Genomic DNA, 138,139 nt, shown 5'->3' on the forward strand with positions numbered 1-138,139 from the left:
TTCACAGAACTCAGCCTCAGAAATTCAAATTTCCCTCCATACATCCTAAGCCACATCACAGCCTTTTGCTCTGAGAATCTTGCCGGGCTTCCTCTTTTCTACCACCTTGCACTAGACACAGAGTCACATGCTCGGGGACTTGGGTTATTTCAGAAACTGTTCTTCACTGTAAGGAGCACTGAAATGAATCAGGAAATGGTGGACGGACAGGCAGGCCTCAGCTGAAAATGAACGCTGGAACTTTCCACCAAGATTATTTCCCATAGTTCACTTTCTTTAGTTTTGATGACTACCTCTTCTTGGATCATTGTGGTCAGATGCCTCTGACAGACCAGGAAAGTAAATAAAGAAACTTTCCCTTTAGGAACCTGGTCCTTCCTTCCTTCCTTCCTTCCTTCCTTCCTTCCTTCCTTCCTTCCTTCCTTCCTTCCTTCCGTCATTCCTTCTCTCTCTCTGTCGCTTGCTTTCTTTCTTTCTTTCTTTCTTTCTTTCTTTCTTTCTTTCTTTCTTTCTTTCTTTCTTTCTCCTCTCTCCTCCTCTTCCTCCCCATCCTCTGTGGGGAGACATGAAACAGTTTCATTCTGACTCAAACTAAGGACATGGAGTTTGGAATGCATCATATAATTAAGGATATTCTGTGGTTGTCGTTTCATAAGAATAGGAGAGAAAAACCTGAGGGCAAAGGAAGGGAGTTAACATTTGAGGAGCTCCTAACACTGAGCAAAGGCCTCAAGCCTGGGAGTCCCACAGTGTCTCATGGATGGCCCTCTGCGTCCCTCTCCCTACCTGGCAGGCTGGGAGACAGTTTTATTTTATTGTGTGCACATGTGAGGGGTTAGAGGGACAACGTTTGAGGAGTTGGTTCTTTCACTTCACCTCATTGTCAAATCTAGGTTCTGTATAAAAGCAGTGTTGTTTTAAAAATTTTATTTATATGAGTACACTGTACACTGTCGCTGTCTTCAGACACATCAGAAGAGGGCATCAGATCCCATCACAGATGGTTGTGAGCCACCATGTGGTTGCTGGGAATTGAACTCAGAACCTCTATAAGAGTAGTCAATACTCTTAACCACTGAGCCATCTCTTCAGCCCTACTTCTGTGAAATCTTAAGAGCACCATTATGTTGAGGTGGCCTAATTGTTTAAATAAATAACAATATTCAAGAAGAAGATCTGCCAGATATCTATAGATCAGTCGTTTCTAGTTATATTTGTATTGTTTACTTTAATGAAGATAATAGGGTATGCAATAGTTTTAGGCAGCTCCTAGATATAAATGAAGTGACAATTTTGCCCAACTCAGGAGATCAGACCCTAGCACTCCCATGAGGCAGATACAGCATTTAAAATTGCTGTTTAGTGCCCTTTCAATATTATTTTCCCAACCAAGGCAGACTGCTCTGGAGGAGATAAAAGACAATGGATACTGTACTAAGGGCTCAACTCTTTGGACTACGTCAGAAGGGGGCCACTGAAGTTAAATGAGACTCTGGTAGTTATTTTGGGTTGGTTTCAATTCTGCATTCTACATGTTTTGTTTTTAGAGAAAGTGTGACAGATAGAGAGAGACCTTTGTGAATCCCAATGTTAAAACCTGTCACCATTTTTTAACAGGAAAACTGGACAAACCTAAGAAGTTCAAGGACTGGAAAAAATGTCTTTCTTCACAGTGAGCCCCACACAGTATTTACGTGTTTGCTAGATGGGCAGATGACCCTCTAACTTGACCTTCGAGACTGAAGCGCCAGTGACAGGTAAGTGGAAAAGGGGACAATGATATACTTTAAAGAGCTGGAAGTAAAGCCCAGTCTATCTCCACCATGGCAGCGAATAAAAGCTCTGGAGAATTCAGTTCGGCCCGAGGCCAGTATAGGAACCATCAATGCGTGAAAAACAACTAGGACCTCACGGTTCTTGCAGACCTGGTTGGCTAAGTGTGCACGTCAGGACCGTAAATCATTTGTAGCACACGCTATTTACGGATGCTCATGCTTCTGAGGTTTCGCCTTACATAAACCCCGCTTAGCTGCAGAAGCCAGTCGGTATGGGGACTTCAGTGTGGAGTTGAAGACATACCACACTGCCTCTTTAAATGTCCTTCTAGTTTTTCTACTGGATGTTCTCTAGTTCCTCTGAGCCACGTAACCCTTTACGATACTAAGACACGCTCCACATTTTTATTTCTTTCTGCGTGTGCAGTGTGGCTGGAAGATCCTAACTCACACTGATGCTTTCTGAGCCCCCAGCGAAGCTGCCAGTGGGCGCACTTCCTGCCGGGAGGTGGGCGGGGCGGGCCGCCTCCTCCTTCAAGCTCCGCCCCACCCTGCGTCCCGCCCTCCCTCCCGGCGGGCAGAGGCTCCGCGGGGGCGGGGCTGAGAGCCGTGGGCGGCGTGGCGCTGCTAGCAGGGCGCAGGGTCGGAGGTGCTGGGGTTTGGCGCGGCTTAGCCCACGGAGCTGTGGTGTAACGCTCGGGAAAGCTCAGCCTCGCGGGCAGGAGAAGCATCGGGCGGAGGCTGCCACCACCAGCTAGTGCAGGGCCTCGGGCCGAGTGGGGCGGAGAGCTGCGGGAGTAAGCGGCGGCCCGGGTCCCGAGCGCTGCGCGCCATGGCGGGCGGGCCCCCCAAGGCCCTGCCGTCCACGGGGCCCCAGTCCTTGCGCGACATGCCGCACCCGCTAGCCGGCTCCAGCAGCGAGGAGGCCGTGGGAGGCGACAGCACGCCCAGCCCGGACCTACTGATGGCCCGCAGCTTCGGTGACAAGGTGGGGCGCTTGGGGCTGGGGACTCCTGGGGCGGAGCGGGAGGAGGATGGATCCAGGACCACCCCTGACACTGGGCCGCGCTCATCCTGGCGCCCCTTTCCCGGAGGTTAGGCGTGCTTTGGCCCCAACAGCCCTTGGCCAAAGCCTGTCCTCTCACTGCCCCCGCGGGGTCGCAGCTGCAGGCTAAGCGGCCAGAGGGCATGTGTTTTCCCTGGCTGAGAGTGGCCCCGAGCGCGGGTGACAGCTGGTGGGGAGGGGTTCGGGTTGCAGCAAGCATGTGGGGACCCGGGGCGTGTGCTGCGGTACTTCGCCTCTGTGTCCCGAGAATGAGGTCCCTCACCCCTCTAGGTGCATTCCTTGAAGAGGAGCTGCAGAATAGGAATAACTTGTTGGCGCCTCCAGTTTCCCCGGACTGCAAAAAAAAAAAGCAAGAGTTAATGGCTAATGGTTTTCCGGGGTGGGTCTGAGCAGCCTTGCTCATCTTCTCCCCAGTCGGTCATGTGGGGAGTGATCTTTGTTTAGGTTTGCTGTTTGCCCCAGGAGTCACCTGACTCCGACCTCAGCGGCGGCTAGAGGAGAGTCTCTGGTTTTCTGTCTAGGGCTTCATTCACCTCTTATAGCGAACCACATTGATTAGGTTTGGCAGTGGCTGGTTTTGTGGTTGACGGAAAGCAAGCTCGCCCTTTGACCTTCTTTGTGCAGAGGGAGGCTCTTGGTCGTTTTGCTATACTCTCCTGCTGCTTTGAGAGACAGCAAAGTCCCGTGGGGAGGAGGAAGAGACTGCATCTCCCCCCTCCCCGCCCCCATCTCCATTTCAGCTGTGACCAGGATTTTGAGCAGCGATTGTATCTGCGCTCCTGCTGCCACTTAGTCACGAGTTGCAGACATTCCAATTGTTCTTAGCACTTGAGATCAGGGTCTCTTCCTCCTATTAAAATAGTAAATGAATTCTTCCTTTCCGTAGTATTAATGGAATGAGTGGAATTGGGAGACTTAACTTTACTTCTTCTCTTAGATGGGAAAGGCATGTGGGAGGTAACATTTCCTATGGGAGAGTGTGACTTGCTGGGCCTAAGCTCTCAGAATGACCGGGAAGTGATAGGGATTTATAAAGCCTAAACTAATGAAATGGATACATTGAACAGCTCAAAATATGTTCTTGCGTTCACACTGGTACCTCTGTGGTCATTGCTTTTTATAGATTTTAAGATTATGTGAAAACATAGGCAGCTTGCAAACCCTCCCTTATGTTTGACATTCAAAGAGTGATCATTGAATGCCTGAATGATAATTTTTTTCTTATTATTAGCAGAGACATTGATTTTGAATGGATGTAGAATGGGAACTAAGGTTAATTCTCAGTTCTCTGAAGGAAATTGAATTATTTCCTTACTGCTGTGTAAGAAATCACTTCAGAATTTAGCACCCGAAAATGCTGTCTGTGAGTCAGGAAGCTGGGAGGTTCTGAGTAAGACCTACAGGATGCTGCCATCATCTGAAGGCTGGGTTGGGAGTACTCTAACGTCACTTCTAGGCTCACTCCCATGGTTCTTCACAGGCCACAGTAGAAAAGATGATCCAAGACAGCCCCATGCTCCAGCCATCCCTATAAATATTGATCCTCAAAGTGACATACCTCTGCTGGATTCTGTTGCTTATAGAGGGACACTGACACAGTGTGGGAAGAGGGTATGAATCCTAGAGAATACCAGGAAATGGAGATCACTGAGGCCATCTTGGAGCCTGGCTTCTAGTCTACCGTGCGCGTGCGTGCGTGCGTGCGTGTGCGTGCATGTGTGTGCATATGTGTGTGTGTGTGTGTGTGTGTGTTATGAATTGAACCCGTGGCACGTGCTCTACCACTGGGCTATATCCCTTGCTTCACATAAAGCTGTTTTGAATATTTGAATATTTCCTTGTGGTCCAGTCTTGGATAGTTAATTCAGAAGTGTGGCCAGTTTACTAGTTAGTAGAAGGTAAATGCTCTGTCCCACTAAGATCTGGTTGGCTGGCAGTAAGGCCCTTGCCTGATTATGTATGGTCTCCTTCACAGGATCTATTCTTTGAGAGTCTTGAAGGCACTATTATTAATTATTTAACATTAATTTAATACATATCCTAACAACTGTGGAGAGCATCTAAATGACCCAAGCCTCCAGGGCCCAATTTACAGTCAGCCACTTTTCCTCAGAGGCTAAGACTTCTAGTTTCTCTCCGATTGCGAGTAGCATTCTCTTATTACATGTATCCTCATACAATTTTTAAAACAAGACTTATTTTGTACGTGTATGTGTCTGGGTGTGTGCTTCTGTGTGAATGGATACAGGGTGTGTGCAGGTCCTTCAGAGGCCAGAAGGGGGTGTTGGTTTGCCTGGAGTTGGAGTTACAAGCTCCGTGGGCCTCCTGAGAAGGAGGCTGAACTCAGTTCCTCTGGACGAGTAGGAAGTTCTTAAACTGCTGAGCCATCTCTCCAACCCCTCCCAAATATTAGGAAAGAGATGCCAGCCAGCTGCAGAAATGAGGACAGTTTGGGGGGAGCTCCCTTGCCCACCCTCACCTTGTTTAGGTATCATAAGTGCCCGTGGAGGGCAGGAGGTAGCATCAGGTGCTGTGTTCAGTCTTGTGAGAAGAGGCCTTTTTCCCTGCCTCTTTAGACATTGGGGTTTCATCCCAGACAAGGATTTAGGGTTGGCTCTGGGGGGGTGAGGGGCATGAAGGCGTTGGCAGGCTGGAGACAGTGTCAGGTTATTGCCCAGAAGGGAGTTGCTTTCTCTGGCTTCAGATGGCGTTGCTAGCTAGCAGTGTAGCTGACACTTCCGAATGGCCTTTTTTGTTCTGGGTGTAGGAAAGTGTGGTGGGTGCTCCATCCACCTCCTTCTCACACTGTCCAAATCGCAGTGCAGTGGGAAGAATTCTTGTCTACTGAGGGCTGGATGGGTGTGTCCTTCTGATGCTACCCAAACCCACCAGGCTATGTATCCCTTCATTTTCCCCCTCCAGTTAAAATGTAAATAAAACCACTTGACCTATTTCTGGGCTGTTTTACCTTTGTCCATGTCTTCTGAGCAGTGTCTCTGTGATTCAGCCTCCTGCCTGCGTGTTCATTCTGAAACTGAATACTTGACTCCTCTCAGCCTCCAGTCCTCAGTTAGGACTTCTCCACACACCTCCACCTTCTTCACCACCTACTTCCTGACCTTCCTGCCACCGAGGTGTTGCTTTCTTTTACATTTCAATCATTGAGTTTGGGAAATCCAGATCTTACCCTGTCATCTTTGATAGCTTTTCTTTAAACCTTTAACTTTCTAAAAAATTACATACTGTATGTGCATTGGCGTTTTTCCTGCATGTATGTCTGTGTGAAGATGTCAGATTCCCTGGAACTGGAGTTGCAAACAGTTGTGAGCTGCCCATGTGGGTGCTGGGGACTGAACCCAGGTCCTGTAGAAGAGCAGCCAGTGCTTTTAACTGCTGAGCCATCTCTTCTAGCCTCCTAAACCTTTAACTTTTAAACCCAGTGCTATACAGTGAATTCAAGACTGAATAGCCAGGAGACCCTGTCTTAAAACAAACCACCACCACCAAAACCCCAAGTAGTAATAATAATAATAATAATAATTCCATATTTAAATAAAACGTGCTAATATAGTGGATCACAGAGCCAGTTCTCAGCCGTCTGCGAGTGCAGTCTTGACTTCTTCCTGCTCAAGACCTTGTACTGTCCTCATGGCAGGCAGAGTGAAGGCCAGTGCTCCCCAGGGTCCTTCCAGGCCCACAGAATCAGGCGATTCCTGACTCAGCTTGCCTTCTTCAGGCCTCTCTCCATTGTGCCCTCCACCTGACATTCATCCACTTGCCACTTCCCTCATTTCCTTAAGCCTATTCAAGTCTCAAATTCTCATAAAGGCCTACCCAAGTCCGGTTCCCATCAGCCAGTGGTCCCGAAGTCCCCTTCCTGCCCTGCTACCTTCCTTCTACAATACCTGCTGCAGAACCTTGAAGATTCTGAGAATGGGGATTTTGAAGCTTTAGTAAATAATCTTGGTTCCTAGAACAACTCTTTTCTGGATGAACAGAAAGAATGAAGCGTGCCTCCAAGGGGCAGCGTGGGGCCACTTGGATGGCTGAGAGCTTGCCTAGCTTGTCCTAGGCTGGAGTTCAGACCCCACCAGAGATGAGCAGGGCATGATGGCAGTATACAACTGTGGCACCCACACTGTGCTACACTGGGAGGGGAGGCAGGAGCAGGAGTTTAAGATCATCCTTGGTGGAGAGTTCAAGGCCAGCAAGGGAATGAATGGGGTTTGGGGATGAGCAGATGGCTCTGCTCAGAAAGTGCCTGCAGTGCAAGCATGGGGACTTGAACTCGGGTCTCCTGCATCCATATAAAGGACAGTTGCACACATCAGTGACTCTGGGAACAGGACAGGATGATCTTTCTGACACACAGCCAGTCTAGCTGAACTGGTGAACTCCAGGTTCAGCAAGAGACTGTCTCAAAAAACAAGTTGGAGCTTGCTGGATGTACTGGTGCACACCTGTAATTCCAATACTCTGGAGGCCGAGACTGGTGGATCTCTGTGATCTGGAAGCTGGAAACCATAGTGGTGGGGACCGTGACTGAGGACATCCGCTGTTAACCTCTGGCCCCCACACTGCACACACAGACATGTATGTTCATCATTCTTTTATTTATTTATTTATTTATTTTTGGTTTTTTTCGAGACAGGGTTTCTCTGTATAGCCCTGGCTGTCCTGGAGCTCACTCTGTAGACCAGGCTGGCCTTGAACTCAGAAATCCGCCTGCCTCTGCCTCCGGAGTGCTGGGATTAAAGGTGTGCACCACCACGCCCGGCTTATTTTTTTATTTTGAGACAGGTTCTTGCTATGTAGATCTGCTGGGCTGGTCTTGAACTCCCTGCCTCTGCCTCCTAGTGTTAGGGATTAAAGGTGTGGATCCCCACGCCTAGCTATGATTGTTAATCTTTTTTCCACTGATGTATGTGGACGCACTTGTGTGCATGAGATCAAAGAACGACTTTTTGAGTCCCTTCTCCCTTGCCTCTTTGAGGCAGGGTTTCTTGTTTCTGTGGTGCTACTTAATCCAGGCTGGCTGGGCTGTGAGCTTCTGGGCCATTCTCCTGTCTCCACCCTCACCTCCACCCCCTATCTGGAGGTGCTGTGATGACACCAGGTGAGAGACACCAGGCTTTCTTAAGTGGGCTCCTGAGGATCGAATTCTGGCTATCGGCTGGCAGAATCAGTGCCAAGTGCTTTTTACCTGCTGAGCCATTTTGTTAGCCCCTAGTTAAGATTCTTTTAAAAGAGCATAAAACAAAACAAAAAAGCAAGCTGGCCTTAGGAAAGTGTACAAGCTTTGCTATTGAAGGGACCCAGATACTTTTGGCTTTAGGCATGGCTAGGATAGGTGCTGATGATGTTGGGAATCTGACACTTGCAACAAGGGTCCCTCTTTCTGATAGTTTCGGCAAAGCTCTGTCTTGGCTGGAATTGGGTCGGATACCCACACCCATGCTTGTGACTGATCAGGCAGAGCTAGCTAGAATCCAGCTACCTTTGGCTTGAGGGACTTTACAAAGTGAAATTTCTAGATACAAATTAAGTATATCTAGAAATGTGCCTGTGGAATGTGAAGAGTTAGACATTACTTTTGTCAGTGGAGGGATAGATCAACGTTCATGCTCCTAACCCTACATGTTAAGACATTGGATATTACTAATATTTTAGAAGCACCTCCATGATCAGGCAGGCAGAAGATGACTTCCAAAGTCAACTGGGATGGGAGAATAGCTCAGTGGAGACCTTACCGTTGTGCATGAGACCCTGTGCGTGACTTCCCAGTGACACACACACACACACACACACACACACAGAGAGAGAGAGAGAGAGAGAGAGAGAGAGAGAGAGAGAGAGAAGAGGAAACATTAAAGAAGAATGTTTCTGTTACCAGAGAGAAGAGTGTATTGGGCAAGAAGGAAGCAATGAATATTCACTGGAGATATTCCACTACTTTGTCATTTGATGTGTATATGTGTGTGTGTGTGTCTGTCTGTCTAATTGTGTCTCTGTGTGGTCATCCTTGGTCTTCTTCAGTAACACTCCACTTTTTTTTTTTATAAAGATTTAGTTATTTTATTTATATAAGTACACTGTAGCTGTCTTCAGACACACCAGAAGAGGACATCAGATCCCATTACAGATGGTTGTGAGCCACCATGTGGTTGCTGGGAATTGAACTCAGGACCTCTGGAAGAGCAGTCAGTGCTCTTAACCACTGAGTCATCTCCAGCCCATACTTCACCTTTTTAAATTTAGTTTTGTTTTTGTCAGATGGTGGTGACACACACCTTTAATCCCAGGATAGCCAGGGCTACACAGAGAAACCTTGACTTGAAAAACCAAAAGAAAGAGAAAAGAAGTAAAAAAACAAAAACAAAAACAGACAGGGTCATACTAGTCAGGTCTGGTTGTCTTATAACTTACTATGTAAACTAGCCTGGCCTCCAACTCACAGAGATCCACCTGCCTCTGCCCCTCAAGTGCAGGGACTAAAGGCCTGTGCCATTACCCCTGGCCTCTCCTTGTTTAATAATTAAATTTTATTTTATATGTATGCATATTTTGCCTGTTTGTATTTCTGTTTTACGTGTGTGCCTGGTACCCAAGGAAGTCAGCAGAGGGTGTTGTCACCCCTAGGCCTGGATTTACAGATGGTTGTGAGCTGCCATGTGGGCGCTGGAAACTGAACCCTGGGTTCTCTGGAAGAGCAGCCAGTACTTTTAACCACTGAGCTATCTCTCAGGTCTCTTAACATTTTTAAAATTATTATTTCATCTCTTATTTTCTTATTATTTACCTTATGGTCCTGGACTTAGCTAGAATGGCTGTCCAGTGAGGACCGTCTGTCCCCTGGGTTACAATTAGATCACTAGTTTTGAGATAATGCCAGTTCAGTAATGTACTAGGCAAACTCAGAACAATCAAGATGGGGTACATACACATAATAAAAAAGTCTGTCACAGCAAAGCAGACTTAGATTGATACAGTATTTTGGCTGTAGAGAATGGTGTTGCAGTGAACAGAGAGTTAGTGAGAACAGGAATTTTTTTTTAACGTTTCTTCTTCCCTCCCTCCCTCCCTCCCTCCCTCCCTCCCTCCCTTCCTTCTTTTTTATTTCTTTTTTGGGTGACAGGTTTTTGCTATGTAACCCTGGCTGTCGTGGGTAGACAGGCTATGTAGATGAGGCTGGCCTCAAACTTAGCGAGATCTACTTGCTTCTGTCTCCCAAGTACTGGTATGAAAGTCTTTTGATTCCACATCTGAGTCAGGTTTTTAGTGATACTGGGATCAGAGGTGTGTGCCACTGTGCCTTGCTTTGTTCTAAAATCTTACAAATCATAATGGCTAACTTTTCAGATTTGGGGTCATTTCCCATCACTTTTTAGACTTTCATAGTTTCAGGTTAGGGACGTTCAACCTACAGTGGGCTACTGCACCTTAGAGAATGCTGAGTGCCCCATTTAAAGTGAGACCACTGGGGTGAGATGTCTGTGTAATTAATCCCCGCATCCCTACAGCAAGCTAGGGGGCAGAGAAGACAGGAGACTCACCTGGAACCTGGAGGGTCAGCTAGTCAGGAGTACAGAGTGGCAGAAACAGTAGAGACCTTAACACAGTGGAAGGAGAGAAACTGCTCCTGAACGTTGTCCTCTGACCTCCACACATGTACCATGGAATATACACGTGAGCATCCTCACACACTGAAAATGATAAAGTTAAATGTAAGAACATCTTTATAACAGGACCAAAATTTAGTTGGAGAAATGGAGGCATCTTACCATTAACTTTGTCCAGGCCACAAAGTACCAGTCACATCCACTGTAACTATCTGTTGGTGTCTCCTCACTGGACAGGGAACACTCAACAAGCAAACCTCTGTTTACCTTCACTTGTACCCGAAGCATCCAGCCCAGAGCCTGGCACACTGCTTAAGAGATAAGAGTGTGATAAGGGCTGCAGTGACCTCTACAGATAGGTCACATGCTTTCTGGGCTCTGTCAGTCCTCAAACCGAACTGCTGAGGCGTTCTCCTGAATAGCCCTGGCTCCTGACTCTGCCCTCTGTACACACAGGAGAACACACGCACACACGCACGCACGCACAAATGACACTGGGTTTCATTGGCTGCTCTGGTGGTCAAATGAAGGACTCAGAGGCTGTGGTTAGCAAGCTTCAGTGCTCATAGATCGCCAGTGTTCCTTGGCCAAGCTGATGTCTCTGTACTCATTTTGCTTTGAGAAGCTCTTGTCTATCATGGAACATCTGACTTCCCTGCAGCTCTCAATTCCCAGGCCACTTTGGTGTCCTGTCTTCCCTTTACTGCCAACAAACACCCTCTGTGTCTAAGCTCTGATTTCTTTTTTTCTTGCTGTGCATCCCTAGCTGGTTTGCTACTTGCTGTGTAGCCCAAGCTAGCCTACAACTCCCTGAGACACGTTGCCTAAGTTCTAAGCTCAGCTTCTCCATCCTGCAGTGCCCTTCATTCATCCGGAACTCATCCTGTTCAGATCGGCTGTGATTGCTCATTTGAATGAAGTTTCCCAGGGCAGTGTTCATCTGAGCAGGTTTCCTTTCAGTGGCGAGCTTTGGACAAACTCTGCCCTGAGATAACTCATTACCGCCCCATTTTAGTCTTCTAAGCACATCACCAGCACCCTTGCTACTTAGCTGAGTCCTCCTCCTCCGGGATGGACAGATCATTCTCAGTCCCTTGGACGAGGATGCCAGTCCCTACTTCACCAACTAGAGTCAGCTGAATCCTTGCCAATCCTTCCTCCCCAGGAAACAAGAAGGAAAGAGAGAACAGCTAACACGCATATCAGTGCACTGAGAGGGCCTCAGGCCCTTCCCACCCATGTCCTCTCTGACCATCCTCCACCTTAAGATGCTCAAAATCCGTGTGCGTGCTTCAGACTCTTAGTCATTTACTGCTAGCACTGACAGTTCTCCCCACCTCCCACCTTTGGAGCTTTGCCCAAGCCACTTAGGAAGTGGAGCTGTCTTCACACCCCCACTTGACTCCCAAAAGCCTCCTTAAGCCTCAAGGACCAGATGAGCACATAGTGCCTGCTACCTAAGCCCACTTGTAGCCAAGCACAAATACCTGAATAATGGGACTCACACACTAGCTTTGGACACTCCCAAGATTTTTACTACACACACACACACACACACACACCTATTAGCCCTGGCTGCCTTGGAGCTCACTCTGTAGACTAGGCTGGCTTCAGAGATCTTTCTGTCTCTGCCTCTCTAGTGCTGGGATTAAAGGCGTGTGCCAACACAGCCCAGATTCACTTCCTATTTTAAGCTGATTTTTTTTTTCTTATGTAAAGCAGTATCAACAGAAGGAAACTGGCTCCCAGGACCAGGAAGTCATGCTAGGTGCTAAACAAGCTGGCTCCAGAATTCAAACGGTCTTGCCTTCTCTTTCTCTTCTAGTTTACTTACCTCTGACTTTTATTTTATTTTGAGTTGGGTCTCACTATGTAGCTTTATTTGTCCTGGGACTTGCTTTGTAGATTATACTGGTATTGAACTCACAGAGATCTCCCATGCCTCTGCCTCCCAAATGTTGGGGTTAAAGGCCTACGCCACCATGCCTGGCTCTGACTTCATTCTTAAGTAGGCAATAGAATCCAATCCAATAGAAAGATATTTCCATCAGTATCTAATAAATCTTGGGAAAGACTAGGGGTTCCCCCATGTCACCTGCCCACTAAGGACTGTATTTTGGTATTAGAAGACCTTGGTGAAAGGCCAGAATACAGGATTAAGCCAGAGGTCAGGTCGCTCCCCCGCCCCCCCCCCCCCCTTTCCGAGAAGCTGGTCAGGCTGCTTCCTATCCTGAGAGGAACAGCCCTGTTGCTCAGCTAGAGTCCACAGAAGTGACTGGATTCTACTAAGGTTAAGGTCAACTTCTTCACTGACCCTCCAGTCCTGAGGACGATGGGAGCTTCTGTTACTGCTGCTCTTGGTGACATCATCATGCCCCTCTTGGCTCCTCAGGTTTCTCATCACCTAGGCAACTAATTCCCTGTACTTCAAGTCCCTGAGATTGAAGTACCTTCTGTGTTTTTTTGTTTTCTAATTGGACCACGACAGATGAATATACAAAAATGGAGAAAGAAAACGTGGAGGAACATATCAAGGAATAAGAAAAGCTACCTTACCATCCTTGATCTCACATTAACCCTGGACTGGAAGTCTCTCTATGACCCCTTTTACAGGCGAGGATGCATCAAAGCCATATTAGTGGAGCTGAGATTCAAAGCAAGCACCTGGCCTCAGAGCACACTAACGCAGGGAGCTGAGCAAGGGCTTAGAGCTCAAGGGTTCTCAGGAGGGTGGGTGGGACCTGCTAGAGGCCAGACGAGATAAGGACTGGGAAGCGTTTGCCGGATTTAGCAATAAGGAGGTCAAGGAGGACCCTGAACAGCAAAGCCAGAAAACAGGTAACAGGAGGCTGGGGAGTAAGCCAGAGGTTACAAGTACTGAGGACGGCGGCATGACTTCCTTATAAGTTTCTTTTCGAAGCACAATAACAAAAAGTACATACATATATTCGTGTATGCACTAAGTATGAGATGGAGAGAAAGACCACCACGGAAATATTTTCTTCACTCTTAAGTTTGAGGATGTTCAGATGTAGATGGAAATGAGGCAGTTGGGAGTGTCTGCTGCCAGCTTTGTTTACTATGGCAAAGTTCCCCAGAGACAACGTGTTTTATCAGAAAAGATTTAAGCTAAGAGTATAGCCGAGTGGTAGATTGCATACATGGATATACAAAGCTCTGGGGGAATCAATGCCACACACACACACACACACACACACACACACACACACGCACGCACGCACGCACGCAAGGTTTAAGGGTACAACACCCACCTCTATCAGCTTACTGTGGAGGACCCAGGAAACACAGCCTGTCCTTTCTAAAGGGAGGAGACTTCGGCAGTCACTCAGCTCTTACATGTCACCATCCTGCAGTACTACCAGTCTGGATGTCAAGTTCTCAGCACTTGAACTTTGGAGGTTGTGGAGACACAGATCATATTCATACTGTAGGAGAGAAAGACTCAGGTGAGGAAGAGAGTGTCTCCAAAAGTGGACTATACCCAGGATTGGCCATATCAACTCCTACTAAAACAGGAAAGGAAGGAGGGCTACACATTCCGACTGTGTAACTTAGAGAGGTCTATCCTATGGCTCTTAGGTGTGGTTGAGGTCATCAGTAGAGGGGGAAGGTAGGGGAAGGGCAAGAACGTGAGGGGCAGGCAGAAGCCTTCGGTCAGCTGCAGGGGCGTGCGAGGGCTACTGTGGAAACAGACACCCAGCACCTGTGAGCTACGCCTGTGATGATGCTCCAGCTGCCTCTGTTCTCTAAGACTTTGGGGAAAGGTGTGAACAAAGAACCAAGGTAACAGTGAAACAGGGCAGCTGCTGAGCTGGGCCTCATTACATAAAGCAGATGGGGCTGAGGCTGTCGTTCAGTGTAGAACGCTTGTCTAACATGCAGGAAGCCATGGGTTCAAGCCCCCAGCACCCCATAAACCATGTGTGGTGACATACCCCTGTAATCCAAGCACTCTGGAGGTAGAGTCAGGCAGATTAGAAGTTAAAGGCAGCCTCAGATATATAGTTTGAGGCCAGCCTGGGTTACATGATACCTTGTCACAGATAAGCAATAATACATAAATAGAGGCGGGTAGAGATGTTGGAGCTGCAGCTCAGGGCCCAGCAGCTCATGGTAGGCCCTAGGTTTTCTCCCTGGTACCACAAAGGGGGACACAAATGAAAGGAGGGGAGGGACATGAGGTTGAGAAGCAGCATCCGTCACTGCTAACTCAGATGGAAGGCAGGAGAGTAGGGCAGACCACGTGGTGGGTGTCTGTGGAGTCAGTGGAGGTCAGCAAAGCCACCACAGGACACAGGAAGGTGGTGACACCTACGAGACACCATGTGTTTCTGCTGGGCCTGCCCTCCTCGATGAGGCCTGGGTCACAAAGCCCAATTTTCTCTTTTCTGTCTCCTTTCAGACGCTGGCCAGAAGCTAAGTATGCTTTTGCGATACCTTGGGCGTCTTAGTTTCCCTCGGGCACCCTCCCCACCGTGTGTCAGACCTCCAGGCTGAGTAAATGGAGTGGCTTTTTTCTTTTTTTTTTTTCTCTGCTCCTTTCTCCTCCTCCTCTCAACAGCTCCGCTGAGTCTCACAGCTTGTCTGTTCGGGAGGTTTTTCTTTTAAAATTGTAATACAATTGTGTGGAGCTTAAAAAAAAAAAAGGAAACGAAGCAAATAGTATGGAGATTTCTAAAGAATTAAAAGATGGAGTTAGCTGGTGACTCAGAGAGCCCTCCTCTTCCGACACATTCCATGCAAAGCAAAGGCAACCACCTCCTCCTAGAATGCCTGGACTCCGGCTACAGAGATGGCTCAGCAGTTAGGAGTTTGCTGCTCTTGCAGAAGACCCAGGGTTGGTTCCGAGCACCCACACGGCGGCTCACAACTGTCTGTAATTTCAGTTCCAGGAATCTGACACCCTCTTTTGGCCTTCAAGTGCACAGTTTGCACTTGAGGCATGTTCGTTCGTGCAGAGAAACACTTGGAGACTGAGTTAGTCTCAGTCTGGTCTACATAGTGAATTCCAGGCCAGCCGGGGCTATAAAGTGAAACCTGTCTAAAAATCAAGAACATTTCAGAAGTGAAACAGGTACTGCTCAACTCTACAGGGAGAGTGTGTGACTGAGCAGTCTTTCTGAGCATAGCTGGACCTTTGTCTCATACTGGCGGCCTCTACAAGGGAAGGGGTGAAGCTATCATTAGCCACTGGCTGAAGGCTGTTTGGGTGGTGAGTTTAGGCATTAATTAACAGTATTTTTCAAACTGCCTAGAGGGGAGACAGAGCAGGTTGAGCTGGGGAAACAGCCAGGCTGAGAAACGCAGGTGCTGGGTTGGTAGTTAGACCAGAGGGTGCCAAAGTGGTCAGCACGTGGGTGTGCTGTCGGGTACTGGCAGCACCTGCTATCCTTACCGTGAAGTTTATGCACAGGGAGTAACTAAGAGGATGTGCCTCTGCCAAAGGAGCGAGTTTTTGACTCAGGATGAAGTAGGTGATTTCCTAACGGACAGAAATAAGAAACTCAGCCCCCCACCCCCACCCCCAGAGCCCAAAATGTAAATGTGCAGGCACTAAGTGTCAATTGGTGAAGTGCCATGGAGAGGCCAGTGGGTGATGCGGCAGACCATTGGAGGAAGCTGTTGGGAGGCCAGCCAAGTGCTAAGGAACAGGAGGAGCGGGGCTGGTTTGTGGTTTTTAAGTCCTGTTGATCAAGCCCCTAGAGCTGGGAGCAGATGGTTGGTGGTGGAGGTGGGGGTGAGTGTGTGTGTGTGTGGTGCAGTTCCACGGGGCTCCTCTCACTGGACTCTGAGTGTGCCTTTTATTTGCTAATAATAGGAGTACAGCTCCTGTTAAGTCAAGCAGAAGGGGAGGGGGTGGGTGAGCCTCTTGACAGTCACAGCTGGAACCTCTGAATGCCACTGACGACGGGTCTCACCATCTCAGACGTGGGAACGTGGCAGCCTTTGCACCCCACACGTTTTACAGCCAGAGTGAATTGGGACCTGCCAACGCTGCCTGGCTTGGGTCATGTGCGGCAAGTGGGCCCTGAGAGTGAGAGGGACACTGATTGGCTTAACTTGGGTCAATCGTCTGCGGCTGCGGAGGAGTTTAATAGCTGGGTCTAGAAGTTGGATGGATTGTAAAGGATCACAGTGAGGGCATCTGCCAGCAGCGTGGGTGACTAGTGGGATGCTGATGGCAGAATTTGATGAGACATATAGGTCAGAAATAAAAGTATAGGCTTTCTAAGGCACATGATTTTTAAGGAACTATATATTCTCATGCTATAGAATTCAGCTGTGTGTGTGTGTGTGTGTGTGTGTATGTATGTGTGTGTCTATGTATGTATGTATGTATTGAGACAGGATCTCACTATGTAGACCAGGTTATCCTCAAATTCCCGTGAGTACTGAAATTAAAGGCTTACACCATCATGCCCAACATTTTTAAAAAAGATTTACTTATATTTAAATGTATATGATTGTGTCTGTGTTGGGGTATGAGCACGTTCATGCATGTGCCCATGAAGACCAGAAGAGGGCACTGAGTGCCCTGGAGCTGGAGTTACCGTGGTTGTGAGACATCAACAGTGCTGAACCCAGGTCTTCTGAAAGACCTGGATGTGCTCTTAGCCGCAGAGCCGTCTCTCCAGGTCTATGATTTACTTGTTTTTAGGTAGAGTTTTGCATGTTGCCCAGGCTTTTCTTGAATTTTTAGGCCCAAGTGATCCTGTTGCTTCAGCTCTTCTGGTATTTGGCACTATGGACACATGGCCCAATGCCTGGCCACAAAAATAAACTTTTTGAAAGTATACCATAGTAGTTTTCAGTATAATTTTGAGGTTGTACCTGATTCCAGAACAATTTCATGTCCCCAGAAGACCTCTGTGCCATGTGCAGGCATTCTTGAGTCTCTTGTTCCCAGCCACTGGCAGCTACAGATTCCTGAGTGTGTAGACTTGTTGCACAGGTGTTTCACGTCTGTAGCATCATAGGGTGTATGTGCCCTTGGGTCCAGCATCTGTCACTTACTCTTGATGTTTTAAAGGGTCATCATGTGGAGTATATGAGCATTTCCACTTGTTTGTCCCCCAAGCTTTACTGCAGTCTGACTGCCAAATCACGGTATATATTGAAGACAGGCAACACAATGTTTTGACATTCATGCATTGTGAAACCATCACATCAAGCTACTTAAAACATAAAACATCGAGCTGAGCAGTAGTGGCGCAAGCCTTTACTTTCAGCTCTTGGGAGGTAGAGGCAGGCGGATTTCTTTCTTTCTTTCTTTCTTTCTTTCTTTCTTTCTTTCTTTCTTTTTTTTTAAGATTATTTATTTATTGTCATATGTAAGTACACTGTAGCTGTCTTCAGACACTCCAGAAGAGGGCGTCAGATCTCATTACAGATGGTTGTAAGCCACCATGTGGTTGCTGGGATTTGAACTCAGGACCTTCGGAAGAGCAGTCAGTGCTATTAACTGCTGAGCCATCTCTCCAGCCCGGATTTCTGAATTCGAGGCCAGCCTGGTCTACAGAGTGAGTTCCAGGACAGCAAGGGCTAAACAGAGAAGCCCTGTCCTGAAAAACCAAGCCAAGCCAAACCAAACCAAACAAAAAGCCCATAAAACATCTATCACTTCATATGTAGTTACCTTTTCTTGTTTTGGTAATGAGCAGGGACATTTGAGTATTCAGCAAATTTCAAATATAAAATACATGATTATGTGCCATAGTGACCATGCGGCATAGTAGGTCTCTCTGAGTTAATCATTTTGTAACAGGCAGTTTTTGTCTTTTGACTAGTACTTCCTCTTTCCCCTCATCTCTAGCCCTGGCATCACTGTCCCTTTATGAGTGATGCTCATCTTAAAAATATACCCTGTTTCTTTATCCTTTCCTCAGTTGATGGACACTAGGTTGTATTAGGCCTGTGTCCCCCCTTTGCCTCCAAAAGGATAATGAAAGTAACCTATGTAATTTTCTATAATAGTTTTGATATGTGAGGTCAATGGTCATTTGTAAACTTATCTTTTATTCACCTGATGACATCTCTGAGGCTTACTTCTTCTGCCTGCTAACCTAGGCCTAATTCTGGAATCTTCTAGCTGCCATATAGTCTCATCTAGGCCTAGAATGCTTCCAGCCTCTGGGACGTGCTGCTGAGTAAGCTCGCCCTTTCTAGCTCTTTCTGAACTCTGAATGGATGATCAACTCAACTATCCTGGCTCAAACTCGTCTCCTAGCTGACTGATTCAATCTGGCTTCTCTCTCAGCCTCTGACCGAATTGCCCAGCTTAACCTCAAACTCTCTTTGGCAATTTGCCCTAGTCTTCTGGCTTCTTCCTCATTCTCTGGCTCATTCTGTCTTCACCTGTGTCTGGCTTGTTTCCTCTTTAGCCTATCACTGCCTCCTCTTTCTAGTTCCTGCACTGCTCTCTTATGTCCCTTTCCTTCCCTTTCTCATGAGAGTTGGGCAGATCTTATTCTGTCAAACCTTTCTCTGATTCGTCACCTTGTCCGCCACTCAACTAGACATCACTTTCAAAAATGAGTGCTTCCTTCTACAAACTAACTAACCTTCATTGTTTGGGATTAAAGGTGTGTGCTAAGGGATGAGCCACACAATAAGTAGAAAACGTTTTTTTTTTTTCTTCAGTAAATCACAATCTCAGCCTCTCAGTGTGATCAAGTGTTCTGCAACAGTCATTCTAGCTAATTAATTCCTTTTCAGAACTATCCAGGGCATTGAGCACATGACCTCACCTTGCTAGGTATATATAACCTTTGAGCTATATCTCCAACCTTCTTTTTACTTCTTTTTTTTTTTTCCTTTTAAATTTCAAAACCAACTCTGACTAAGTTATTTAGAACTCAAAGTGTAGCCCAGGCTGGCCCTGAACTTGGCAGTCCTTCTGCCTCAACCTCTGCAGTAGCTGGGATTACAGCATTGCACCCCCAGGCCTACCCAGTTACTTCACTTCCAGCGTGATTTCTAGGGCCTTCCATGCCTTTCTTCTCCCCATCTCCAAACAGTTTTCACACATACAATACATCCCCATTGTTGTTCGGATCTTCAGAACATTGTTTGATAAAGAGAGACTGTACTTACTAAGTGGCAGCTGTCACCTTCCCTGGCTTGTCCCCTGAGGACCCCTATTTTCCTTGTTTTTGTGAGGTTTCGTTAAATAGCATCTTGGAGGATGTGACCAGACAGTAGTTGTCTCTTTGTGGCTTATTTTACTTAGCAGCATGCCTTCAAGGATCGTCCATGTTGTAACATAGACAGGACTTCCTTCTTGTTAAGGCCGAGTAGTATTCCATTGGACCTAGCCACTGTATCTTTCATTATCCATTTATTAAGGAACAATGGGTTGTTTTTGCCTCTTGGCTATTTTGAAAATGCTACATTGAGTTGAGCTGGGCTGGAGAGATGGCTCAGTGGTCACCAGCACCCACATGCATTACAGTGGGTGTAATTACATGATTCCAGGCTCACAACTGTCTGGAAGTCCAGTCCTGGGGGCTCTGACCTCGGCAGGGACTGCACACATGTGGAAGATCCTTACATTCTAGAAATGCCATTCGTTTAGTCAGGTCAGGTCCAGACATTCCAGCAAACAGATCTTCCTGTAGTCATAGCAGGAAGAGTTGCAGAGTGACTGGTAGATTACAGAAGGGGAGGCCAAGACATCCCTGGGGCAGCTGAGTGAGGGCGGGGTATGCTAAGGAGAGGCCTGTGCTGCTGCCGTCAGCATCCATGCTGGAAACACTGCAGCCGAGTTTCTGCACCATCTGCCCAGGCAGACCACGTGCACTCTGTGACTTTCATCAGCAGTTGTACAGGGCAGGCCAGCTTCTTGTTAGTTCCTCACAGATTTGTACAGGACTTCCACGTGCTGAGGGATACGGAGGTGCAGCCTCACAGAACAGCCATTCAGACAGAGGAAGGACAGGTGAAAACTGTCCAGTTAGCTGATGTCGTAGATATATACACGGTGTGTTGGAGCGACAGACTGTTTTTTTTTTCTCTCTCTCTTTCCTTCTTTCTCTCTCTCTTTCTTTTTTAAGTTAAAGAACTTTAAAATTTGACTGAGGTCTTTGGTGGCCCATTTCAGGTAGCAACTACATTTTATATTTAATGAGAATTTGAATGGTTGCTTTTCTGCTTTGACAATAATGAGAGCTCCCCTACTTTTTTGTTTTAGCCCTTAGATACTCATATTCCCCCCGCCTCTCTCCCTTCCTCCCTCCCTCCTTCTCCTCCTCCACTCATGGTCGTGTATGAAGGTTAGAGGAGAGTCTCACATGTTGCTCTCAGGAGCTCCACTAGACTGGCCGGCTGGCTGGTGCACCCAGGGATCTCCCCTCCCTCACTGCATCACTGGGATCACAAGCTTGTGGTCCTAAGCCCAGCTCTTTGACATGGGTACTGAGGAGCAGACTCAGGTCTGTATGCTAGCATGGCAGACACTTTACTGACTGAGCCCCTCCCTGGTCTTTATATTGTTCTAACCCACTCGAGTTCATTATCACCAGTGCATCCCCATTTGACAATGTAGTTTGTAAGGCCCAGTGTACAATTCAATGCATGCCTTCTTTTTTGAAAATATTAAGCATGGAGGTTAGAGAGATGACTCAGTTGTTAAGACTCCTGGCTGCTCTTCTAGAGAACCTGGGTTCAATTCTCAGCACCCACATGGTGGCTCACAAGTTTCTGTAATTCCAGGTTCAGGGCATCTGGTGTCTTCTTATGGTTTATGCTGATACCTGGCATGCACATGATACACATACATATGTGCATGAGGCAAAATACCATGCACATACAATTTTAAATATTAGATGTGTTGGGGTAGTGACAACAGAGCATCAGGCTCAGCATTGGACTACTTCTAAACACAGGGTTCTGTGCAGGTATGTTGATGGCATGTCCATGAAGCAGGCCCACATGTCCTTGAGGGCCCTGGGTTCCAGGTCCAGTTACAACCATTATTAATTGGCTGACTGGTGGACCCCAGGGACCTTCACCCTTCACTTTATCACTACGATTACAAGCTTGTGGCCCCACACCCAGCTTTTTGTTTCTTTAATTCCGGAAGCGTAGGTGGTATGCTCCAGATCTGTCCTGCTTCCGTCCTGTGTGTAAGAGACACCTGGGCTTGCCAGGCAGCCGTGGTTGACAGTGAGGGTCACAAGATTCCTTCTGAAGCATTCTCTGTTTGTAGAAGAACTTAATGCAATCTCCCTGAGGCCCAGCCTTCCTTGAGTAGTGTGTGCCTGGTGGTCCTTCATTTCCCCAGCCTGGCTGCTTCTCTTTCCTTCTGTTTTTGTCTCTTCTGCACCAAGTACATCCAGTCTGTGATGTCTCCTTTCCCCACTGTCTCTCAGAGGTCACAGTGATGTGTGTCCCTGGAACCATTGTTAACACTATGGAACCCAAGTTTTGGAGGGTGCTCTCTGGTGTTATTTCAGTGAACTACCCCCTGACATGGCTACCTTGCTATTCCTCTCTGACAACAGAAAGTTATCATTGAGAGGTGAAGTAACATGTTCAAGGTTACAGAGCTGAAAGAGAGTGAGGCTGGGATTTGAACTTAGGTCTGTTCAACTCAGGGACCTTCACTAATACTATATATACAGCATGACCCTGAATTGACTGTGATGCATTTCTTATGTAGAGCATGGTCTTTGGGTAACTCTGCCTGCATCTTACTCTGCATCAAATTCCTCCTCAGTTTCTGGCTTTTCCTTTTTTGGCTTTAAACTCACAGTGTACCTCTCTGCCTTGTTTCTAAAGCCGCCTTTTGCTCCCATCACCATGGGCGCCTTGGTTGAGTGGTCTTGGTGTACTACGTCCATCTGCCTCACCATCTGTTTCCTCCTGATTCAGTGTCACACCCACACCAGCCAGGGCCTGCCCCACCAGTCTGGCTCAGCAGATCTGTAGTTGTTTCTCCACTGTTGAATCCCAGGCCACCAAAGCTGAGGAGCTGTGGACATCGTTCCCACTTTCCCCAAGGGCTTAGTTTTTAGCGGAGGGAACTGTGACCTGCCAAATCGGAGTTACCATTTACTACCATTTTCTCCATCTAGTGTTTAATACTTGCTGAGTGAATGGACTCTTTCCATGTTTGGCCTGTTTCCTTCTAGGCTCTGAGGCCATCCTGAGCTCTGGTTCCTCAGTTTATCCATTTCTCCTGATGTCTCTGTCTGGGCTTCCGTGTGCAGAACTGCACAGGAGTCTCACAGCTGCATCTCTGGCTCAGTGGTCCAGACTTTGAATGATTCCCACGTTTCATCCTGCAGTTCCTTATGGAAGAGGATTTCAAACCACACTTCTCTCCCCTCCCCAACAGTCTCATTCCTATATACTGTTCCTTCATGTCTGCTTTCATTTTTGTTGTGACTGTCAACATCCACATTAAGATGGGACTGTCTGTTTATTCAGACAGGCCCCTCATATTCTGAGCACTAGTCAAATTCCACATTCCTCAAGGAAGGCCTTGCATATCCATTCCCACCTGTGTGGACATTGTCCATTCAGTAGTGATCCGTTACCCGGGCTGACTTTCTCTGGCCAGGGATCTGTTTGTCTCTCTTGTTCCTTCCTAGCAAATTATGCTGTTGCCAACTGATTTTCCTCCTGAGCTGGCTGGCATGGTATGTGGATTCTCGTTTCCAAGACTATGATAGGGGAGTAAAATTACAGGCGAATGTGGCCTCGGCCATCACTGTGCTGTAGGGTCTTCAGATTGCTCTTGATTGCAAGAATGAGTGGATACTGTGTGAGGGGCTTTGCCTTAAGACCCCAGTACTCCAAGTGGCCTGTAAAGCAGGAGCATGGACACTCCCTGGGCGACTGTTGGAAATGGAAATCCCCAAATCTCAGGCTGAACTCCAGAGCTGCGGAACCAGTATTTGACTTAGTTTTCTTAGTTTGGGTTTTGTTTTCATGAAGAGACACCATGACCACAGCAACTCTTATCCAACTGGGGCTGTTTACAGTTTCAAAGGTTTAGTCCATTATCATCATGGCCGGAAGCATGGCAGCGTCCAGGCCAACATGGTGCTGGAGACAATCCAAGAGATCTACATTTATTTATTTATTTATTTATTTATTTATTTATTTATTTAATTATGTGAGTACACTGTCACTCTCTTCAGACACACCAGAAGAGAGCATCAGATCCCATTACAGATAGCTGTGAGCCACCATGTGGTTGCTGGGAATTGAACTCAGGACTTCTGGAAGGGCTCCTAACACTGAGCCATCTCTCCAGTCTGGAGATCTACATCTTGATCCAAAAGCAGCAGAAGGAGACTGCCACACTCGCCAGAGCTTGAGCATGTATGACCTCAAAGCCCACCTCCACAATGACAGACACACTTCCTCAAACAAGGCCACATCTACTCCAACAAGGCCACGTCTCCCTGTAGCTCCACCCGTATGGCCAAGCATTCAGAATCATGAGTCTACAGGGGCCATTCCTCTCAAACCACCACAGCATCCTGCATTTGACTGGACCCTAAGTGAGTTGTATGCATATCAAAATGTGGATAGGATGCTGGGTATGGTGGAACACGTCTGTGATCCTTTGGAAGGCAGAGGTCAGAGGATCAGGAGCTTGAGGCTAGCCTAGGCTGTATAGCCAGATGTGGCTTCAGAATAAATATAAACATTTAAAATACTGCTGCCTCTGCTTCCTCCTCCTCCTCTTCTTTTCTCTTTTTCTTCTTTTCCTCTTACCCCTCCCTCCCTCCCTCCCTCCCTCCCTCCTCGTCTCTCCTCTCCAATGAGCACACTGTTTTAGAACCTTTAGAGATTTCTTTGGGCACTCAGACCCTCTGAGGAGCTCTTAGGTAGTAGTGCTGCCTGAATCTTGAGAAGTTTGGATCCCATGGTGGTACAAACCTGTAATCCCTGGGGAGGCTGAAGCAGAAGGACCATGAGTTTGAAGCCAGCCTGGTGACACAGAGGCCCTAAGACTCGGAATCAGGATGTCACTCAGTGTAGAAGTGCATGCTTAGCATGTATGAGGGCTTAGCATGTATGAGGGCTTAGCATGTATGAGGGCTTGTAGCATGTATGAGGGCTTGTGTTCAATCCCCAGCACTGAAAAATGAAAAGAAATTAGATTTAGACCTTTGATTTTTTTTCTAGTTTTTTTCCAAGATATGTGTGTTTATGTGTGTGTGTGTACATATGTGTGTGTACATGTGTGTGTGCATGTGTAATGGTATGGGCCCACATGCTGTGGTGCCTGAGACAGCTTGTAGGACTTGGTTTTCTTCTTCCACCATGTGGAACCTGGGGATTGAACTCAGGTACTCAGGCTTGGTGCCTGGCGCCTTTACCTGCTGAGTCATCTCACAGGCCCTTAAAGTCGCTTAAGAAAATTTTATGGCCATCCAAATTTGAGATTGCCTGCCTTAGAATTCTCCCACTCACCCAGAGAGGGAGAGCTCGTGATCAAGTTGATGCTGTCAGCTTCCCTGTTCACCCTAACTTAACCCTTACAGAATTTCATAAATGACTGATGGGGTACACATCTGTGGAGGCAACCTCACAACGTCTATCTATCAAAATCACAAACAATCAAATTCCTTTTCTCTCTCCTCTACCTGTGAGTTCGCACAGAAGGAAAAAGCTGTCCTTTCCCCCGCCTGTTAGCATCCCTCGACCTTGAGTCAGGTCTGTCTTCTCATCCTTCTTCCGCCCAGTGCCTTGGGCTGCTGGCTGGCATTGGGTTCTCCTCCACTATTGCCTTTGACATGCCAGTGGTGTTACTGGTTGCTCCACTCCTAAAGAGCCTAATGCCAGGGTCCTTGCCACTGCATCCTCCAGGCTCAGACAGGACTTGCTGATCTGTCCCTGGGCTTCTGGAGTGCCAGTTCTCCTGGTCCCTGCTGTAGCTTGCTGCCTGCCTGTTCTCAGCTTCCTTTGCTGGGCCCTCCTTGCTTCCCTCTGAACCCTGAGATGCTCTGGGATTCAGTCCTGACACCTCTTGTCTGCATAGTGCCCTTAAATGTTTAGGATCTAGCTTTATGGCTATAAACATCACCTGTGCACGGGGGAGTACAATCCCAAACCCCTCCTGAGTTCTGGATCCTTCTCTCTCACTGACGTCTGACACACAGACATGCATCTCCCAGTGGGCTTAACTGCCCACATAGTTTGGCAGTGGGGAAATGAATTCCTCCAGTCTTTCTTGTATTATTCTGGTTTCTTAGGCCAACAAAAATCTGAAAACGTTTGGAATATTTTAGGATTATCCTTAGCTCTTCTCTCTTTCTCATCCTGGCCTCAGCCCAAAACCCAATCATTTGGAGATATATCCAGAAAATTAGCACTGCTTACTATCTACACTGAAGCTGCCCCAGTGCACGAAGCTTCATCTTTTGCCTGATTTACCAGGATTGTCTCAGGAGCCTCTTGGCTAGCCACCTTGCTTCGCCTTCTGCACCGTCAGCCAGTTGACAACAGTGGTCAGAGTATGCTTTCAGCCAGCAGCCTTGTAAACATTTGGAGACATTTTAGCAACCCCAGCCCTCCTCCATCCTTCTCAGCCTCCAAGGTGCCCTGACTGCTTTCTCAGCTTCTGCACACTTACTGCCTTGCCTCAGGCCTTTTGCACAGTGTGTTCCCTCGACAGAGCATCCTATCCCAGATAGCACTGGGCTCACAGTTTACAACCTGCGGCACGTCGTTTACCTTATTCACAGCTTCTCTTTCTGATGTTTCCATTACCCATGGTTATTCGTAGCCCAAAAATCTTATATGGAAAGCTCCAGAAATATACAATTTCAAAGTTTTTAAGTTGCACTCCCAACAGAAACATGTTAAAATCCAGCACTTTTCTGCAGGATCCCACCCAGATCAGGGAATTCCCTGGCTCAGGATGTCTGTGCTGGGCAAACTGTCTTTCCATTGCTACTTAGTAGCCCTCTAAGTTATCAGTTCAACCCTTGTTTGACTTAAGATGGCCCCAAACTAGTTAGTTTTTCTTTATGGAAGGTCAGGAGTTTATTTTTGCTCACAGTTCCAGAGGGTAAGACCTGATGAGAGCAGAGTGGAGGTAGGGAACAAGTGGTTGTCACGGCAGCGGGAGCAGGAGGTGGAGTCTCTCTGGAAGAGAGAGCAGCAAATGGACCTTTAAACTCTGAGAGCTGCCTCCAGAACTACTTCCTTCCACAGAACTGGACCTCCTAAACCTCCCAGCCAGCACTACTGACTGGGGACCAAGTGTTCAAACACTGGAGCCATTCTTTTTCCAACAGCAGTGGTGATGCAGGCAGTCATATTAGAATATATTGTTGTCATTGCTTCACTTTTAATAGTGATTGTTTCCCTCACTGTGCTCCACTTACAGATTAAACTGCCACCATTGTGTATGTTTAGGGGAAATCATTTGTAGGTCTCAGCGCTCGCCTCCCTTTCAGCACCTGCTGTGGGTTCCCTTAGAGTGTGGACCTCATGGGAAGTGTGACTGCTGCGGCACACCAGGGCCCGTTTTGCTCCATTTTCTCCCTTTCTAGCCTACTTTATTTTGCTTAACAGCTCTTTTGCCAGTAGATGTTTTGCCTAACACCTGTCTCTCCATTGCTATAAACCAAACCACTTGAAGACTAGAGCTTTATTGGGTCTTTATTTATTTTTAGAGGTTTATTGATGTAATTTCAAGGCATGAACAAAACCTAGGATGGTATAGGTATACACATTGTTGACCCAGCAAATGAACATGTGCTAAGTGATGTCCCTATAAAGATATTTGTCTCAGTGTTATGTTTAATAGCAAAGCAAAGGGCCTACATAGCAATCACTTGTCAGCTGCTTTTGTATCCCAGGCTGGCCTGAAACTTGGTCCAGGATGGTCTTGGGTTCACAGCTGTCCTCTTGCCTCAGCCTCTCAAGTGAGAGGACCGCAGACATAAACTACCTGGGAGAATGGAATGGATAAACAAGTCGAACTTTATTCAAAGCTGAGCCTCAAACAATTTATACTGAGGGTTCAGAAAGGTCACTTGGGTAAAGTTGTCATAAGTTCAAGCTGTATACAATCACTACACGTGTCAAAGACATGTTTTACTGCAGAGGCATATAGAGGATAGTTTAACCATTTAATTGAATAACAACAGCAGGCAATAATGAGTAACGGGAAGTAAACTCGCTCCTATCCCATATACCCTCGAGGAGTACAAAGACTCATTCCAAGAACAATTCTGTTTTGAAGAACTGAGGTCACAAGATGCTTGGAGTGTTCATACTCAGAATTCCCCTCTTATGACTCCCTTCCTGAACCATGTTCCAGCACTCAGGAGCAAAGTGCTTGCTATTCAGTCTTGAGGACGTGAGTTTGGTTCCCCAGCACCCGTGGTAGCACATTCCTTTAACCCCAGTACTATGAGGGTGGAGACAGGAGGATCCAGGGACTCACCTGTCAGCCAGGCTAGCCAAATGGCAGGCCCTACCTTCAGCCAGACATCCTGTCTCAACAACAAGGTGGAGAGTTGAGTTTCTCAGCATTCTTGCTGCCCCCAGAGTCTGTCCAGGTGTGCTGGGAGGCCTGGCCTGTGATGTTGGGTGTTGTTGAAGAAGGGTTTTGTACAATTCAGAGCTTATCTTTGTAGTATTCCAGACTAGAGAGCAGTTTATTTGTTGGCTGAAAGAGGTCCAGGCGTGGGGTTGTGGCACTAACATGCATCTCTGGCTAAGCACATCTCAGTTGGTGATTTGGACCAAAAGGTCGATCTCCACCGCAGCCACAGCTGTACTGTAGCTTTTCTCCAGTCATTCTGATTCTCCTAGGCCCTCTCTGTTAAAGCCTAAGCAAAACGTTAAGGCCTTGATGGGATGTTAAGGCCTAGGTAACTGTTACCTGGCTAGCCTGCCATTTTATGCTGTTACTAATATTATAAGGAAACTTTCTAATATGTTGTTTCTGCTGTTACTAGGGAACTTTCTTGTACCCGAGTTGATTACATATTATGTTAAGTTCTGTGCTTTTGAAAACCAATCACGGTAGAAGTCAGTAGAACTGTTTTGTCTAGTTACCCACCATAAGCTTGGACCTGGACCAACCACCCAGCTGCACTTCCTGCATCTGTGTATAAGCTTCTATGGTATTTGCTTTTATAAACTGCCGCTGAGATGGACTCCAACATAAGAGAGACACCTGCACCAATATAAGAAATTCTTTGGAATAGGACTACCATTTTGAGTAGTGGTTGAGTAAAGTTTAAGTTCCCAAGACCTCCCTAGGAACTGACATCCTACTTGGCGGAAGGAGACACGTATGTATGTACGTAGGTGGCTGACATTCTTGTTGGCATGTTAAGACTTGAATGTTAGATAACACAGGTCTCATCCTGGTTGATGAGTTAAAGCATGAATATTAGGCAAAGCAAGGCCTCTGCCGCAGCTGAACACCCCAACTAATGGGAGCAGGATACAAGTACAACAAAGCCATGTTCCTAAGGAAACCCCCATCCCTAAATCCTGATTGGTGGAATAACTTGGCATAGATGTTTGTAGATCTCAGGTTTAAAAAACCTAGCAGGACCTTAATACAGTGTCATGGTTCAGTTCCTGAGTCTGGACCATGGCCCTGATTGATCAATCTTGGAGCATATATATGCTCAATAAACTATCCCTGTGTGACTGAGATCAGTGTTCGTGTGGTTCATATGCAATTCCTGGACCCCAGCCCTCTCTACAGAGTGAGAATTCAGACTCAGGATTTTCCTCACAGTGCACTGCAGTGTCCCAGGAGGAGTTTCATCTCACCTAAGCCAAGTACGTATAGATGGCTGTGTTTCACTTCTCCTGCTTGCTTCTTAATGCACAGCACACAGAGGCACAGCATTTTGTTTCCATGTTTCTTTGTGTTTAAATTATGAGGCTGGCTAGAGAAGTCTTGCTATGGACTTACTAGTGAATCAGACAAGTCTCGTTCCCTGTGGGGTTAAGGTGCTACGGTAAGTGAGGGAAGAGAATCTGTCCAGTGACTGACAGTGCAGCCAGGAGCCGAGGGGATGCTATGCCTGGGCCGTCTGTGTTCCTCTCAAAGCAGGAAGTGCTCCTGTGATGTTGTTGCCTTGGAGAGATTGCTTAAAGGCTATAAATGCTGGCAGGGCAAGCTGCTACAGGACGGAGCCTTTGAGGTTGCCAAGAGAATCTTGATAAAATCACGTACTGGCTGTCCAATCAATAAGAGGGGATATTAATAATAATACTTACTCAATTAGGTTGTTCAGATAGCCTAATGAGATTCTTAAAGTTCACATGCTGGTTCTGTAAGTGATTTCTGGTAACTTTCTTGAACTTACTTGATTTTTTTTTTCTTCATGTTTGTTTTTGTGGTGTGTGTGTGTGTGTGTGTGTGTGTGTGTGTGTGTGTAGGTGGATGTCAGAAGACAGGTTGTGGGAATTGATTCTCTTCTACTATGTGGATCCCAGGTTGCCAGATGTGGCAGCAAGTGCCATTTACCCACAGATCTATCTTGTAGGCTCATGATGAACATATTTTTAATGGCTAAGAAGACTTTTTTTTCCTTTTTGTTTTTAATACAACGTCTCAGTCTATGGCTAGCATGAGCTATGGTTCAGCCTTTCAAGTGCTAGATTTAGAATTACGAACCACCACATCAGCTCTTTGCTTGCTTTTGATAGTAGAGAGGTGCATTTTAGTGCAGAACGGGCTACCTTAGTCACCCAGACATGAGCGAAGAAGAAAATAAAGAATGGGGCTGAGCAACACAGCCGCCTTTGCTAAGAGTGCTGCCATGCTAGGTAATTCTGAGGACCATACTGCGCTCTCTAGAGCTTTGTCTCAGCTGGCAGAGGTTGAGGAGAAGATAGACCAGTTACATCAAGAACAAGCTTTTGCTGACTTTTACATGTTCTCAGAACTTCTTAGTGACTACATTCGTCTCATTGCTGCAGTGAAAGGTGTGTTTGACCATCGGATGAAGTGCTGGCAGAAATGGGAAGATGCTCAAATTACCTTGCTCAAAAAACGTGAAACTGAGGCAAAAATGATGGTTGCTAACAAACCAGATAAAATTCAACAAGCTAAAAACGAGATAAGAGAGTGGGAGGCGAAAGTACAACAAGGAGAGAGAGATTTTGAGCAGATCTCTAAAACAATTCGAAAAGAAGTGGGAAGATTTGAGAAAGAACGAGTGAAAGATTTTAAAGCTGATATCATCAAGTACTTGGAATCATTAGTACAAACACAGCAACAGCTGATAAAGTACTGGGAGGCATTCCTACCTGAAGCCAAAGCCATTGCCTAGCTTACCCCTGTGAAGGAGACATTGGATTCCCCAGTGAGATCATCTAGAAACCATCTAAATAAACCACTCTATATTTTATGAAAAAAAAAAAAAAAAAAGGAATGGGGCTGAGGAGACACCTCAGCAGTTAAGAGCACTGGCTACTCTTCAGAGGACTGGGGCTTGATTCCCAGCACCCACATGACATCTCACAACCATCTGTAACTCCAGTTTCAGGGGATCCAATGCCCTCTTCTGGCCTCCTCGAGTTCCAGGCACACAGGTAGTACGCAGGTATACATACAGGCAAAACATGGGTACACATAAAAATGACTAGAATTTTAAAAACTGAAAGGAAGACTGCTTTCTGTCTCAACAGGGCTGTGTAGCAAGTGCATGAGGGGAGGAGGGCAAGTGAGATACCTCTGTTTTCTAAGGTCCTCCACGACCGTAGTTAGACAGAAAGCTGGCAGTACAGTGTGTTAACAGTCCAGGCACTGGACTCTGGCCTAGATGGATGGGGCAGTGACAGACCCTATGTTAAAAAGAAGGTGGACAGCATCCCAGAGAAAGGAACACCTGAGTTTGCTTTCTAGCCTCCCATGCTGTTATACGTGTGTATGAGTATACCCTTCAACACGGTCACGGACCCACATCCATATTCTGCACCCTACCATACACACACACACACACACACACACCCCACACCACAGAGCAAGAGAAAATGAATCCAGTTCTGGAGAGTCTATCAGGGGAAGAAAATCCTGACTTTGAGGCCAAATTATAGATCGTCGTGAAGCTAATCACCCCCCAGTGCTGCTTGGCTGTACGTTGTTTACAGGGCCATCGATCCGGTCACGGCCCTCTTCTCAACATGGCACATGTTTTCGTCTCCTCTCCTTTATTTCAGTTTTTATCCTGTTTCAACAAGACTGAATTCCCCTTGACTCACTGAACACGTATATCTCGAAAGCGAAGGAAGAGCCTTTTGATATGTGTGCTGCACACCTTGAAGAAGGGCTTATGTCAGCTGGCAAGAAAACGGTCTTCCCTCCTCAAGGAAACAGACGCGAGAAACCAGACTTCGGCAGGGGGTTCAGATTCCATTCGTTTACTCATTACATATTTATCAGGTTGGATATTGTCTCTGTGCTCACAGCCAAATCCCCATTGACAAGCCTCCGTGCAGGACTTTCCAGGTTCCCTTTTGTTTCTTCTGCCCCAATATTAAAAGGTGAAGGTTTCAAACTAAAAATTGTATTGCTCCTGTCTGATACTTTTATTGTCAATATGCAGAGCTACTTTAAAATTTTTATCTTGCATCTAGTGACGTACTCAATTCCTACCAATGTTGGATAACTTGTATAAGTTTCTTCTCCATTGCTGTGAACCTGCCATTCAGGGCAGCTTACAGAGGGAGGCGTTTATTTGGGCTTCAGGCTGCAGAGGGATAAGTCCATTGCTGTCGTGGTGGGGCAGGGAAGCATGGCAGCAGGCAAGGGCAACAGTGGCAGCTGGGACAGCAGGCTGAGCGCTCCAATCTTAAACTACAAGCCAGGAGTACACGGGAAATGGGTCCCCCAGGCATGCGATGCTTCCTCCAGCAAGGCCACACTGCCAAGCCAAACACCACCACCAACTCAGGACCAAGTACTCAGACTTAGGGGACATTTATCATCCTAGCCTCTATACTTGCCACTTAGAAAATTCAAGTAGTCACGTTTTGAAACGTACTGATTTCTTAAAAAAAAAAAAAAAAAAAAAGACACTGTTTGGGTATCCTGGTGCATGTCTTTAATTCCATCACCTGGGACGCTGAGGCAGGTGGATCTCTGTGAGTTTGAGGCTAGCCTGGTCTACATATAGCAAATTCCAGTCCAGCCAGGGCTGCATGGTAGCTCTGCTGTATTAGAGGATGACAGTTAGGATTCCAGCACCTGTATCAGGCAGCTCAAAACACACACACCCGCACACACACACGCGTGCACGCACACACACACACACACACACACACACACACACCATTTTATTGCATTGGCCTGGACATATGAAGTTCTTAGATGAGGTCATTCTTGTCATGTCCTTGACGGGGGCACTGGGTGTTTCTTCATTAGCTTTATTTGCTACTGAGTTGGTTTCTCATTGAGTTGAGAAGTTTTCTACTTGTATTTCTTTCTTTCTTTATTTTATTTTATTTTTTTTTTCTTTTTCGAGACAGGGTTTCTCTGTGTAGCCCTGGCTGTCCTGGAGCTCACTTTGTAGACCAGGCTGGCCTCAAACTCAGAAATCTGCCTGCCTCTGCCTCCCGAGTGCTGGGATTAAAGGCGTGCGCCACCACACCCGGCTCTACTTGTATTTCTTAATTGCCAAATTATCTTAGGTGTATGGGTGTTTTGCCTGTTTGTCTGTCTGTGCACCAAGTGTGTTACTGATGCCAGTAGAGGGCAGAAGAGGGTGTTGGCTCCCCTGTTATTGGAGTTACAGACTGTTGTGAGCTGCCATGTGGGTGCTGGGAATTGAACTCTGATCCTCTTGGAAGGGCAGCAAGTGTTCTTATCCACTGAGCCATGTCTCCAGCCACCCCTAATTTAAGAAATACTAGGAAATGAATGTACTGGTTATGATAAAATGCACCATTTAGCATCTCTGGATGTTATTATATTTTTCTGCATTAATTAATTGATTATTTCCCCCCTTTTTCTGTTTTGAGACAGGGTTTTATTATTACCCTGGCTGGCCTAGCTAGAATTCTCTATGTAGACCTGGGTGGCCTTAAACTTATAGAAAGCCACCTGTCTTTGCCTTCTGAGTGCTGGGATTAAAGGCATGCATCACCATACTCAGCTGTTAGTTGATTTCTTGATATTGAACTATGCTTATATTTATACTTAGAATGCATTCTCTTTTGCTATGGATTTAGTTTGCTAATGGTTTAAATTTTTTTATTTTTAATAAGTTTGTGTATGTGGTGTGTGTGTGTATGTGTGTGTGTGTGTGTGAGAGAGAGAGAGAGAGAGAGAGAGAGACAGACAGACAGACAGACAGACAAACAGACAGACAGATAGACTGTGTGTACTAAGAATTGTGCCCAGGGCCTTGTGCTTGCTCAGTGCATGCTCTACCACCAAGGCACAACCAATATTTTCCTTTCCTCCCTCCCTCCCTCCCTCCCTCCCTCCCTCCCTCCCTCCCTCCCTCCCTCCCTCCCTCCCTCCCTCCTTTCCTCCCTCCCTCCCTCCCTCCCTCCCTCCCTCCCTCCCTCCCTCTCTCCTTTCTTTCTTCTCTCCACCCCCTAATGTTTCCTACGCTGTCCTGGAACTCAAATTCACAATTCTCCTGCCTCCGTGTCTCCACTGCTGGAATTAGAGGCACTCACTGCCATACCTAACTCTCTGCAGTTCTGGAGATCTCGGGCCTCCTGCACACTAGGCAAGGGCTGTCCTCTGACCTAGACCCCCAACCCTCTGTTTCGAGTAAGGCTTTATTCTGACTTATTTTCTTTAATGTGATGTGTTAGGTCCATAAGAGCCGTCTTCTCCATGGTATTGTGGAGCATCTGGGTGTGGCGTGTGGCATTTACTGGGCACTAAGGCTAGAGTTGGCATTTGCCCAGGCTGCTGGGACTGGAAAAGGTGTAAGATAAGGCTGGAGAGGGAGAACGCTGGAGACTGGCCTCTTGGACTTGGTCTTTGCAGCTTCCTGTTGTGCTCCGTGGCTGGCTAGGGCCTCCTCAGCTGAGGAAGTGTAAACTGAGTTGCCCTGCACTGGAGAGTTTAACAGCTATTCTAGAAATCCCTTCCTCTTTGTTTTCTCCAAGAAACCAGCCACTCCGCATCCACCACCCTTCCCTTTCCGGCCTCTGCTCTCAGCCACTGTGGCCCTCCCTGTATTTGCTATTTTCCCCAGGTGCTTTAAATAAAAAGAAAATCCTATCTCATCTCATAGCCAGCATTTCCCATGTGGTCAATATAGGTTCTTTCTTTGGACAAGGTCTTACCATGTAGCTCTTGCTGGCTTTGAATTTGCTAGGTAGACCAGATTGGCCTTGAATTCACAGAGATCTGCCTGCCTGCCTCTGCCTCCCCAATGCTGGGATTAAAGGTGTTCTCTGTCATGCCCAGCCCCATTTTGGTTTTGGTATTGCTATTTATGTTTGAATGTGTGTGCGTGCGTGCACACTCGAGTGTGATTGGATATGAGCTTGCTATGGCATTTGTGTGGAGATCAGAGGACATTTTGCTTTGAGGCAGGGGCTCTTGTTTCTGGTGTTGCCCTGTGCACTTGTATTCTAGGCTAGTTAGCTCAAGTACTTCTGGCAGGTTGTCCTAGATGCCTGCCACAGCATCCAGCCCTGTGCATGGATTTAGGCATCAGACACCCCAGATACAGAAGCAGAGGGTCTCTTTCATCTGGCTTTAGCACAGCGTCTGGACGCCAGGGCTTCGCTGCCTCAGTTGATTTGAGGGCTGTCTGCCATAGTAAGAAGAAATTCATTAGCAGAAACATTACTGTCTGCTGCTGACAGGAGAAGCACTTAGGTCGTTGAAGACAGATGGATGCTGTAAAATGCATTCTAAATCTTTGTCATTGGCGTGGCTGAGGACCGCAGAGAGGACGCACTGGATCTGTCATTCATTTTCCTTTTAGCTCAGATAGCCCGACAGAGCCTTAGACCCATGTATCACCATCCCTCCTCCTGTTTTCAGAGTCTTTCCATGGTCTTGGCTCTGACAGAACTTGGGGGCATCAGGGGGAGTGGGGGAGGGACCACTTTACTTCAGTGTGTTTCTGCATTTGTTTTCTGTGAGGCTTTGGGGTCAGAGGTAGTCTTTAAAGCTACCCAGTTGATAGGGGAAATGATAATGTTTTCATTTTGATACTGTGAGTTGTGTGTGGTGGCTTTTGGGAGTCTGAATGATTGCTGAAAACTTCAAGGCCAGCCTGAGCTACATGGTATATTACTACTGGCCATCTTGAGCTGTACACCTGTATTTGTTTCAGTTCTCTAGAGAAATATACTATTGGAATATATATATGTGTGTGTGTGTGTGTGTGTGTGTGTGTGTGTAATATTAAAAAGAGATTTATTAGAGTGCCTTACAGGCTGTAGCCCAGCTAGTCCAGTAATGGCCTCATCTTAGTTAGGGTTTCTATTGCTGTGAAGAGACACCATGACCATGGCAAGTCTTATAAAGGAAAATATATAATTGGGGTTGGCTTACAGTTTCAGAGGTTTAGTCCATTATCGCCATGATGGGAAGTATGGCATTATCTAGGCAAACATGGTGCTAGAGAAGGAGCTGAGAGTTCTACATCTGATTAGCAGGCAGCAGGAAAGAGAGCAACACTGAGTCTGGCTTGGACGTTTGAGATCACAAAGCTCGGGGCTGGAGAGATGGCTCAGTGGGTAAGGGCAATGACTGCTCTTCTGAAGGTCCTAAGTTCAAATCCCAGCAACCACGTGGTGGCTCACAACCACTTGAAATGAGATCTGACGCCCTCTTCTGGTGCTGTCTGGAGACAGCTACAGTGTACTTATGTATAATAATAAAAAATAAATCTTTGCTCTAGAGCAAGAGGGGCTGACCGGAGCGAGCAGAGGTCCTAAATAGATTTCCAACAACCACATGAAGGCTCACAACCATTTGTATAGCTACAGTGTACTCATATACATAAAAACAGATGAATATTAAAAAAAAAAAGAAATCACAAAGCTCTCAACCCCAGTGGCACACTTCCTTCAACAAGGCCACACCTACTCCAATAAGCCACACCTCCTAATAGTGCTACTCCTATGAGCCGATAGTGTCATTTTCATTCAAACCACCAAGGGTTGTCTCCCAAAAGAAAGGCCACAAGACTGGTTGTCTCAGGTGGTCTTCGGTCTATATCAGAATCCCAGAGAAGTAGGTTCTAATATCAGCGAGGGAATGCCTCAGTCTCAGGATAGATAACTTGTCAGTGAGTGTGAGGTCATGCATAGCTTGTTCTTCCATGTCCTTTTATGGGGACTGCCTCTAGAAAGTGTGGTCCAGGTTTAGGGTGCGCTATCCAGCTGCAGATGATCCAGTTTAGGATGGGTCTTCCCATCCTAGATGATTCAGATGATCCCGAATAATCTCCAGCAGCTTGGGTTTCAGTTCATTCCGGATGTAGTCACGTTGACAACCGAGATCAGCCATCACAACTCCATACACATTAAATAAAATTAAAGCAAAACAAAATAAAACTAATATTTATGCCATTTACTAGTGAGGATAAACAATTGTTTTTTGACTTTATATAGCTGTTCATTTCTTGTGTTGGACTATCTCTCTGTGTGTGTGTTTTTCTTTTTCTTCTCTTTTGTACTTTTCTACTTCTTTTCTTCCTTTCTTTTTTTGGGGGGTGGGTGGGGCAGGGTTTCTCTGTGTAGCTCTGGCTGTCCTGGAACTTGCTTTGTAGACCAGGCTGGCCTCAAGCTCATGCCTGCCTCTGCTTCCTGTGTGCTGGTATGTATATGTGTGTTTCTATGCATGCCTATCACATGAACATATTTTCCAACCAGCATGCCATAGTCAGGACTCACTTGCTACCATTTGTTGCTACCCTACACCAGTTCCCCATTCCTAACCTCTCACCATTAAGAGAATATTTATGTACTTATTTAGACAAGACTTATCTATGTATCTCAGGTGGCATTGAACCCGTGATCCTCCTGCATCAGCCTTCCAAGTGCTGAAAATTTTCACATCCTAAATACATGAAAATTAATCTGAAGTCTTTCTTACGTGTTGTAATATGTAAGAACTAGTGAGACGAAAGCTTCAGTGTTCTTGTGTAACAGCGCAGTTATGGCCTGCTTGAGCTGTGAGGACAGACAGCATATGGTACAGACATGAGCATCTTTATTCTATGATTCTGAAAAATTTGTATCCCCCTGCCATAAGTTGTGATCAGACTTCTTAAGCAAATGGACATTTGTTTTTTTGCATTTGGAATTTGAGAACATTATTTGAGAAGGTCCTGATTATTTTATCCTTTTAAAAATATCTAACCAAATTCTCTATCGGTATTAATTGAATAATATATTATTGTTTCAGTACTTGAAGTTCCAGAGTTATCAATTAATATTAAAACTCAGATTTGTTCTGTTGATTTTGGGGCTGACAGGTCATCAAGTCATCAAGCTGACATACAAGGTTCTCTGGGGATGAGCATCCCTAACCCTGTGCGTCACCCTGAGCATCAGATGGACCACCCACAGTGGTGCCCAGCCACAGGGCTTACTTCTAAGTGCTGACACTGGTACGGTTCTTGGTCCACAGAGGATTGATGATGGCTAAATGGAGCCACTTGTTAATGGCTTATGGACTGTCTGGAGCTGGCCAGCTCTAAAAGTCTCTTGAGCAGCAGTTGGACTTGATTTATTCCTTGGACACTGGTGGAGCAGGAATTTTGTTGTTCTAAGAAACACATATGGAGGCTGATTGTGTTTGGGGACTTCCCTACATGCCACTCCTGGATAAAAGTGAAGGTGGAGTCAGAATATTTTATGTAGTTGGTACTGTTTAGTGTTATCTCTGGAATGTGAGAGGTAGGTGGTGAGTGCTCTGGGGTCCTGGGTCCAGTTCTATGTCCCTCTGCCCGTCACTGGTGTGTGACTTAGGCCCATCTTCTAAGCTCCTTAGTCCATATTCTATTCTATCAGTAGTCACATAGAGATAATGAACTCTCTTCACTGCTTCCAAGTTATTCTAAAGGATAATGAGGCCGGATGCATTACAGGGCCTTGGCCTTTGCTGAACAGTTATTTTGGCAGCCCTTCCCTAAGGATGGAGTGTGTGGAGATTACATAGGGTTGTTGATTTGGGCTGTATGTGGTTTTGCCTGAAGGACAGCATTGCTTACTGTGTAACTTACTGTGTTAGAAATATAGGTTCCCTCTGGTTTGGTCTGTTGTTCCCCCTACCTGGAAAGCATTCAAGAGAACATTCAAGTCTTTGTCCTCACCCTGTCTCCATTGTTATGCTCCATAGCATATGCTAACTTCTAATGAGAATAAATGACGGAGTGGTGGAGGGATTCTAACCACTGATCTTAGCATTGAGAATCCCTCATTTGTCTTCTCCTGGCATCTTCAGGGAGGTGTGGTGCCTGCCTACTGCCCACTGTTGCTGGTACTGACCCTCCTTTGTTCTGCGTTTTTTTTTTTTCTGAAAAGCTTAGGCACGGCCACCACTTTCCTGCTTCAAAGCTTAGCATCCTTTGCTGAGCACTGCTCTAAAGCTTCCTTACGATGTTTGAGGCTGCAGCTCATCTCCTTTCTAGGCTGTGTTTCTTGTCATTCCCCCCACAGCTTCACACCTACCCAAGGTCTGGTTTCCATCCAGAAGTTTCCAACTTTCTTCACAGGTCTACCTCTTTTTCACTGAAGGGCACTTCCCTGATTCTGGAGTGTGTGTGCCCACATTCTCAGTATCCCCGTGTGACCTGCCTGCTGAGCAGGGTGGACTCACCATCTTCCAGCCAGAGTGGCTGAGTCTGAGGGGCTCACCTGGGGCCTGACAGCCAGCTGGAATCTCAGTCCTGGCCTTCTGCCATCCTGTTGAAGAATCAAGTCAAAGTTATCCTGACTTGTCCTCCAAGAGAACGACTGCTGTCCCTCCCTGCTCTTGGCTATAGGTTTTCCTTTATTTGTGCATTTATTGTAGCATATCAAATTGCCATGTTCCATGCTGCAGCCTGCAGGAGAGTCCTTCAGTAACTCCCCTCAGCCTGCTTGCTTCCCCAGAACTGCACCTGGCAGTCATCAAGAATGCTGTTTGGATTAAATACATGCACTAATAAATTCTGCTTTTTCATATCCTCTCAGCTGTGGTTTAGGGGCTACAGCACCTGTCAGTTACAGCACTTAAGATCCCATGTGTTGGAAAACACCTGTATTTTGGTCTATAGCATAAACAGGGAGTGATAATTATTTTGTTTCTCTGACATCTCAGAGACATAATCAGGTATTTTATCACTAGAGGAAAGGTGCTTAACACATGTTTAATTATATTTTAGGAAAGTAACCTTTTAGCTAAATTTTGTCCAACAGCAGCTGTACCTGGGAGAGGCTTTGAGGAAAGCGAGCTCCTGCAATCTGTTAGCCTTTCTCTACAACAGCATTAACCAATAATAATCCTAGTCTTCAATTGGGACGGCTGGTATTTTCCTCCATCATGTGAAATGTGAAATAGAAGCATCTTCAGCAGGTGTGGTGGTACACACCTGTGATCTCAGCACCCAGGGGGCTGGGCCTGGGCTGCCTCGAGAGACCCTGGCAAAACCAAAAGAACAAAAAGAGGCAGTGGTAGGTTTAGAAATCCTGTTACTGATCTCCTGTGTATTGGCCTCAGGACAAGTCTGCAGGTCTCTTCCTAGGTGCCATTTTGTTATTTTGTTTCCAACTTGGTTACAACACATGGTTTCTAGACACAGTGTAAGGTTTTGGCCTCATTCTTTCCTTGGGCTTCTTCTTTACCTAACTGCCTCTCTGTCATCTGTTGTCAAGTGAGGATTCAGATAACTGGCCCTTCTTTGCAGAGCCCTTCTCGGCAGCTTAGCTCAGATGGCCTTACAAAGAGGATGGGACTGACCAGTGAAGCCCTGTGTCTCTTTACAACAGGAATATGTTCTGAGGAACATGTTTCTAGAAGATTTCCTCATTGTGTGAACACGGTGTGGACTTCCAAACCTAAGTGGTGGTGGAGCTTGCTGTACCCTTTGACTGTGTGGAATACAGCAGAGTATAGGCTGCCCAGTGAGTGGTACGACATGTTACGGTGTTGAATTCTGTAGGCAGTTGTAACACAGAGAAATTTGTGCAGTTGAATAATTTATACACTAGCAAAAGGACAGTGAAAACATGATGCTAATGAGACAAAATAGCAACAGGCTATATACAGCACAATTTTTGTGGAACGGCGGGGCTTCTGTTCCCTAGAGTAATGCAGCCCTGTGCACGAGCTCTGCACTTAGGCTGCAACACATGGATGCAGTTTTAAATTTGATGACAGCTCATCTTACTGTAATAAACTTAAAAAAAACTTTTTGATGTCAAAAAATTCCAAACCCCATAGCTTAGAACACAAACCTCCCTTTTTTCTTTTTCTTGCTGTTTCTTGCTTTGACAAGTCCCAGGGATTAAGCCCAGAGCCTCATGCATTCAGAGATCCTGTTTCTTCTCTTATTCCTTAATGTTCAAAAAGTAATTCTTATTAGTTTACTTTGTGTGTGTGGTGGTCAGAGGATAACTGGTAGGAGTCCAGGGGATTGAACTCGGGTTGTCAGGCTTGGCAGCAAGCACCTCCACCTGCTGAGCCATCTTGCAAGCCCATTCTTAATTTTTTCCTGTGACCAGACTCTTGGTGCAGTTTTCATTTCTTCTTCAGTGACTCAGTTAACCGTGGACATAAAGAGGAACCACCCTTCTCTGGACTGAGCCACATTGGCTGGGATCTGGAGCAGCCATGGACCAAGCAAATGGCTCTGCAGAGACATCCACGTGGACTTGGGGGTTGAAAATTCGTATTACAAAGGAATATAGGACGCTTCTAGCACAGGTGTCCAGGGCACCACGCCTCGAGGAATTCCTAAGATGTGGATTGGAATCTGGGTACTATTGCTGAGCCAACGCCTCAGAGCTGACACTGTTGGAGACAAAGGAATGATATGAACACTGACTGACCATAGGAAGCATGGCCCTCTGGGATAGGGTTACAGGCTTCCTTCCAGTTCAGCCTTGTGTTAATTTTCAGTTTTGGTTGTGGGTTTGAAGGCCTCCCACTGCCACAGCTGGAGGGTGAGTTTGTCACAAACCCTGAGCACGAGAGAGCTCTGCCAGAAGGTGGTTTGAGTAGTGTCCAGAGGAAGGAGGGCGTGCTTCCGTTCCCTTCTTAGATCAGAAAGGCAGTTTCAACTCGGTGGCCCTTTCTTTTCCCACAGACGGTTTTAAGATCGACCACAGAAATTATATCTCTCCCAAGGAGGGACATACGTGTCAAATGGCACAATTTGGCACATAAATTTTGTCCCTGAGAGGCTCACAAATTCCAGAGTCTGTGTCTGATAAAAAGGACACTTTCAGTCTTCCTGAAAATGTGGGGGGATTTAAAGCACATTTAGAGATGAGAGCGGGGAAGGCTGTTGTCATCGTAACATCTGATACTTGCCATTGGTCTGTGAGTCTGTCCTGTCCTGTTCCTTGCCTGAGTGGCTTTTGCCCTCAAGAGAGTTTGGTCTGGGGTAATGATTTACCCATATTTGATCACATAGAACAGACTAGTATTTTGTTTCTTCTACACTCTGGTTCTGACAACCAAGAAAGTTCTTTACTAACGTTTTTGACACATCTGAATTGTCTTATTTTGTGAGATGAATGAGTGGTGGTTACAAGGATGGTTTGGGAACTGGAGAGACGGCTCAGTGGTTAAGAGCACTTGCTGCTCTTGCAGATGACTACGCTGTATTGCCAGCACCCGCATGGCTGCTCCCTGTAGCTCTATTTCTAGGGGATTTAATGCCTTCTTCTGGCCCCCAACCCCGGTAGGTTACCAATGACAGACCAAAGTAATGATTCTGTCTAACTAGCTTAGTGGACGAGTGGGTTTATTTGGGCTTACTAAATAGGATGCAGGTGACCCCACACAGCTATTGTGATGGTTTGAATATGTTTGGCCATGGGAAGTGGCACTATTAGGAGGTATGGCCTTGTTGGAGGAAGTGAGTTACTGTGGGGGTGGGCTTTGAGGTCCTATGCTCAAGTTCTGCCCAGTGCAGAAGAGAGCCCCATCATGGCTGCCTGCTGAAGAATCTCCTGTCTGCCCTTGGATCAAGATCTAGAACTCTTGAGTTCCTTCTCCAGAACAAAGTCTGCCTGCAGGATGCCATGCTTCCTGCCATGATGGCAATGGACTGAACCTCTGAAACTGTAAGCCAGCTCCAATTAAATGTTTGCCTTTATAAGAGTTGCATTGGTCATGGTGTCTCTTCACAGAAATAAACCCTAAGACAGGTATGTATCACTAAAGTCTCATCCCTGCCTGGGTGAGACTTCCCTTCACTCCTTCTCCTTAGCTGTATAGATGGAGCATGCCTTTATTTATCTTCTCTGTTCTATCTGACAGGTATGTCCCACATGTATCCCACGGGCTGCATATGCCCCAGGAGAGCTGTGAGTGGGGCCCAGTACAAATCGGAACTTACTTTATGTATGACGTCTTGTAACTTGATTGATGCTTCTTGAGCATGAACTGTGTGTGTGACAACTTTGTGTTGCAATATCAGAAGATGGGACACTTGCCTGAGCTGCTCCTAGGTCATAACACAGGTAGAGACAGAAATTAAATATGGCCAGGAGGAAGGGGTGCTGGAGGGAGTGGCCCTAATCTCAGGTGAGGGTCTGATGATCCTCTGCTCCCTGGGACGCATCAGTAGACTCATCGTCTGCTAAGATGCTGATGGCTGTTGTGCTTGAAGGACAAGGTGGTGTGGGACAGCCATGCGTGAGACCTAGACTCTTTAGATGTTGTTGAATGGCCTGTCACTTCAGAGTCTTTTCCTTTTAATGTAGAACAACCAGATTTGATGACGATTGGCAGGTTCTGTGCCCCGTGGCCTTGTGTGATGTGTGTGCAGAAATGCCAGTGGAAGAATGAACATTTTGCTCAATTGTGGTTTTTTGGCTGGCAGGATCCTGAGAGCAGGCTAGAGATGGGCATAAAAGAGAGCTGGTCTTAGGGAGAGTTGTGTTTTTAGTTGTGTTAGGACAGCTTAGTCTGTCTTCTTAGAAAGCTGTGTACTTGACTTTGAAGTCTGCCAAGTAGTATGTGCATGCATTGACCAAACACAATACCCATGAAAAGTGAGCTAAGAAAGAAGGGTTACTTTAGGCTCACTGTGATGGGAAGGCAGGGGCAGGGGCAGGGGTGGCTGGTCACATTGCATCTGTGCTCAGGAGACAGAGAGATGAACACTGCTGCCCAGCTCCCATTCTCCTTTTGATTCAGGGCAGGGCCCCTGTCCATATGATGTGCTGCCCTCATAGAGAGCGGGCTTTCCACTTCATTTAGCCTAGAAACTCCTGTACAGACAACACCCAAATTCCCACCTCCATGGTGATTCTAAATCCTGTCAGAGTGACAGTGAGGCTCATCCCTTAACACCTGCAATCGCCATCTTCTTGCTGTGGGCCTTCGTTCTTCGTTTAGGGAGGAGCTTTTAGGAATGCCTCTCCTCCTTTAGTGCAGGTGACTCTTTGGCCTGGAATGGCCACACTGCTCTCCCCTGGCCTTGCTTTTCTGTTTGGCAAGTGTCCTCATTCTTCTTAAGCTGTCCTAGCACCCTTTGCTCTCGTTCTTCAAGGCAAGGAGTACTGTCACAACCAGTTTTGCTTTGTGTCATCATTAGCGGTTTTGGCATTCCTACTGAGTGGTTTAAACACAGATGGTCTTGGCCCTGTGTTTTGGTAGCCCGGTATCGTCACTTTGGCTGACATCACTTAAATGCTCAGTCTGTTGTTGTAATAGCGGTGCCTCTTTAGAAGGCATCCATAGGAACTATGTGTAAATCCATCAACTAGGCAAATCCTTGTTTCTAAGGATGTCTGGAGCAGGGACTACAGTCTGGAGATCATGGAAACCTGGCCAAAGACTATGGACTGGGGTTTTGATTCTGAAATTCCTTTGAAGGTGTTCTTTTTGTACTGTGCTGATGGATGCATTTTAAAGGGTAGGGTTACTCATAGGAAAGCCAGGGAAACATATTCTGTTTCTAAAAGGCTTTATCAGCCTATCAGTGTGGAAACAGGTGGTCTGTGCGCGCACATACAAGGAAGAGTCTTTGTCACATAGGAAATGGATCAAAATCCAGAGAAGGAAAGTATAAACCTGTTCCCAGACAGTACCACCTTGCACACCGGGCTGAGGGGCCTCAGGACTTGGTGGATGGGTGCAAATGGCCGTGGAGGTTTTGGAGATTATTTGCGATGGGGTTTCTAGGGCAGTGGTGGGGAAAACAGAACCTTTTACACTAGTAAGAGTAAGTGACGTTCAAGAGCTTATACAAGCTAGTTAAGACATACGTGAATAACTCCAGGGTTGAAAAGGATAATGTCTTAAAAATTATCCAGTGTTGTATGACCATTTCCTCTCTGCAGTTTAGAAAATTACAGAGACATTTTATAATTATATGCACTTGCCAGCTTTACTGAAATAATAAACAACTCCCAAAGCCCAAAGCTTGCAACAGACATTAATTTCAGGTCATGTTGTGTTTTCTGGCTGTGAGTCAGCTGTACTCGCTCTTCCCAAATCTTACATTTCTGAAGGAACAGTCCCTTTTGGGGACAAGGTAGGCAGAGAAAAAAACAAGAGACTGTGGGAGACACAAGAATTCCTAACAGTCAGCTTAGATTTGGCCTATGCTACAATCATTCATTTCCCATTGACTAGATCAAGTCACATGACCTAACCCAAAGCCAGTGGTCTAGAGTGTTTTCCTGTAAGAAGCCACTTGGAAACAATAAGAACATGTGATCCTCTCATGGGAAGAGGGGCCAGTCACTTGGGGTGTCCTCAGGAAGAACAGCCAGTGCCCTTAACCACTTAATCAGCTTTTTAAAAAATTAAAAAGAATTATTTATTTACTTTTTGTGTATGAATATCTTGTTTGCATGCATGCCTATTTGGTACCCTAGAACTGGAGTTACAGATGGTTTGGGTCTACCACGTGGGTGCTGGCAATTGAACCAGGGTCCTCTGCAAGAGCGGCAGTGGGCCTTAACCACTGAGCCATCTCTCTGGTCCTTTGACATATTGTTTTTATTTTTTTAAAGATTTATTTATTTTTTATTTATATGAACACACTGCAGCTGTCTTCAGACACACACTAGAAGAGGGCATCAGATCCCATTACTGATGGTTGTGAGCCACCATGTGATTACTGGAAATTGAACTCAGGACCTCTGGAAGAGCAGTCAGTGCTCTTAACCACTAAGCCATCTCTCCAGCCACGACATATTCATTTTTAAAAGTTTATTTAGCAAGGCGGTGGTGGCACATGCCTCTAATTCTAGTGCTTAGGAGGCAGAGGCAAGTGGATCTCTGAGTTTGAGGCCAGCCTTACCTACAGAGCAAGCTCCTGGACAGCCAAGTCTACACAAAGAAACTCTGTTTTGAAAAAACAAACAAACAAACAAACAACTAACACATAAGCCATAAGTTTTAAAATACGGTTTTAACTGTTACTTTATTGTTGGTATATACAATAATTTCCTTTTTTGTCATTTTGGTAGCAGATTAGTGGTTAACCCTCATAAAGTGACTTGGGAGGTTTTCCATGGTTCTATGTGTGCCTTGGAATACTTGACTAAGGCAGGCTTTGGGCTCCCTGGGGCTCAGCTGCAAACCTACTGGCCTAGGTGGTCGTTGTTTTCGGCCATGGGTCTGTCCTTTCTGTCACTGCCCAACTGTGGCTTTCTGGACTTAGAGTATAGTAACTTGTAATATACATATAACTTGTAATCATATAGAGAAATAAGATCTAAATAGTTATATTTTTCTTTCTATATTGGACAGGCCTTGTAAGTTTTACTATGTCTAGTCCATCTTCTAAAATAATCAGAGTTTGTCCCTTTTTCTTGTTTTCAGTATACATTTTAAGCTTTCTCACTTTTAACAAAACGAGAGCATGGAGTAGATGTGACTGGATGTGTTCATGCTGTGGGCTAAAGCCATCTCCTGCATGTCTCTCGCTGCTGTGTGAACTCTCTCCTGGGTGTGTTTTCTTGGGTTAAGTTGATGAGGTAATGCAGGCTTAAGGTTTCTTTTTTCTTTTTAGTTTGTTTACTCATGGCTGATGTGGTTATAACACATGTCTGCTATTGGCCTTGCGTTAGAACAGGTGAATTGGACTGGCTGTTTCTGCTTGATGTTGCTAGAACTATCGTCTTGAGTTTTTTACTTGTAATCACTCGAACAGGACAAGGGTGAGGGGAAGGAAGGCTGGGTCCTGGCGTTCCTGTAGAGGAAAGTTGGCTTGGCTCATCCTAGGGTCTGGGTTCCAGTGGCCTGATCTCCATGGCAGAGCCCACCCCTCTGTGTTTTCAGCTGTGTCTGTTTTGTGTCTGTGAACATGTCTAGAGTTGTCTGCCTGGGTTCATCTGCCCTCAATAATGCACCAAAAACCTTGTGGGCAGGGTGCCCCCTGCTGGTGGTCCTCTGTTATGCTTTGTTCTTGTGCACCTCAGCCAGAAAACTTTCTTTGTCTCATTGTCTTACCTACCCCAACCCCACAACTGCATTTTCAAATTAGGGTGCACATGACAGGGTTGTTTGTGAGCCTCAGTGACAGTAAATAGCCTCAAAAACTGTTAAAGGTGCCTTGTGGTTCCCACTTCAGCTGTGTCCCACTTGTGTCTGGTAGAACATTTTAGAGAGTCTGGCACTTGGGTGACCCTCTCCTGATTTCCAGAGTCATACTGCTTTTCCTATCACCTTTTACCCAGTTCTTTTTGTTGCCTATTCTTTAGATTCTAAGTTAGCGTCTGAGGGTAGGATGGAGAGGAGTAAGCTGCTGTGGGTAACTTACTGAGATGGTCTAGAAGTCTATATTTATAATTGTTGTCTGTCTGTTTGTCTGTCTGTCTATTTTTTTCCTTCCTTCCTTCCTTCCTTCCACCTACCTATTTATTCTTTAAGCCTAGCTTTGCTCTATAATGCAAACTGGCCTTAAACTTGTAGCCCCCTGCCTCTGCCCCCTCAGTGCTGGGTTTACAGGCACCGTCCTCTCTGCCCAGCTTTTATAACAAGTGTGCAACATTTTGTCTTGCTGCTGTAAACACCATGGGTCCTGGTTATTTTCCAGGTTTCATGGTGTTTGCCGTTCTGTTCTGAGTATCTTTGACAAGCAGCTTTTGAGGTTTTTCCTTTTGAGTTGACTCTCCCTAGTGAGTTTAAGTTGAGGTTCACAGCAGAATCATCTGTTTGATCTGTGTAGGACATTCTTTCTTTAGGTGTCCACTGTGCATGTGAATTAGGGCACACAAGGCAGGTACAGGCTGTGTACAGAGTGCTGTCCTTCTCTGCTGTGGGTTGCTGTGAGCTGCTTTGCCAGGCTTTTCTGAAGTGGAGTCATCACATTCTCCAGATTTTCCCAGTGGTGTCATTAGAGAAGCTGGGTTATTTTAGCATGCCTTGTGTTTCACTGCATCCGTATTGGTTCCCGGTAGATGTCATTCTGCCTTTGTAAACCTGTTAACGTAATGAAGAATCCCACCAGAGATTTCTGTTAATTATCTTGCTAACAGATGGCCATAACAGATCTTGAAACTGAAAATCTTTGAACCAGAGGAGTTTGTAAAGCAATGAAGTTCTCTCTGTGTCTTCCTTGGATATGGGGTGATGGGCAGGGGACGGAGGAAGGAATGTTCTTACAGGCGAGAGTTGACATTTTACAGCAGTGAGTATTTTTTTTTTTTCATCAGCAAGCAGTTACCATAGTTCACAAGAATTATTCTAGATAGGCGTTTGCATGATAAAACCAGCAAGAAAATGAATTTGAGGTACCAGCTATGTCTCTACTGTGATTTTTTTTTCTTTTCAGTAACATTGGTGTGCCCATGGTAAACCCTACACCACAGCTTATAATGAAATGTAAAGGTACTTAACAGACAAATCATTATTATTATTTTTTTAAACTGAACAGTGACATGCATCTTGCCATGCTCTCACAGTTCACACACACTCCTCTGGTACTGCCCTGTAAATGTGATTTTGCTGGTATTTCCTCAGATGAAGTGATGAGAGGAGAGCCATACTTGAGCTTTATGAATACATGGCTTGGGTTGAGCCCAGAACGTTTTTATCTAACTATCCCTAGGCCTAGAAGCTTCTAGCCTCTATACAATCTAAACTTCTGCAAGCCTGGACCTTGAAGGCTTCCCCTTCCAGCCTCTGTCTGCTATCGTAGGCCTAGAATGTTTCAGCCTCTGAGACTTACACTGAATAAACTCACCCTTTCTAGCTCTTTCTGAACTCTGGATGGCTGGTCAACTCAGCTATTCTGACTCAAACTCCTCTCCAAGCTGACTGATTCAAAGGCTTCTCTTGACTTCTGACTGAATTGCTCTGCTTGAAAAGACTTGCCTCTGAACTCCATGTGCTGAATTCAACTGCACTCAACTGAACTTCTGTACTTTCCTCTCTCCCTCACTACTTTTAAGTAGCATCTCTTTCTTGTCTGTTCTTGTGTGAGTTGGGTGTATCCTATCTCTGATAAATTCTGTCAAATCTTTCTCTGATTCATCACTTTGTCTGCTCCTCAAGTAGTTGTCATTGTTTGGGATTAAAGGTGTGTACTAAGAGTGTGTCTCTATTGCATTCAGAGGGATCAAGGGTATGTGTTCCAGCCAGAGGGATTAAAGGTGTGCAGCTGTCTGCATTCCAGCCAATTCATAGCTTTGGATGTGATCTCTTGCCAGAGCTGCCATGTTGTTGGATTAAAATTCTTCTGCGCTCCCATATACTGACCCCCTCAGTGCTGCTGTACCCTTATTGCAAATAGGAGAGCTTAAGGTACAGTGTCCCTGCTAGTGGAGGCAAGCTTTTAACATGGCCAGTGTGGCTCAGGTTACCCTTGGAGGTATTCTCAGTTCCCAGGTGTCTATCTGGTACCTTCTGTTGTTCTAAGACTCATTCATCTCTACTTTTCGAGTCCCCCCCCCCCCCCCCAGTACAGCATAGTCTCTGCTTTCATGGAATTCACAGATGAGTAGAGAGTCAGACAGTCAAATCAGTGAATATGCAATAAAGTTCAAATAATGATAATCCTGTGGGAAACAAAGCTGGAGAAGGAGTTGAAGAGTGATGAAAGGATACAGGGTTACTTTTATATTTTACTGGACTGAGATGACCTCTTAAGTGGGTAGCTTCCAGCAGCAGCCTGGATGAAGAGGGTGGGTAGCCACATCAGGATCTGGGACTGGGACACACACTCGGACACACACACACTCGGACACACACACACACACACACACACACACACACACACACACAGAGCGAGCGAGAGAGAGAGAGAGAGAGAGAGAGAGAGAGAACATATAGTACAAAGGTCTGAGGTACAGTGAGCAGTGTCAGCCAGAAGGCCAGTGATTGAGAGTAGGAGGAACTCAGGGAGAGAAGTAGTGTGTGGAGGAGGGGAGGGGGCGGGTCAGTAATGCCTGCTCTATGGAAGTGAGTTTAGACTTGTGTAATGGGATGGTTTTGAGAATTTAAAGCATGGAAGCGACATATTTGGATTTATATATTTTTAAAACCTTTTTTTAAAAAGCCACGATCTCATTATGTAGTAGTCTTGGCTGTCCTGGAGCTTGCTGTATTTACTTATTTATTTTTGATTCTATACCTATGTATTGTGTCAGTGTATGAGCTTGTGCACATGAGTGCAGGTGTCTGAAGATGCCCTTTTTTTTTTTAAAGATTTATTATTTTTATGTAAGTACACTGTAACTAACTTCAGACACACCAAAGAGGGTGTCAGATCTCATTATGGATGGTTGTGAGCCACCATGTGGTTGCTGGGAATTGAACGTAGGACCTTTGGAAGAGCAGTCAGTGCTCTTAACCACTGAGCCATCTCTCCAGCCCCTAAAGATGCCCTTTAGTGCTGGAGTCACAGACAGTCGTGAGCTACCCTATGTGGGTACCCTTTGCTAACAGCTGAGTCAGCTTTCTAGCCTTGGATTTAGTTTAGTTTTGTTTTGAAGCTCCCTAGCTGTGGTGTGGAGAACTGTGTCTGCATTCATGTTGGTTGTAGGTGGTGCTGCCAGCATGAGATGATGCCTATTCCACTGCTGAGCCCTCTGCTGAGCTGAGATGCCTGGACCCAACCCTTGCTCATCACCCCTAAGCTCTTCGTGTTTTCCTGTTGCTTTTGTTTCTCATGGGGCAGTGTGTTGAGAATCATTTTGTGATAAACTTATGACCCTGAAGAAAATGTTGGCTTTACCTGACCGGCTTTATGTTTACCTAGAAGGATCTATGAAGGAGAACGGAGAGGAGGAATAGGCTGGGAAAATTCCATGGAAAGGAACATGGGCTCACCGCCGGTACGCCAAACGCTAGGGCAGGCTAGGTCCTCTCTTCAGTGTGTGTCCTCATGGAGAGAGATCACGGCTGACTTGCTAACCTTGCAAGGCTGTCATGGGTGTGGTCAGAGTGATAGCCTCTCTATTCCAGAGACTTTGGGCACTGGAGGTTCCTCAGTCGTTCCCATGTGCCCACCTGCTGTGGGGAACACCCTGGAACGAGGAACTACACCCTGGCTAGGGAGTCCCAGGAGGGAAGGATCTGACCTGATTTGATTGCTTGACTCTCCCTATATTCAGGGCATTTCAGATTATATGTGGCTATTCCTAAAGGTTACTGGCTAAGGTCCCTAGGGCAAAGCCTAGGAAAGTTAGCATAGGGTCTTTGTAGACCAGGGAAAGAGATGGCAGGTAGATAATTACAGTAGCACAGCACACACACATGTACTCAGGCACACACAAGGAGAAGCCATTGTTGGATAGCTTATATACTTTGGATAAGTCGGGTGTATAAAAGATTTAAACAGATTTTTATGTGTGAATGCTTTGCTTGCTTGCAGATATGTATATGCACCACATGTATGTGTGGTGCTTGCAGATGCCATACAGAACTTTTTTAGATACTTTAGAACTAGAGTTATAGACAGTTATGAGCCACCAGGTGGGTGCTGGGAATTAAACCTTATTAGTCCTCTGCAAGAGCAGCAAGTGTTCTTAGCCACTGAGCCATCTCTTCAGCCCCTAGGTCAATGATTAATATTGATAGTTGCTCCAGTGCAGGTGCCTACCAAATATACACAGGAGTGGGTCAGGGAAGACTCAAGAAGAGAGAGCATCTCATATACTTGGAGACATCTATCTAAGATGAGGTAGATTTCAGAGACAGTATGTGACAACATGGTGGCTTCTGGAAGTGGCCCGGCTAGGTCAGTTTGAGCTGATTGTTTGGCCAAGGATTTTTATTTCTTTCATACTTTTGTGCAGTGGTTAGGCCTAGCGGATGGCCTCTCACGCTGCCCTGTGGTTGGAAGCATAGCTGAGACAGGAGCTGTCTTAGGGTTCTATTGCTGTGAAGAGACCATGACCAAGGCAACTCTTATAAAAGAAAACATTTAATTCGGGGCTGGCTGACAGTTTCTGAGGCTTAGTTCATTACCATCATGATGGCAAACATGGCAGTGTCCAGGCAGATGTGGTGCTAGAGGAGCTGAGAGTTCTATGTTGATCCAAAGGCAGCAAAGAGGAGACTGGATGTGTTTCACACTGGGAGTTACTTGAGCATTTAAAACCTCAACGCCCTGCCTCTACAGTGACACACTTCCTCTAACAAGGCCACACCTCCCACTGGTGCCACTCCTTATGACTAAGCATTCAAACACATGAATCTTGTGGGGGGTCATACCTATTCAAACCACCTCAGAAGCACAGTGTAGGGTTGGGAGTTTGTACCCATGAGTGTCATCTGTAAAGATGACACCACTTTAATAGTTATAGAAACTTATTTTTAAAAGACAGGTCTCTCTCTCTATTATATAGCCTTGGCTTCCTAGAACTCTTTCTATAGTCCAGCCTAGCCTTGAACTCTCAGAGAATCTACCTGCTTCAGCCTTTCAAGTGCTAAAGTTAAAGGCATTCACCACCATGCCCAGCAAACCTTTTATTTTTGACATTGCCTTAAGTGTCTGATTACATGATCTGTGGTTGGTGCAGATGGGAGCAAAGAAAAGAACGTTCTGTGTGCTCTGTCACCCACCTAGGAGGATGACATTTCTCTTCACCCCAGGCCATGCTTTCCTGTCTTGTCTTTTTCTTTGGGGTCTCCTCTGACCAACTGTAGCTCATGGATATGACTGCCAAGGTGACTTTTAGGGGACAGGTCACAGCAGCCTCCAGAGCACTTCCTTTACCCCACTCTATGATCTGGGTCACCAATGCCTTTCCATTGCTATCATGTCACTGTCTTGCCACATTCTTAGTCTTTGTCTTGCAGTGCTATCAGAGGTAACATTCAGGGCTCTTTCCAACTTCTTCTAGACAGGGCTCTGTTCCCTTGTTAAGTCCTAACAACAGGACCATTGGACTGGGCCTTTGTCTTAGTTAGGGTTTCTCTTGCTGGGAAGAGGTGACATGACCATAGCAACTCTTAATTAAATGTCTTAAGGAAATCATTTAATTGGTGCCGGTTTACAGTTCAGAGGTTTAGTCCAACATAGACATTGCAGGAAGCATGGTGGCATGCAGGCAGATGTGATGCTGGAGAGGTAGCTGAGAGTTTTGTATCCAATCAGCAGGCAGTAGGAAGAGACACTGGCTCAAGCATTTGAAATCCCAAAGCCCACCCCCAGTGACAGTTCCTGAATCAAGGCCACACCTCTTTATAGTTCACTCCCTCCCTGTGAGCCTATGGGAGCCATTTTCATTCAAACCACCATAGCCTTTTAAAAAATGTTATATTTGTAACAAATTCTTAACATGCAGTTTATTCAGGTAGCTTTACACCTTCATCCTAAGGGGAAAGAATGAAAGCTGTTGTTTTGTAAGTCTGTTGGCCTTCCTTTCTTCCTTTTTTCCTGCCTGCCTGTCCCACCCACCTTCTTCCCTCCTTCTATTCTACCCTCCTTCTATCACTCTCTGATATTTTTCTGTCTGAAAATCTCTTTGATCATTTTAAATCTGAATTTGTGAATTAAATACAAAAGAGGACAGATTGTATGATGGGCTAAGGTGCTGGTTATCAAGGTTTTGGAGACATCTGGGAAGGTGAACTTCAGTTGAGAAGATACCTTCATCAGATTGTCTGTGGCAGGTCTGTGGGGCACTGTATTGATTAATGATTAATGTGGGAAGGCCACACTCACTGTAAGAGGTGCCATCCTTGGGCAGGTGATCCTGGGGTGTTCTCAAAAAGCAGGCCGAGCACGCCATGGAGAACAAGTCAGTAAGCAGCGTCCCTCCATGGCCTCCGTTCCAGCTCCTGGTTGAGGTCTTCCTTTGACCTGTTCATTTGAGACACGTGGAGTGAACAGAAGCACTGGGGCTGTCAAAGTTGTTGTTGAGGTGTTTCTGCGGTGGCTGCGGCAGCTGTGGTTGGTGAGGTTCTCCATCCCTGTGGTCTAAGGATGCTCTTCTCTTCCTCCAGGATCTCATCTTGCCCAACGGTGGTACTCCAGCAGGCACTGCCAGCCCAGCTTCTTCATCTTCCCTTCTGAACAGACTTCAGCTTGATGATGACATTGATGGTGAAGCCAGAGATCTCTTTGTCACAGTTGATGATCCTAAGAAGCACGTCTGCACAATGGAGACCTACATCACATACAGGATCACCACCAAAGTAGGTCTTGTTTCAGAATGTCGGGGTTCAGACATGTGCTTTTGTGTTTGGTCAGTTGACACAGGCCAGGCTCATCTGGAGGAGGGATCTCCAATTAAGGAGATGCCTCTATAAGACTGCCTGTTGGTAAGTATGTGGAGCATTTTCTTAATTAATGATTGGCATAGTCTCAGCCCAGTATAGGTGGTGCCACCCCTGGGCAGGTGGTCCTGTGATGTATAAGGTAACAAACATGAGCCTCCAGAAGCAAGCCAGTAAGCAGCCTTCCTCCAAGGTTTCTGCATCAATTCCTGCCTCTAAGCTCCTATTGGGATGTGTATGCCAAATAGACCCTCTCCTTCCAAAGTTTGGTCCTGGTGTTTTATCACAGCCGTAGGAATCAGCCTAGAACAGTGTGAACTGAGATCCTCTTAGAACCTAGAGCAGTGCTCTTCATGAACTGGGGTCCTCCCAGAACCGCAGTGCCCTTTGTGGACTGAGACCCTCCCTCTGCCTGTGCTTCGTCTCCTCTGGTTACTCTTACTATAGTTATGGGATAGAATGATTATATTAAAAGCTAAAAGGATTATATACTTTTTTATTCTTAAAATGAGGAGAAGTTATGGCTGAAGTAGTTTAAATTAAACATTTAATCCCCATGATACCTCTGTGTCATATGCCAGTTTTGCTTAATGTGTCCATTTCACAATATGCATGGCCTTATATCCACTTAAATCTGTAGTGAGACCCTGGTTGTAATTTGGCCTAAATGTAGTTAAAGACAGAAGGGGCCTGAACCTAAGCCTTGTGACGGCCTGCCATGCCTTCTACCAGACAGACAGGGGACAGTTTTCACAGCAATCCTAAAAGGCTTTTGTTAGTTAGAATTTTATAGGTGAGGAAACTGAATAACTTGTATGGGGCTACAAAATTGTTAAGTATGTTTCTAACATGAAACTTTAAGACTACAGTGTTCCCATTCTTTATATAATTTCCTTGTAAAAGAATACTTTAATTCTTACTCTTTGGCGGAAGGGTGGGGATAGATCCTAGCGCCTTATGCCTGCTGGGCAGATAAGCACTCCACCACTGAGCCCCATCCCTAGGCTGTGTTGTTTTTCATGCAGGGTTTCTTGACTGGCAGTATCCATCTTTTGGGATGAGCAACACTTTCTGTAGGATGTGTAGTGACACCCCTAGGCTCTGTCACTAGGTACTTGTAGCTGTTTCCAACTATCTCCAACTCCCTTTGTGACAATCAAATATATTCAGACACTGCCAGATATCTGCTGGGGATCAAGGTTGCTCCTTAATAGGAAATTGCTGATCTAAATCATCTCTATTACTAAGGAGAAAATTCTTACCATCACTTTGTATTTTATAATTTAAAAGTACTTTACAAAAAGCAAAAAGACAGGGAAGAGGGATGGGGACCTGGCAGAGTGGGGTGGGGCGGGGAGAACTTGGTAGGGTTAGGAGGGATTAAGAGGGAGGTAGCGAATGTGACCAGGATATGTGTGTGTGTGTGTGTGTGTGTGTGTGTACACATATGTATGTATGTATGTATGTAGTAAGTGCTTTAGTCAGGAAAGCATTCTTTTTCTGTTTTTCCTTTACCACAAATCACATACTGTGGAAAGAATTACAGATGTTTCATGAAGTTTTATGGGTGGTGTTAGTAGCTCAGATAAACTGCATCTCTCTTCTTCTTCTTCAGTCCTCAGCCTCTCACACCCCAGTTATATTGGGAATTGAACTTGGGGCTTCACTCATGCCAGGCAAGTGCAGTACCACTGAGCCATGTTCCTGGCCTCCTTTTTACTTCAATTAAGAAAATGGTTTATTAATGATTTTTTTTTGGGGGGGGGCTGGAGCAAGGTCTTGCTGTGTGTAGCCCAGGTTGACCTTGAACTCGTGATCCTCTAGGGTGACAGGGTGTGCCTCTATACCCAACAAACTTTTTTTTAATTGTAAAATTTTGGTAGGTTCTATACCTGTTTAAATTATTAGGAAAGATAAACAAAATGAAATATGTTCACATATTTCTTCATCTTTTATTGGATGGAAATACTGTGTTTTAAAATCACACAAATAGTTTAACTGGTTGTAAAACACAAACAAATACAGAGGCGCAAGCCTGGCCTCCCTGTTCTCCTCGGCTGACAATCTTCTCACCAGAAGCAGCCGTTGCTGCAGTGGTGTGCCTCCACTTCTTTCATTTACGGCACACACGTAGAGTACACACAGTGTGGGTTCCAGTGCGTGTGCGCTCTTGCTTTTCCTCCCACTGGACAGTGCTGCTGAGGCCCTTCTGCTCGCATCGTTATGCTTAGCTCACTCTCTGGGCCTCTGCCTGATTATGCAACGATTATACAAATGTCTTTTTAAAAAAAAATTTTTGGTGGACATTTAAACCATTCTCAGCTTTTTAAAGTCACCCCACCCCGTCTTTTCGCACCTGGCTCCCAAGCACAGGTCTGAGTGAGGGCCTGGGGTGATTTGCATAGCTCCAGGAATTCTTAGCATTTGTTACCTCTCCCTCGGGGTGAGGTTACTTTTCACCCTGCAGTCAGTAAAACACAAAACCTGCTTTTCTTGATTGGGTACATAAGCAAGCGGCCTGGTGGCAGGGTGACTGCCTTGCTGGCAAGCAGCCCTTATGCACCCTGACAGTTTTCTACACTGCTTGATTCCTGTACCCTGCAGTCCTATTCCTGGCCACACACAGTAAAGAGATCCTGCAGGGCTTACCCGACTCACTGGCTAATGCACCTGCTATCGCTCCCCCATCTCTCCTCTCCTTGCTCCATCCTAGCCTACCCCTCCCCTCTGCATTCTTATCTCTGTCCTTTCTCCTGGGGTTATTTGATTCCTTGTAACTGAGAAACTGCCATTTCCAAATTATATCCTGGTTTTCCACTGGGGTGAGCAGTCACTGCTGAGACCTTACGTTTTATTATCATGATAGGTAGTGACATCTGGGAATGAGAAAGAGGAGGATGAGGTCACAAGATCCTGCACTGGGACTTGCATTCTGCTGAGGACCTCAGACAGCTGGTGCAGGGCAGGCGGTGCTACAGGTTCAAGGCTCTGATTCCAGATCCTCTAAATGATGAGTGTGGTGGTGATTGATAAATGATCTCTCCACCAGTAAAATGGGCCAATTCAAGCCAGATTAAAAATATATAAATGCAGGTTTATTGGGAAGGTGTCCTGGGTGGGTGAGTTTGATGGCCCCAAGGAAGGAGACCAGGGAAGTCGCCATGGGGAAAGAGAGAGGAGAGAGTGAAGAGAACGTGTGCTTGCTCACAAAGAAGGAAGAAGGGGCTGGGAAGAGGATAGAGAAGAAGAGGAAGAGGAGGAGGAGGAAGAAAAGGAGGAAAAGGGAGAAAAGGAGGAGGAGGAAAAACCAAAATGTCTGAGTTATACAGCAAAGAGCCTCTGGAAGAAGGGCAGCCCAGCCCTTGGGCTAGAGAGTTCAGGGTTGGGGGCAGGGTATGCCAGGTAGGGACTGAAGGATGCTGGGAGAACCTGGAGGCTAGGTCTGCTTTGGTATGTAAAATATGCACCTCATCTGCTTGTTCTGGGGCCTGAAACCAACTGATGGTGGTGGTGGTAGTGGTGGTGGGGTTGGTGGTGGTGGTGAGAGACAGGGTCTCACTATGTAGCCCTGCCTGGTCTGGAACTCACAGAGATCTGCCCACCTCTGGCTCTTAAATACTGCGACTAAAGGTGTGTGTTATTATGCCCCTAATTCAGACTGTTTCTTTTTTTAATGTTTAACATTTTACTTTATATGTATGAGTGTTTTGCCTGCATGCATGTCTAGGTACCATCTGCATGTCTGGTGCCCTTTGGAGGCCAAAGCCAGCGTTGGATGCCCTGGTACTGGCGCTGCAGATGATCATGAGCTGCTGCGTGGGTGCTGAGGCGCAAACCTGGTCTTTGGAGTCATCCACCAGTCTTGTCCACTGAGCTACCTCTCTGGCCCCTCTAATTCAGATTCCTGACGACTGGTACAGAGCCATATTGCCTGAGCTGAAATTAGCTGAAGGCATTTTGTTATGGAGTGCTCCATCAAATCTCTACGGTTCTTGTCTTCCTCTGTGACCTGGAGGTCAGCACAGCCCCTTCTCAGGGCTGGAACCTCCTGGCTGTTTTCTCTTCAGCCTCTTAGAAAGTCACAACACAGTAACAGCTAATTAATTATTGGACACTTAACCACGTGTCTATCCATTTTGTGGTGGAAATTTCAATTTTTATTTTATGTACTTAATCTGTTGTAGAAAACAGAAAAGGAAAGTAAGCTAAAATAATACAATGCAAACATGCCCATAAACTCAGTCAGAAGTAACTGTGGGATGCCTCTGTTCTTTCATGAAAATGAGCATTTGTGTGCAGCCAGCTCATTACTGCACTGCAGATGCTGTTCTGTGCTAGCAAGTTCCAGGCAGCACGCTTGCTGTCATCTGAGACTAGAGTCCTGTTCTCTCCACGGGATCGTTGGTTTTGTGTGTGTGTGTGTGTGTGTGTGTGTGTGTGTGTGCAGCTGCTATCATGACTGTCACAACTATTCTTATTGTTAAAACGGAACTTCAATACAGTGACATGGATGTGATTGCTCAGTGACATGTGGCTACCATGCAGTGTGGCTGGAGTTTGAGTGCAGAGACCATTCTCTTAATAGCTGTGCTGTGCTGACATGATGGTTGGTGTGCACTGTCAGTTGGAGTGGAGCTGGAGTCACCTGGAGGCACAGCTGGGGTTGTGTCTGCTACTCAGTAATTTCCATCTCCTTTGCTTTGGCCAGTTTCTCATTGGAAGACTCAGTTGGCTAGAGCGATGTGGTTTGAGGAGTTTCCCTGGTACTGTTTGCAAATGAATGTGAATGGGAGGAAGGGGGAAAAGATGTGAGCAGCTAGCTTGGCAGTGAAGCAAGAACAGAGCATCAAGAAACAGCAGTACTGGTTGCTTCATATTGTTCTTCCTCCTATGGGGCTGCAAACCCCTTCAGCTCCTTGGTTCCATTTTCTAGCTCCTCATTGGGGACCCTGTGCTTAGTCCAATGGATGGCTGTGAGAATTCACTTCTGTATTTGTCAGGCACTGGCAGAACCTCTCAGGAGACAGCTATATCAGGCTCCTGTCAGCAAGCACTTGTTGGCATCCACAATAGTGTCTGGATTTGGGAACTGTATATGGGATGGATCCCCAGGTGGGACAGTCACTGGATGGCCTTTCCTTCAGTTTCTGCTCCAAACTTTGTCTTTGTATCTGCTCTCATGGGTATTTTGATCACCTTTCTAAGAAGGACTGAAGTATCCATACTGTGGTCTTCCTTCTTGAGCTTCATGTGGTCTGTGAATTGTATCTTGGGTATTCTGAACTTCTGGGCTAATATTCACTTATCAATGAGTGTGTGTTCTTTTGTGATTGGGTTGCATCACTCAGGATGATATTTTCTAGTTCCATCCATTTGCCTAAGAACTTCATGGATTCATTGTTTTTAATAGCTGAGTAGTAATCCATTGTGTAAATGTACCTCATTTTCTGTATCCATTCCTCTGTTGAGGGACATATGGGTTCTTTCCAGCTTCTGGTTATTATAAATAAGACTGCTATGAACATAGTGGAGCATGTGTCCTTATTACAAGTTGGAGCATCTTCTGGTTATATACCCAGGAGTGGTATAACTGGGTCCTCAGGTAGTACTATGTCCAATTTTCTGAGGAACCGCCAAACTGATTTCCAGAGTGGTTGTTACCAACTTGCAATCCCACCAGCACTGGAGGTATGTTCCTCTTAACCAACCAGTACCCCCAGAGCTCCCAGGGACGAAATCACCAACCAAAGAGTACACATGGAGAGACCCATGCCTCCAGCCACATATGTAGCAGAGGATGGCTTTATGGGACATCGATGAGAAGAGAAGCCCTTGGTCTTGTGAAGGCTCAGTGCCCCAGTGTATTTCAGGACAAGGAAGCAGGAGTGGATGGGTTAGTGAGCAGGGGAAGGGGCTGAGAATGGGGGGACAGTTTGGAGGGGAAATGAGGAAAGGGGATAAAGTTTGAAATGTAAATAAAGAAAATAATAATAATAAAAAAAGAAACAGCAGTAACTGCAAGAGTGTGCTTGAATGAGAGAGCTGTGTGTGTGTGAATGTGTGTGTGGGTGTAAGTGTGTTAGACAGAGCCTTGCTGACGTCATACTTGCTGTGTAGCCCAGGCTTGCTTAGAACTCTTCTGATCCTTCCTGCTTCTGCCTCCTGAGTGCTGGAATTAGAGCTGTGTATCACTGTGTCTGTAATATGCTTACGTGTTTTTATTTCTGAGGATGAAGGAGAATTAAGAGCAAGATGGACAGGGCTGGCGGGAAAGCAGATATGGGTGAAGAGTGGAGAGTAAGCCGGAGGAAGTGCAAGCTGTGCCCTGCGGATAAGCCTGTGGTTTGGCCTCCAAAAAGAGAAGCACACTTTCTCCATTGTCTGGAAAACGGAAGGGAAGCTTGTCTCGTGACAGGAAGGGAAGGGACTCTTTGCTTATAGCTGCAGTTTTATCTGGGGCAGAGTGAGAAGATCATCTGGCAGGAATACATGGGAGGTTTTGAAGCAGGACTTACAAGTTTTGAGGTGTCTACAGCTTTTTCCTAATTGATGATGGGACTGTTGAGATTGCGTGGTGCTGGGAGTGTTGGAGCTGCTTGGCAGTGTTAGGGACCCTGGTGTAGAGGTGTTGCTCTTTACCTGTTATTGCTACAGGCACAAGAGTTATCAGCCGATGGTCTTAGCTTTAGAGTTGTTGGCTAAATTATTTCAGTGTTTTGGCCAGTTTCATTAAACCCACCATAGATTCTTTTGGCATTGGAGACTGTTTTTGTACAATTTAAAAATTTAAAACATCTATTCAAAATCCTTGGGTGCCTGTAATATTGTCTGTAGGATAGAAGTCTGTAGGGCACTGGGTTTCCCAGAGCCATTTGCCATCTAGACTGGTGGAGGGGGACCTTTTGTGGTCTGTGGAGTCTAGGTCCAGGCTGTCTTGCTGGGTGTGGATTAGATTGTGGGCTGATGCTAATGTTTCCAGAGATGACTAAAGAGGTGCTCAGGTGAGCATACAGTCCCTCTGTGCTCGGTTACTGCCTCAGATCTGACTGGGGCTGCCCGCTGCCTGCGGTGATCTCTGATGGACACCATAGGTTCTAGACCCAGTGTGGAGGGACAGGGTAGAGGTCTTCGCTGATGATGATGACTTTCTGGTTCTTCCCCATCCCGTTCTGTGTACTGAGTTTCACAGAGGAAAGCTGGCAGTACTCATCCCTGGGGCTTGTTGAGCAGCACGCTTTATGAATACTTGACTCCGCTCCATGAAGTCAGCAGTGCTCGTGGCTGACTCTGCAGCGGAGTTGTGTTGCAAGCGTGCAGTGCTGGCTTCGCTCTTGGCTCTTCTTTGCTAGAATCCCCGTTCTTGTTTTCCTTGCATCTTTCCCACCTATTAATTTATGTCATTTGATTCTATGTGTCAGTATGATTTTCATAGAACGAGCTGTGGTAATAAAGTAAATTTTGAGTCTAAAAAGAATGAGCCTTTCTGTTTCATGATTATATTTACCCTGCGGTATCAGATAAATATCTCCTGTCCTGTGGTCCCTAATGGAGTATTGATGGGGCCGGAGAGATGGCTCAGTGGTTAAAAGCACTGACTGCTTTTCTAGAGACCTGGGTTCAATTCCTACACCACATGGCAACTTATAACCACCTCCAATTCCAGTTCCAAAAGATCTGATGCCATTTTCTGTCCTCTTTAGGGATCTAGTAAAGAAATATGCACAGACATACATGCAGCAGAACACCCATACACTGTATATGACTCAGTGGATAAAGTTTGCCATACATGGTAAGGATCAGAATTTGAGTCCTGGACCTCACGTAAAACTGGACATGGTAGCGCATCTGCAGTCCCAGTGCTCCTACTATGAGATGGAGTTTGAGGCAAGAGGATCCCCAGAAGTTGGAACAAGCAGTGCTCAGCACCAAGAGATCCTGTCTTGGTGAGCACCAGGGTGAGCACCTTTAATCACAACATTTGGGAGGCAGGTGAATCTCAAGTTCCAGGCCAGGCTGGTCTATAAAGTGAGAAGTCCCAGGCCAGCCAGTCAGGCCTACACAATGAAACCCTGTCTCAAAAAAAAAAAAAAAAAGTATTTTTTTTTAATCCAGCAATTTTATCCTTAGGAAATTATTTTAGTGGGACTAATGGATAGAAGCCTGCTGATGTTTACTCTAACATTGTTTATTGATTAAAAGATTAGAAACCATTTAAATAGCGGTTTGGTTTAATCATGTTATAACCTCTTAGTTGAATATTATGCATGTGTTAAGTGATTGTAATGATCTGGGCACAAAGGTGTTCCAGGTGTCTTAATGTGCTACAGAAACTGAATGAATATGTGTAGAAAAAGTGGAAGTTTATAAACTTAAATATTAATTTATTTCCTATTTAGAGGGACTGTATACATTTTTATATTTTTCAGTCATTATTTTTCTTGAAGTTTTAAAATAATCAAATATGCCGGGCAGTGGTGGTGCACACCTGTAATCCCAGTACTAGGGAGGCAGAGGCAGGAGGATCTCTGTGAGTTCGAGGCCAGTCTGGTCTACAGATTGAGTTCCAGGACAGCCAGGACTACACAGAGAAACCCTGTCTTGAAAACCTAAAACAAAGAAACAAACAAGTAAACAAATACAACCGGGACAGGCAGAGGGTGGAGCTGGATCGCCACGTATAGAAATGTGCGTAGCAAAGCACAGCGTCTGCCCTGCCTTTTGTAGTTACCACATACTGATCTATTTCACGGAGTAGACATGTTACATAAATGGTAGTTTATGGAATTGATTTGGTGAACATGAGAAACACGATTGATTTGATCATGGAATATTTAGGAAGGTGGAGGGAGAGGCCCTTTACCCATTCACAGTGAAACCAGGTTGCTTTCCTTTCTCACTGCAGACCAGTCCTCTTCTGGAGTCTCTGGGTGTTGGGAGGGGTCTTGAAAGTATCCCACTCAATGCTTCTAATGTTGGGGCTCAGGGCGGCTCTGTGTTTCCTAGGTACTTATGACTTGAGGGACTGGATGGGGAGCTGGTGCAATCCTTGAGGGTCAGCGTTCCCCTTCCGGTTCTGCTCAGACCAAGCGCACAGCTTTGTGGTGAACGACATCCTAACCTCAGAGCCTAGGCTGTCCACAGTCTTGGTCAGTGGGTGACTCTTCCTTAGGTATTTTAAAGATTTTTTGGACACCTCAGATTAAAACAGACTTTGGGCTTGAAAGAATAAACTTGTGAAATGTGGCTTAGATTGTTTTTGTTTTGTACTTTAGCTCATATTTGAGATCAGCAATTGCTGGTATCCTCCCAGGGATGAATGGTGTATCCAAGAAGAGATAGCAGTCCATAAGTAAAAATCATATTTTGGGGTAAATTAATTTTATTTAACGTTGGTTTATTATTAAAGTGGCATTATTATATTTCAGAGAACTTTAAAAAATTAGCATTAGGGTAGAGCATTAACATTTTCCACACACAATGGTGTTTTGTTATCTTTTTTCTAGATATTGCCTCATCTAGATCTAACATGTAGTATGCTATCAAGGTCATTGTTCTGGCAGAATATGGTAGTTGAAGCAAAATGTCTTCCTTCCTTCCTTCCTTCCTTCCTTCCTTCCTTCCTTCCTTCCTTCCTTCCTTCCTTCCTTCCTCCCTCCCTCCCTCCCTCCCTCCCTCCCTCCCTCCCTCCCTCCCTTCCTTCCCTTTTTCTTTTCCCTTTGTTTTTGTTTTTGTCTGACTATGTAGCCTTCCTGGCCTGGGACTCCCTATGTAGGCTAGCCAGGCTATCGTTGAACTCGCAGCTTTCCTTCACATCTGCCTTGAGTGCCTTAGACTGTGTGCCGAGGGAGCAGTGTTCTGTGGTCTCTGCTTGACTGGTCCCTTCAGCAAAGCTTGTCAGCATGTGCAACAGGGAAACACCATTCCTCCTCGCCGATTTGTGTTGGTTCAGCAGTATGTGAAATTACATTATTCAGGAGGGAAAAAAACCTACAACCCTTTCAGAGTTAAGCTGGAGGAAATTAATCAAATGTTCTAGACAATTCTGAAGAATAACTGAGTTTCATTTCCTGAGGGCAGGAAAAAACATCCCCCTCAAAAAAAAAAAAAAAAGAAAAAAAAGCAAAAAACCCAAAAACCCAAAAACCCAAGCCAAACCAAAGGTCTTATGTTTCCTAGCTCCTATTGATGGGTGGATGGATCGATTGGTTTTTAAGACAAAGGGTTTCTCTGTGTGGCCCTGGCTATCTTGGAAATTGCCTTTTAGACCAGGCTGGCCTTGAACTCAGAGATCTGTCAGCCTCTGCCCCCTGAGTACTGGGACTAAAGGCGAGCACCACTGTGTCAGGCTCCATCCTAGCTCCTTGACTGTGCAGCCTGCTGGTAAACTGCCATTCAGCTGTGCATGGGCGGAAGGAGGGGTGTCTTCGCCTTATTTGATTTCTGAAAGTGTGTGTCTCCTTCCCCTGGCCAGAAAACACTCCTCCTCACATGTGCACTCCCCTCTCTCTTCTTACTTGCAGAGCACACGGGTGGAGTTTGACTTGCCAGAATATTCTGTTCGTCGGCGATACCAGGATTTCGACTGGCTGAGGAACAAACTGGAAGAGTCGCAGCCCACTCATCTCATTCCCGTAGGTAGTAAGTCACTGCTGCTTGTTCTATCTTTTCCCGAGTTAGACCCACACGGGTAGTGCTCAGTTCTTAGCAGTGATGGGCTCACTCAGCATTTTATACTGAATGCACTCACCAAGAGTGCATGCAAGATAGAGGTGAAGTGTCTCACACTCTCAGCTTCTACTCTGCACTGCCAGCCTGCTAGGTAAGGTGGGCTGGATTTTTACTTTTTTCTTTCCTCCCATCCTCCTTTCTTTCTTTTTTTTTAAAATTTTTAATATTTTTTATTACGTATTTTCCTCAATTACATTTCCAATGCTATCCCAAAAGTCCCCCATACCATCCCCCCATCCTCCTTTCTTTAAAAAAGAAAAAAAATACAAAACACTATTTATGTATGTGTGTGTGTATGTTTGTGCATGTGTATATGTCTGTGTGTGTTTCTGCACACACATGCATGTCATAACACACATTTGAAGTCAGAGTGCAACTTCAGGAGTTGGCTCTTGCTTTCCACCTGGTTGCATGGTTTCTCTTATTTCTGCTGCTCCCTGTAGTCCCGGCTGCTGGTGCGTGCGTGTGGTGAGTCTCCTGCCTCTGCCTCCCATCTCAGTTGCAGGAGTGCTGGGGTTGCAGATGTGCACCACTGCACACAGTTTCTCACATGGGTTCCAGAGACTGAACTTGGCCTATGGAGCTTTTCAGTTAGATCTTTTACTACCTGAGCCATCTCCCCGCTCCCTGTCTCTGTCTCTCCATCTGTCCTCTGTCTCTGTCTGTCTCTCTCTTATGTGGTACTGAGGGTTAAACCAGGGCACTCATACTTGCTCTTCATATGCTCTATACCGAGTTGGACCCCTACTCTTTGAGGCAGAGTTTTACTAAGCTACTCAAGCTGGCCTTGAGCTCATTTTGTAGCCTAGGAGAGCTTTGAACTTGGAGGCAGCGTTAGCTCCTTCAGTATTTAGGACTACAGGATTACACCACCCTGCTCAAGTTTCTTTTTCCCAGTACAAGATATTATCTTATTTCTCAAGCTGGCCCAGAACTCACTATCTAACCCAAGTTAGCGTCAAGCCTGTGGCAATCCTCCTGCCTCAGCCCTGTGTACAGCTATGGTGCCTGGCTCTGATTTTCACTTGTATTATTACTGTCTGTCTCTGTCTGTCTCTGTCTGTCTGTCTTTATTTTTTTTGAAAAGGGAAATATCCCAATACCCCACCTCTTTAAAAGACTGAAGTTTGGTAGCTGGGCATTCTGGTTTACATCTATAATTCTGGCACTGAGGAGGTAGAGGCAGGAGTATTACTGTGAGTTCAAGGTCATCTTGGGCTACATAATGAGTTCCATCAAGTCTCTGCTACTGTACGAGACAGTGTCTGGAAAAACAAACAACAACAAAAAGCAAAAAGATTGATGCTTGGAAGTGAGTCTCACCGACCAAAACTGCTTTTCCCACTTGGCAGACATTCTTCTTGAGGTTTGGCTGCCTACCAAGAAGGCAAAGCCGACGCTTCAGATTGTGGCCAATGGGGACAGGAATCTGGCACACCATCCCTTCACAACCACAGTTTTTTATTTAAAACTCAAGCAAGAAAACCACTCACTCCTCTGTACTGAAGCAACGTGAATGGACCCACCCCGTACAACTCCCTGCCCCCCCCTTCTAAAATGGGTGATAACTAAAATTTTAAAGACCTAATAATCAATATACATTGGGTAGTTTTCCAAGGCCTTTAAGTTAAGATAATTATTACTTGTCTTTGGAGACTTTAGGAAAGTTTAGAGCGTATGACTATTCAAAGGCCAATTTATCCTTTGACAAGACCTTGATTGACTAACCCCAGGGGCTGCCCAGTTCCCAGTCGTATCTTCACCTTCTCACCTCTGTCACCCACCATGGCTATGTGTGCAGTGAATACTGGATGTTTGTAGGGTTTTGAGGTAAGGTGATCCCTGTGGCCAGGACAGGGCTGGAGGCAATGGGGCCCGCAGGAATCCGCTGTCCCCAGACTTCTCTTTTGCCACCCTAAGTCCTGTCTGGTCTTTTGAGTCTGCTTCTTTACTTTTCTGCCCTCCAGTCACTTAAGAACGTGCCTGAAAAAGAAGCAGCCATTTTAAAGCAGTCGGAACAAGACCTTAAAATAGAATCCTACTTGGCCAAATTGGCAGCTAGTGGTAATTTTTTTTAAACATATGCTTTTTATTTCAGAAGAGTTTTCGGGTTATTGTAAAAATAGGAGAACAGGGTTTCCCATACTCAGTACCCAGTTGCATTCATGGCTAACATTCTGCACAGATGTGAAATGCTTGTCCCAGTTAATGGGCTAGCTGGCGTCATCATTTGATAAGCTTTGTTTACTCGGTACTTTATTCCGAGGTGAGTATTTTGCCTGATGTGTTTCATTCCAGGCTCCCTACCAGGACATCGGTCATACATAACCCCTTTGGCAGTTTTTGCTTGTAACAGTTTCTCAAGTTTTCCTGGTCTTTGACAACCTTTGACAGTTTTGGGGTTTGCTAGCAAGGTTCAGTGGACATTTGTCTCAAGGTTTTCTTGGTTAGACCATGAAGATGGAGTAAGGTGTTTAGGAGTAGAAAGCCACCGCAGTAAACTGTTAATCCAGGTCACATGACTTAGGGGTTTCTGTTCTCTCTTTGCTCTTTGCAGGGAAACTGTTGCCCAAGCCCTGCTCCCCTCTTGGCTGTTCTGTTTCTTTTCTTTCTGGTTTGGCACTTGAGACTCAAAAGCTCGAGAGTGACACCTGCTGGTAAAATGTAGTGCCACCAGTCTGTAGCTCCCACGAGGCAGTGTATGTGTCTCTGGAGGATCCAGATAGTCTTCTGTAGTCTCCAGTGGCTGGGCAGTGTGGTGGGCAGGGAAGTGCTTTAGAAGCAGGCAGAGACTTAAGTTTCTTCACAAGACCTTGACCCTTAGCTGAAGTAGAGAGATTTAATTCAGGGAAGTATTTCTGTTTAAATAGAGAAGTCAAATGAGGAATGAACACATCATCCTACAGAAACTGTTAGAAGTCACCTCTCAGTATCTAAGCAGCAGCTGCGTCCTCACTAGACCCGGTAGCTAATCTTGGTAGGAACGTAGATAGGGTGAAGAATTTTAAGATAGACAAGGGACCTCTGCCTGAGAACTGAGTGTCGCCTGTAAACAGAGGCGGCTGTCTCATCAGCGCAGAGGTTAAGAGCACTTGCTCTTCTTGCAGAGGACCCAGGTTCTCAACATGTGCATGGTGGCTCACAGCTGAGTATAACTCCAGTTCCAGGGATCCGGCATCCTCTGGTATCCACAGTCACTGGGCACACATAGGAAACATAGACATACATGTAGGTAGAACCCCCATACACATAAAAATATATTTTTTAAAGAAATCTGAACTAAACCTTAACAAAAATGGAGAACTAGGTAAGTGTGCGGCATAATTATTGTTTAGGTTTTGTTGTCTCCTTTAACAGAGAATTTATTTTTAAATTCTTTATTAGACTTATTTTATGCGTGTTTTGCCTGCATATATGCATGTGTACCATATGTGTGCTTGGTGTCCAAGGAGCTCACAAGAATAGATCTCTAGGAACTGCAGTTACAGATGGTTGTGAATCAGCACACGGATGCTGGAATCAAACCCATGTCCTCTGAAGGCACAAGTGCTCTTCATCACTGAGTTCTGTTTTGTTTTGTTTTGTTTTGTTTTATTTTGATACAAGGTTTCTCTGTGTAGTCCTGGCCATCCTGAACTTTCTCTGGCCTCTAACTCAGAGATTTACCTGCCTCTGCCTCCTGAGTGCTGGGATTAAAGGCATGCGCCATCACCACCTGTCTAAGACCTTATTTTTACTTTTATGTACATATGTGTGTGCCCATGGAGGTCAGAAAGGGGAGCCATATTCCTTGGGGACAGAATTCTACATAGGTGACTGTGAGCTGCCCCATGTGGGTGCTGGAAACTCAGTCTGGGCCCTCAGCAAGAGCTGAATGCACTCTTAGCCACCGAGCCTTCTCTCTGGCCCCATGATCCCTCCTTTTTAAAAAGTCCCACGGAAGCCACATCTGCACAGCCCAGTCATTTGAAATGTACGTTTCAAAGCTTTAGTGTATTCAGATTTGTAGAACAACCAACAAATCAGTGTCAGGACCTTTTAGCACCCCAGAGGGAAACCTCAAAGTCCTCGCTGTCACTGTCCTCTCTGGAGCCTGGTGGCCTCACCTCTGTCTCTCAGGTGTCGTCTTCTTTCTTACATTCAGCATGTTCCAAGGGTCACTCACAGTGGAGCACTGGCTAGGACTTCCTTCTTACCGTAAGGTGATAGTCTGTGTGTGAGCATACCACATTTTGTCTGCCCACCCTCAAATGGAATTTTGTTTGTTTTCTCCTTTGGCTCTTAGGCATAATACTGTTACAGACATTTGTGTATAAGTCTTCCTGTGGCCAAGTATTATTTATATGGATGCAGACCTAGGAGTATAATTACTAAATTATATGTTATTCTGCATGTAATCATTCGAGGTACTGCCAGCCTTTTGACATCCCCTCACATGGTGTGTGAGTTCTGGTTTCTCTACATCTTCACAAACAATGATTATTATCTGTCTTTAATTATAGCTGTCCTAGTGGGTGTGAGGTGATATCATAATGTGATTTTTTTTTTAAATTTGCATTTGCCTGACAACTGAGAACATCCTTTGATGTTCTTGGTGGATATTTGCATGTCTTCTTAGAGAAATGTCTGTTCCATTTAATTTCTTAGAGATTTATTTTAGTTATGTATATGTTTGTGGGTATGTGAGTGCCAGTGTCCTTGGAAGCCAGAGGTGTGGATGTCCCTTGTCACTGGAGCTGGAGTTACAGGTGGTTGTGAGTCACCAGACATGGGTACTAGGAAGCAAACCTGTGCCATCTATTTAGTCCCCTCTTTGCCCCTTTAAAAATTAACTCTGTGTGCGTGTAAGTAAGTAAGTAAATAAAGGAACTTTAGAATCTATTCAAATTGGTTGTGAAACCTAGGGGACGGTGGTCTTGAGGCATCTGTCAGTTTACTTCTCTCTATCTTAGATTAGCTGTTGTTAAACGTGAGGATGGCTGTGCTTTCTGATTTGACTGCTGAGGCGGGGAGTGTGGAGATAAAACCATTTCTTGAAAAGAATGAGAGATAAAGTTCTGGTTGAACGATTCCCAGCATGAGCAGGTCCCTGTGTTCCATTCCAGGTCCTTGTGGAGGAAGGGGTGGGACTTGAGTGAAGCCATAGGAAGTTGTAGCCAGTTAAATAGTGGCTCTGGGAAAGCACCCAGAGGCGGGATTTGCTTCTCCCCATGGACTATAATATACCTGCTTTGTTTCCAGTCTCTGACTGCAAACTTGGCATTCTTTATGGGTTCTGATGGAAAAACACAGTTTGCTCCTTAGACCCCCCCCCTTTTTTTTTTCCTGAGGAGTCACAAGATGATTTATAAATTGATTGACTTTCAATTCAGTCTTTTCTACTTTGGCTTCACAAATCCTGGCCTGCTTAAAGTATCATGCCTGCCCCATTCCCACCCCCTTTTGTGGTTCTGAGGGTTAACAGGGCTCCTCCCACCACTGAACCACATCCCAAACAATGCACATCACATGGGCTGTCAAAGTCTTCAACCCTGACAAATGCCTGCAGAAACCATTCAGAAGGAGGAAGAATGCGTTTTGGTTTAAAGTTCCCAACCCCGCCCTTTAGTTGGACCCATTGCTCTGAGCCTGAGGCCTGTAAGAGTATCCCAGCATTGGGGGCATGTGTCTGAAGCTGCTCGCCTCAGAGCCACCAGGGAGCAGAGCAGAGTAAGGAGGGACCCGGGATAGCGACATAGACAGCAACCTGCTTCCTCCAGCTAGCTTTCTGCCACCTTCCCAAATAGCACCACGGCCTAGGGACCAAGCCTTTAACTTGTGAGTCTGTAGGGGAAATTACAGCTTCAAAACCTACAGAGCCCTCTGATGTCTTGCAATGTTTTTGCTTTCTTTTATATTGCTTTGCTCCTCTGGAATTCTAAAAGCAGAAAGAAGTCACCATATGTGCTGGGAGCTGGAGGTGTGTGGTGTGGAGTGTTTGCTCTTTGTAGAGACAGTTTCCTCTTTTTTATCATGTAATGGTGGCGTCAGAAAATCTGGAATAGAGGCTTTGCCCCACGTTGTTTCTCTCTAAGTTGATGTACATTAATACACATGTACATTTTACATGTGGACAGTTTCGTGAGTGTGTTACCACAGTCAAGACATACCTATCCCCTTCCGAAGTATCCTTGTGCGTATGAATACTTAACATGATATATCCCATAACAAATTATAAAAATATAATCTTTGTATTTATTCTCTGAGAACTAAAATTATGTTTCTTTTTGTTCTGTTTTACCTTTTTTTTTCCTCGGCAGTATTAGAGATCAAACCTAGGGTCTCCCACCTTCCACCGGGCTACAGCCTGAGCTCTTTCATAGCATAGGCCTAAGTGCACAGAATGCTGTACACTGGAGAGGCTTTATCATGTATAGCACTGAATGTATATGAGTTAAGTAGCTCCCTCCCCACCCCAGGCAGCCATCATCCTTTGCTGTGCGCACTACATGTGCTCACTGGCCTCGCTGCTGCTTTGCTCCTTGGCTCATTGCACAGCAGACACATGGACAATTAGACGGGCACGCACAGGCTCTGGAGATGAGATGTTTTACGTTCATTTATCGAACACTTTGGTGTTCAGTTTGACTTGCAAAATGAAGGTTTGCTTTTCCTGAAGGACAAAGGATGTATCTCCTATGCAGCTTTCCCCTCACTGGACTTAACGAGAAGAGTTTGTATTAAAACAACTGTTTCCCTAATTTGAAATGATAAAATGACTTCATTTTTGACCCAATCCCAATTTTAAATAAAATATTTATTTTGTTTTTATTCATGTGTGTATCCCCATGTATGTGCCATCTGCCATGGGTATGCAGATGCCATGGAGTCCAGAAGCAGGCATTTGGGTCCCCTGGAGCTAGAGTTACAGGCAATTGTAAGATACTTGTGGTGGGTGCTAGGAACCAAATCCTTGCCCTTTGAAACTGCAGTGAATGTTCTTGACCAGTGAACTCTCTAGCCTCTCCCCCCTTTTTTGAGGTACTTTTAGCTTACTCAGTAGGGACATTAATAGTAAGATATCGATTGAACTTGCAAGTACTTTGAATTAAACTAGGGTTGACAGTTACTCTTCTTGATGGCATGGCTTTAATCTTGATGCCTTTTTATTTGGCAGAGGGTTTTGCCTTGAGTTGGTAAGTTTCAGCAGGCCCAGGTGTGAGTGTTGGTGTGTGTGTTCAGGTGTGAGTGTTGGTGTGTGTGTTCAGGTGTGAGAGTGTTGGTGTGTGTGTTCAGGTGTGGGTGTTGGTGTGTGTGTTCAGGTGTGGGTGTTGGTGTGTGTGTTCAGGTGTGGGTGTTGGTGTGTGTGTTCAGGAAGCTTTTGTTGAGTGCAGGCAAGAGTTCAGACTCAGACAAGAAGAGGTTGGACATTGCATTACTGAGCAGTTGCATATGGATTTCCTACTTAGAAATAGAAATAAGCTCCTCTATGGTAATGTATAGGGAATATGCTTTTATTTCAGATTTCAGACCAGGTTAAGAAGCTAAAAGCATATGTAACATAAACCCCAAACTCTCAAGTACTGTGTGCAATGTCAGTGTTTCAAAATTAAACCCCGAAGTTTCCAATAGACTCTTGTAACAATTTATAAGTAGGATTTTTTTTTTGTAGATTCCAACATATATCTGTATAGATACTTGAGGTTGTTTGTTTGTTTTTGAGCTAGGGACCTATTATGTAGCTCAGCCTGGCTTTGTAACCTGGCATGATGTTTAGTTTTTCTTGCCGTAATCGTCTGAATGTTGAGGCTACGTGTGTGTCACAGTGTCAAGTTCACTATGGTTGGGATTCATTTCCCTAATAATTGTGGTGGGCATCTTTTCATGTGCTCATTGGCTGTTTGTAGATCTGGGGGGACGCTGCCAACATTGCTCCACCTCTGAGCTTCATCACTACCCCTACTTGTCCATTTTTAAAATGCATTTTTAAACATTTAAAAACTCAAACATTGTTTCTTTTATTGTATTAATCATTGTACATGTGGACATAGGTCTGGCACATAGGATGTTTCTTACAGGTACATGTGGTCTCCTGAACAAATCCACTCCACCCTCATCAGCACTGTTTACTCTCTTACAGATTCATGTTGTCTACACATATGTGATTTTGCTTATGTATGTAGAAAATCTAGATGCTTCATACAAGAGAAAACCTGTGATAGTTGCTTTTCTGAGACAGGCTTGATTCACTCAGTTGCCTGTAATGACATAACTTCTGTGGCTGAGGAAGAATCGATGTGTGCACAGCACGTTTTCCTCGTCCTTTCTTCCCTGCCACCCCTAGCTTAGCCGTTGGGAATCGTCTGTGTGGTGCACTGGCTTACAGTCTTTCTAGCAGATACCCTGCTGCATAACAGGGTTATTTAGCAGATCTGCTTTCAGTTTTTTTAAATGGATTTTTATGCATGGATTAAACACATTAGTGACTATCTCTGAGTCACCAATAATGCATCGGTATTGAATGAAGGAAAGAATGTTCCCTTGGTGTGATTTAACCAAGAATGGTCCAGATTTGAATTCTCTATGTTCCCCGAGTCTTCTGTCCTCTCTTGTGTGATGTGAATCTGTGCCTGCCTGAAAGCTGTCTTGTTAATATGTCCCTGTGTCTGTGTCTTCTGAGTCTGTCAGTTGTATGAGCTGCGTGGCTATGCTTAAACAAAGGACTTCATTCTGTGTTTCTTCAACAGCACAGAAAGCATCACGTGGGAAGGAATGGGGTACTTTACAGAAATCTTCAACAGAGTTTTACAAGGAATTACATCACTGGCTCCATCTGATGGAGACTCTAAACACTTCTAGAAACATTGTTGAGCAATCAGTATCCATGCATATTGCACTCAACCTTTTTGGTAGATTTTAGATAATTGCTTTCAGTCTCTGTTCTTGCTGCATTCAGCAAATGATGCACATGCATTGTTCTGAGACAGGGGCATGGACTAGTATGTAATTTAAGATTGCAGCTATGCATTAGTTTAGATTGTAAAAGCTGATTACATGAAAAGCCCAAGGCAAGTGAGATGGCTATTACATTGTTCTCTTAAAGGCAGGCTACACAGATAGAGCATAGTAGGCTAGCCCTCAAGACATAAGTGAACTCAGGTGTGTTGTTAATTCTGGCTACACAGTCGAGAAAGAGTCGCAGACTCTTAAAATACAAGAGATATTTTCAGGATCTTGGGATGGTTTTGTTTGTTGTTTTTGTTGTTGAGACAGTCTTACAGTGCAGCCTTGGATGGCCTGGAACTCGGAGATCTTCCTGCCTCTGCTCTCTGGAGTGCTAGGATTAAAGACGTTACTTTGCTATCAAGGGAAGGCAGTTTTTAGTTTACTGCAGAAACTCCACTGGGTTTCATTATAACAACTGGTTCACCTCCCTACGGTGTAGGCAGGTAAGGCTTTCCTCTTGTCTATATCCTCCCAAACTTTTGAATTTAATTTTATTTTTGTCAGAATGCAAATATTTTTAGGTTGTACATAGTAGTCACTTTTCCCTGTCGAGAAGTAAAAAAGACACCTTTAACTACGTGCTTGAGCAAGCTACCAAGGAAATAAATTGAAGATCAAAGGTCCCTGGGTGAGCGGGTAATTTAAATTGTTCAACAGTATCTGCTCACAGATTTATGATAGAGAAATTTGATTGAATGAGAGAAGCAAAGAAAAGTACATTTTGATTACAAACCTAAAAGGGAAATTAACACCGTCTTCAGCTGTGGGAGTGTGCCTACTTCCTTATTTCTTTATTTACTGTGTTCTTGTACCCTGTGAACTGGGAACAAAATCTTAATCTATTTTAATACATTTTTTTGCGCTCAATATTGTCTGCCCCCCTTCTTTAGTGTATCTTTGTGTGTCTGTATGTGTGTAGGGTAGCTAGTGTAGGTACGTGTGTCTCTGGCTGTGTGGGCATGGAGGACTGCCCTGGGTGGTGTTCCTCTGACATTTTCTACCCCTTTCCTTTCTTTTTTGGGGGAAGAGTGGGGGTGGGGGTAGGTGGACACATAGTTTTTCACAGGGCAGTAGCTTACGGAGTAGGCAAGGCTGGCTGCCCAGTGAGCCCCAAGGAGCTGCCTGTCTCTGCGGTCTCAGCACTGTGCCACAGATACGCACCACTACGCCTGGCCTTCATTTAAAACGTGGGTTCCGGGACTTGAACTCAGATCCCTGTACTTGTACTGTAGGTACTTTCCCAACTACAGTGTCTGCCCGGCCTTTGCTCTCTTTTCCTAGACTTTGTCTTTCCCCTTTCTCTTTGTACCTTCTCTGCGTCTGTGGACAGAGCAGCTGCATTTCCTGAACAGGTGTTGGCTTCTCGGTCTGTCAGGGGCTTGTGTGATAGTGTTTTGTGCTGACAGGGCACTTGTGATTTGCTGCAGCTGCAGGTCCCAAGAATCTTTGATGATAACATAAAGATTTAACAGATTAGAACTACTGTTTGTGGGTTGGAAATGTAGCTCAGTTGGTAAAGTGCCCGGCATAAAGTGACCGGGTACTAAAATGTAGTCTCAGGCTGAGGGTGAGGGCAGAAGTTCAAGGTCATCTTCAGGCACATATCGAGTTTAAAGCTAACCTGGACTATATGAGATCCTGCCTTGACACCCAACTCTGTTCTTGGACAGACTGGCAGGAGGGATTTGGTGGCCTGGTCAGCTTCCCATGCTCCCGTGCTCCCACACTCCCATGCTCCCGTGCTCCCTCGTGATTACGTTTTGATGACTCTGTTGTCCTCTTGTCTTCTAGCCGCTTCCTGAGAAGTTTGTGGTGAAGGGTGTTGTGGATCGCTTCTCAGAAGAGTTTGTGGAGACCAGAAGAAAAGCGCTGGACAAATTCCTAAAAAGGATTACAGATCACCCCGTGCTCTCTTTCAATGAACACTTCAATGTGTTCCTCACTGCTAAGGTACAGGCAGGATTTTGTGTGTGTCCCTCTAAATGCTCGTTCTCAGGCTCCTCGAACACTGCTTTGCTCTTCCACGAGCCACTTCCACTTGTGGTCCCCTGAGCTGGACATCACAAAGGCCTTCTACTTTCCTGGTGCCCGTTGCATTGGCACAGTTTCTTTTAGAATCTGGCAGGATAATAGGCTGCACCCCCCTTTGCAGCAGCAATGAAAGTCAATGTTCTCACTTACCAAAAGCAGAAGTGCCCATTAAACACTTCTTGGCAGTGTTAGTAGGTTGGCAGGCTTACCAACAATAGGCACAAAAGAGAAAGCATTCCGAGTGTTTGGTAAGAGTGTTCTTCAGGGCTGGCAAGATGGTTCAGTGGGTCAGGTATTCACTACAAAGACCTAAGGAGCCAAGTGTTCTCTTCAGGGCCCATGTAAATGTGAAAAGATTCAGTTCTACAAGGTTGATCTCTGACCTCCACATGCCAGATACTTATACACCAAGGTGTGCACAAAGGTCCTTGCACCCACAGAGTACCAGGGAACCAGGAATATTAAACACAAAGAGTCCTCTCCTCAAAAGAGGAATTAGCTGTTTTTCAGCCAGAAGACTGGGAGTGGACATTGTTAACCATCTGGTGACTTTTTTTTTTTTTCTGTCTGTAGAGGTAGACCTCACCCACCTTTTGCTGTAGAGACAGACCTCACCCAAATCACCCAAAAATGTTTATCCCACCAGACTGTTAATCTTTAGTTCCCAGTTAATAGAACCCATTCTTAGGGGGGCTGTCACATGTGCTTTCTGGCCTCTGTGCTGGGTTGGTCAGAGAGCACAGCAGATTCTAAGCCTTCTAACGACAGAACCCACCGTCATGGCACTCGGACTTTTTAAACAGTGTCTGTGTAGTCACGCCTTAAGCTTTATTGTGCACCTGGAATTGGAGTGACTTTCCTGGAAACGTTTTCCCAAACTGTACTGTGTTTTAAATGTGCCAATAACGAATGACCTGGCATCAGACTCCCCAGGTTTGATCTAGGTTGATGACGTCAGCCTGAGCAGAGGTTGTTGTTTTTTTTTTTTTCTTCCTTTAAATTCATTTAATCTTCCCACTCACTTACATTTACTTCGTTGTTATTCATTAAGGCATAGATTTTGTTCAAGAAACCAGTAGGAATTCCCAGCACCACACTGGCAAAGCCAGCCTCCTTATCAAGTGGATTTTGATGGAGCCGAGTTTTTATTCTTACCTGTTCACAGTCACTTCCCTGTCTGAGCACCTGCGGAGTGGCACTCAAGAACCTTGAAAGTAACCAGCTTCATTTTTCAGGCAAGGAAACTGAAGTTCAGAGAGATTAAACGTGTTCAGTCAACATCACTAGGACTTGAAGTCGGGTCCTGTGGCTCGTAAGGCCCCTCTTTCTAGCTCACAAGGCCTGGCCATTGCTTGCTGACAACTCGGTTCCTCTGTTCCAGTCATTTGCCAGAAAAGCAGTTGCCTTCCAGTGTGTTCCTAGACTGTTCAAGCTCAGGTTGCTTGTTCACTGGCTTTGTGCTTCACTTGCTGTTGGCAGAACTGGCCTGAAATCTAAGGCAGTCCACTCATACTGTGCAGAAATGGGGTCACATGCTCAGACTCGCAGGCACTCAGCTTCTCCCAAGCCAACCCATTCAGTTCAGATCTGTGCATCAAGCCATATATAATGACAAAGGTTTGAAGTTTAGGTTTTGGGTTTTTGGTTTGGGTTTTTTTTTTGGGGGGGGGGTGTTAAAATGACAAGAAAACAGAGACATGTGTACAGATAGCAGCTGCTGACATTTAAGGCTCCCAGAAGATTCTGTTCTCTACTCATGGAAACTACCTGGCAAAGTCCAGTTTTTGTTTTTAGCTTCAGTCGGTGGCTGCCCATGCACTAGCCCCCCCCTACAGGTTGAACCTGTTTAAATGTAAGCATTTCTCAGCATACTGATGCTTGGGTGTGGTTCTTCCAGTTTCTTGTTTTCCCAAAGTGAAGGTTGGCTCTGAGGTTGCAGGTCCTTTGTTCCGAAGCCCCAGGCCATCCTCATTACTGATGAAGTAGGAGAGGGCTGTGGCTTGGATTCCTGGTCATTAGGACTCTGCATGAAGAGTCAGTGGGAGCTTGTGTGTATCTTGGAGAGAGATGAATTGAGACTTCTGGGCTAAACAGTGTGACAAAGATTTTATTTAAAGATGAGTAATAAGGTCCTTCAGTGTCTCCATCAAAATCCAGTTTTGGGCTAGAGAGATTGCTCAGTGGTTAAGAGCATCAACTGCTTTTCTGGAGGTCCTGAGTTCAAATCCCAGCAATCACATGATGGCTCACAACCATCCATAATGAGATCTAATGCCCTCTTCTGATGTGTCTGAAGACAGCTACAGTGTACTCACATATAATAAATAAATAAATCTTAAAAAAAAATCCAGTTTCATGCAAGGAAGTACAAGCGAGCAGCCCTTAAATCAATGTCTTCTACTTGGGCTTGGGCTGGTGAACATGTTTAATCCTAGCATGTGGAAGGTGGAGGCAGGAGGATCAGGAATTCATCCTCAGCTCTGTAGTGAAGTGAGGGCCAGCCTGAGCTCCGTGAATCCCTGTCTGAAGGAGCAGAGCTTTCTGTGCTTAGAGAGTGGAGACGCTACACTCAGAGACAGCAGCTCTTTCTCCCTACTAACTCTCCTGTGTTCGCCTTTAACATACTGTCGCGTAAACTTCCCTGCAGGGAGATGTCAAGAAACATCTATTATTTCCCAAGACAGAAGACCTATGACAGAACAATATAATGATTCCTCCAGAGCTAAGACAGTGGAGGTGTTGGGTTTTATCTACAGCCCCCCAGGGAAGGGGTTACTCACAGGAGCATGTGTGACTGAAACAGCCTCACAGCTGTCTCACCCCAGTGCAGGCCATGCCTTCCCTGTAGTTGTGCCGATGAGCCTCCCCATCAGCTTCTGTGCTGTGTGTAAGCTCACTCCAACTACAAAGGAGAGCTACGTACAGATGTCAAGGAAGTAGAGGAAGGAACGGATAGTGTCTCAGGTAAGGGTCTGATGATCTTCCTCCTATGAGGAGCAACAGGCCTGATCTTGACAAGGGTCCCTTGGGTAGTCACAGCTGCTAGATTCAGGCACTAGGCTGGGAAGGGAAGTGTTTTATAGTGTGCACTGAGGCCAAGATCTTAGATGAAGCACTTCTGTGCAGCATTTATAAGACAGCCCTCTTGGTGATAGCATGCCCTCATCCCAAACTAGACATGTCCCCAAGAAGAAGCCAGTGGTGCTGGGAGACTCATGGGAAGTGATGGGAGCAGGAGGCTTGTTCCCCTGACAGGCTGTATACACTTTTGGTTGTTGCTGTTTTGAGATAGGGTCTGTGGTGGTTGGAATAAAAGAATGCCTCCCCTCTCCAATGCGTTCATACATTTGAATGCTTAGTCATCAGAAAATGGCACTATTTGAAAAGGATTGGGAGGTGTGGCCTTGTTGGAGGAAGTGTTTCATGTGGGCTTTGACATTTCAAAAGCCCATACCAGGCCCAGTGTCTGTCAGTATATTTGTCTCCCAACCAGTGGATCACGATCAGGATCTGTCTGTCTGTCTGTCTGTCTGTCTGTCTTTTCCAGTGGATCAGGATGTAGCTCTTGGCTGCTTCTTCAGCACCATGCATGTCACTGTGCTCCCTACTATGACAATACTGGTCTACACCTCAGAAACTGCAAGCAAGCCCCAGTTGAAAGCCTTCTTTTGTAAGAGTTGCTTTGGTCCTGGTGTCTCGTCACAGCAGCAGAGCAGTGGTGATGGCAGGCCTCACTCTGTAGCCCATGCTAGCTTGAGCGCCCGCTCCTTATTTCTCAGCCCCCACTGCTGGAATGATCCATAGGCACCACCGGCTCAGCCCTAAGAGCTGTTTGCTTGTTTGTTTGGTGGGTTAGCTTGAGGCACAGAGTCTTACTGTGTAGACCAGGCTGGCCTTGAACTCACAGAGATTCACTACCTCTACCTCGTGAGTGTAGTTAATGCCAATTGTAACCTCGTGGTTTTCCAGCCATCCAGAAATGGTGACTCTGAGACATATTTCATGAATAAATACCTAAGCCAAAGCTTTGCTTGTTCCCGGACTACCTCTTAGCTTAATTGCTTATTTACTCTATTCTAAGCCATGCCATGTGGCTGGCTACCTGGTCTTCAGTTTCCCGTGGCTGTCTTCTGTGTCTGGGGCAAATCTTTTCACGTCTGATTCTATTCCCAGAAATCCTCTCTGTGTACTGGAACTCGCAGCTCCCTGTTTCCTGCCTAATCTAGCAGGCCATAGGCTTTTGTATTGACAGGTGGATGCTTCCACACATAGAACAAAGGTTCCCTCTACACCTCAGTGCTGGAACCAATGGTGTGAGCCACCATGCTGGGTGCTTTATCTTTTAAAATTCAGACACAAGAGGTTTAAAGGCCCAACCCATTTCCCATTTTTTTGCCTTTACCCACAGGAAATTCTGATTTCAAAAGTGTCTGCAGTGTCAGTCCCTGCAGTGAGTTTTCTAGCAGCGCTTCTGTGACTTCTCAGCTCCCGCCCCTCCACCTCCTTCTGTGGCTCTAGTTGGGTTTGAGTGAGGAATGAGATGACCCTCGGACATTTAATTTTGTCCTAAAGACAGTACAGGATCTGTCAGAGGTTTTTAAAAAATTGTGTTAGGAAGAATGTTGTTGCATTTAAAGATGGGGGAATATTTGGTTCTCAACCTTCCTAGTGCTGGGACCTTTAATACAGGCCTCCCCCAGTCAAAACTACCTTCGCTGCTTCTTCATAACAGTAATTTTGCTGCTGTTATGACTTACTATGTAAATACCTGGTATGCAGGGCCCTGTCTAGAGGTTATGACTTACTATGTAAATACCTGGTATGCAGGGCCCCTGTCTGGAGGTCGTTTGACACACCTCCAAGGGCTCATAAGCCATAGGTTGAGAGCCACTGGACTGGAGGGTCTGGAGCCCAGCCATGCTGACAGGGAATCTGGGCATGAGCTTGTGGCTGTGAGTCTGGAGCAGTCTACTGTAGAATGCTCTCCTTCAAGCCACCGTGTGGTCACAGTAGCTGTGAATTTTAAGAGTGGGGCCTGGTGGCTCCTGATAATCCATCATAGGAGGATGGGTATGTGTGCTAGGCGGGGCTTTGTTGGGCCCTCACTTCATCTCAGCCACTCCCCCTTTTACTTCACAGATAGCTGTATATAATTCTTCCTAATTGCGTGTGGCCTTATGGCCTTGGGAGATGCTAGTGTATATAGACTCTAGACATTAGCCGAGGAGAGATTCCATCTTTGCAGCTTTGGGGAAGTCATCATCCAGGCTAGGGTGAGGCTTTCTTGTGGCATGGCTCCTCAATTTGGACTTTAGACTTGTATTTTGGGTTGTCCTATATGGGTAGGCAGATGTTTGTTTGGCCTCCACAGGATGAGAGTTCCCACAGTGGGGCTACGATGTGTACATGGCCCTCACAACTCCTGCTTTCTAGTTCTTCATTTCCAATGAGACACTGACTTTAGAAGCTGGTTCCCTTAGCCCTGGCTGTCTGACTGAGGTTGTGTTGTTGTCTGCAGGACCTGAATGCCTACAAGAAGCAAGGGATAGCATTGCTGAGCAGAGTGGGTGAGTCAGTCAAGCACGTCACCGGAGGCTATAAGCTGAGGAGTCGGCCTCTGGAGTTTGCGGCCATCAGCGACTACTTAGACACTTTTGCACTCAAACTGGGAACCATCGATCGGATAGCCCAGCGGATCATCAAGGAAGAAATAGGTGAGCTCTTTGTTGAGATTGGTGGTGCCCAGAGTGGCAGGAATGGCGTTCATTTTGCTGTGCTGAAGCAACCTGCAGACATTCTGCAGTGACAGAACCAGGCCTTATTCTGCTTAAAAACCAGATACAAAGGGGAGGGGCTGGTGGTGCCTGGAATGCGTTTTGCACTCAGCCCTTGTCACTTTGCACTCAGTCCTTGCAGTCAGCGTGGTGTTTGCTGTTCCCATGCCTCATCCATGGGGCTGATGATTACAGAAATAAACGTAGCTGAGAGATGGCTCAAAAGAAGAGTGTGGTGCCCGCTCTTGCCAAGGTTATGACCCAGTGAGCTTTTGAACTTAGCATCTGCTCCTCCCTGCCCCGCATCGCTTCATATCCTCTCCTCTGTCCTTGTCACCACTGCCTGTCTGCCTCCTCCTGTCATGGTCTCTTACTTAACTTTGTCCCTTTCCACAGGTGTGGGCAGACACCTGAACAATGTAATAGCCATGCTGAAACTTGATGCACATCACACAGGCCTGTTCAGTTAAACAACAGCGGCCATGTTCTGTCAAATGACAGGAACCCTGAGACAAATGGAGGACTGGGTTTACTCTTGTAGGGGTGAAGAAATAAATTTTTTTTTCTTATTCCCTGAAACCACTGATAGAACCATTGAGCAAGGGAGCGAGTTGCCTCTATGAGACCACATCTCTTTCAGCAGATTGTTCCCATAATTCCATTGTTTTTCCATTGTGACTGATTTTTTTCCATTAAAAAAAAAAAACCCACCCTCAAGTACTAGAGATATAACTCAGGTTAAGAACACTTGTTGCTCTTGAAGAGGACTCAAATTCAGTTCCTAGCACCTGCATTGTGGCTCACAACCATCTATAACTCAAGTTCCAGGGGCTCCCTCATTGCTTTGCAAAGCATTTCACTTGCAGTATTATGAGTGGGGGTAATTATTTTTGAAGAAGTTTGTTGGATTTGGCTCTTAACCATCTTCTCCCATAAGGTATTTTGGTTCCTAGTAACAAGAGTCCCAGATTTGTATGCTAGCAATAATTTATATTAGCTTTTAGGTATTAAGAAAATGTTAGGAATATATTACACTTAAAGGGGAGTGTGTCCAGGAAAGACAAAAGCCAAGGCTGTGTGTCCTAATGTAGGGAGGTCTGGGCTGTGGATCCGGAGTCAGTCACACCAGTGGGTGCTCCCCTGCCAGATTCCAATTCCTCTCTTCCTCTAGAGTACCTGGTAGAGCTGAGGGAGTACGGGCCTGTGTATTCCACCTGGAGCGCCTTGGAAGGCGAGCTGGCCGAGCCCCTGGAGGGAGTGTCAGCCTGCATTGGGAACTGCTCCACAGCCTTGGAAGAGCTGACAGATGACATAACAGAAGAGTTTCTGCCTGTGCTCAGGGAATACGTTCTGTACTCTGACTCCATGAAGGTAAGCTGGCTTGCTTTTTGCACACTCACCAAGAGCCTGTGGATTATTGCCTGTTTGCATGTGGTATACATCCCTTTGTAGTTGAGAAGACTACCAAGGTCATATAAATAGAACATGTGGTGAACAGAGGGTGTGAATTAAGTGGAAGAACAGGTTAGAAGAAATGTTCTCAATGTTCTTATACTGGGAAAATAAAATAGCTCCTAATCAGGAGTGGACACTGTGGAGGAAGGATGGTCAGATAACTTTGAGAATTAAAAACACAATTTGTTGGGGCTGGAGGGATGGCTCAGTGGTTAAGAGCACTGGCTGCCCTTTCAGAGGATTTGACTTCAATTCCCAGCACCTACATGGTGGCTCTCAATTGTTGTAGGTCCTGTCCCCAGAATCCTTTTCTAGCCTCCTCAGCCCACTGGCCTTACATGCTGCACAGACATAAGTGGGAAAAGCACCCATATGCCTACAAACTTAGTTTAAAGGTATATGATTGGAAAGTGCAGTTTGAGGAAATCTTAGAAAGTAAGACCAAAAAAGGAAGTTGTTTGATGGTGAGATACAACTGCAAACATGTAAAACTGTTTGGGTGGGGACATTATATGTTTTATCTCAAGGTTCCTGAGAATTCCTAATTTAGAGAACAGGAAAACCACGGGAGGGAAACTGAGGAAGAGATAACTTAAGGGAGAATGAGGGCATGTATGAAAGGCAGAAGAGCAAAAAAAGCTTTGGCTCAGTGGCAATCGAGAGCACAGCGATCTGAATGGAAGGTTCTCATGCCCACGCGGTGGCTCCCAGAGACTGCCTGAGAACGCAGTTTCAGGGGGCACCCGGCAGAGAAAGGATCTGTCTTTCAAAAGTTCGGGAGGCTGTGTGTTGAAAGCCCACTTCCAAGCAACCCCCTTCAGGTTGCCAAGGATGGCCCCAGCTCTGATCCTCCCACTTACAAGCAGATACATACTGTACTAACTACAATTGACAATTCTTTTAATAGAGGCTGAAAAACCAAAACTTCTGGCCTCAAACCTGTTGCTTTTTTACAATAGATATAGATAGGTAGATGAAAGGAAGAATTTCTTTTTCTATTTTATTTTATTTTATTTTATTTTATTTTATTTTATTTTATTTTATTTGAAAAGGAAGAATTTCTAATGTGTGGCTGAAGTAAGACCTCCCGAAATTAGGAAATGAACCAAAATGTTTTCACTTTGCTTACAAGGTTCACAGTGCTTGCTTTTGTAAACAAAAAGTAACTTTTCCAATCCCGGGTGTTTGGGTGGATTTGACTCTTGTGCACACACCGCCTTTATCAGGATGCTCCCCAACCTTGCTCAGACAGAATCCAATACGTGCACAGTTTTAGGGATTTTCTATTCTAGCATGTGGTAAATATGTTAATACTCAATATACATTTGTGGTTAGAGCAGGGTTTTACATTGCTGTTAAGCAAAGATTTATCTGGTGTCTTAATTAGAGCATGGACTGCAGTGTGAGGCATGAGGTTGCCAGAGCAACTGAGACACAGCAAGGAAGTAGTGGGTTGTTCCTCTTCTTCACCCCATGTGTGAAGCACTGTACTAAGTTTCTTAATCATTGATCCCTGAAATACTGCAGTCAGGTTAGTGGGGCAGGAAGGAGGATTTACTACAGTGTCGAGGGGAAGGCATGGGGAAGAGGAAGGGTTGATTGGCAGCCTCTGAGGCTGGAGCTCTGGCCCAGTGCCGGCTGAGGTAAATAAGTAAAGGAGAAGACGGCTCAGGGATGCGCAGGGTGAGGCCACGGCAGAGCCAGCATTGACCTAAGGTTGTTGAGATCCAAGGTGCTCGGATAAGATTTGCAGACAGTGATGCATGTCTTCATTGGTTCCCTTGAATATTCATGCTGCCTAAAAAGTCTGTTTCCACATTTTACTTCCCTAAGAGAGTTCTTTTCAAAAAAGCTTTCTGATCTTTTATTTTGAGACGAGATCTCTGTGTGTAGCCCTGGCTGGCCAGGAACTCTGTGTACAGACCAGGCTGACCCTGAATTCTCAGAGATCCTCCTGCTTCTGCCTTCTAAAGTGCAGGATTAAAGGTGTACACTACCATGCTTGGCGAACATTCTGGTGTTCTATATTTGTGTGAGAGGCTTTGGAGTTTGCTAGGAAAAGGGAAATTGAGAGTGGGTTTACTGGAGGCCTGGATGAGATCATTTGCTGCAAGTGCTGGGTGGCCTGCAGGATTAAGCAGGTCCCACTGACTTTGCTTCCAGGGTAGTTATTGGTGCTAGCTTTGGATGGACCAGAGGGAGTCTTTGAGGAAACCTCTTTCTCTTCCCACCATTTGTGAGCTCCCTGCCACACCATTGGAAGGCATGGGCTTGAGCTTGGGGGCGTGTAGTGTGATCTCTGCTGTATACCCTCAACTGTGGTATTTTCTTGGAAAAAAATCCAGTGTTGATGTTGGAAGTCAAAGCACGGAATGTGCCTGTGCCTCCTCCGGGTCACTCCGTCATGGTAGGCAGAAGGCTGCTTGCCACAAACCTGACACAGTTGACAATTCTAAGTCTCCTGTTGCTACTGTTGGTTTATTGAAAGCGTTTTGGATGACAGGCATTATGTTTGTATTGTTTGATGATTCTTTGTAGAAAATTTCCAACATGTCCAGAGAGGATGGGGGCGAGGGTAGCAGAAACAGGAGGGTTGCTGGGGTTTGCAGAGGGAGAGACACAGAAGATTTAAAAAACCAGTTTCTTAAACTATGGTCACATATTTAGTAGTACTCAAATTGTCTCACATAATTTTTATAGTTCTTTCCCCCAAATCCACCAGAATCCATATATTTATTGATAGGTTTCTTAAATATTTTATAATTTCTTTCCATTTTTAAAAATTGTTTTCCTCAACATTTTCTTGTTAAAAGTGAGCATTAAGCTGAGTCATTAGCTTCTTTTCATCTTCACAGCACACTAGTGACGTTTCAGATTTTTAGGGCCAGTTAAAGTCATGCTGAAGTGCTCCACTTCTGGACATGCTATCCAAGACAAGCTCATTCTGTCTCGAATTAAATTCACCCTGTCCCCAAATCCCCAGTCCTTCTCACATTTGGTGACACATGGTGACACTTCACGCTGCCTTCAATACTGTTTTCTTGTTTGTTGTCTGCCCCTCCTCCTCTGGCATGGAAGCTCTACCGAGGCAAAGCTGTCTTGTTTGTTCTCTGCCTCTAAATTGATGAATCAGGATACCCAAAAGGCAGAAGCAGGGGAGGAAAACTAGTGACATGGAGAGAGGCTCAGGTGGCAGGAGGGGGACTCTGTAGATAGAGCCTCTTGGCTTTCACCCCATTATATAGGGTCAACCCTTTCTGTCATAAGCTGGTTTGGCCAGCTGTACCCACAGATACTGTTATGAGAGTGGGGAGCCATCTTTAACGTGGCCAGCAGTGTATAGAGCGGTCCCTAGAGAAGATGCCTAATCTTCAGCATGGTTGGGTTATGGTCAGACTGTGAAACTTTAGTCAGAAGATGGTGGAAACTGAGTTGCTGCTGTCCTACCATCCAGCAGTGTGGCCTCAGACAGGTCCTATATTGTCACCATGCCAAGTGTCCTAATTTAGACAGTAGGTTCTATGTCCTTCACCTCCACCAGGGTGTTGGCAGCCTTTTATGCTGCCCAGTGATTCTGGGATGTAAGCCCAGGTCCTTCCACATGCCTGCTCATGGAGACAACATTCCACTCGCTCCAGGAGAGCTGGGGTGACACAAGCTCAGACAGAAGAGCCGCCCAGACCAAGTGGAAAGCGAGGCATGACATCATCCGAGGTCCTCTTGCTCTCCTTGTGGGATGGCATGAGTAGATGGATGATGGTAACCATCCCAAGTGATGCATCTTCTCCCACATCCCCCCTTCAGGAGTCTCAGCATCCTCAGCCAAGTGATACTGTAAGAAACGGGAGAGAAAACCACACACTGGGCTGACAGTCCCAAGGCATCGTCTCAAGAATGCTGGTTCTGAGATTCCTGTCACACCAACAGGGGCATGTCTGTGCAGCGTCATTCCTGGAGTGCTAGACTGAAAATGATGTCTTTTCCAGTAAGATGTGCAGCGTTCTGTGAAGGGGGTGTGTATACACAGACAGACAGACAGACAGACAGACAGACAGACAGACGGCCATTATCATCATGTGTTTATTTCTCTTGGGTGGAGATGATGATGTCAGTATTCCTGGTACCAGACCAGTAGTTTTAGGTTATAGCCTATGCTTTGTGAAATCAGAAATGACCCATGGTTTTTGTTATTTTCCTTTATAGATTTACCTAGTCTAATGTGGTACCCACTGGCCATAAAAAGACTTATTTAACTTTAAATTTAAATAAATAAATAAAACACACACACACACACACACACACACACACATCCATTTCCTCAGTCACACGAGCTACATGTCAGGTACTTGATAGGCAGATGGGGCTTGTGACAGCTGTGTTAGAGCATGTTTCTGTCACCACAGAAAGCTCTGTTGGTGACTGTGTGGAGCACTTAGGAGAAAGTGAATGGGAGGTGAATGATGGCAGGGTCTAATGTGCAGAAGACTTCAGTTGCCGTCCCAGTGATGAGTTCCTTTAGAAGATGGGCCTTGAGGGCCCTTGGCTGTTCAGTCACCCAGCACTCCTGAGTGTCAGCAGGGACACCAAGTGCCTAACACTTAGTGCCCCAGGCATGGGGCCTTCCTGCCCTCTCTCCATGCTGTTAGGAGGACCTGTCTTGGTAACCTGTGGCTTCAGAGGCAGTGGGTAGAAAGGCTCTCACTATGTTCCTTGCTGGCCATTTTTCAATGTACTGTAAGGTTGAGGGGAGAACAGAGCTGTGCTTCTTCAACTGCAAGCTTTTTGCCTGGCCCTGAGGGTCTGCATAGCAGTGCTGAGGCCGAGGGGAGGAAAGGGAAGCTGGTGCGCAGGCTCAAGGGGATGTTCCCTCTCTGGTGCTGCCTGCTAGCATGGACAGAACAGTGAACGTGACCTTATGCCTGTCACCTGAGCTCCTGGCTCGCCTCATCTCTGTCTATCCCAGGCTGGATGTCACTGGGCCCATCTGCCCCTCCTCCTTGCAAGCTTGCTATATGAATCGAGGGGCTCAGACGCATCACTCAGAACTCTTGTACACACATCCTCTTCCATATCCGGATCTCTCTCAGACTGAACCGTTGCATAGGGACTGAGTCTCCCGCATCCTTTACCTGGCTCAGAATAGAGAACAAACAATGGGCAGATCAGTCTACCAGGCATCAGCTAACAGATGAGAGTCTCAAGAGCTCTCTTATAATCGTTCTATAGCATAGTGAGGGTAGCTGATTAGTGTATTCATGAAAATTGCTGAGGAGAGATTTAAATGCCTTCACCACAAAAAAATAAGTATGAGGTAATGTCTCTTAATTAGCTCAATTTAGCCATACTATAATAGGCATGTATTTTGGAATACTTTATGCAGAGTAAATATGTATGATTTTTGTCAATTATATAAGTTAATAATAATAATTAAGAACTGTCTTTGCTAAGAGTTTTCCACTGAACCCAGAGTAGCCCTGCATTTTAAGCATAAAGCTTAGCGTCTGCCCGAGGTCTTTGAACGTGGTGAAGATGAGGCCCCCAGCAGTGTGGCAGTGGTGCCAATCTTCCTGACTTGCCCTTTTCAAAATTGTTGCTGTCAACATCTGGCGGGTTACTCCCCGGCAAGCCCACCCTCCAGAGTTGGCTCTCCTTCCTTCCCTCCTGTCCTCAGAGCTGGTGTGGTATGCGCATGGTGTTATGGTTCAGGGCACTGTGATTTGGGGAGGACTTGGGGATGAAGACTGGTACATGCTTCTCTCTACCTCCCACAGGGTGTATTGAAGAAGAGGGACCAAGTTCAAGCAGAGTACGAAGCCAAACTGGAAGCTGTGGCTCTGAGGAAGGAAGAGCGTCCCAAGGTCAGGAGAACACCCAGCCGAGGGTGGGCCAAGCTGCAGGCTCCCTGCGGCTGCTGCCTTGTCCTTAGATGGAAGGATAGAATCTGTTCTATCTATTGGTTATTCTGTTTCTTACTTGTTCGTGATCCAAAGTTGTATTTCTGTTCACAGAGAGGATGGGAATAGGGAATGTTATTAAGAAGAAAATGGTAAAGACCAATGTTCGGGCCAATAATTGGATGTTAGAACTGTCACTCACCTGTCCTCTCCTTCCTGGAACAGACTTGGGAAATGTAAAACCCAGACCAGACCTCAGAGATAACACTCCTTCCCTTTGTTTATGCTTTTTAAAAAATTTAGTTGCCTCACATGATACTGTGCTAGTCATCTGGGACTCAGAGGGGGTGGAGAAGTGAGTCACAGAGGAGCTCTGGGGATTGCCTGGTCTTTCGGGGTGCAGATGTGTCTGTATCCAGTATGCCGTAATAGCAGGTGGATGCAAGTCTGCTACGTTGATTCGTGTGTTACCATGGATCCACACTAGAATTTGAAAGCTGCCTGCATCTTACATGAATCTCTGGTCTTGCTCTGAGAAGGAAATAGGTAGGGGTTTACATGTTAGTGCATGTAAATGCCCTATCTGTCCTGCCCACAAAAAGAACTCAAGAATATATATTTGTAATGTATTTCAAGAGGACTTAGGATACCACCCTGCACTGCAATACACAAAACAGAGTTTGAACACTGAACAAATAAGCAAACAGCAAGAACCCTGGGTGCCGTACAGACCACTACATCCGACATGGAGGAGCCTGTGTGAGCACTGTAGCTTGTCCTCCATTCAGACATTTTTTGCCACCTGAGGCCTAACAGGTGGTCCAATCCCCCAATCTTTTGTACCTTGGGATAGACAGCACTCATCCATTATCCTTGGATATTGCCATCCCAATGTCAGTCAGACACAGGAACACATGACTGCCTCGGTCACAGAACAAGAGTATTGAAACAAGGAGGAAATCCAGGTGTTCCTTGTCAGTTAATCGTCATAAAAACCCACAAGCAAGAAACAGTCACAGTGTCTGTCAGCTACTTGCAAGCCTGAGCGCCCAGCTGTCAGCAGTCCTGGCATCCATAAGTTGGGCAACTTCACAAGGAAAGGTGCCGAGTCCTTCAGCCCTGTCCACGCCATGTTGACATTGCTCTGGTTGGTAGATAGTGACTCAAACTCCTGTAGCTTGGGGACATTTGGGCTCAGTGGTCTGGGGACTTAAAACTTTCAAGGTTTAAGCACCATTTGCCTCTGGCACGGAACACTTGAGCTATGACAGAAAACCTGGCTTAGGAGAACCAGCATGACCAGGAGACCCTCCCTAGCCATGTGAGATGAATGTACCTTACCACAGCAAAGGGACGGTCACAAAACTCAGGGACACATGTCCTTTCTAAACCATAAGAAAAACCTGAAGCCACTTGCTATATTATGCTTCAAAACTTTAATACCCTTCAGGGATTTTTTTTCCTTTGTTCTTGAGCTCTGTGGTTAACTGCCACCCAGAGTGCAGAATGGTGCCCCGTTTATGTGTGATGGGGAGTTCAGAGGACCTGGCTGGTAAACTCCTTATTCAATTCACTCAGATAAATAAGGTAAGGTGTTATCAGACATCATAAGTATTGGGCTAGCTCATGTGACCAGAACAGGAACCCCTTCTCCTCTAGTTCTGACACAAGGCGACACTGTGCCCAGGGCTGTTTGTCAGCATGGCTGAGTAAATCCTAAAGGGGCTCCACACCGCCTTACTCTGACACGAAGGAATGGTTCCCCCATGTGTCTGCTCTGCTCGGTTGGGTCAGATGATTCTTGGGGCAGGACAGTGCCTTTTACAAACCCTTCCAGGGCCTGCTTTCCAGGGAGCCTCTGACATTCTAATTGAGAACAGTGTTTGTGGAGGAGGAGAACCCAGTCACACTTTGGAGCCAAGGATATGTCTTCCTTCCAGGTGCCAGCAGATGTGGAGAAGTGCCAGGATAGGATGGAGTGCTTCAACGCTGACCTGAAGGCTGATATGGAGAGGTGGCAGAGCAACAAGCGGCACGACTTCCGGCAGCTGCTCGTGGGCTTGGCTGACAAGAATATCCAGTATTATGAGAAGGTGAACACATGCCACTGTGCTTCCCAGGAGCTACGGCCTTTCACGGGCATTGCCTTACTTAGGGATTTACTGCTGTGAGCAGACACCACGACCAGGGCAACTCTTATAAGGACAACATGTAATTGGGGCTGGCTTACCAGTTCAGAGGTTCAGTCCATTATCATCAAGGCGGGAACATGGCAGTGTCCAGGCAGGCGTGGTGCAGGAGCTAAGAGTTCTGTACTTCATCTGAAGGCTGCTAGGGGAAGACTGGCTTCCAGGCAGCTAGGATGAGGGTCTTAAAGCCCATATCCACAGTGACACACCTACTCCAACAAGGCCACACCTCCAAATAGTGCCACTCCCTGAGCTAAGCATATACAAACTACCACCGGTGTCTTCCAGATCCCCCACGTCCCATCCCTAACCTGCCTCATGTGAGCTACCCCAGTTCCCTGGCAGACTGTGCTGAGTTTCAAAGCTCAGACACCCACTCTCCTAGGCCTCCTCCTGCTGGAGGAAGTGGCTCTGTGACTGGGCAGCTGCTTCCCGGTGATACCAGCATGTGGGCACCCCCAGTTAATGGAGCCTTTGGGGTTACTTCATGTTACCTTGTGGTTTTACATAAAGGTGTCTTCACTCTCACTATGCTGTGGGCCCCTCCAGTCATCTGTTGAAGCTGACAAACATCAGACACACCAGAAGAAGGAATTAGGTCCCATTACAGATGGTTGTGAGTCACCATGAGCTGAACTCAGGACCTCTAGAAGCAGTCAGGTGCTCTGAACTGCTGAGTCATTTCCCCAGACCACACTAATACTTGTTGTTAATGTTGAACTTTAAAACATTCTTTGTGGACCTCAGAGTTAGCATTCCCATTAACACACACACACACACACACACACACAAGGAGAGGATAAAAGAGCCAACTCCTAAAATCAAGGTCCATTCCTTATGTATCTAATTTGGAGTCATTTCTAGCAATAAGTCCTGATGTCCTTTTGTAGCCTAAACTTACAGTTAAGCAATGGCCCAGTTTTAGTTGAAATAGCTTGGCCTTGAAATTCAGCTGTTGGGAACAGAACAGAACCCTGTAGGACGATGCTAGAGATAGGCCTCTCTCCTAGATTGTGGCCCTAGGACTGTTGAGCTAAATCTCCAATCCCAATAAGCCCAAATAAGTACAAACAGCACACAACTCAGTCATAATGTTTATAAGCTGCACGCCTAGATTGGGCAGATCTACCACTACACTGCTCTCTTCCCCAGCCATGAAATCCCTTGCTACTTGCGGTTCCTCCAGACCACGTGGTTCTGTTCCATCTTCCTTCCATCTCTTCTTCCTTGTCCTCCTCTCTCTCCTCCATCTCCTTGTCTCCCCCTCCTCCTTTACCCTCTCTAAAACTCCCAGCCCCACCTTTTCCTTCCTCTGCTCAATCACGGGCTCTAATCTTTGTTTGGCCTGTTAAAATGGGGAGACGTTTCACCTGAGATCACCTCTTGTGGAAGCATAATTAGCATCAAAATACAAACTGCACCAGGGCAATCCACACAGAACAGTCCTTGGCCCCTGCTGTCTTGAGGCTTAGGTGGTTGTGGCTGCTGCTCTGAGCAGATGTGCCCGCACTCGGCCTGGTTTACTAAAGGGAGCTGGGGGAGAAAGCCGCCCACTACTCTTCCACACCTTTTCTCTGGAGTCCCTACTACTTCTGAACTGGATTAGCTCTGTGCTTAGCAGTTGCCAGCTCATTAAATTTAACTCTTCATCCTGCCAAGCGGTGTAGGTATCAGAGGAGCCCTGAGTGAGCCAAAGTCCTGAGTGTATGTGCATTGTTGACCCATTCCAAGGACCCCGAAGCCTCCAACCCATAGATGCATTTCATCCTATGTGCCAGGCATGGGGGACAGCAAAGCTTTCCTTAGGGTTTGAGTATGAGTGTTTGTGAATAATTGATCAGGGTGTTCGAAGACTAGAACTGCTGCTTCCTCCTAGATGTTTGTAGCAGGAGATCTTCAGATACTAGCAACCCCTCCCCCTATGCTATTCCTAATAAACTCACTGAGGTTCCATGTTGCTGGCAGTATGAGCCCTCAATCACAATGAACACACACCCTCCTGATCCGAGCTTTGCTGTGTGTGTGTCTGTGTGTCTCTCCTTTCTCCCTTCACGTCTAGTCAGGATTGCAGGACTCAGGACTCCGAGGGTCACGGCAGGTAGTGTGATAGAGAGAATTTTATGACTGAAACCATCATTCACAGAAGTTTAAAAATTCCTCCCAAGCTGACCAGTCTTGGAGTACCAAACTAAGTATTTAACTGATGGAATCATCAGTCTGGATTGTCCCCACCCAACCAGCTTAGGAGAACAGGGGTCATACACTGTTGGCGACAGGTAGAATGTCCTCCCCATGTGAAGTCAAGGCCTCTTCTGGCTGGCTGTGTGTTAGGGGAGGCACCTGCGCAGCCTCTCTTTCTTCGTTTGTAAGTACTAATCATCTTTGCAGGGTAATTGCAAAGATAAAGTACAATGCACATGCAAGTTACCAGAACGTCCAGCATGTGGCAGACACTCAATTACAGTTTACCTCCATGCTCGTATTTGAGAGTCTAAAACCAACGAGGTCCAGTGTCTCCAGCATGCCTGTTGTGGATGAACCACCATCTCTAAACTCCCACACTTGCATCTGTCTCTTCCCATTGTAGCCTGACCTTGGTGTCTCCCTGTATCTGAGGTTGTTTCTCTGCACATTTCATATGCAAGGGACCAAATAACCCGCTGAGCAACAGCAGACTTTGCCGAACCCTGTAGGCATCCTAAGTCCATCAGAGAAGCATTAGTGATAGATTCCCAGAGGTAAGGATGGAATAAGTGTGCCAAAGGGAAGGAGCAAGGAAAAAAGTCCTCGGGGCCATGGAGTGGTCAGGAAAGAGCAGCCCGTGGAGTCTCGGAGCAGCCTTAGAACATATACTCTGGGCAGAGGGCACAGCACATGGAGGTCCCTAAGTGAGGAAAGAGCTTGGCACATTTGATGACTGAAAAGAATGATCAGCATGTCCCTCTTGGGACAGGAAGGAAGGAAGGAAGGCAGGCAGGCCGGCCGGCTGGCCGGCCCTTTTAGCTGTGAGGGGTGGCCTTGAGTTTAGAATGCCGTGGGCCTCCCTCCCAGTCCGTTGCTGGAAGCAAGCTCCACGAGGCTGACTAGGCTTTCCTTGTTTAGGACAGGCGTCCGAGTCTGGCTTCCTCGCCAGCCTCAGAGTGGACAAGGAAGGTGTGAGGGAGAGGTTTCAGCACTCACTCCTCTTTCTGCTTGGCCCCATGCTGCCTTTCTCCACCCACCCTGCAGACCTCCGCCCAGGTGACTCAGGGTAGAGTTCTTCACCCTGAGCCTGTGTGTACAGCGGGCTTGCCCTTCCCTTTTGCAAAAGGTTTTTCAGAGGGAGGACAGTGTGTCCTGGGTCAGCCACTCTCAGGCAGTGCCCAAGTCTTCTAAGTTCTTGTCCTGTCAGAAGGATCTGGAACGAGAAGAGTGTCAGTGTGCATTCATGTTCTTGCTCTAACTGTGGACCGTGGGATAATGAGTAGAAAATACACAACAGGATGTAGGCCTAGTAAAACCTGATTGTTGGCTCAGTGGGGCGGGTAAAGGTGCTTGTTGCCAAGCCTGACAGCCTGTGCTTGATCCCTTGAACCCACATGGTGGGAAGAGAGAGCTAACTCCTTAAGGTTGTCCTCTGACCTCCACACGCATGTCATGGTACATGTGCCCTCACCCTTTACATACGCAGAAATAAATGTAAACATTGCAGTCTTTGGGGATATATAAAATTGTCCAAACAAGCAAACCAGACTTCAGGTGAGCAAGAGTGTGCTTTCCACCCACCCTGACCCAGGTGGCTGGCCTCTCGTGGCTCCATCCTTAGACAAGCCCTGCCCACACCTCTAACAATGCCTCTATCGGTTCTCAGAGCTGCCGTCCTCATCAAGCGTTTCCTGCCTGGCCTGGTTTTTGCTTAGTGAGAGTGGATCTTTCCACACATTGGGTGTAGGCTTCACACTAGAGTGAAGGCATGCAAGCCTTATAAGGACATGCCTCTTTAATAAAGGTAGGGGTGACAGATTCCAGACAAACACTTGTCACCTCCCCTATTGATAACAGACGTAGGCGCCACTAGATAGAGGTGACCTGGCAGGATGAGGATTAGCAGAGTAGGACTCAGTAGCTGACCTTGTATGCGTGTTCTCGTTCCAGTGCCTCATGGCGTGGGAGTCCATTATTCCACTACTGCAAGAGAAGCAAGAGACTAAGTAGGTTTTGGAACAGAGACTCTTCTGCCTCCACAGGGCATGGAACCCTGAACCAGAATGTCCCTGCAGTGCCGGAGAGGTCGCCGTGGGAAAACAGCACAACAGCACCTCTTGTGTGTGTACTTTCTACCCCCGCCCCCAGTTGTTTTCAGTTAGTATTTATTCCTTGGAGTCTATGAGACTGTAATCATCTCTCAGCAGCATACCTCCGTATTGTGAAGGAACCTCTTAAATGGAACACTAAAAGACTTGAAACTGAGGGGCAAGATAACCCCCACATGACACGTGACATCACTTTGGGGACAGCCCAGTTGCCATTGTGGGACAGAACCCCAGTCCTGCGTTTCAGGGACATGGGGAGACATGAAGAAGGCAGCTGCAGCTTGCTGTGGAGACCCCGTGGCTCTGCACTTTACCCGTGAGGGCATTAACCTGACCCAGCATGGAAGGAGGTGTGGGTACCTTCTCAGAAAGTCCTTAATTTACAGTGGCCTGTAGCCTGTGGCCGTGGCCGTGGCTGTGGCCTGCTGCCTGCTCATGATGAGTGGCCTCTGTTGACTTGTTTCTGGTTCACGTGGGGCCACCTGAATCCGTGTCTGTGAGCATTGACGCTTGAGTGAGCACGCCAGCGTCCTTGTCCTTATGGGATGCCTCAGGATCTTGTTTCTGACACCAGAATGCAACAGATGAGAAGCTTTTTGGTGTGAACTGGAAAAAAAAAAAAGGTGCATTTTTCTCCGTGAAGGTCTTAGTGTATGTGTTTTGCTTGTTAACTGTCATCGTGGTTGGGATTAGACCTGTTTGGAAACAGCTGCTGTCAGTGATGCTCCGGTGTGCCAAGCCCCAGCTCCGATGTCTGCTTTGTGCAATTTGCCTTTACCTCACCAAAAATGTCTAGTTTAATCTTCCTGCCGTGCCCGCTGACTGTCTGGGCAGCCTTGCAGTGGGGGCTGATGTGCTGTCTTATTTTTGCTGTCACAATTTGTAAACTCAGTGTGACTTCTATATGAGTGTTTTAACCCTCAGCATTCTGTGGTCAGGAAGATAAAAGCATCTGCAGGTCCCTCCAAGACGAGAAGAGCAACATCATGCTCTTTGCTTCTGTCTATGTGGAAATCTCCGTTTGCAGCCAAAATCTGGGGGCTGCCACTGTACTTAACATCTTCATTTGAAGCCTTTCAGATTTCCATAAAGCCAGCAATCAGAAAGGATCTCTCTTCCATACCACTGTTCTTGCTAAAAGGAAGCTGCATATTTGTGTTCTTTCATCTGTGGCTCTTTGCTAAAAATCCGTAGATCTGAGCTGCAGGTAAACGGAAGGGGCGTCGTTGTCTTTAAGGTGAGGCGGCCAAGCACTGCTCCGTATATAAGTTAATTTGTAAATCCGGAGCAGACGGCATGCTAAGTCCTGTAATTCCCTCTAACATTGAGTCAGATACATCATGGGACATCATGGGATGGCAGCTAGATAGCATGAAACAATTTATCTTCTCATATTTGACAAATTTGTGATAGAAATAATAATTCCCACATCTACCGGTACTTGCCTAAACCCTGACTGTGCCATCCCAAAGGCCTTGATGTGAATTTTCTTTGGTACAAATAGGAATGGCCCACTGAGGCAGAGGAGTAAGAGTGGTCCATACACCCAAATGCCAGCAAATTGGCATCTCATTCTACCTCTAAACCACTGGGTTGGTATGGGTATGAATGCTCAGAGCTCACCCGAGCATGCTGGTAGAGTCAGGGTGTGTATTTAGTCACCAACCGGCCTCCATTGTGTGTATCAGCAAACACCAGACTCGCTCAGAGGTGATGTCCATCTTTGAGAAACATGAAGCTTTGCTTTGTGGATTGTATGCCTGATATGATGAATAGTCATGTGATGATACATGGGAAGAACTATAGAAAGAATTATCCAGAAGCTAAGATTTGATGGCCAGCTGGTTGCCAAAACCTCAAGTCAATCCTGTGTGCTGGTTAGTTATGCAAGAAGAAAGCCCCGTAGAAACAGCCTCCAGCTGCACTGGGAGACGTAGGGAGGGAAGCAGGGTCCACAGCCATTCCCTCATGAGAGGTGGCTCTCATGGCATCTTGCAATGTTTGTCTTGTTTTGTTCATTTGGCCAGTAAGGAATGTCCCTGGGCTTTGAGTTTCCAGAAAGAGATGGAATAATGGAGACTTTCTTTCCCTGGGGACCAGTGTCAGTGGCAGAGCCAGGGACACCCATGCACAAGGAGGCATGCTTGCCCTTCTCCTTGGGATGGCAGCTGGTGAGCTGAGGAGGCTGGCCTAGAGGAAAAAAGGCAGCAGACAGTGAAGAGGCCTTCCTCCCTCCCTGCTCCACAGGCCCCCTCAGTCCCTGGGAAAGTATGCACAAAAGAGACTCCCTACATAGCTCAGAGACTACAGTGCCAAAATGCCCCAGAGAGGCTCCATTACTTCTGGAGCCTACAAAGCTGTTCCCTGATGTCACAGGTCCCTCCGACTCATTTTCCAGGAGACTTTGCCTTGAGGGTGCCACAGGTGGAGAGATAAAGATAGCTTTTGAAGCTTGAACACATGCCAGTGAGATGAAAGTTGGCCTTAGCAACTGCCCAGGTCCTGAGAAATGGAGGGCTTGTTCATGGGGTTAGAAACCTGCAAAGGCAGCCGGGCGTGGTGGCGCATGCCTTTAATCCCAGCACTCGGGAGGCAGAGGCAAGCGGATTTCTGAGTTTGAGGCCAACCTGGTCTACAAAGTGAGTTCCAGGACAGCCAGGGCTACACAGAGAAACTTCGTCTCGCAAAACCAAAACCAAAACCACCACCAACAACAAAAAACAAAAGTCCAAAAAACCAAAAAACCTACAAAGGCAAAAGAGGTTTGAGAGCCGTGGTTGTTTAGGACAGTTGTGGTTTGTAGCAGGAAAGGACACTCCTGATGTTGGGAATTTGCAAGAAGAATCTGGGCTGAGCTGCTTCAAACAAGGAGGCTTTGCTCTGGAGTGAGGAGGGAGTGACCCCTCAGCCTGTGTAGGGTCCAGTTTTATGCTCTCGGAAGGCTCAGCAGTGATTGCTGCCGAGTGGGAAGTAGCTTCTCCCAGCTGTTCCTCACCTCACCAGATATTTTCCCAAAGCCGAAACAAGAAAAGTCAGCATGCCTGGGGCTAGAAGCGGAATGTAAGATACGTCTCTATGCCAAATGGAGTTGTAGAATGTACCCTCTCAGCCCATAAACAGGAGGAAACCATATGTGAACACTACAGCCTCTGGCGAGGGCTCTGTGGAGATTTTAATTTTAGAAGGGGGCATGATGGCAGTGTTTCTCTTTTAGGACAACACCCACGGAACACTCAAAGGCTGTGTGACTTGTCCTGTCCTGTGGCACCGAAGCCCTAGGTAGCTGGCTGTTTTGATGAGGTCATTTGAATCATGGGAGTGTCCTTACACTACACTATCCTGAGCTGGTTGGGGTGGGTAGAAGAAGGCAAGGACTGCCTGAGAGGCTGCGTTGACCCTACTGATGTGGGTCTTGGGATGGGCTGGAACAGGGTTCCTGCCTGAGTAGGTGGAACTGGCAACCTTGAAGGGTGATTCCCCCCCACCCCCAGAGGATCAGCTGCCTGTGGTTGGGACAGGGCACACCACCTTCCCTCAGACGGTCTTGCTAAGTATATGACTGGGAGAGTTTGGTCATTTTTGTGTACCCTATGGTGGGAATGTGGGGTTGCCTTTCAAAAGCCTTCAGGATGGCAACAGATTGGATGTGCTATCTCAGTGCCTGCAGGTCTCTCTGCTCGAGGCAGCAGGGGGCGCTTTGCAGTATAGTTGAGGAAAATGACCGCTCCTTGACCAAACTGAGATGCACTTGGTGTGTGGGAACTGATTGCTTCCTCCCTGTTTATAATTCAGTGAATAATCACGGGCCCAATATTTTACTAACCCACTCTGTAGGTTGTCAGTGTTCCATTTTGAAAGTGTCCCCGTGGTTGCACACTTCAGAGGACAGGGACTCTGTGTGTCTAAGAAGGCTGGGATGAGGGCTCTGTTACAGGGCAGACTGTTCTCTCATAGTCTTATCTGTTTGAATATTCCTGGGTATGACTTTATGTGTGGCAAAAACCCACATTACCAAAGTAGTTTTTAACTACTGTAATTTGTAAATAAGTGTTGTGGCAGGTGGGAACCTTTAAAAGATCAGTAAGATGTTTCTCATATTTATGAACTTAGCACTTGAAAACCAACACACTCAGAAAAAGCCACAGATTGTTAAAAGCCTAATTGTAGTTCGTAACAATTTGTCAGTACGTACTAATTGCCTTATTCTTCAGCTAGTGGTTTATAAAGAGGCTGCATAGAAAGTTTTACACATGGAAGCAGCTGATGTAGAGACTTCATATAGGCAGCTGCAGTCCTAAAGTCTCAAGCTAGAGGGTGGGGGCCACGGAAGGAAGGCAGCCTTTCAGGTAGCAAGATTAAATATTGCTGTTGCCAAATAGTATTTGAAATAATACCAGAAAACGGGGACCACAGTACTGTTCGATGTTTTCAAGTGAGAAAGAGGAATGTAGTATGCTTTGGCATAGTTTGGGAGTGGAGAATACAGACATTATCAGCAGTGACAAATCACATAGCTTCAAAAACTCCTCCAGTTTGTGACAACATGACAGGTGTGACAGCATGACAGGTTTGCTCTGCTTCTGCAGAGTGGGCCCCAGAGGTCACTTAGGACTGAGATGCTCCAAAGTTTGAAGTGCCAAATAACATGAAACGTGCTCTGTCGACTCAATATTAAAGCCAGGGTGAAGAGTTGCAAACCCCTCTGTCCCTGCAGTACTGCCTGAGTGTGTGGTGATTCTGGGCTCTCCACAACCAGCTCAAAGCAGCTAGCACCCGTGCTCACTGTTGTTGGACGGGCTGGTCCACAGCCTCAGACCCACGCTCTGCCGAGATACTGGACGGGAGGAAGGATTTTTCCTAGACTGCGGATTGGCGTGACAAAGCAATGGCTGTGTCAGCTGGGCCTTCATCCAGGAACAGACCAACATAAACCAGCATCTTCTACCAGTTAGCACTGTCCTCCTGGACCATGCTGAGGGTTGGGCCTCTCCCTCAGAGTCCTTTCTCACTGTAGTTCTGTGTGCCTGTTCCCTTCATGCCTGAGTCAGGAATACATGGAGAGACAGCCTACATCTGACAGACTCCCACAAAACAAACTGCCAGCAAACTTTCTAACTCATTTTAACCGTTCAAGCGGGGAATTAAAACAAACTTTTGGACTATTTTTTTTTAATTGTTCTTTATGTTTAAAACTTGCAGAGATAGAAGCAGGCTTCTGAGGTACGGGGTCTTGCTGTGTGCTCTCTCTCCGTGCTGCCGTTAAGCCAAAACAAAAGCTGTGAACATAGGTGCTTGAGAGAATGCGTGTTGACAGGAAAGTGACTGATTTACAGACCCAAGTCTTTGTCTCATGAAACTACCAAAAAAGAATGTCACCTTTTTTCTTTGTTGTGGAACCAGAGATTATAAAAAGGAAAAAAAAGGAAAAAAAAAAGTTGTCTTGTTGTATTTTTGATGCTGGCACAAGGTTCTTGTCCACTTTGGTTTTTCTTATCTCTGTATGTAAGAAATTCTGTTTGTTGTTTACTATGGAATTAGTATTACATTTTGAGGTAAACAAAGAATTTGTATTGCTTGATAAACTATTAGCTTGTAAATTAAAATTTTTTTCTTTACCTCAGTTAACTTAAGTAATGGACCAATAAACCTATCAAAGCTGCTTCATTTCTTCCGGATCATGTGCTCATTTTTGTCTCTGTTAGGACTGGAAAAGCAGGGCATCTGCCTTTTGGGCTTTTTGAAAGTTTCTCTGAACACATGGTAATTTTCTTGTGAGAATCAAAACACAGAGCAACCGTAAAGACACACGCATGTACACACACAAACTTTGTATTCACTCTGCTATAGGTCCTGACTTAGTTTCCTTCTCCTGCATCTTACAAGTTGGCAAATGAAGAAACTGCTGTAGTATCATTGTGATTGCCAGGTAGATGATACACAGAGATTTCCTGCATGGAACCATAGCCAAATGTTATATTCTGGGTCAGGGCAGCACCTCCTGTTTGGTTGGTTTTTTTTTTTTTTTTTCTTTTTCTTTCTTTTTTTTTTTTTTTTTTTTTTCCTGTTTTCAAGGGTTTTCCAAGAAAAGGAATGCCTACAGTTTGTGAGAGCGTTAGCATTTCTAAGTAAGCCACCAGGGCTGAGAAAGAGGCTCAGTGTAAAGAGCTTTCTTGCACTGTTTTCTCAGAGGACACAGTCTGAATTCAGTTCCCAGTCCCTGTGTCAGGCAACTCAGAACACTGTAACTCTAGCTCCAGGGGATCCCAGAACCTCTGGGCCTTCTCATCCACACTCAATCACATATATATATGTAGTTAAAATGAAGCTGGATGTAGGGTACACACTTGTTATCCCAGCACATGGGAGAAAGGTAGGCAGATCTCTGAGTTTGAGGCCAGTCTTCTCAGCATATTGAGTTCCAGGTCAACCAAGGCTACATCCCCTGTCTTTTCCCCATACACTCAGGAAAGTATTGACTGAAAGTGGTCAGTTGTGTATTCCACTAAGGAAGTCTGCTGGGATTGCTGGGAAGTCTGCTGGTGGGTTTTGTTTTCTATTGGTGGTGGGTGCTGTTCCTGGGTTTGTTTTTGCTGTTTTTGAGGCAGGATTCTGTGTATTCCTGGCTGGTCTCAGACCGGCCATATAGCTAAGAATTGATCTTTCCGCCTCTACCCCCCAAGTGCTGGGATTACGGGTGTGTGCGACCATGCCTGGCTTATGTGGTGCGGAAGATTAAACCCAGGGCTTCGTGCATGCCAGGCAAGCACTCCACCAACTGAGCTGCGGCCCCAGTCCTGATCTGTGCTTTTAAAAGCAACAAAGGCAGCAGATATCACCTTGACTTCCAGCTGAGGAATGCTCAGCCAAGAAAACTCTTTTTTTTTTCTTTTTTTTTTCTAAAGAGTTTACATTAATTTAAAAACTGTTGTCATGCATACAACTGTTTTTAGTTGTCAGTTTTTACAAAATGTCCATTTCATGTTCATTCCCCTTGGGTTGGTTAAATTTAGGCTTTAGTCACAGTCTTCCATAGAACTAGCACGATTCCATGTGCCCCATTGGCGTCTTTTAGACAGCAATGAGAAAAGGGGGCTGGCTGGCTGGAGCCCGAAGCCCTCCAGGATCCAGAACACCTGTGCAAGCAGCTGGTACACACAGACCTCAACCTCAGCCTGGCAGAGGCATCTGAGAACTAGGAAATCTTCTCCAACACCCAGAAAGTGATTTTCCCTCCCACCAGGGACCTGCAGGCCAAAGCAGGTTATTGGAAGACTGGAGCTTGGGTTTCACAGGCAGAACCTGGTTATGGCTGGCGTTTTCAGCTCCTCTGTTTCTCTGCACACTCTCCTTGTTGTGACCTCGGGACTTGTTTGTAGGCCACAACACTGTAAGAAATTGCAGAAGAGAGTTGTAAAAGGCTGGAATGAGGCAAAGCAGGTGCTCCCCCCCCCCTCCTCACCCATGCCTGAGTCATCTCCCACCCCTCTTCCTCACCAATGGAGTCACTGATGTTTGACTCCATAGTGCATCAGGGTGCTACTGAGTGAGAGGCTTGGCTCTAGAGGACTCTCCGGATGCCTTCCAGTCCCATGATAATGAACTTCTCCCTGTCTCTAGTGACATAGTGAACTAGACAGCTGCCCCATTGTCCTAGCAACTCTGCCTCGCACTCCTGCCTAGTGATGACTTCTTGTGAATATCTCAACAGCAAGTTAGCCTTTACTGATGCCAGAGCGGCCTCGACTGCAGTTAGCAGTTACCTCTGAGGACCTTCTTGCCTACACCCCGTCCCCAGCACTGGGGTTGCACTTGCTTTTCCTGAGGTGCTGAAGACCTGACTCGTATCATCTCGCTTACACAGCAAGCATTTACCAACTCGTCTTCATGGTCCCAAATCATTCTCCTTATTGTTTAGACAGGCCTCAGGAAGCCTAGGCTGAGGCTAGCCTGGAACTCCTGATCCTCCTGCCTTCACCCTCTGAGAGCTGGGGTGACAGAGAAGGCCCAGCATGTCTGGTTTATGGTGTGCTGGGAATTGAACTCAGAGCTTCATGCTTGCTAGGTGAGTGTTCTAACAACTGAGCTATAGTGCCAGTCTCAGGTGCCACGCCTTTTTGACAAAGCATTTATTCATTAAACAAATCTTTCTAGAATAGTTCTTAGGTGCTGGGCTCTCGTTGAACACAGTGGACACATGGGAGCCACACAGCTGTGGCCTCTGTCCTCGGCAAGCCTACAATCTAGCGGGAAGCATATTAAACATTAACACGGTGGTCACCAGCTAGTGTGCTCTGAAGGAAAACTACAGGAGCTTAAGCAGGACTCAGATTAGAGCAAGGTAAAAGGAGGAGCTTTGTTTTCTCATCTGTAAAGTGGGGATAAATAATAGTCACTTCGATGGAATCCTTATGAATCATCATATATAAAATATCTAACACTTTTGTTAGTACCATTTTTTTTTTAAAGTCTAGGATGGAGATGGGATAGGGATTCACCTAAGTGTGCAGGTTGGAGAAGATGAAGTCATTCTCTTTTGGTCGATTATATTTTCTCTGTGCAATACAGAGCATCCATGAGTACCTGTGTGCTTGTGTGTGTGTGTGCGTGGTGTATGGGGTGGGGTAGGGAAACAGGCTGTGGCAGCAGCAGAGCCTCACAAATACTTCCTTAGCATCTCCCTTTTCACGTAAAGAAGAGCAGGAAGGGAAGACAGGACTCCCACAGTGACTGTGACAATGCCTGCCTTTTGTTATAGGGACTAGGCGGGGCCAGCATGCACACACTCGAAAACACACACACACACACACACACACACACACACACACACACCATTTATGGACAGCCCTGGCCTCAGGACCTTTGCTGGCATCAAGGAGAATGCAGACGACAACTGGTCCAGCCTTCTGACTTTCTTGGCCGCCTCTGCTTTGCCCCACCTCCCTGGGACTCTCTGTGATTGGAATGTAGCTTTTCCCTCTGTGACCAAAAACCACACAGGTCTTTCCTGTTGCTTTTACTTAATGACTGATGACACAGCTTGGCAACCTCCAGCTGGAAGAGATTTTCAGATTCTTATTGAGCGACCTTGGGGAAGGGGAAGGTCATAGAAACACTGCTGCCACGCCATCCGTGTTCAATCTTCCTTGTACATTCAAATGACCTGCGGAGCTTTAAAGTAATGTCTAGCCCAGATCAGTTGAGTCCTAGTCTGTGAGACCTGAGAGCAGTCATTCTGAAATCTTCCCTGTCCGTGCAATGTATAGAGAATGTGTTTGTCTGCACATGTCTCTCTGCTGCAGAAGGGAGGGGGCGGAAACACATAGCAGGTAGGTGCCTGAGCCACAGGAGCATCAGCTGCTCACTCGGATGTTTCCAGAGCCTCTTCCTGCTTCTGGGACAAAAAAAATCATGAAGGCCCTGTGTGGCCAGTTGAGATTTGGTGTAGGGCTGGTAAGATGGTTCTACAGGCAAGGAAGCTTCCAGAGCGCCTGAGTGTGATTCCCAGCATCCATGTCAGAGGCTGACAACCACCTATAACTCCAGTTCCGAGGGACCCAACACCTCTGGCCTCCAAGGGCACTCAGACACACATGGCCTCTCTCTCTCTCTCTCTCTCTCTCTCTCTCTCTCTCTCTCACACACACACACACACACACACACAATAAGTAAATAAATGCACCAAGCCTGATGACCTGAATTAAGTTTCAGAGCCTACATGGTATCATGGTATAAGGAGAGGTTGAACTCCCGCACACACATACATGCACACACACACACGCACACACACACAGAGTAAATGTAAAAAAAAAAAAATTAAAAGGAACTGGTGCAGAAGAAAATGGCTGGATCCAAGTGCATTGGGTGAAGGGTCAGGGCTGTTCCATGCTCTCTCAACCCTGTTATTGAAGAAGGCAAGCCAGCCTGCTTAGCACAACCCATGTGAAACTGGGAAGGATCCAGTCATTGCATTTGTTGGTCTGTTTATAACCTGATGACCTACATTGGCTAGTTAGACTTGTTTCCTACTATTGTTTCTGGGTGTTTATTTGGGTTAGAAAGGCTGTGTCAACCTTCAGTGAAATGGGATTGGCTACTTGGATGAAATTATTAATCCATTGCAAAGCTGACCAGGGAATTGGAACTCCTCAAAAATCTATACTGTATGCTAGCTAGCTCTCACCAAATTAGTCCAACCCATGCAGCCACGATCCAATGGAAAGGTCTAAAGGATGGACAGTCCTGGACAGTCCTGGACAGTCCTGGCTCAGTCCCCTCATCTTAAGACATGAGACTTGGCCATGGTCCTCTGCTTGGCTAAATATCCCCACCTGTTTGCTTTTTGTGTCTTATTTTTCTCACCTAACAAAGCGAACAGCCTTACCAACTGATGGCTCCTATCACTGGAGGTCTGGCAGAGAACTAGATATTATGATATAGTGTGAGGATTCAAAAAAATGGCTTTGGCCTGGAGAGATGGCTCAGTGGTTAAGAGCACTGACCTCTCTTCTGAGAGGTCCTGAGTTCAATTCCTAGCAACCACATGGTGGCCCACAACCATCTATAATGGGATCTGAAGTCCTATTCTGGTGTGTCTGAAGACAGCTACAGTGTATCCATATGAATAAAATAAATAAATAAAGAAAGAAAGAAAGAAAGAAAGTCTTTAAAAAAACCCAGCTTCATCAAGTCTGCCTTCAACTATTTATTATCTACTCTGCTGTCAACAATCAGCCATTCCTAATACTAATAAATATAATACTAATGCTGATATCTAATACTAATATGGGAACCTCAAAGAGTGAGACTGTGTCAAATCCATTGTACCCTAGGGCATATTCTGTGGCTGTCCTGAAAGATACATTTCTCTTATTGCTAGCCCCCACTGGTACATGAGAGAGCTTCAATTCAGGGCAGTGGTATTTACATGTAGATACCAAACACTTAAAATGTGCCTACAAAATGGAATTTACACACATAACATTATATAACTGGATCTCAAAGATTTGGTCATTTTAAAAAGTAAAGCATTCTTGGGTGGAGAGATGGCTCAGTGGTTAAGAGCACTGACTGCTCTTCCAGAGGTCCTGAGTTCAATTCCCAGCAACCACATGGTGGCTCACAACCATCTGTAATGGGGCATCTGATGCCCTCTTCTGGTGTGTCTGAAGACAGCGATAGTGTACTCACATACACGAAATAACTCACATACATGAAATAAATAAATCTTTTTTAAAAAGAGAGTAAAGCATTTCTATTGCCTGATTGTGTGTGCTGGGTAGTTACGTGCTGGAATATTTGTGTACCAGCTATATTAAGCTATATTATTATAATTAGTTTCACCATCTTTTTTTTTCTTTTTGAAGACAGGATCCCATACGATCTAGGCATAACTCAAACTCATTGTGTGGCTCAGGATGGCGTTGAACTTTTGATCCCCCTGCCTCCACCTCCTGAGTCCTGGGATCACAGATGTGTGGCACCACACTGGCTTATATGATGGGAGGGATGGAAGCTGAGGCTTGTGATGCTAATCAAGCACCATACCAACCAAACTACACCCCAGCCCACCTTTCCTGTTTTAACATGGGCCCCTGCCAGATATAGGGGCACACCCTTGCAATCCTAGTACATAGGAAACTGAGGCAGGAAGGTGCAAGTATGAAGTCAGCATGAGCTTCACAGCAAGATCATCTCTCAAACAACAAACAAAATGGGGGCTCCTTGCGTCTGGGGTGGGGATGGCTCAGTGGTTAGGAACACTTACCACCCATGTTCAGTGGATATCACTAGGAGGCCTGCTCTTTTCCAAAGGTATGGGGGAGATAGGTGATGAGAGGATATGGGAGGAGAGGAGGGAGGGGAAACTGTGGTCAGGGTGTATTCTATGAGGCCAATAAAGGGAAAAAAACAGAGCACTTGCTGCTCTCTCAAAAAGCCTGAGTTATGTTCCCAGCACCCACATGGAAACTCACAACCATCTGTAACTAATTCTGCAGGATCTCATCTCCTCTTCTACTTCTGTGCACTACATACACATGGCATACAGATGTATATGCACACAAAACACTCGTACACACAAAATAAAAACAGCTACACACACACACACACACACACACACACACACACACACACACTCACTCACTTATGATTTACACTCATTGCCGGGGAAGCCAGAGCTAACCCTTCCTTTCTTTCCATTCGGTTGACTCCTGGGCTAGTGCCTGGCCATGGAGCCGCTGCCTCTTCTCCTCTGCCGGGTCCTCCTGCCTGTGCTTGCCTGGAGCTGAGTGCTCTTGTCTCACAACTAAGAAAGTTTTCCAGAGGAAGAGGTCAAGGGACTGTTGCCTAAGGCCTTGCTGGGGAACTCACATGGTGCACTGGTCATTGAGTGCCTTCAAAGCACAGAGAAGAGACAGTCCCTGGAAGGGACAAGCTGGGTGACTTTTGCCTAAAGGGATCCAAACCAAAGAGGTCAGAATGGCTCAAGCAGCTTTGTTGCCTGGCCTCCAAATGGAAGAAGGCAGATGAAGCACCTATAGGTAAGTCATCTCATGAAAGTGCCCGAAAGGAGCCAGAGTTTTGGAGCTGTCTATTCATTACTGTGATTTAAGGATTGCTGGATTTTCAGTTTGAAGGAACTTCTTTGTGAGAGAGCTTATAATTACCAAAAACAAAAAACAAAAAGCAAACAAACAAACAAACAAACAAAAGAATCTACAATTGACCTACGCACTGGGGCCCCAACCCACACAGCAGGCAGTTTCTGTCTTACCCAATTGGGACAATGGCCAAGAAGGAGAGAAAAGATGATAGAACAAAGCAGGTGCCAATGAACTTGTCCAGCGTAAGCTGATAGATCTTGTTATATATGGTGGATGTCACCACCCCAGTCAGAGTTAGGCACAGCTGTAGTATGACGAAAATCTTTCCTGTGGAAGAGACAAAGGTTATCAACAGATCTGCTGTTGTTCCGTTCTTGTTTCGCCTACCTGGTCTCTGAGGAGCTCCAGGAGACTTCCCCCACCCCCGCCCTCCCGAGGACTCCATTCCAGTCTCCGTGGCGCAATTTGATGAGTGTCCTGCCTCCATCTAGATGAAGCTTCCCAAAATAGCTTTCTTTGACTCTGGATTTCTAGTGATAGCTTTGTGAGTTTTTTTCCACCCTCCTTTCTCCATCCCAAGAGACCAATATGTTCCTTATGAGTCCAAGGATGCTTCTAGAACGTGTGTGTGTGTGTGTGTGTGTGTGTGTGTGTGAGCAAGACATAAAGCTCCAGGTGCCCCCCTCTTGGCCTCCTCAGTACTGGGTTTACAGACACGTATTTTACACCATCGTTTTACAAGTGCTGGAGATCCAATTCCAGGACTTCATGCAAGCCTTTTACCAGCTGAGCCCTCTCCCTGGCTCCACTTCTGAGTCTTCAGGAAGTCGGTGCAGCAAGCTGAGACAGCCTGGGCAGGACATCGCCAAGAGAGTCCTCGCACTCACCATAGGAAGAGTCCTTTATGAGTTTGGACATGGCTGACCTGATGGTTGTGATCGGAATAAGCGCAAACAGCATGATGGCTCGGGCTGAAACAGATCGTAAGAATGAACACCTCTCACCTGAGTCCAGTGTCCACCCAGGAGATGGGAACAAAGCAAAGGCTTCCTTCCAGCCCCTTCCCCCACAGTCCCTGTGGCCTTGGCCTGGAAGCATTAGTAGCCCCCTGAGTGGCCCAGACTGAATCGTTAGCCCTTCCAGAAAGGTTCCTTAGTTCAGTTGCCACTCCTCCCCACAGCTGCGTTATTAACTAGTCAAACTTAGGGAGGGGGAAGGCTAGCTGCCTCTCTGAGGTGTATGATCTGGGGGCAGTTCTCTGATAATTTTCTAGACTTTTCCTTTCCAATTTGTTAGCTATTAAGCACATGTGGCCTATGTAAGCTAACATGAAGTAAGCCTTAAACTCTTCTTTCATTACACCAATCACCTATCAAATGCTCAATAGCCACACATGGCTAGTGGACATTGTGTTGACAGATGGAGGCCACTCTACACCTGTAAAAAGTTCTGCTGCAGCACAAGTCTAGAGCTTTCTGCTTGGGCTTGACCATTTCTCTGTCCTCCAGTAGAAACCTCAGGCCACTGTCTTGTGGGAAGGTATCGTAGGAGCCAGTTATTGAGAAATTTTGCGCATTGCTAAAAAGCCCTTTTTGGGGCCTCGACTAAGGGAATATTTTTGTGTGTCTTACTGCTTTAAAGCTAGAAAAAAGACTGGAGAGATAGCTTGGCAGGTGAAGGTCTGAGGCCAAGCCGGAGAACCTGAGTTCAATCTCTGGAACCTACACAGTGGAAGGAGAAAATAAACTCTGGCATTTGTCTTCTGACCATGCCCACCTCCCCACTCTGAGTAAATAAATATGATTTTAGAATGTACTAAAGCTAAATGAACCCCAATCCATCTCCACTTAGGGCTGTGTTGAGCCTTCCATACTGACTCCAAGATCCAATGACCACATCTTGGCCCAGAGCCAAGGGTCCCACCATGGCAAGATTCAGACAGCAATACAGGTGATACACAGTCACAACACAGATATGTCTATTCCTGTCTCCCTTGTACCTCCTGGATAACAAGTTTAGTCCCTGGTACTGAACTGGGACTCCTAGACCACAGTGCCCCTTAACATCAGACCATGACACAGAGGGACCCCATTGCCCTGCTTCTCTAAGCCCCCAGACTTACCAATGTAGAACATGTATGTCTCCTTCACAAAGGCCAAGAGAAGGGCTCCGGACCCAAAGGAAAGCATCCCGATTATGATCATCGTGGTGTCCCGGAAGCAGCGGGAGAAAACCAAGACACCCAAGAAGCTGGTTATGAAGATTATGTACCCAGAAGCCATCCCATAGCCCAGCTGCACTTGGTTCCAATGGAGAGGCTCCTTAAGCACAAAAAGGGCCATGACGTCTACTGTGCCCACAGCAGCCAGGTCATAGATGATGGCACCCACAAACAGCAGAGCAACAACTTCCCTTTGGGAAGACTTCCCTTTCCCAGGAGTCCGAGGGTTCCTTGGTACATTCTGTTTGTCTTGTTGATCTGGATCCAGGGTTCGATAGGTGCCCATCATGCCAGACACAGTATCTACAGTGGGGTGCACCTTGTTGGGCTTGGACTCAGGGACCTTCAGCACAAAGAGGCTGTAGAAAAGGGCAAACGCCGCACAGCCAACGCTGCAGGCAGTTAACAGGAGGCCTTGCGCAGAGTGCCCAACGATTTGCTTGAAGAGATGCCCCGAAGCCATGCTCCCAGAGAACCCAGCCAAGCCCAGGACTAAATCGATGAGGATGAGGCGCACGGAGCGGCGGCCTTCGGAGCAGCCCAGGGATCCCAGCGCCATGACCCCGGACCAATAAGCGGAGAAGCTCCCGCATAGCCCATTGAGCGCTGCTGCTCCGTACATCACCTCCACTGGCCAGTCCAGCATCACTTTGAGTAAGAGTCCGATGCGGGACAGCAGGAAGCCCAGCATCGCTGTGCAGATAGAGATCTTACGGTGGTAGCGGTCACTGAGCCAGCCCAGTCCATAGGCGGACAGCAGAGGCGTCAGGCCCAGCACGAGGTTGTAAATGATGTTGAAATTGGAGATAGCCTTCTGCTGTTGGTCTTCCTGATACTCCACCAGCGACTGGTTGGCACTGTAATTAGAGGAGCCTCCAGCCTCAGACTTGAAGGACTCCTTCACTACCAGGAGTAGTCCTGCGTCGTAGAGGGAGCCGGCCACCTGGGTTGAGGCCACCACAGGCTCAATCCAAGTCCTCACCCGGAAGCCAGAGAGCCGGCTGCTCCACGGACAGGTGCCCCCTGGACCCATGTGACCTGCGTGACAGGGAACAGGGCTTGCTGTCTGCAGAGTCTAGGAGATGCTCCCGAATTTGGAGGGTCAGGGCTCAATCCCAGAGTGTGTTTCAGGTGCGTGCTTCAAGAGCAGAGCTGGGGCGGCTTGTGTGACAGTAGCTACTTTAGATGCCAAGGAACTTGCCTGGCTGCGGCCCCTCCTCCTCAGGTCAGAAAAAGCAGCGCCCCACCTCCACCTCCACCTGGGTCTGGCTGAGCAGACTGGCAACAGCCCAGAGAAGCTACTCACTCGGTCAGAGCACTCGCAAGCCTTGGCTCCCTCCCCACGAACCTAGAGCAGCTCAGACAACCTGCTTTCCCTGACAGCTGAGGACAGAAGTCTCCGAAGCTCAGTCAAGCATGCAAGCAAGCTCTGGGACCTGCCCAAAGAACGTTTCCAATTCTTCCTCCTTTGAGGCAGGTTTGGGCAGGGGTCTGTTGCCTAGGCTTCTGCTTGATGCAACTCTGAGGCGTCAAGTTTTCCTTGTTGGAAGTAACAGGAACCTTGGCGCACGCAGCCAAGTACAACGCTCAGGATGCTAACCCCAGCTCCATGTAAACCAAGGATGATGGAACGTATCTGTGATTCTAGCCCTTGAGACAGGGAGGCAGGAGGGTCAGAAGTTCAAGTCATCCTCCGATACATAGAAAGTTTGCTACAAGAGACTCTATCTCAAACAAACAGACGAACAAAAACAGACAAACAAAAGATGATTCAACAGGTAAAGGGTCTGCCATCAAGCTTTGTGGCCCTGGACCAATCCCTGAGACTCATACCACGGAAGGGAAACACACACACACACACACACACACACACACACACACACACACACACGATTGATTAAAAAAAAAAAAACGATAAGGACCCATTTGTCAGAAAATAGTAACACAGACTTCAAAGAAGCCATCTCAACGGCAGCTCCTTCAGGCCAGGCCTCTCAGAGCAGTGACGACCTTGGGCATCTGTATTAATGGGCTTTTCTCGTTGAACTCCAGCCTCAGCTTCAATCCCAGATGCCTCTCCACAGCACACAACTGGACTCTAGCAGGACCTGGTGGAGCTTACTGAAGTCAGCAGGTTTGTCTGAATAAAGAAGGGAGCAGAGATCTTTTTGCTTCCTAGTAGTTGCTCTTCCCATCTCATAGCCTCAATCTTGTCTAGCCTGGGCTAAGATTTCCCAGGCCCATTTCTTTCTTCTTCAAGTGTATGCATCTGGATGAGGTGCTCCTAGGTGACCCAGGGAGTAAGAAGACCGTTCTCTTCCACGTGGATAGTTAAAAATCACCCAGTCCCTGCTTTTTTGTTTGTTTGTTTTGTGTGTTTTGTTTTTCGAGACAGGGTTTCTCTGTATAGCTCTGGCTGTCCTGGAACTCACTTTGTAGACCAGGCTGGCCTCGAACTCAGAAATCTGCCTGCCTCTGCCTCCCGAGTGCTTTTACCTCTCCATCTTCAACCCTGACACAGTAATGGTCACATGACTAGCACAGATTCAAAGTTACAAAAAGGATACAGGTGCCTGCCTGGGAGAGTCTAAAACGTCAGATGCTTCTACAGTGGGTCGGGATGAGATTCCAGGCAGTCCTTGTGTAACTCTGTGCCCCTTTGGTAATATTAAAGTGGCGTGTTCTCTCTTCTCCTTGTTACCACGCAGACTCTTTTTTTTGTGTGTCCAGATCCAGACAACTGTGACTTCTGCAAAGAGAAAGATGTACCCCATCTGCCCTTGAGAGCCGTGCCTTGTGGCTCTGGCTCCCACCTGTGTCTCCCTTTCTTCCTGACCTTGACCTGTTTTCACCAACCCATGCCTGGCTCTCCTACTCCATTCCTGACATATTTTTCTAGGGCTGCAGGAGGCAACTCAGCAACCTGCTCCTGTGTGTGAAACTCCAGGGATGGTTGAGTTACAAGAGCTCCACAATCAACGATAGTACAACCAGAAGGACCACTCCGACCGTTTTATCAATGGAGTCTTGGTGCTGTAGACAGCAGGAGGCAACCTTGCTCACTCTCTGGCAGGCTTTCTGGGTTTTCAGCTCTTGTCATCTATTATTATTATTATTATTATTATTATTATTATTATTATTATTATTATTATTTCTTTTGTGGAATGTAAGAAACCTCTGAGGGATTCACATCGGACCTGGGAGAAGCCAGGTGATAGTCAGCCTTGGGGTTCTCCAGGCTTGAGAACTGAATCATCTGGTCTAGAAATGAGCTAGAGGCTAGAGAGATGGCTCAGCAGTTAAGAGCACTGACTGCTCTTCCAGAGGTACTGAGTTCAATTCCCAGCAACCACATGGTGGCTCATAACCATCTATATATGGGATCTGATGCCCACTTCTGGTGTGTCTGAAGACAGCAACAGTGTACTCCTATAACTAATACATACATTTAAAAAAACTTTAAAAAATATAGTTTAAAAAATATAGAAATGAACTAGTTTCAGATCTGATGATGTCTTTCCCAATTTAGACTACCATGGGTTGGATTATACTCTCATTCTGTTTGTTCTCTCCTCTCCATCTTTGAATGCTGGACCCAACTGAAGTCATACTGGCCATCTTCTGTGACCCAGGCTACCAGCAGGTTGAGCCTTGACTCTCTGCCACATCAAAATAAGTATCTTTTACAGACTATCTTAATTTTCTTATTCCTGGATTTTCTGGAAAAGGTTTCCTCCACTCCTAAAGCACCAGCAATAAAGTGAATACCACTGCCTTGTATATCAGCTGTGGCGATTGTTCTGGAAACCAATCTGCAGTCATAACTGGCTAATCTCTATATGAATAAAGATACACTATTTCACTATCTCACGTGGTCTAGGCTAGCCTCAGACTCACCGTGACATTAATGGTGGCCTTGAAGTTCTAATCCTCTTCCTTCTACCTCTTGATGGAATTACAGGGAGTATGCTGTGCTTTTGTGGCGCTGGGGATAGAACCCAGAGCATTGGGCATTCGAGGCAGGCTCTCTACCAACTGAGCTACATCGTCAGCTCTACCCTAGCCCACAGTTTCTAGGAAGAAAGGAGGCCTCTAACAGTAACTGAACTTTTACCCTATACTAATCATAGTATATTAATGAATTCAATGAATTGTCCTGGGAAGCCTATGAGCTGGAATCCTAGATGTTGAAGTAATTTGCACAAGCTCACACAGAAAGCCAGTATTTAGTGTCAGGGAGTCTTTGAAAGCCTACAGCTGTGGAGGGGATGCTGCAATCCATCTGAAGATGCCTTCGCAACCAGGATGGAGAGATGCAAAAACATCATTGTCGACGATGTGGGCAGGGACTTGTTGCTCAATGGTGGATTGCAGAAATGAACAAGAGGTGTGGTTGAAAGCCTCCTTACTGAGATACATTCCAGGTACTTTACAGTCAAATAGGAAATACTTTTGTTGCTTTTTTTTTTTTTAACTTTTATTACCTTAATTAATGTCCTCAAATGTATTTTACAAAGGAGCAGAGAGGAGAGAAGTTTCTTCTTCAAGTTCTCTCCTGACCTCTACATGTTCACTGTGGCATGAGTGCACACACACACACACACACACACACATACACACACACACATGCACCAAAGGTAAATCTTTAAAAGGAATATAGTTCATAGGAAAAATATAAAATAAAATTATATGGCTAGAGAGATGGCTCAGCGGTTAAGAACACTGGTTGCGCTTCCAGAGGTCCTGAGTTCAATTCTCAGCTAATATGTGGTGGCTCACAACCATCTTTTCTTAAAAAAAAAAAAGATTTATTTATTATTATATCTAAGTACACTGTAGCTGTCTTCAGAGGCACCAGAAGAGGGTGTCAGATCTCATGGTTGTAAGCCAACATGTGGTTGCTGGGATTTGAACTCAGGACCTCTGGAAGAACAGTCAGTGCTCTTAACTGCTGAACCATCTCTCCAGTGGCTCACAACCATCTATAAATGGGATCTGTTGCTCTCTTCTGTCATGCAGGCATACATGCAAATTGAGCACTCATACACATAAATAAATAAATAAATATCTTTAAAAATATTTTAAAAAATTTTATAAGCAACATGTATGCACACGTATATGCATATACATGTATGGATACAACATGTATCCATATATGTGTGTATATATGTTGTGTAAACATATACATATATACATATGTATACATATTTGTGTATATACATATACACACATATATACATATATTAGCATGTATATACATGTATATACATATATAAGCAACATATATAAGAACAAACATGTTCTCTTTCTAAAAGTGTCCTTCAGTTTCTGTCTTCCCTTTTCTTATTCTTTGATAATTCCATACATGTATTTGCTGTGTTTTACTGTTTTCAATTCGCTCATGTTTCAGGAAATGGGACCCATTCTTGTTCATGCCAGCAGTCACAGTTAAACTCAATGAGTCAAAATAAAACAATAAAATAAAGATAGCTGGGAGAGATTTCCAACAGCTCACTGTCTCATATCTGAAAGCTTCCCCATTCCATGAATGGCCAGTGCAAGTCTTTGCTCTTTTATTCAGCAGAAACTGGTGGAGAGTCGGTGACTTCCACATGAACTGGCACGAAGCTGAGCAAGGACCACAGAGCACACACACATCTCCCATAGGTGGGCTGACGTATGGCGCAGGCTCCGGCTTTCACAGGCCACAGGACTGAGGAGCTAAACCATTTTACCTAGATCTGGAGTAACAAGAGAACCCCTCAGCTGACATGCAAGACAGAGGTGTTCTTTTTATTGCTAGTGTTTCTGGGGCTGAGGTAAACCTTTGCACCCAACAAAATGGTAATAAGATATGAAACATAAATATACAACAATAGAGCCTGTGAGATACATCATCTGGTAAAGACGCTTGCCAAGCGTGAGGGCCAGAGCCCCTCAGGATGGAAGGAGAAAACCAACTCTCATAACTTGTCTTCTGACCTCCACATCCACACCGTGGCATGTAGACACTCAATAAATGTAGTAAAATTCAAATTATAGCATCCAACAAAGAAAGATACACACACTCAGCCAAGAAGTCAGGCAGTTCTTGCCGTGAGCATCCATGTGTAGCAGAGATTTAGCTGCTGTTGGCTGGAGTGCTGCCTCTTCACTTGGGCTCAGAGGCCTGACAAATGACCAAGAAAAAGGATAGCAACTGGGCATCCGTGCGGTCATATTGCTTCTGCCCCGTTGGCTACTTTAAACTTTAGTTCAGATTTCTGCTTAAGTCTGTATTTAATAAGTGTTCAACTGAAACTGTTAACACTCCCCACCCCCCCAATTCTGCAAGGCTGAACAATAACTAAGGTATGGTTTATTAATCAACAAATAATCAACAAGTTGTCAACTGCCAGCCTTTTGTGTATGTGATTTATTTTTTTATCAAGTCTTCGAGAATTTCACGTGTACATGCAATATATTTGATCATACTCATCCCTGACCTCTTCTAATTCCTCCCAGCTACACCTCGACCCTCATCTCTTCCCAACTCTGTGTCTTCTTTTTAAAAAAATATATCTATTTTTATTTGTAAGTATGTGTGTGCCTGTGTATGTGCACTTGAGTACAGGTGCTCAAGGGGCCCAGAGTTATTGAATCTTCTAGAACTGGAGTCACAGGAAGTTGTGAGCCACCTGACTATTGGCTATTGATGCTGGGAACCAAAAGTGGGTCCTCCACAAGAGCACATACTCACTCCAAGTCTCTGAGCCATCTCTCTAGCCCAGCCCACTCCACCTTTTTATAACCCAACAAGCCTAATTTGTGATATTCATATTTACGTGTGTGGAGTCATCTATGGGAACATGCTTAACCCACCAAGGGTCACATTCTTAAGGGAAGCTAACTCTCCCTCCGACTGTCAATATCTGCAGCTTGTGAGCCTTCTTCCCTTGCCCACGGGGCTGTTAACTGACAGACGAGCTCTTGTACGAGCAATCACAGTTGCTTTGACTTCATCAGTGCAGTGGCCCCCTCTTGTCCAGAAGACACTGTTCCACTACAGTCCTCGATCCCCAAACCTACTGCTATTATTCTGCTAAGTGAGCATGGTATGAAACTCCCTCTTAAATTAATATCTCTATGCTCATAGATGAGCACAGCTCAAGCCTCATCAAAGAAGCTTCTCTGTGCAGTGGACTGTGGTTAGTGCAGAAACACAGCGCAGAGTGCAGAGAAAGTGTCTGTGGAACGCTCAGCCACAAGTGCAACGTCTGCATCATAGACTGCCCCATTCCCCAAGATTCTCATGGAAGAGGTGGCAGAGAGGTTGACGAAGGGGGCAGTTCTGATGTTAAAGTTCTGTTCCCCAATTAGTTCTTGATTTGTCAGTAAAGAATGCTGGGGGTCAATTGCTGGGCAGAAGGTACAGGCAGGTGAGTCTTCCAGACCCCAGGAGGAAAGGGCAGATTCAGGGAAGGAGAGAGGGCTTTTCTGCCATTGCTTTGGAAGAAGAAGAAAATAACAACCATGTAAGGTCTTGGGGACAGGGATCTAGGGCCTGTAGCCTCCACTACAGGCAGGTGGCCAAGGATGTTTGGCAGGGGCTAGCCGCTAAGTTTAGGGCAGGTGGAGGGCAGAGATAATAAATTAATAAGGGCATGCTTTTCTGTGCCCAGCAATTGTGCCAAGAAGGCAGATGTAGAGGAACAATCTGTGTGTGTGTGTGTGTTTGTGTGTGTGTGTCTTTTGTCTTTTATTCAGATTGAAGGGTCTCAGGTGGGAGCTGGTATCAAGGTCACCTTCCAGAGCAAAGGCAGGTAAACCAAAGGGAAGTGGAGGGGCTGGTAGTGCGGGTGACCCTGGGCAAAAGCAGTAGCATTTAAAACTACATACAACAGGTTGTAGCTTCTAGCTTTAAGACGTGCCACTCCAGCACCAGAGCAGCACCTAGAAGTTTCCAGTCATTGTCTTAAACCTGAAAGAGGGTGCCATGGTTGACCTAACTAACCATCATGCTCCTGTGACTTGTCCTTTTTCTGAGTCATTCCTTCTTGTAGTTGCTGTGGGTTTCAAGATAACAGGTCTGACCGAGAAGCATGTTGCAACAAGAGTCAAAACTACTCTGAAGGTCGTAGCTCTCTTGTCACCAACCAGGTTCCTCATGATACTCTTGAGATCACCATCATACAGACCAATTTTGGTCCTTTCTTACATAGCCCGACGTTCTTCTTGACACCTCAAGGGCACACCTAGGATTCTGTTTCCTGTGGCAAGATATTTGATCACACTGTGACCCCCAAGAAGGTGTTATTTGCTGGGGAAAAAAACCCACAAAAACCCTGATTCCAGTTGTGATGTGGCTCAGCCCTTAACACATACCTTTAATCCCTCTGGCTGGAATACAGACACACTCTTAGCACACACCATTAATCTCAAACAATGAAGGTAAAATTAGTTTGTAAAAGGAAGCATCCGTGTTTGAAAGTGATGCCTAATTGAGTGGCAGACAAAGTGACGAATCAGAAAGATTTGACAGAATAGGATATACCCAAGTCTCATGAGAGAGGAAAAAGAGGTTACTTAAGAGAGAGCAGTAGGAGAGAGAAAGAGAGAGAGAAAAAGAAAGAGAGAGAGGAAAAAGGAGGAGGAGGAGGAAAGAGGAGGGGGAGAAGGAAGAGGAGGAGGGGCAATTTTACCAGGAGAGTTTTACAGAGATGGGTTGAAGAGAGAACAAGTTAGACACAGATGAAGATAGAATGAGCCAGAGAATGAGCAAGAGCCAGAAGATTAGAACATACTGCCAAAGTCAGTATTGGCAGCCCAAACTTACTCCAGCTTGGGACTGGCCTCCATCTTAAAAGAAAAAATCCTGAGAACTTGGCCCATAGCTGAACCCAAGCTGCACCCAGGAAGGCTCCCATGGCTTGTTCTTGACTGGAGTTACTCTCTAGCTACTTCCTATCAACAGTTAATCAAAGATTAGTCTGATTGTTTCAGATGTACTTTCAGACCATTTGTGATTGTGTACAGCTTTGCTTCAGAGCACCCATCTGTTGGCGTACAATAGTTATTCAATTAGATACATGCCAGGCTAAACTCCCCTTGCTTGCTCACCATTTCCTACATATAAAGCCTTATTCCCCTAAGAGCTCAGGACTGCACCCTCCCATTCTGCTGCCAGAGATGTGTGTCAAGCTTGAGCTTTTAAAATAAAGACCTTAATGTGATTGCATCAGAATCAGCTCCTTGGTGGTCTTTTGGGGTTCAAGAACGCTTCCAGGCTCAACAGTATAAGGCCAAGCAGAGCAATTTAGGAGAGGCTGAGTGAGAGAAGCCAGATTGAATCAGTCAGCTTGGAGAGGAGTTTGAGTCAGAACAGCGGAGTAGAGTCAGCCAGCCAGAGATCAGAAAAAGCTAGAAAGGGTGAGCTTATTGAGCAGTACATCTCAGAGGCTGAAAATATCTAGGGCTAGATAAGATTGTAAAGAGGCTAGGAGCTTCCAGGACTAGGTCTAGGTTCACAGACAGAGGCTGTAAGCTTCCAAGATGACTCAGGAGAATAAAAAACACATTTACAGGTCCCTATACTTGCTTCCTATATTCCACACAAATTCATCTTCTGCTCCCATTACTACTGTATCCTTGTTGGACACTTTGGGCAAGTGGCTGAGCCTGGTCCTTGGGGACCACCAGAGACAGGCTTCTGCCGTGTGTGACTTAGGATTTCAACACTTTCCCTTCAAGTGTTTTCCAGTGGTTGAGTTGTCACTGCATTAAGGACACATCTCAAGTCCCTTTGTTTGATCACAAACAATCCTCTAGTTATGATTTTACTGCCACCATATTGTTGAGAAGAAAATATGCTAATGATTTGGACTCTCCAAATAATTTTACCTGATAACTTAATAAGTGAATGCTGTGGTCTACTTGCTTTGCCCTCCTCCTCCTCCTCCTCCTCCTCCTCCTCCTCCTCCTCCTCCTCCTCCTCCTTCTTCTTCTTCTTCTCTCTCTCTCTCTCTCTCTCTCTCTTTCTTAATACACTCATTCAACCTCTTGGGATGATGATGATCAAATTGTACCTTTCATTTAATATTATATAGAAGAATAACCTAAAGTTTTGTTTGCTTGTAGGGCTGGAGAAATGGCTCAGAGGGTAAGAGTGCTTTCTGAACAAGCAAGTTCAGCTCTCAGCTCCCAGGTGGAAAGCCAGATACAACTGCCTGCAGCCCCAGCACTGTGGGACATGGAGACAGGATCAGTGCTGGAAAGAAGTCAGAGAGTGATAGAGGAAGACACCCAGTGTCTTCTCCTGTCCTCCTCACGCATGCAGGAGAGTGTGCCTCACACACACACACACACACACACACACACACACACACACACACAGACACACAGTCACACAGACAGAGACACACATAGACACACACAGACACACAGACAGAGACACACATACACACACACACAGACACACACATATTGTTTTTACTCATAAAGTACCTGATGTAGTTCACAATTGTGCCTACATTTGCATGTTTGTTTTATCCAAAATAATTGTTCTTCAGAGACATCTCATGCAAATAGGAACCCTGGATGATTCTCTAGCACCTAGGGTCTGTGTGGCACGTGGCAGGAAATCAATAAGTGCTTGCAAAGTGGCGAGTGGGTGACTTCCAGCTGAGGTTTTCAAAGCCCTTTGTGCGTTTGTGTTCAGCTCTTCCCGATTTAGCTTGCAGCAGTGAGAGAACTTGTCCAGGGCACAGAGTTAAAGAGCCCAACAGTGACTGCTGCTGGGGGCTGGAGGAGGCAGGAGGTGAAGGACATGAAGTGTGCCTGACCAGTTTCACTTCAGCTCAAGATGCGTGAAGCTGGGGGTCTGTGTTTTGATGTACCCAAGCCAAAACATCATGCATTTCACTGTAAAAGCTTGTGAGCTGGTCAGATCACGTGTTCATGTTAAGTGTTCTTATCCCAAGAAGAGAAGGGGGAATCAGGAGGAAGAGAGGGAGGACGAGAATTAAAATGTTTACATACCTCTCTTGCTATTCTCAGTGTTATGAAATCCATTCTCTGCCTTAAATAAATGCCCCTTTAACTTGTTAGGCATTTATGGTTCTTTGGTTTTTGTTTTTGTTTTAAATTTAATCCCTTAAAAAACTATTTAGTGTATGTGTGTATACATATGTGTGTATACACACGTATGTGCAATAATGCAAGTACGGAGGTCTTCCCTTCCACCATGTGGGTCCCAGGGAGCGAACTCAGGTCACCAGATTTTGCAGCAAGACCCTTTACCCGCTGAGCCATCTCTTTGGTCCTTTTGTTTCTCTAAAATGCTGTAGCTATTTGGGGTTCACGCCCGACTTCCTTTAGCATCCTAAACCACTTTTCACCCAAGCGGAGAGGGCACCATGCTTCTTTTCCTTTCCGTCAACAGGATGTACAGCTGTGGCTGAGTGCACCTGAGTGCGGCTGAAGGACTCAGGTGCTTGGTAGCTTAGTACTCAGTACCTGGGCAACCTTAAGAACCCTCCTACTGAGCTAGAGAAAGTACCCAAGAGCTGAAGGAGTCTGCAACCGTATAGGTGGAACAACATTATGAACTAATCAGTACCCTCAGAGCTCGTGTCTCTAACTGCATATGTAGCAGAAGATGGCCTAGTCAGCCATCATTGGGAAGAGAGGATCCTTAGTCTAGCAAACTTTATATGCCCCAGTACAGGGGAAAGCCAGGGCTAAGAAGTGGGAGTGAGTGGGTAGGGGAGCAGGGCAGGGGGTGGGAGGGAGGTATAGGGGACTTTTGGGATAGCATTTGAAATGTAAATGAAGAAAATATCCAATAAAAAAAAGAAAAAAAACTCTCCTACTGTGTTTTTCTTATCTGCAAAATAAGGCTAATATTAAGATTCATACTGAAAGCTGTCAGGATACGATGATTACTGCACGACATGTTTCAAACAGACCAGCCAAGGTCTGGGTTCTGTTATTAGTAGCCCAATGTACTTTTTAGCTGTCCAGCTGTAGGTTGAATCCTTCTTGGTCTGTTTTCATACTATAGTCACAGCATTGGAATAGCAACTCGATACTCCATACTCATCTTAAACTCTAGAATCTACATTGCCAGCTGGGATTGCTCTGAGAAGGCCCGAGGAAGAGGATGACTCTTCAGGGTGTTTGTGGACCTGCTTAAAGACTAATGGATTTTAAACAGGAAGAAGGGATTCATGAATGGCAGGATGGTGATTCAAGCTAACTCGAAAGACTCCTATTGGATCGGCTTGGACTTGTTCTTTGTGGTCCCAGAAGAAAGAGCTAGGGCCATGGCTGTGCACTTTGGTTTGGTCTCAGCAAAGAGCTTCTAACAGAGATTTCCAAGCCCAGCTGAGTGCTGCCGCCAGCTACACTCTCCTGAGCAGTGATACAGTAAGCCCCCGACTTGTTTCCTGCATTTTGTGTGTGTGTGTGTGTGTTTGTGTGTGTGTGTGTGTGTGTGTGTGTGTGTGTGTGTGTGTGTGTGGTGGTGGTGATGGTGGTGATGTGCACACATGAGAATGTGCACACATGAGAATAGAATAAGAAGTCAGGAGTCCCTCTCTGTCACAATTCCCTACTTCCTTGAGACAAGGCCTCTCATTGAACTGGAAGCTCGTCCTTTGGCTAGACAGGCAGGCCAGTGTTAGCCCTTGTGATCTGTCTCTCCCACCCCACACCAGAGATGGGATTGTGGGCACATGCAGCCATGCCAACTATTTATATGCATTCTGGGGATTGGAACTCCGGCCCACTTACTTGCAAAGCAAGCACTCTTTCTTATTCATCAGCCCATCTCCCTGACCCCTCAGACTTTCTCTTCCACATGGAACATACAGTCTCTGACACATCCACATAGTGAGTGTCCTTCTCAATACGTTAAGCCACACTGCAGCCCAAGTCATTTTGTCAAAGCATAGGTAAGATCCTGTTATTTCCCTGGGTATGCCCCTTTGATGACTGGCAGCTATCCTTGGATTAAGGTCCAAATTCGTATTCTACCCAACAAGGCTTTCCTGACCTGAGGCTCCCTGTTTCTCCAGCCTCAACTCATCCGACACTTCCTTCCAGCGATCCAGCAACTGTTCTCTGCTGTTTAGTACTCCAGATGCCTTCAGAACCCCAGAACACATTTTCATCTTTGTTATGACACTCCATTTCCACTGTCCCTGTGAGTGCACCCTTTCCCCCAGGAGATAACTTTCCTGTTCTCTATGTGATGCTGTCCCAGTGGCATTTCTCATTTCTCATGCTAATATGCAAATATCAATGATATTTGTATGGGTTCTTTCTTGTTCTTTTAATAATATTTAAGGGCTGGAGAGATGACTTAGCGGTTAAGAACACTGGCTGCTCTTCCAAAGGTCTTGAGTTCAATTCCCAGCAACCACATGGTAGCTCACAACCATCTGTTAATGGGATCTGATGCCCTCTTCTGGTGTGTCTGAAGACAGTGACAGTGTACCCACATACATGAAATAAATAAATAAATCTTTTAAAAACTAGTATTTTAAATTTATTCTTTGAAAATGTTATGAGTGTATAGAATGTATTGTAATCATATTTACCCCCCCCTACTCCTTCTGATGGTAACTTGTCTTCCCAACACATGTCTCTTCGACTTTAATTTTTTTCTTAATGTATGGCAAACTCACTGAGCTTGATTAGGGTTAGTTGCATGTGGTGGGTGTGGGTTTATTTACTGGATCCTGGACAATATACAACCCTAAAAAATTGGTCACAACCCTTAAGAGGATGATAACCCCCTACCCCCACCCCAAGTAGCTATTAACTACAATTAGCTCACAACCATTAGCTCACAATCATTAGCTCACAACCATTGGCTCGAAACCATTAAGTCACAACCCTAAAGAAGAATGACACTCCCTCACCATTAACTAGTCGCCATTAACTAGCATTAGCTCCTCAGCTAGGGGTGGGGTCTCAGGTGCCCCTCCCTTATCTACGCTGGAATGTTCAGAGGCTCAGTGTTGTGCAGGTCTTGTGCAAACTTAACCACAGCTGCTGTGGATTCATGAGTCTGACAGTCACATCATGTCTAGAAGACAGGATTTTACAGCACCCCTCCCCATCCTCTGGCTCCTGCATTCTTTCTGATTCCCTCCCCCCCCCCCCACACCCCCTCCAGCCTTGGGTGACAGTGGGCCCGTGGGATATAATTGTCTCCCTTAGAGTTAAGTACAACATACACTTGCTCTCCACACTTTCCCCAGTTATGACTCGGGACCAACCACTGCCCACTGTGTGAGTTCTTGAGTGATGCTTATCAGGCCCATGAATAGTGAGAACATGTCCTTTTCTTATTATCTCCACTTGAACCTCTTCCTAGAACACATAACCTGCTGCACAGTGATTTCTGGAAGAGATGCATGAAGCAATGACTGGGCAGTCTCCATTAACTGGGAGTTGTACTTCTGCCAATGCATATGTTTTTTAAGTTGAGACTAAATACACCCAAGGCTTCTTTGAGAATCAGGTTCTATAATTGCAAGACCTTTCTAATGAAGAGTTACTTGGCTCAGAAGATGGCAGAGACCTTACTGAATCCCTGCAAGCAGCTTTTGTACCAGTGCCACATGGTGTGGTAAAAATTGCCTGAGCGCCACCTAGTGAGTGAGAGGGGGATACACTTCTTTTCTACTCTTGTCTGCGTCTTCTGTGTGCAAGTCCCTAGGCTGCTCACACAGCGCCCCCGAGGGGTTGTGCAATACGGCATATAGGAAGGTTTTTTTTTTTTTTTTTTTTTTTTTTTTTTTGTAAATATGGATGTGGTAAGATATGTTGGAGCTGTGTTTTCTGGAAGAGCATGGCGTAGTATAATTTGGGAGGAAGGATTTAAGCCTCAGAGAAAAAAGGACTTCCTAGGAGAGAGCAGTGTTTTGCTTTTTGAATGTTTTGAACTTTTAAATTACTCAAAATAAAGCACTTTTCTATTTAACACGTCTTGGGGAAAGAATTTTTGTGCAAGCCAGTTTTAGAGAAAAATTACCTCCCTAAAAGTTTGTGTGTGTGTGTATTGCATAAAAGTGTTTTTCTTATGTGTGTGTTTTTGCACTGTGTGCATTCAGTGCCCATGGAGGTCAGAAGAGGGCATTACATCCTGGAACTGGAGTTACCGATGGTTGCAAGCCTCCATATGGGTGCCAGAAATTGAGCCTGAGTTCTCTGGAAGAGTAGCAAATACCCTTAACCACTAAGTCATCTTTCCAGGCCCCCAAAATGTATTATTCTCACCACAAAACCTTTAATTACTAGTAGGAATCAGATTACTTATTAATTTACTTTTTTTTGTCTTGTCTTGTCTTGCTGGGGAATTGACTGCTTAGCAACATCTTCCCCTCTAAAATCAAAGATTCCTGGACTGACAGCATGGCTCAGCAGGTAAAGGTGCTTGCTGTACAAATTTGGTGATCTGAGTTCAATGCCCTGAAATCTACATAAAAATGGAAGACAATAGACTCCATAAAATTGTCATATGACCTTTGTATCCATTCTGTGGCACGTGTGCTCTCATACACGTATCTTGCACATACATAAATTCATAAATAAAGATTTTAAAGGAAGATACTCAGTGTGGGTCTGGGTTATTAAAAACCCTCCACAGGCGGGGGAGATGACTTAGTTGCAAAAGTCCTTGCTTTACAAGGACGAGGACACGAGTTTGGATTCCCCCAAACTTGGCATGTTGGGATACATGTGTAATTCAACAATAGTGAGATGGGAGGTAGACACAGGTCAATACCTGGAGCTCTTGGCACATTAAGAGGTCACTGGAGACTCAAGAAAACATGTAAGGCACTCGAGGAACAACATCCATAGCTGTTCTTTGACTTGTGCCCTGATAATGTGCATGCAAGTACCTGTGCCCACTACAAGATCAGTGACCCATCCCAAACCAGTAAACACAGTCATCTCGCCATAGCATCAACCAAACAAAACTTTTTTTTGTCTGATCATGTGTGCTCATAGGAAGAGTAGCAGTGTGATCCAGAGAAGCCAGAACTCTTCAAGCCCTCAGTGACCTTCTCCCAAAGGAAGGGAGATTTATCCTCACAACAGATGTGGGATATAGATCAACACAGTGGACATTCTAATTTAAGAATCAAGACCACGCAATTGAGCCATGATTGACCAGGACACTGGATACAGACAGGAGGGAGGAGAGATTCACTTGTCCTTCTTGTCCTCCTTGCAGCTTATTTTGATCTTATCTTCCCTGGCCCACAGCCACCCATACCATTGATGTGCTTTTGAAGTCTTGGACCAGGAAGCTCAGTCTGACCATCCAGGGACCATCCCCACAAAAGTCATCTGCTTCTAGCTTGGAAATGTCCCATGATGACCCACGTTCTCTGGGGAGCATGTATACTTGAAGTGGAAGGTCCATTTAATTACTATTCATTCTCACTCTGTGCATGCAAGGTCATATAAAACATCTCTGCATTTGATTGGTCAAGACTTTCTACATAGTGCAAATAGTATACAATGTATCTTCTGAAGTCTATTATACATTATGAGTTTTGTTACATATAATATGACAAAAAAGTGTTTTGAGCATTAACATGGTAGGTATTCAAGTTCAGCATTTCTGTGCAAGTGTTCTGTAATTTTCTCACTTTCCCATGCTTAATCAGAACTTTTGAAAATTCTTACAATTAATTAAGGGCAGGAATGTATTAGTCTAGCTGATGAATCAATGTACAACCCTATGATGCAAAGGAAGAAAATCCCTCTTGTGGGAGTTATTGCATTAATCTACTTCAGATTTTTTTTTGGTAGTGAACATCTATTTGATAAATAGAAAATTCAAGACAATGATTAAATGAGTTTTCCACAGATGGTGGCAATTTGGAGAAATCTCAGACCATACAGCCATTCCAAATCAACAATGTTCAGTGATCTATTGTTGTTTTATAGATAGAGAGATGTTAATGCTAGTTCATCATAAAAAACTGTTTGTGTATGATGGTCTAATTTGATTAACAGGCTAGTCTGAGAAATATTTCAAGTTTAATGCTATATTTTATGCCTAAAGAGATTCTGTGCTGCAGTGATAATACATTTGTAATATTATATATATGCCTTATATATATGCTAAATAATGTATAGTCTCTTATACAAGCATCTGACTGAAGAAAAAAACATATCAAGTAGGGACACAGCTGGGTAGAAGTGTGCTTGCCTTGCATGTGCAGGGCCCTGAGTTCAATCCCCAGAACCACAAAAACTTGTTAAGTTGTAAAACCATATAATAAATTCATCTCCAGGGTTTCCTAAGGGGGAGATGAAGCCAAGTATATACTTAAATATACTTCAATCTCCACGTCTTGATCCAGCCATATCTGGAATGGCTCAGAGTCTGGGGGTCTGTAGAGAAAGGATGGAATCCAGGCCAAAGACGCCGTGCAAGATCTGCACAACCATCTCTCCTCCTACCTGGGCAGGGTGAGAAGATAGGACACCGAGAACCAACTCTAGAAGCACCTGGAGAAGAGAGAGTCTTGGGGGGTCAAGAACTGGGGCACCACTTCAAGACCATTGAGCACCTGAAGGTCCAGGCCTTGCTGAATTCTGTTAACAGTGCACCCATCGTCTGAGATCAACAATACTCACCTTGCTACTGATGATTTTAGAGTTGAGTATGAGACAAAATTGTCCATGCACCAGTCTGGAGTGGTATCCATGGACTTGGAAAGTCATTGGTGATACCAACATCAGGAGGCTGCGGCAGTTTAGAAATAGAAATTTAAGCTCTCAAGGAGGAGATGAAGTTTGTAAAGAAGAACCCTGGTATTAATGGTCTGGAGACCATGTGATGGTTCGAATGAGAAATGTTGGGCATAGGCTGGGGTATTTGAATTCTTGGTCCCCAGCTGATGGTACTGTTTGGAGAGAGTTAGGGGATATGGTCTTGCTGGGAAAAGCATGTTACTGAGTGTGGGTTCTGAGAGCTTAAATCCCCACTCTACATCCAGCTTCCCCTTCTCTCTGCTTCATACTTGCATTTGAAGAAGGGAGCGCTCAGCTTCCCACTCCTGTCACCGAATCTGCCATTTGCTGCTGTGCTTCAACCCCACGATGAACCCTTATTCCTCTGGAATTGGAAGCCCAAATAAACTCTTCCATAGTTTGCCGTGGCCATGGTGTTCTATTACAACAATAGAAAAGGGACCAATAGAGTCAAGATATCCAGTTCTGGGTTGAACATGGACATGTATGATCTCAGATCTCATAACCCTGACAAGACTATGGCGACATCAGAACTCAACATGTCAGGTGGCTTAGAAGAACTGAAAGGAAATGGACAGGTACTGGCCCTGGTAGACTGCGGAGAGCACCAAAGGGAGCACCAGAGGGAGCACCAGAGGGGTCATTACTCAGGCTTCCAAGATCAGAGATGGCAAAGTGACATTTCGGAGCTGAGATGCATCTCCCAGGTTTTGGATTCCACGAGAAGTCGGAAAGCCATCTCTGAGAACAGTCTGAGGGAAGTGGAGGCCTGTTATGCTACATACATGGCCTAGCCTGGTCTGACTGCACCTGGAGTGGAAGTCAGCACAGACATGGAAAGAGGATCAGCACCAGACCCAGGACTCACATGCCTTGTGAACATCAAGATCAGACTGAAGACTGAGATTGATAGCTATCACTGTTTGCTGGAAACCCAAGGAGACGTTAGTCTTTGTGATGTCCTGGAAAAGCAACTTCATGCAAACCAACCACAGTACAGCCACCGTACAGGACCATGCATGGCAAAAGTGGTGTCTGAGATCAGTGATTCCAAAGTTCTGAGGCTCTGAGACAGAGAAGCAGGGTACTTACTACCCTCTAGGGACCAACGTGCCAAATCCCATATGTTCATTACGTCATTGTGTATATAGGCATGTGCACATTCGTACATGTGGCGTTCAGATGACAACTTTTTGTGTCCTTTTCCAGGTATCTTTCACCTTCTTTGGGATTGTTTCTCACAGGCCTGGAGATTGCCAAATTGACCACCAGATGTCACTGTTGTAAAAAGTACACATTTCTTTACATTATTATCAAAAGACCTATGGGGTTGCTTGGAAAAAAAAATACTGTGGATTGTATGGGTGCACTCACTCTGCTTGTTGGCTTGACAAGTGATCAAGCACCCTCTTGGGCAGTGGTGGGTGAGTGGGGTGTCTTGATTCCACTGAAACCTACACAGCCAGGTGTCTTGAGAGCTGCAGATTTCTTCAAGGCCCTGGACTCACACTGCCTGGAGCAGTCTGGGGTGCTATACAAACTGAATACCCCTAGGTGTCACTCTTATACCTGATACTATGTCCTATCTCTGTCCCTGGGTGTTTGAACAGCCTGTGTTCCTGGGTCCCAGGCTTCAGAACATGAAAGTATCAGCAGCCGTTTTATGCTCAAAGAGTTGTGGTCACCCTAGGAGGTGACCACAACTGCTGGGGCCTGTTTTCCATCCTTTGTGCTGGACTTTGGAACAGCTATGCTGCCAACCCAGTTCCCAAGGCTCAGGCTCATAGCACAAAGCCCCAGCAATTGCCCTCTTGATTGCTGAAGCCAGCCAGAGACCTTGGTTAGGCCTTGACCCAAACAGGGGGCTACCTTTGGAAGCCTTAGAGCTATTCACTGGCAACGGGCCACGGATCTGAATCTACCTGGTGGCATCCTGGCTCCCGAGCACAGGTGGTTTGAGGCTCCCCATGATCCCACCAGGAGACTCTCCTGCCGGGATTCTGGCTTGGCTGAGTAACCTGGCTCTGCCCAGCCTTTCACTGGCTCTCCACTGGCTCTCAGCAGGAGCAGCTGAGCAGTTTGAGAACAGTCAGGGCAAGAAGAAAAGAGGAGGCAGAGATATCAAGAAAGCACAGATCTTGCAAAATGCTAACAAGAGCCAGAGAGGAGGACCTGTGGGCACTGGTTTCCAGAATTTCCTGAGAGCCACCAAGTCTTCAGGTTCCATTGTCTTACATCCCAGACTGAAAGTTGCAAGACTGGATGCTGCCGTGGGTCACACAGTACACAGCTCAACTGTGGACATGCCAAGGTTTGTCTGAAATGAGGAAGATTGTTCTCTGCTATATTGGAGAGATATTGGAGCTTCAGAGATAATTGTAGAAAAATAGTTTCTTTTTAAAAATTTATTAATTTGATGTTATTTAAACTCAGTGCATTTGTGTTGAGAGAGTTTGCGTGAAGGACTTCATTTCAGTATCAACGAAGTACTTTCAAGTGCACATCCATCAAGCTCATCTGAAGATCATGTTAGACCGTCTCCTACCAAGCTTCTCGACCTTGATGTTTTGAGCAGGGTTATTCTGTTGTGACAGACTGCCTTGGGCAGTGACTACATTAAGGGGAAGCTCGGTGGGATTCAAATTTAAGTTTGATGAGAATGTTGTGGTCTCTTTGGGGCTGGGGAAATGGCTCAGTGGGCAAAGCCCTTGTGGTGCAAGCATGGGAGCTGAGTTTGGATACTCAGCACACACACAGGAGCCAGTGTGGTGGCGCTCACCTGTAATCCATTGCTGAGGTGAGCACACTGGATCCTGGGACTCTCTGGATCAGTCTTGTCAAAATGATGCGCTATATAGGTCCAGTGTAAAAGCCTGTCTCAAAAATGTAGAGAGTGACATCTGGGTTCTTTCCAGCTTCTGGCTATTATAAATAAGGCTGCTATGATCATAGTGGAGCATGTGTCCTTCTTACCAGTTGGGACATCTTCTGGATATATGCCCAGGAGAGGTATTGATGGATCCTCCGGTAGTACTATGTCCAATTTTCTGAGGAACTACCAGATTGATTTCTAGAGTGGTTGTACAAGCTTGCAATCCCAGCAACAATGGAGGAGTGTTCCTCTTTTTCCACATCCTCGCCAGCATCTTCTGTCACCTGAATTTTTGATCTTAGCCGTTCTGACTGGTGTGAGATGAAATCTCAGGGTTGTTTTGATTTGCATTTCCCTGATGATTAAGGATGCTGAACATTTTTTCAGGTGCTTCTCAGCCATTCGGTATTCCTCAGGTGAGAATTCTTTGTTTAGCTCTGAACCCCATTTTTAATGGGGTTATTTGATTTTCTGGAGTGCACCTTCTTGAGTTCTTTATATATATTGGATATTAGTCCCCTATCTGATTTAGGATAGGTAAAGATCCTTTCCCAATCTGTTGGTGACCTTTTTGTCTTATTGACGGTGACTTTTGCCTTACAGAAACTTTGCAATTTTATGAGGTCCCATTTGTCAATTCTCCATTTTACAGCATAAGCCATTGCTGTTCTATTCAGGATTTTTTTCCCCGGGGCCCATATCTTCGAGGCTTTCCCCCACTTTCTCCTCTATAAGTTTCAGTGTCTCTGGTTTTATGTGGAGTTCCTTGATCCACTTATATTTGACCTTAGTACAAGGAGATAGGAATGGATCAATTCAGATTCTTCTACATGATAATTGCCAGTTGTGCCAGCACCATTTGTTGAAAATGCTGTCTTTTTTCCACTGGATGGTTTTAGCTCCCTTGTCAAAGATCAAGTGACCATAGGTGCGTGGGTTCATTTCTGCGTCTTCAATTCTATTCCATTGGTCTACTTGTCTGTCGCTATACCTGTACCATGCAGTTTTTATCACAATTTCTCTGTAGTACAGCTTTAGGTAGGGCATGGTGATTCCACCAGAGGTTCTTTTATCCTTGAGAAGAGTTTTTGCTCTCCTAGGATTTTTGTTATTCCAGATGAATTTGCAGATTGCTCTTTCTAATTTGTGTGATACATTTACACAATGGAGTACTACTCAGCTATTAAAAAGAATGAATTTATGAAGTTCCTAGGCAAATGGATGGACTTGGAGGGCATCATCCTGAGTGAGGTAACCCAATCACAAAAGAATTCACATGATATGTACTCACTGATGAGTGGATATTAGCCCAGAAACTTAGAATACCCAAGATACAAGATACAATTTGCAAAACACATGAAACTCAAGAATAATGAAGACCAAAATGTGGACACTTTGCCCCTTCTTAGAATTGGGAACAAAACACCCATGGAAGGAGTTACAGAGACAAAGTTTGGAGCTGAGATAAAAGGATGGACCATCTAGAGACTGCCATACCCAGGGATCCATCCCACAATCAGCCTCCAAACGCTGACACATTGCATACACTAGCAAGATTTTATAGCTGAAAGGACCCAGATGTAGCTGTCTCTTGTGAGGCTATGCCGGGGCCTAGCAAACACAGAAGTGGATGCTCACAGTCAGCTATTGGATGGATCACAGGGCCCCCAATGGAGGAGCTAGAGAAAGTACCCAAGGAGCTAAAGGGGTCTGCAACTCTATAGGTGGAACAACATTATGAACTAACCAGTACCCCAGAGCTCTTGTCTCTAGTTGCATATGAATCAAAAGATGGCCTAGTCGGCCATCATTGGACAGAGAGGCCCATTGGTCTTGCAAACTTTATATGCCTCAGTACAGGGGAACACCAGGGCCAAGAAGTGGGAGTGGGTGGGTAGGGGAGTGGGGGGAGGGTACGGGGGACTTTTGGGATAGCATTGGAAATGTAAATGAAGAAAATACCTAATTAAAAATATATTGTAATGATAATAATAAAAAAGAATGTTTAAATAAGGATAAAAAATGTAGAGAGCAGTAGAAGATATTTGAAGTCAACCTCTGGTCTCTATATGTGGACCCACACATACACATACACATACACATACACATACACATACACATACACACAGACACAGACACACACACACACACACGCACACGCACACGCACACGCACACGCACACGCACACGCACACAGAAAGAATGCCTTTGTCTTTTTCTTCTCACTCATCTAGATAGAATGTCTGGCGTATGGGAACTTCACAAATGAAGTTAAAATCATTGGAACATGACACCAAAACTCAGTGGAGGTGAGGGGAAAGGCAGGCATCTGCATCCACATCTGCAGATGGAGTGCTGTAGAGCCCAGGGGTGAGAAGTTGGAAGGATGTAGAGGCTGGGCCTTTCAGAATTGCCCTGAAGTCTTGATACCGAGGGAAGTTATGTGTCACAACTCCCCCCTCCCCCCCCCCCCCCCCAGATATCCACATGAAGTTTGCTAGCCTCAGCAAGACAGCTCTGACCCACTCTGTGAAGTGGCTAAAGATGAAGCGGCTGGGGCTGTGGGCAGTCTGGACTGACTGTTTTCAAGTGGACCCTCCAAGAGGATGCAGCTGGGAATGTCAAGGCTTCCTAGCTAACTGGAAAGTCGGGGCAGGGTCACTGTGAACCTGCATTCTCTGACGCTGTTGTCCTCTCCATGGAGGAGGGCAACAAAATGGCAACTACTCTGTTTCCAGGAGTGCTATATTCTCTGTTATAACTAGGTCAGGGTGTGAACTAATTCAAGAACTGACAGAGTACACTCTTAAGTTTGTACAGTAGACATTGATGACTTATGAGATCTGTTCTGTTGAAACCTGGGGACATGGCTGATGTCACCAGGACAGGATGTCTTGTTTCTGCTGAGAACACTGATTAGTTAACTGGAGTTGGTCTTAACTCATGTTGTCTGTATTCATCATAGAGGTTGATTGAGCAGCAGCTGTGGTGAACTGAAAGCTTTAAGTTTTAACTACTGTGCCTAAGAGATTCATAAAATAAAAGCACCTCTAACCTGTAGGCCCCTTGTCCAAGGACAGACGTTTCCTGAAAGGCTGTTGTTTATAGCAAATTACAAGCCACATGTTTTCACAAGTTTGGTTGACCCAACTGTACCAGATGTGCTTGATCACCTGTAGGTAGGAGGTACATGAGAAGGAAGTACAGCAGGATATATGCTGACCTCTGATTGGACCTGATGGGAAATATGGTGGCTTTATGGGTTTGCCTTTACAAGCCTCTATAAAATGTGACTCATGGCCATAGTCTGGGAACCCTGAACTGTACTTGGCCAGAGTCCATCATCCTGGCCAGTATTTAATTAAAGCTTCAAATTTGACTTCAAAATTATGGACTGGTTTTCCTCGCTCAATTTTCAAGATCAACAGTGCTTCCAATGATAAATGCCCTCCAGAGGCCCATGCATTTGAAGACTTGGTCCCCCGTGGTAGTGCACTTTGGGGGAGGTTATGTATCCTTTAGGAGGGGCAGCCAGTGGGGGTGGGTTCATACCCCTGCCCCTACTTCATGCTCACTGGCTTTGCTTCCTGTGTACAGATGGAAATGTCATCGGTCATCTTCCAGCCTCTGCTGCCACGCTCTCTCTGCCACCATAGACTCTAAACTTCTGGAAAAATAAGCCAAATGAAATCTTTTGTCTATAAATTGCTTCCGTTGTGGTGTTTTAGCACAGCTCCAGAAATCTAATGAATACAATCTTCCCAGGTAAAAACTGTCAGGAGTCAGGCAGTTTGAAACGGGGATGAATATTGTTGGGGAGCAGCCCTCATCAGTATGTCCACGCATCTTCTTCTGGTGGCTTGTGTCTCAGGCCATATTTCCAAAAGTGTTTATGTGACAAACCACCTGGAAAGAAAGAGAAGACATTCCTCTGGGGTAGAGAGCAGGTATATTTCCTGACCAAGACAATAAAGATAATGGCTTAGCTGTGTCCCCTGGCAGGTCAGTAGTCACTTCAAACTTGATGTATGACCTAGAACTCTCCGTCCTACTAGTTCCTGAAGCTCTCTATTCAGCTGGTGTTGACACCATGCCCATCTTTTCCTTTCCTGTTGTGCGGGCCAGAGATCTGAGATACCATTCTTTGTCCTCATTCTTGGCCAGACACCCTCCACATTATGAAATTCTTTTCTTTCAGAGTATACCTCAAATCATACCACTTCTTACTGTCTTTCCTCCCACACTGGGGCCAATCTGGACTGTGCCCTGTCTGCTTTACCAGAGGTGCTGAAGGACATATTGGACCCTATGTCCAGATGTCCTTTTGCCTGACTCTCAGATGACCTAGAGCTTTTGCCCTGAGACTTTGGTTCTTCTTGGCTCTTCCTTCCCTGGGGGCTTTGGGCTTTCTCTGCTCGGCTAACTCAGCCTTTGTACCCCAGCTACCAGCTTTTGAGATTACTGCCATCCTTTCTGGTATTATGCCCTCTACCTTCTTTTCATCTTTGATTGTGTCTGCTGCAACCCTTCTCTTCTCTTCGCTGTGAAGGTTTTAGCATTTAGACTTTTAGTAAGGCTTCAGGAAGAAGGAAAGACAGCCACACATCTAGTTTACCATGTTCAACTGGGGACCTGTGGTGATTTCTTTTTAAAATATTTATTTAATTTAATCTCTCTCTCTCTCTCTCTCTCTCTCTCTCTCTCTCTCTCTCTCTCTCTGTGTGTGTGTGTGTGTGTGTGTGTAAGTTTATATGTAACATGTGTGTGCAGGTGCCTGTCGAGGCTAGAAGATGGCATCAGATCACCTAGAACAGGAGTTATAGGTGCTTGTGAGCCAATGCTAAGAACCAAACCTTTAACTTCTGCAAGAGTAAGTGTTCTTAACTACTGAGCCATCTTTTCAGGCCCCATGATAACTTCTTAAATATAGGTTTAAATGGTCCCCTTGTAGCTTGTTTTGATTTTCTTAGTTTCAGTTACCCTTGGCTAGCTACAGCCTGGAAATATTAAATAGAGAATTCCAGAAGTACTCTGCAAGTTCTGAATAACATGTTATAGCATACTACCATATGCACAATATTAGCTGCTGTTTTGATCTTTTAATATACCCAAATTATTTTTTAACTTTAATTTTATTTATGTTCCCACTCTCTCCTCTTTTTCCAGTCTCTTCCTCCACCTTTCCTCTCCCTTCTCCCATCCACTCCTCCTCTGTTTCTCTTCAGAAAAGGGTTGGCCTTGATGGATATCAAACCAGTGATAACATTAATATATCCAAATTCTATATTAAACTTTATTGTGGATATATGCATAGAGAAAGAACACTGAGTTTGGTAGTCTTTCTGGCTACCAACATTCACTGGAAGGCTTAGGGTATAACCCCATGGATAAGAGTTTGTGTTAGCAGGGTCCTCAATGAAGGAGCCAGAAAAAGTACCCAAGGAGCTTAAGGGGTTTGCAGCCCCTTAAGAGGAACAACAATACTAAGTAACCAGTATACCCAGAGCTCCCAGGGACTAAACCATCAACCAAAGAAAACACATGGTGGGACTCATGGCTCTAGCTGCATATGTAGCAGAGGATGGCCTAGTTGGTCATTAATGGGAGGAGAGGACCTTGGTCCTGTGAAGGTTCTATGCCCCTGTATAGGGGAATGCCAGGACCAGGATGAGGGAGTAGGTGGGTTGTTGAGCAGCAGGAGGGAGGAGGGTTTAGGGGGTTTTCGGAGGGGAAACCAGGAAAGGGAATAACATTTGAAATGTAAATAAAGACAATATCTAATAAAAAAAATTGTGTTAGGATTTGGGGTCCTGGCTGCCAAATGATAATAAACACTGAACCTTGTCTGTGGCTAGAGGAACAGGGCCAGGCTCTCTGGATCAGCCTGCTACATCCTGTTCTCTCTTCAATGAGTGGTTAGCCAGGAATTGTCCATTATTCTCTCAACCAGAACCAGTTCCATCAAAAACTTTTGGAAGCCCTGTAAAATGGTTTTGAAATGGTAATTTTTGTGGTCAGTAGTTAGTACTGTAGAAGGATCCGGCCCACAGACAGTTTCAATTAAATTCAATCTTGGTAGAACAGCATCAAAGGGACAAACTCTTCTAAGCCAGGAACAGAGATTAGGAGTTTTATCCTGTCATTGAGTTTCACTGAAAAAACAACCTGGAAGTTCCCTGGTTTGATATTTACTCTAAAGATCTATTTGACATTGATCTGACTTTCCTCTACTCTGGCTAGGGTGGCACGGAGGTGCTTAAACGGAACAGTATTAAGACTACTTAAAAACAAACAAGCAGACTGTACCTTAAATCATACCATCCAATGTCCATTTGAGTGAAATGGTTCAGTCAGTGCTGGCTCTAGTTTGACAGCTTTGTTCAACGCAGGGAAGGGAGTGTGAAACAAGCAGCCACAGTGCACAGCTGTTAGAGGTAACATGTGGAAAAGGGTATCAGTGTGCCTTTCTCCAAAGGGTTGGTAGTAGAGACTTTAGACTTTGTGGGTCACAATGCAAAACAAGGGTATGCATATACCGTCTAAATAAGTACCTGGACTCTCCCAGGACTGTCATATTGGCACAAGAACAGACCGATCACCCATGGGCCTATTAAGGGACACCTCTGGATGCATTGGATTGCCTGTATGATAGAGGCAGCAATAAGAATCAATGAATAAAGACAAGCGATGCTGGAAAACTAGACTCCTGCTTCACCTGACATATAAAGTTGGAGTCCAGCTAGACTGAAGACTTTGCTATGGTTTGGATGATGTCCCTCAAAAGCTGATGTGCTCAAGACTTTGTCCCTATGGTGGCACTATGATGTCTATGGAACCTTAGGAGATACGGGGCTCATGGGCAACCTTAGGTCACGATCGGGGAGAGGAGCCATTGAAGGGCATTGTGGGACCTTGGCTTCTTCCTGATCTCTCATGAGGTGGATGGTTTTCTCTGCTATGTGCTCCCAATTGGGGTGTGCTGCCTTTGAAGACAATGGGCCATCTGATGCTAGATTGGAGCCTTCAGCATTATGAGTCCAAATAATCTTACCCCTAACTCTGTGTGTGTGTGTGTGTG

General features: G+C 45.8%; 2 protein-coding genes and 1 pseudogene across 4 annotated transcripts; 2 read left to right on the plus strand and 1 right to left on the minus strand.

Moving 5' to 3' along the window:
* Positions 1-1,668: 1,668 nt before the first annotated feature.
* On the plus strand, positions 1,669-101,278 carry Snx30 (sorting nexin family member 30). 3 transcript variants are annotated; one of them, XM_006537724.2, is made up of 9 exons: positions 1,669-1,757; positions 53,983-54,174; positions 64,776-64,886; positions 75,760-75,918; positions 81,518-81,713; positions 82,945-83,144; positions 89,000-89,086; positions 91,063-91,215; positions 95,446-101,278. In XM_006537724.2, exons 2-9 carry the CDS (start codon positions 54,139-54,141, stop codon positions 95,503-95,505), a joined length of 1,002 nt encoding a protein of 333 aa, XP_006537787.1. In that variant the 5' UTR covers positions 1,669-1,757; positions 53,983-54,138; the 3' UTR covers positions 95,506-101,278. The 3 variants fall into 3 exon arrangements, with proteins under 3 accessions (XP_006537787.1, NP_766056.1, XP_006537788.1); NM_172468.2 differs by lacking the exon at positions 1,669-1,757 and adding an exon at positions 2,188-2,763; XM_006537725.4 differs by lacking the exon at positions 1,669-1,757 and adding an exon at positions 34,076-43,088.
* Gm12543 (predicted gene 12543) lies at positions 30,214-30,839 on the plus strand (annotated as a pseudogene).
* A 1,158-nt stretch (positions 101,279-102,436) lies between the features above and the next one.
* Slc46a2 (solute carrier family 46, member 2) lies at positions 102,437-111,594 on the minus strand. Its single transcript, NM_021053.4, has 4 exons — positions 110,328-111,594; positions 109,093-109,176; positions 108,376-108,532; positions 102,437-102,988 (listed from the first exon to the last, which is right to left on the minus strand). The coding sequence occupies exons 1-4, from the start codon at positions 111,457-111,459 to the stop codon at positions 102,922-102,924; spliced, it is 1,440 nt and encodes a 479-aa protein (NP_066395.3). The 5' UTR covers positions 111,460-111,594; the 3' UTR covers positions 102,437-102,921.
* Positions 111,595-138,139: the final 26,545 nt, after the last annotated feature.

Source organism: Mus musculus, chromosome 4 (genome assembly GCF_000001635.26).
Source record: "Mus musculus strain C57BL/6J chromosome 4, GRCm38.p6 C57BL/6J".
In the NCBI taxonomy this organism is placed as follows: domain Eukaryota; kingdom Metazoa; phylum Chordata; class Mammalia; order Rodentia; family Muridae; genus Mus; species Mus musculus.

Bases quoted from the DNA above. Each gene is read 5' to 3' on its own strand.
- Snx30 (NM_172468.2), top strand. From the start codon at position 2,608: ATGGCGGGCGGGCCCCCCAAGGCCCTGCCGTCCACGGGGCCCCAGTCC. The intron at 2,764-53,982 runs GTGGGGCGCTTG...CTCTTCCTCCAG, and splicing joins CCCGCAGCTTCGGTGACAAG to GATCTCATCTTGCCCAACGG. The intron at 75,919-81,517 runs GTACAGGCAGGA...TGTTGTCTGCAG, and splicing joins ATGTGTTCCTCACTGCTAAG to GACCTGAATGCCTACAAGAA.
- Slc46a2 (NM_021053.4), bottom strand. From the start codon at position 111,459: ATGGGTCCAGGGGGCACCTGTCCGTGGAGCAGCCGGCTCTCTGGCTTC. The intron at 109,177-110,327 runs GTAAGTCTGGGG...GATCTGTTTCAG, and splicing joins GACATACATGTTCTACATTG to CCCGAGCCATCATGCTGTTT. The intron at 102,989-108,375 runs GTAAGACAGAAA...AATTTCTTACAG, and splicing joins TTGGCCATTGTCCCAATTGG to TGTTGTGGCCTACAAACAAG.